We start from the raw sequence: 144179 nt of genomic DNA, 5'->3' as shown, positions 1-144179 counted from the left end.
TTTTTTTTAAAAGATTTTATTTATTCATTTGTCAGAGAGAGAGAGCGAGCGCAAGCATGGGTGTGGCAGGCAGAGGGGGAAACAGGCTCCATGCCAAGCAAGGAGCCTGACTTGGGACTCCCAGGACCCTGGGATCATGACCTGAGGTGAAGGCGGACACTTAACTGACTGAGCCACCCAGACATCCCCTTACTCATACTTCTATGACACTACACCAAAAGGGACATGGGACAATTTGTTACAGCTTGTTATGGGTGCAGGTCTAGGCTCTCCCCTTGCTGTTTGCTGACATGACCGGCCGGGGGGTGGGTGGGGAGGGGTAGGGGATGGGCAGGTATCACAGTTGTTTCTATGATGTTTGGCCAGAAAAAAAGTGTTTACTGTCTAAAAGTTTTCTGTCTTGCTAGGTTTCGCTTTTCGTTTTATACAGAGAGAAAGTTTTTGTTGGGGCTTTTGTCTGTACCAGTTAGCATTTTTAAATTTCCAGCTCTTAAGCTCCAAGTTTGGGATACATGAGGCCAAAAAGAAAATTCAGGTACTCACTACTATGCCATGCTTGGGTTCTGGGGTCTCTAACCAATCTACCTTCTTTTCTTCATCTTTCAGAGTCCTCTTATGATTGTTTTATGCATAATATTCAGGGTTTATAATGGTATTTAGTGGGAAGAACAGGGAAAAGTACATCTATTCCATCTTCCTATAAGCAATAATCCACAAGCACTTATAAAGTCCCTGCTTCACAGCCACAAGACCAATCCTAAGTGGTAGAGAAACTGACTTCACCACATTATGGGAAGACCTTCAAAGTCATGTTGCAAGACTGTAGATGTGGGATGGGAAGGAATTGCCAGTTATTGCTATAATCTATCCAACCCTCTCTGATGGATGAGAGATGAGGAGAGAGATATGGAGCAAATATATGGAGAGAGTTGGGAGAAGAGGAGGGAGATGGAAAAAGAGATATCAATAAGGTTGTTCATAAGATTAAGAGCAACTATTATGGATAACATAGTTGTCAAGAAAAAAATCTCAATTGGTAAAAGCTGCAATATTACACAGGTGTGTAATAAGAAAGCATATTAACAAGCAATTAAAAATGTGGGAGTGTTGGAGCACCTGTGTGGCTCAGTTGGTTGAGTGTCTGACTCCTGGTTTCAGCTCAGATCATGAACCTGGGGTCATGGATCAAGCCCTGTGTTGGGCTCCAAGCTCAGGGGAGCCTGCTTGAGGTTCTCTCTCCCCATCTCCCTCTGCCCTAAACCCCATTCTCTCTCTCTCTTTCTAAAACAAATACATAAATCTTTTAAAAATGTGGAAGTGTCAAAATGAACATATAATTTCATGTGGGTGGTAAGAAAAACATAGGCACATGGAGATGGTATGACCATGGTATTCCTTATGGTCTTTCATGGTTTCTTATTTTCCAACATGATGGAAATTTTTTTTAAAGAATTTTACCAATAAAAAATGTTTCACTGTGTCTAATGTACTTTTAGAATGAATTCTGATGTTTTTTAAGTTTCTGAGATCTAATTTTTTGCCACTTACAGAATGTCCAAGTTCTCCCACGTTATGTCTGTCAGTGACTGGGAGTAATTAGAGATAAAGTTTGAGATCACTTGCAACTTTCCTCCTAAAAGAAAACCTCAAACTCTTCTATCTCCTGTTGATTCATCCATTTTTCAAAACAGTATGTTCTGAGTTCAGTGTATAGCATAAGTATTTCCACAGAAGCTGGGGCAGCTCACTGCAAGACCAACTTCACCACCATGATGTAGTCTAGCCAGTCACATCAAGGGACATCTCCATACCAGCAACACTGCAACAAATGATTCCAACGTGCTGAGTCAACTTCATTCTGTTCTGTGTTTCAAAATACTATGTGTTAAGTGCTTTCTTTGTGTTAAATACTGTGCTAGGCAATCTGCATAAAATATCTCATTTGCCAAGTTGGGTGTATTATGTTCACCATTTTACAGAGAAGGAAGCCGAGATTTAAAGGAGTTGATGCCTATCAAAAGTCATACTGATAGTAACATAACTAGGAATCCACTTCAGTTCTCTCTAATTTAAAGGTCTAGCCACTTAACCACAATTTCACATTGTCTCTCCATATGAATCTTAAATGGCAAAGGCAGTACAGCCAGGATTCTACAATGGGGGAACTCGATCTCACAACTTTGGGTAATTTTAGCACTGAAATGAACTTTATGATAATGAAGTTGAACATCACAACTCTGAAGAAATTGGAAAGACTTCATACTTCTCCAATGATGTTCAAACAGTGTTTTAGTGGTAAAGATTTTAAAAAGAAGTTTGAAAGAGAAGCTTTATTAGAGTTTTCAGCAGATAGTCTTAGATAACTTTGAATGCTCCAATACTTATTCTGAGCTCAAATTAATCAATGCCAATGTACTGCTCTGAGACACTGGATTCAGAGAAACTTCACAAATAAAAATTCTTTGCCTTGTTTCTCTCCTGGTTAGGCCAGTACTATAGCAAATACATCTTTCTGCAGCATCTTTAGGAGTAAATCTTTCATCAAACCAATAAATGCTAACATATAGAAATGAATAACTATGGAATTTCTGAAGCTTATCTCTGTCTTTCTGAAAACAGATATTACTTACAAGACTATTCTACTGCAGTTATGAGGACATCAAATTTGTGAGAAAGAAAATCAGCAAATTGACCAACCACAAATTATTGCAGACCGATTGCTATCAGCAGGAATTATCTGCACATATGTGGGATTTGAAAACTGCCTCTTCTCTCTAAGACTCATAAGACAGTGGAGATCATAGGGCAGGGAGTGCTTTGGAAAGAGAAAAGAAAATAAACTCCTGAGCTTTGGGAGATGAAAAGGACCCTAGCAATTATGTTTGTTCATTTATTGCTTCAATTATTGGTATGTTGAGTCACAGGCAGCATGGCACATTGGATAGAATGAATATTGGATTCATGCAGACAACTTTCATTCCTAACCTTTCTAATTCCTCTTTATATTGCTTATTCTCCTGGAGCTTCAGTTTCCTCACCTGCAAAATGGATTTTCTTATAGAATTGGTTCTTTTACTGTTAAGAAATGACCTTCTTTATCTCTGTTCATATTCCTTGTTTTGATATCTTTTATATTAATATTGTCTCATGTACTTCCTTTTATGCTTAGAGTTTGCATGTATATCTGTTTCCATTCTTTTATTTACAATCTTTCTATGCTTATATAATATTTATATATATGTATATATATAAAATATTTAAAGTGTATTTTATAAATAACATATAGTTGGGTCTTGTTTTTTTATCCATTCTGAAAAGTTTTGCATTTGAGTATTCAGACTGTTTATATTTAATGTAATTATTATGTGGCTGGAGTTAAATCTATCATTGTGATCTTTGCATTCTATTGGTCAATTTTTGTTCCCTGCTTCATTTTTATCTTCCTTTGGGTGTTTTGTTTTGTTTGTTTATTTGTTTGTTTAAGAATTTATTCTGTCTTCTTTACTGGCTTTTTTAGGCTAAATAGGTTTTGTTTGTTTGTTTGTTTGTTTTTGAGATGCTTAATTCAGTGGTTGGGACTGATATGACAGCTATTTCTTCATCATGAATTATACAATACAATGAATAATCTACTATAGTTGACATTATGAAAAATCCAAATGGACAGAACGTTGTTTCTTACTTAAATGGGACTCAGAATTTAATGGGGAAGTATAATATATAGATTTTTTATAATGACATGTGTGAAAGTGGAAATATGTATAAGTATGTTCAAGGAAGCATTGGAACATAGAGTAAGTAGGGCTTGGAGAGGAAGAATGAGAAAAAGATTTTCAAGTGACATATTGAGAAGAAGGATGGTTTATTTACAAATGTTCACATACAAGAAGAGAATGGTCATGTTAGAAAAAGCTGGTTACCACAAAAGGATTAAAATGTGAGATATATATATATATATATACACATATATATGCATATGTGGAGAAGGTGGGACATAAAAATGGCAGATTACAGATCACAAGGTGCTCTCAAATCAATCGAACCTCATTTTTGCAGCGATAAAGAATTACTGAAGGATTTTAAACTGTTTGGTTAATATGACCTGATCTATAGGTACAAAAATCACACTGGTATTATGTTATAGATGTTGGTTGGAATTGGAGGGAGAGAAGCATGAGGATAAAGAAGCCAAAGTCCATTTTACAGAATAAAAAACAGGAGACTCACAGAAGCGAAGTAACTTACTTAAGTCACAGATTATGAAAGGTGAGCATGGCACAAACAAACCTGATTCCTCGTACAGTTTAACATGGTTGCATTAACCTGGTAATATTTTAAATTACGTATTATGTACTCACATAATAAATTCTTTTGATGATAATGAAGGTAATAATATAATATGGTTGTTTCATAATACAGATACATTGATATTTTCAGTCAAAACTATACTAACCTGAATGGGAGAGACGTCTTAATATATGTACTTACATAAATCCTGAAAAGAAGAGGAAAAATGGTGGAGTCATCTGAGTTATCTAGTGGCTGGTTTAAGAGGACAAACTCTTTGTCCTAAACTTAACTGAGTATAGCAAATACATTTTTAACCTGTTCCTTGAATAGAGTTCATATACAATGTGTCAGCCAAATCATTTTAGCTGCTTTTGCCCCTCTTCCATCTTAAACTTGCTAAGTGATTGACTGAAGACTACATTTGATTGACAAATATAACAATTCAAATATAAACACTTTATTAACCCTGCCAGAGCATCTTAATAAAGAACATGATGGAGAGAGACATACAAGGTAGATGTGTTGATTTTGAAGACACACTGTAGCTTAACTTGACAGAAGCAATGAATCAAATCCTGTGAAAATAGTTCCAAAATATTTTCTCCACACCATTTAAATCAGCAGCTCCATGTAAGTAAGCAGTGCTAAAGGATTATGCAAAGGCTTAATGCTTTCCTGCCCCTTGTGGGATTTTAACTTAGACTCCAAATTCTCTATTGAGTTGTTTTTCTACAGACCTGAGATGGCTCCAGGAGATTGTTGTACTCACTTGTTCTGTGGCCCTGACTGCACCCTGACTCTTGTAGGATGATTCAAAAACTTGAGTCATTATTTCTGGATGACTCAGTGGGAAAAAAAAAAAAAAACAACCCAGCAGTTATATTATTAGTTAATGCTAATAGCTAATTTATTAAGCACTAATCATGAAGCAGGTACTATACTAAATTCTTTATATGTATTAACTCATTTAATCTTCATAACAACCAAATGGCATGGGTAATATATTATCTTTATTTTATAGATGAGGAAACTGAGTCTCTAAGAATTTACATAATTTGTCTAAAGACAATATCCAGTATCTAGAATTAGAGTCTAAGAAATCTGCTCCAGATCCCAAGAACTTAAACTCTAGGGCCCTACTACATATTGGTCATCATGGCTATACAAGTCCTGCTGATAGGTTAGGGAAATGACTTTTTATGGTAACCACTGTGCCCATTTTCAAATACTTTATAAATTCTAAAGCTCTTTCACATATGTCAATTAATTTATTCTTCCTAATAATCTTATGAAATAGGTATTACAGTTGACCCTTGAACAGTGCAGAGGTTAGGGATGCCAAGACCTCATACAGTAAAAATCCATGTATAATATTTAACTCCCCAAAAACTTAACTACTAATAGCCTACCTTTGATGGGAAGCCTTATCAATAACATAAATAGTAAATTAACATATATTTTTATATATTTATTACATACTGTATTCTCATAATAAAGTAAGCTGGAGAAAAGAAAATGTCCTTAAGAAAATTATAAGAGAAAATATATTTACAGTATTGTACTATAAAAAATCTGTGTATAAGTGGAGCCACACAGTTCAAACCCCCTGTTGTTCAAAGGTTAGCTGTATTTTCATTTCAGATATTGTAAAAAAAAAAAAAAGTGGAAGAGGCCAAGTAAATTTTCAAGGTCATGCAGAATTAGGTTTTGGTTTAAGTTAGACTTGGGTTCAAATTTAGGATCTAGCCTTTACAAGCATGTAAATTAAATTCAATGAGCAAATTTTTCTTACCTGTAAGATAAATTCTTTAGACAACTCTTCTACTCAATACAGTGCCTGCCACTTGGTATCTACACAACAGATATTTGATCTTTTGTTTGTCCATTCTATAGAAAGCTTTGGTATCTTCATCTACTTTGTAGGACAAGAGGAGGAAAAAAAGGAAATGTCAAAATCCTCAGTAAGGACTATGTTGTCATAGCAAAACATTCTAAATAGAATTTCACAATCTAAGAAAAACAAAAACATGAAAAGATCAATGATGTTAATAAGTGGCAGTATCCTTTGTGGCCTAAAGACATACACCCCTTAACTTTTTTCTTTTGTTATGATAGCTTCAGACAAGTTGTAGGTCTGATTAGTTAGAAAACTATTCAGCAGGGGGCTTCTGCTTCCAGGAATATGGAACAAGCCACACTTTTCTCTATTCTTCTTGCTAAGTACCATTAAAAAGCCTTGGACGTTATATGCAAAACAAACATAAGAAGATTGAATGGTGGAGAGAAGAAGGCAGACTAGATAGGAACTTTGGGACATGAGGAATGATGTAATTTCCCTGAGTTTTCTTTTGGCCTCCTATATCCGAGGCTTGGATCTGAAGAAGAAGCCAGCAAACTGAAAATGCCAACAGGCACACACACACACAAAACTCCAACTAAAGCCTATTCTCTCTAGCCAAAGGATTAGGAAAGGGACATCCTAGCAAGACAGAAAAAAATTTATGGCAATGGTTCTACACCAGACAAATGCCACCCTTATCCATGCCAGCAGGGGCTAGGTGGGGGCCTGGACTTCCATCCTAATGAGGCTATACTGAGGCATCCCAATACTAGATGGGTTGGTGTCCATGTATGCCAAGCAGAGACCTGGGACTTCCATCTCCGTGAACTAGTAATGAGCTCCCCACTGTCTGGACAGCCTGGATTCCACACTGACAGACTATAATGAGGTGCTCCTTTCTTCTCCACTGGTGTGGGGTCAGAGGAGGCTTGATGGAGAGTTAAGACTTTGATCACACAGTGTCAATGAGGCCAAATATACCCACCAGGTGTCAGTGGCAATCATGTGTTTTCTGATTTTAAAAATACTATCCTGAGGCAGGATGAGAAATACTGATATTCACCCTTTCTGGAAAAACAGCTCTCTGGGAGCTGCATGAAGGGGTCCCTGTGCTCTGGGCTGTACCAGTCCAGAGTGGAGTTTCCATCTCACTGAGCTTGTAGGGTAGAGGGAGGGCACAGGTCTGTTTCCAATGCAGATTCTCACAGTTCTTAGAGTTTTAGTAGATTTTCTTGAATAAATGTATCTTAATTTCCTGTATAGCCATAGAGCCATTTTAAGAGATCTTATTTTTTAAAAATATTTTTTCATCAGTTTCACTGGGCAGATGCTCAGTGGAGCTCCTCATGCTTGCTGGAAGAGGAACTTGTCTTTGTATTATTTCTTACAACTGCAATATACAATTAAAAAAAACAAGTTTAATAAAAATAAGAAAAAACAACATTGAAATGGTGTCTTAGATTAGTTCCAGGGCAGATATTTTTGTGCAAAGTCTTTTTTGGGAGGGGCTTTGAGGAGATGGGGAATGAAGAAAAAAAAGGGGGCAGGTGAAGGATATGGTCTGAACTAGAAACCAGCTTCTGGTTGATTCCATGAGAGCTCTAGAACATGATTTACACTGTAGACTTGGCCCCTTCTTGAGACAGGTCAGTCATTCATTATACTCAGCTTGTCACCTCTTTGGTAAGGTGGCTCATGGATGCCAAAAGCAGTTGCTTAGAGAAAAGGCCAATTATGAACAATTAGCAACCAACACTAATAGCAGGTAGGGGCTGAGCACACTCACCAGGTGAAGTGGATGTGAGTGGCACACCAAGAACATCTATTACTTCTAGATATTAATTTTTTCAGTTATTAATTTATGGAAGTGAACACTTTTTCAGAATTGGAGATGCCAAGATAAATGGGAATCAATCTGTGCCTTATTGGTGTCAAAAAAGTAATAGAAATAGCAGACTAATATTATGATAAATGGGCCAAAACAAGTGGATAGAACAGTCCCTTTTGTCCTTGGCATAAAACATATAAAATACATATCAAACAATATGGATGACTTGCCAGTTCTGAGCTGCTTCTTTCCCATCAAGGAAATAAATCCAAGGCATTGTTCAACAACACATATTTTGTTTTCTCACTCATTTAACAAAGAGCTGTTGAGCACCTTGCTAGGCCATATTGTTAGGAAGACAAATAAGCCAGGATCTGAGATTAAAGCTCTAACTGTGTAGTGGGAACACGGATGAATAAATCAGCAAATGCAGAAGACTCTGGGAAGTGCTATGATAAAGGTCAATCCCTGGAACAATGGATGCCCAGGGGAAGCATTGCTTCCTGGCTGAGTGTTTGCCCATGTCCTTTGATTTCTAATTCAGTTCCCTCTCACTAAACTACAAATGGAAACACTGGAGGGAAAAGGGTTCTTGAGGAATCCCCTTGGGTTTACATTGAATCATAATCATGTTAAATACATCAGCCATCACATTATGCACTGCTAGAGTAAACTCAGTATTAAAATTTACCATGGTTATAAATAAAAACAGTGTTGTTTTACTTCCATAAATTTAACTATGCCTTCTGAAATAAATACAATTACATTTATTGGCACACATAGAATGGGTAACCTTGTGAAAATTATTCTGAAATGTTAAGTTCCTAAACCAGGGAAAAAAACTAAGGACAAGAATACGTGGAGTATTACCATAACAATTGGAAATGATTTTTATATTTACTAGCAAAACATTATGAAACATGTTCTGAAAATCTTTCTTTACAGCATTATGATCATGTTACCTCTACACCTGAACCCCTCCTGTTATTTTCCTATCAATTTAATTCAGAGAATATATTATTTAAAAAAACACATGCAGTACAAACCAAAAATCTTTATTCTATACATTTTTTTTATTTTAGTGAAAGTAGGCAATTGTACATTTAGAAAAATTTCTTAGGTATTTTAAATATCTCATCTACCATGTTTTCTGGTTTTAAAAATATTATTTGAAATCTTGAAAATATAAACATATATAAATATTATAATCAGATTCTTCTAATGTTTCACTTGTATCATGCAAGCTATTAATTTGACTTAGTAATTCTTTATTAGGGTGTGGGAGTATCTTTGTCTTCCTAAGTTTATTAAAAGTACTGTTTTGTTTTTTGTTTGTTAAACAAATTTAACTAATTAAGTTTAGATAAATATCTATCATTTGGTGGGAGTATATGGATGGATGGATGGATGAATAGGTAGATAGATACACTGATGCAATGTATGATGTTCCTACCTTTGGTAAGATTAGTCTGTTGTTTGTCATTAATTTTTTATTGAGGTATTTTACACACACATATATATATATATATATCTAGTATTATATTAGCTTCAGGTTTACAACACAATGACTTGATATTTATATATATTGCAAAATGATCACCACAGTAAATCTAGTTAACATCCATCACCATACATAGTTACAAATGTTTTTTCTTGTGAGAACTGTTAAGATTTAATCTCTTAGTAGTTTTCAAATGTGCAATACAGCATTATTAACTGTTGTTGCCCATGTTGTACATTACCTCCCCATGACTTTTTATTTTATAATTGGAAGTTTATATCTTTTGATCCCCTTCACCCATTTTATCTATTCCCTACCCCCTACCTCTGGCAACTACTAATCTGTTCTCTGAATCCATAAGCTTTTTTTTTTTTTTTAAGATTGCAAATATAAGTGAGATCATCAGGCATGGTTCTTTCTCTGACTGATTCACTTAGCATAATACCCTCATATACCATAATGTTGTTGCAAATGGCAAGATTTTATTCTTTTTATGGTTGAATAATATTCCATTATATATCTCCCTTACATTTTGTTTACCCATTCATTTATTGATAGACACTTAAGTTGTTTCTATATCTTGGCTATTGTAAATAATGCTGCAATGAATATGAGACTCATGTATCTTTTCAAGTTAACATTTTCATTTTCTTTGAATAAGTACCCAGAAGTGGAATTGCAGAATCATATAGTAGTTTTATTTTTAATTTTTTTGAGGAACCCCCATACTGTTTTCCACAGTGGCTGCACCAGTTTGCATTCCCACCAATAGTGCACAATTGTTCCCTTTTCTCCACATCCTCTTTTTTTTTAAGATTTATTTATTTATTTCACATAGAGAGACAGAGCAAGAACAGGAACACAAGCAGGGGGAGTGGGAGAGGGAGAAGCAGGCTTCCCGTAGAGCAGGTAGCCTGATGCAGGGCTCAATCCCAGGACTCTGGGATCATGACCTGAGCCAAAGGCAGACACTTAATGACTGAGCCACCCAGGTGCCCCCCCCTTTTCTCCACATCCTTACCATCACTTGTTATTTCTTGTCTTTGTTGATACTAGCCATTATAACAGGTGTGAGTTGTTATCTTCCCCCTAGTTTTTAATTATGTATTTGTAATTTTTTTTGCTATTAAATAGTATGAGTAATTTTTTAAATCCTATTGTCATTGGTAGACTGCCACATCAGTGGCCCTAATTCCTTAGTCCTTTTTGCTTCTGTGTCTTTTGCTATTTGACTTTGCAGTGCCTTTCACTGAGGGAGTATCATATATTTCTCTATCTCTTGACTTTAGATTTAGTCATATAACTTCTTGGGGCAGTGGAGATTGAAATACAATGTGTCAGTTCCAGGCCTAGGCCTTAAATAGCTTGTGTATTTCTACCTGACTTCTTGTATTTCTGTTGTTGCTATGAGGAAACAACACTAGCTCCAGGAGGAAAATGACTGAGCTAGAGGACAGAGCTGGATCAGCTGAGTTTCCTCAATTATACCTTTCAATGTCAGTCAAATATTTGCCTGCCAACCTGCAAACATGTGAGTTAGCCCAGCTGAGATTAGTAGAACCATTAATGAGGCCAGCATGGCCAACCCATAGCCAAACCAGAATCACATTAACTAAATAAATGTTGCACAGTATTGAAATTTTATGGTTTGTTGGTATGCTGCATTACTGTGAAAATAGATAACTGATATATGGTCAGATTAAATGATCTCTAATAACACTATGTTTTGTTGCATATTAAAGAAAATTTCTTGTTGCTTAATATATTTAAAATGTTGATAAATGTGCTATAAACACTTGAAAAAAGGAAAAATAGACAGCAAAACAATAATACTAGAGTACTTCATTGCTTCACTCTCAACAATGACTAGATTGTCCAGACAAGAAATCAATATGGAAATACTGGATTTAAAGTCCATGTTAGACTACAGAGATGTAACACACTTACAGAACATCCCGTCCAACAGCAGCAGAATAAACATTCTTCTCAAGTACATATGGAAAAATCTCCAAAATAGATTACAAAATAAGTCAATACATTTAAGAAGATTCAGACCATATCACATATGTTTTTCCAACAACAACGGTATGAAATTAGAAATCAATTGGAAAAAAACTGGAAAATTTACAAATACATGGAGATTAAATAACACACTCCTGAGCATCAAATGGGTCAAAGAAGAAATTTAATAAATAAGAAAATCTTGAGACAAATAAGATGGAAATACAACATACCAAAACTTATTGGGTACAGCAAAAACAGTTCTAAGAGGGATGTTTGTAGTGATAGATGCCTATGTTAAGAAAAAAGGCAGATCTCAAATAAACAAGTTAACTTTACACCCCAAGGACCTTGAAAAAAGAGCAGACTTAGTCCAAAATTAACAGAGGGAAGAAAATAACAAACATCAGAGTGGAAACAAATGAAATAGAGACTAAAAAGATTATAGAAAAGATCAATGAAACTAAGAGTTGTGTTTTTTTTATTTGAAAAGATAAACAGATTAGACAAACCTTTAGCTAAACTCACCAAGAAAAAAAAGAGGACTCAAATGACTAAAGTTAAAAATGAAGAAGAGACATTAAAACTCATACCACATAAGAATTCAGGATTATAAGAAAATACTATGAACAATTACATGGCAACAAATTGGACAATCTAGAAGAAATGGATAAATTCTTAGAAACATACAACCTACAAAGACTGAATTATAATGAAATAAAAAATCCGAACAGACCAATTACTAGTAAGAAGTAGAGTTGCAGGATACAAAATCAATATACAAAACTCCATTGCATTTCTATACTCTAACAATGAACTATTAGAAAGAGAAATTAAGAAAACAACCCCATTTATAATAGCATCAAAATGAATAAAATACCTAGGAATAAATTTAACCAAGGGGGTGAAATCTGTACACTGAAAACTGTAAGACATTAATGAAAGAAATTGAAGACACACATAAATGAAAGATATTCTGTGCTCATGGATTGGAGGAATTAATATTGCTATTAGTTAATAGATAATTAATAATAATTAAGAATTACCTTAAGCATTCTACAGCTTCACTGCAGTCTCCATCAACATTGTAATGGCATTTTTTTTTATAGATGAGAAAAAAATAATCCTAAAATTTGTATAGAACCATAAAAGACCCCCAATAGCCATAACAATCTTGAGAAAGAAGAGCAAAGCTGGAGGTCTCAAACTATCTGATTTCAAACTATATTTCAAAGCTACAAGAATTAAAACAGTATGGTAATAATATAAAAAAGACACATAGATCAATGGAACACAATGGAGATCCCAGAAATAAAACCATGTATATATGATTAATTAATTTATGACAAAGGAGCCAAGAATATACGGTGAAGAAAGGTGCTGGGAAAACTAGATAGCCACATGGAAAAAAATGAAACTGTACCTCTGTGTTATAACCTACACAAAATCAACTCAAAATGGATTAAAGACTTGAATGTAAGACCTGAAACTTTAAAACTGCTAGAAGAAAACATGTGTGTAAGCTCCTTGCAATGGTCTTGGCAATGATTTTTTTTAGATTTGACATTAATAGCAAACCAACAAAAGCAAAAATAAACAAGGTAGACTACAACAAATTAAAAAGCTTCTGCAAAAGAAAGGAATACATCATTAAAATGAGAAGGTAAACTACAGAATGAGAGTAAATATTTGCAAAACATATATTTGGTAAGAATTAATATCCAAGGAAATACAAAGAATTCATACAACTCAATAGTAAAGACCCCCAAACAGTCCAATTAATAAGTGGGCAGAGGAACTGAACATATATTTTCCAAAGAAAATATACAAATGGACAAAAGTACATAAAAAGGTACATCAACATCACTAATAATAAGGAAAATGCAAATCAAAGCCACAGTGAGATATCACCTCACACGTTTAAGAATGGCTGTCATCAAAAAGACAGGAGATGAGTATTGGTGAGGATGTGGAGAAAAGTGAGCCTTTTTGCATTGTTGGGAGGAAATGTAAATTGGTAGAGCCACTATGGAAAACAGTATGGAAGTTTCCAAAAAATTTAAAAATAGACCTACCATATGATCCAGCAATCCCACTGCTGGGTATATATCCAAAGGAAATGAAAATAGGATCTCAAATAGAAATCTACATCCCCATGTTAATTGCAGCATTATTCACAATAACCCAGACATGGAAATAACCTAAGTGTCCATTAATAGACTATACCTATATCTATATATCTCTACGTCTATCTATCATCTATCTATCCTTCTATCATCTATCATTTATCATCTAATTATCTATCTTTCTACAATATCTATCTATCTATAGATATATCTCTATATCTATCTATAGATCTATCTAGATAGATATGGGTGATATATATAGATAGATAGATATTATAAATATCTATATAGAGAGATATAGATTAGACATAGATATGGGTGTTATCAGACATGAGAAAGAAAGACATCTTGCCATTTGCAACATTCAATCTTTGCCTCTCTTCACATGGCATGCTCCCTATGTCTCTATGGCTTCACATGGCTACTTTATTTGAAGATACCATGTATATCAGATTAGGGGCTCACTGCACTCCTGTATTAGCTCATTTTAACTTAATTAATTATATCTGCAATGACCCTATTTCCAAATAAGGTCATATTTTAAGACAACTAGAGGTTAGGATTTCAACATACCCTTTTGCAGGAATACAATTCAACCCAAAACAGTCTGCTCTCCAGCCCACAGTGATTCATATCCTTCCCACATACAAAATAAATTCACCCTGTTCCAATATCTCCTAAAGTCTTAACCCAATTTAGCATAAACTCTAAGTTCCAAATCTCATCTATATATAATCAATCCAAAAAGTCCCAAATGTCATCTTCTAAATTATCTAAATCAGGTGTGGGTGAGACACTGGATATGGTCCATCCTGAGGCAAAATTGCTATTTCTGAACCTGCTAAACAGAGCAAGATGTCTGCTTACCAGAAACAGTGGTGGGACAGGCATAGGATGGATATTCCCATTCCAAAAGGTTAAAATTAATAGAAAAACAGGCATCACTGATCTAAAGCGTGTTTTCAATCCAGCAGGACAAATTCTATTAGGTTCCAAGGCCTGAGAATAATTTTCAGACTTGTTGCTCTGTCCTCTGGTTTCACAGGGTGGTCCTATTCCCTTTGATCCTCTGGAGACTAGGAGGACCCCTTAGCCCAGGCCTCTGAATCTGACTTTGCCTTGAGAGTTATTCTTCCTTCATTCACTTCATCCCATCTTTGTCCTTTTTCAGTCCAAGCATGCCGTATTTCTGCTCTTATACAATTTTCAAAATCTTCTTGGTCTTCTGTGGTCATTTAAGAGATCACAATGTTAGACAAGAACTCTCCACAGTTCCTTCTCAGAGAACCACATTTTTATTCCCAGTTACTGCTGAGATGTTTCATTGTATCAGTGAGTCACATACCTAAATTCTTTGGCAAATGGTTGTCTGACCGCAAACTTGGCCCTATTTCCAGAGCATGCTATCTGGATCATTAAGCACTGGTTCCTTTCTGCTTAGCATTTCCTTCATCCGTTTATCCTTTTCCTCTCACATTTACAGCAAACAGCAAGGAGAAACCAGTTTATTCCTTCTACTCTGATTGGAAATCTCTTCAGCTAGGTATCCAACTTCATCCCTTATAAGATTTATTAAAAACAAAAGAAAACAAAACATTACAGCATAATTCAATATTTCAATATTCAATATACTCTGAAGTTCTCAAAACTTCTCTGAAACTATAACAAGGGTTGTTGTTCCTCCAGCATCCAATAACATGTTCATTATTTTCATCTGAGACCTCACCAGGTCCATCTTCAATGTCCATATTTCTATCAACAATGTCTTCAAGACAATATAGGCTTTTTCTATCATGCACATCAAAATTCTTCCAGCCTCTATTCACTACTGAATTTCAAAGCCACTTCCACATTTTTAGGTATTTGTACAGCAACATCCCATTTCCTGGTACCAATATCTGTATTAGTTTCTTGGGCCTATCATAACAAATTACTATAAATAGGGTGTTAGTATGGTTGGTTCCTTCTGAGAGCTCTGAGGGGAAATTTCCATGCTTCTCTCCTTGCTTCTGATGATGGCTGGCAATCCTTGGCTTTCCTTGACTTGTAGATGCATCACTCCAATCTCTGCCTCCCTCTTCACACATTTTTCCTGTGTCTCTGTGTCTTCACATGGTCATCTTCATATGAGGTCACAGCCATATTGGATAGGGACCTAGCCTTCTCCAATATAACCTTATTGTAGTGAATGTCATTTGCAACAACCCTATTTCAAAATAAATCATATTCTGAAGTGCTAGGGGTTAGGATTTTAACGTATCTTTTTTTGGGGGACACAATTCAACAGTTTCAGAGACTGTTTTTAATAGCCATATTTTCTTTTCCACTTATAAAGACTGTCTATGGAGAAGGAAGTACAGCCACAGTGACCATGAATTATACCTAAGAATGTGTTGTAAATCTGTTAAAAAGCTGTAATTCTTTTTCTTGCTAATGATATAAGTGGATTGAACATGAGCAGTTATTTCTACACTTTTCTGAAATCTCACAAAAATGACAGCAAAGAGATGAAATAAACTAGAAACAGTCTATTGTAAAAATATGGGAGAGGAAATGAGAGCCATAAAATTCAGGAAGCTGAAGAGCAGATAGATGAGGAATAACATACTTAACTGAGCTGGGAAAACTGATACCTAATTTCACAGTGTGGAAAGCCTGGAAACCAGTCTATTCAAAATATAGAACCTCCTCTTGCCATATGTACACACACATACCCTAGTGATTGTGGGCTTCAAGAACCTCCAAAAGTCAGGGAGCACATGTAACTAATAGAGATGACTGACTGAAAGTCTGTACAAGAAACAGGCACTCTAGATCTCTTCCCTGATCTTGCTCAACTGGGCAACTGCTTCCTCTATTCCAGCAGAGGACCAGAAGTTTATTTTGGAAACAGGGATTTTGCTCTTGGGAATCCGATACACATTTGAGTGTGAAGGCACAACATGAAATTATGGGGATGAAATGGAAGTCATAAATGCTGGAAAACCAATTTATACCCCCTGCCAAGAAAGAATTTCTCACTGGAGAAATTAACAAGTCCAAGAAAAACAGACATAGAATTGTAGAAAGTTGTGGACTCTCCCCAAAATGGAAGAGCCAAATTACTATCCAGTGATGCTACCCCTGGAAAGCCATGTTCTCATCCATCAGTGGCCAACCAGTTTCTTATAATATAAACACTAAGGCAGGGACCACCAACAGTTGAGGAAAGCCCAGCATCACAGTCAAAGACTGAAACAAACAATAAAAATACGAAAGAGGAAATGAAGATAATGCAGACAGCAGAAGGAAACATTAATAAAAATTCCTTTATGTACCATTGATGGGATTATAAGTGGAAAAAATATGGAAAACAGTATGAAAGTTTATCAGAAAAAAATAGAACTACTATAAGATCCAGCAATTTCACTTTTGGGAAGATGTCCAAAGGAAATGAAAACTTTAACTAAAAAAGGTATCTGCATACCCATGTTCACAGCAGTATTATTTATAATAGCCAAGACATGGAACAACTTGTGTCCATCAAGAAATAAATGAATAAAGAAATTATTGTGTGTATATGTGTATATATGTATATACACATATATATGTATATATATAAAATATATATGGTATAATATATGTGGACTATTATTCAGCCATAAAAATGAGGAACTCCTACCATTTGCAACAACATGGATATACTTTGAAGGCATTATGCTAAGTAAAATAGTCATAAAGGGAAAGACAAATACTATACTGTATGATCTCACTTACATGTGGAATCTTAAAAAACTAACTCATCAAAAGAGTTCAGATTTGTGGTAACTAGAAGTCTTGGAGGGTGGGGGAGGGGGAACTGGAGGAAGGTGGTCAAAAGTTACAAACTTCTAATAATAAGAAATAATTACTAGGGCTGTAACATACAACGTGATGACTATAGTTAACACTGCTGTATTATATGTAGGAAGGTTGTTAAGAGATTAAATCCTAAGGGTTCCCAACATAGGAAGTTTTTTCTTCTTTTCTTTTTTTTTTTTAAAGATTTTATTTATTTATTTGACAGAGAGAGAGACACAGTGAGAAAGGGAACATAAGCAGGGGGAGTGGGAGAAGGAGAAGCAGGCTTCCCACGGAGCAGGGAGCCCAATGCGGAGCTCCATCCCAGGGCTCTGGGATCATGACCTGAACTGAAGGTAGACGCTTAATGACTGAGCCACACAGGCAACCCTCTTCTTTTCTTTTTATTATATCTTTATGAGATGATGGATATTAGCTGAACCTATTATGGTAATCATTTCACAGTATATATGTAAATCAAACCATCATGATATATACCTTACTTTATGTAGTAATGTAGATCAATTATTTCTTAATTTAAAAGTGGAACAACAGTGGAAAAATAAATAAAAATAATAAGTATCCTCAGAAAATATAGATGTCATTATACCCTGAAGTGAAAATAGAAGCCAAGGAAAAAGGAATACTTAAAGAAAACAAATTGCCTAACAAATAAAAATTCACATACTTTAAGGAACATCATCACAATAGATATTTGTACTCCAGAACACTAGAGAAATATAGAAGATCTCAAAACCCAAAGAGAGAATAAACTAGTAATATACATAGAACTGAGAATCAAATGACTTCTCAATGGCAGTATTGGAAGCAATGACTCCAAAGTTTTGAGTGATAAATAAAATATCCAACAGACTTCTGTAACCATCCAAACTATAAATGAAAAGAAAAAGGGATATTTTCACACCAGGACGTTCTCCCAGCATGTATATCTCTTATATCTTTTTCAAGAAGCTACTGGATTACATGTTCCATCAAAATAACTGAGTAAGTCAAGTTAGAGGAAGATATGGAGTCCAAGAGCAAGGGCTGCAACAGAGAACAAAAGAGAAAAACATTATTGGGATGATGAAAAAGGGAGACCCAAGGTCGACAGCTATGAAATAGGCCTGGAGAGGTCAAGAAATGTGGAGTTCTAGAACTTTCACACTGTGCTGAAGGGAGTGGGGATCATTCTGGGGAATAATCCATCTCTACTTACTCATTCCATGGATGTACGACCTATGATCTAGCTCTTTTGCTCCTGGGCATATATCTTTGTATATACATGCACACCTTGTTTTATTGTGCTTCACTTCATTGTGCTTTGTACAATATTGTTTGTTTGCTGTTGTTGCTGTTTTTTACAAACTGAAGGTTTATGGCAACCCTATGTCAAGTAAGCCTATTGGCTGCATTTTTCCAACAGCTTTGGCTCATTTTATGTCTCTGTGTCACAGTATTTCAACTTTTTTCATTATTATTTTATTTGTTATGATGATCTGTGATTATTGATCTTTGATGTTATTATTGTAATTTTTTTATACAATGTTATTGTAGTTACAGACAATTGTAATTGTTTTGGTGTTCTTCCATGAACCACACCCATATAAGACAGCAAAGTTATCAATAAATGTTGTGTGTGTTCTGACTGCTCCACTGACCAGCCATTCCCCCCATCTTTCTCCCTCTACCCCAGCCTCCCTATTACCTGAGACACAATAACATTGAAATGAGGTTAATTAATAATCCTGCAATGTCCTCTTATGTGTTCAAGTGAAAAGAGGAGTCACATGTCTTTCAGTTTAAATCAAAAGATTAAAATGATTAAGCTTAATGAGGAAGGTATATTGAAAGCAGAGATAGGCTGAAAGCTAAGGTCCCGGCACCAGTTGGCCAAGTTGTGACCACAAAGGAAAAGTTCTTGAAGGAAATTAAAAGTGCTACTCCAGTGAACACACGAATGATAACAAAGCAAAACAACTTTATTGCTGATTTGGGAAAAGTTTTAATGGCCTGGATAGATCAAACCAGCCACAACATTTCTTTAAGCCAAAGCCTAATCCAGAGCAAGGCCCCAACTCTCTTCAATTCTATGAAGGCTGAGAGAGGTGAGGAAGCTGAAGAGAAAAATGTTGGAGCTAGCAGAGGGTGGTTCATGAAGTTTAAGGAAAGAGGTGAAGCAGCAAGTGCTGATGTAGAAACTACCATAAGTCATCCAGAAGATCCAGCTAAGATAATTAATGAAGGTGGCTACTCTAAGCAACAGATTTTTAATGTAGATTAAAAAAAACCCTTCTTTTGGAAGAAGATGCCATCTAGGACTTTCATAGCTGGAGAGGAGAAGTCAGTGTCTGGGTTTAAAGGATAGGGTGACTCTCTTGTTACAGGCTAATGCAGCTAGTGACTTTAAGTTGAAACTAATATTCACTTATCATTCTGAAAATCCTAGGGCTCTTAAGAATTATGCTAAATTTACTCTGCCTGTGCTCTAGAAATGGAATAACAAAGGCTAGATGACAGCACAGCTATTTGCAACATGGCTTACTAAATCTCTTAAACGCCCATTGAGACCTATTGCTCAGAAAAAAAGATTCCTTCCAAAATATTACTGAGCTCTTTGACAATGCCTTGGTCATCCAAGATTTCTGATGGAGATGTATAATGAAATCAATGTTGTTTTTATGTGTCCTAACACAATATCCATTCTGCAGCTCATGGATTAAGGAGTAATTTTGATGTTCAAGTCTTATTATTTAGGAATACATTTCATAAGGCTGTAGCTGCCATACATAGTGATTCCCATGATGAATCTGCAAAGTAAATTGAAAATCTTCTGGAAAGGATTCACTATTATAGATGCCATTAAGAACATGTGTGATTCATGGGAAGAGGTCAAAATATCAACATAAACAGGAGTTTGGAAGAAGTTGATAACAACCCTCATGGATGATTTTCAAGGGTTCAAGACTTCAGTAGAGGAAGTACCTGAAGATGTGGTAGAAATAGCAAGAGAACTAGAATTAAAAGTGGAAATCTTGCCATTTGCAATGACGTGGATGGAACTGGAGGGTATAATGCTAAACAAAATAAGTCAATCAGAGAAAGACATGTATCATATGACCTCACTGATATGAGGAATTCTTAATCTCAGGAGACAAACTGAGGGTTACTGGAGTGGTTGGGGGTGGGAGGGATGGGGTGGCTGGGCGATAGACATTGGGGAGGGTATGTGTTATGGTGAGCACTGTGAAGTGTGCAAGACTGTTGAATCACAGATCTGTACCTCTGAAGCAAATAATACATTATATGTTAAAAAAAAAAAAAAAAGAAGAAGATAGCAGGAAGAGAAGAATAAGGGGGGGTGGAATCTGAGGGGGATAAGGACCATGAGAGACTGTGGACTCTGAGAAACAAACTGAGGGTTCTAGAGGGGAGGGGGGTAGGGGAATGGGTTAGCCTGGTGATGGGTATTAAGGAGGGCACGTTCTGCATGGAGCACTGGGTATTATACACAAACAATGAATCATGGAACAATACATCAAAAACTAATGATGTAATGTATGGTGATTAACATAACATAATAATAATAATAAAAAAGTGGAGCCTGAAGGTATGCTTGAATTGCTGCAATCTCATGATAAAACTCATGATAAGGAGATGTTTTTAGGGATGAGCAAAGAAAGTGGTTCCTTGGGATAGAATCCACTCCTGGTGAAGATGCTGTAAAGATTGTAGAAATGACAACAGGGGCACCTGGGTGGCTCAGTCAATTAAGCATCTGCCTTTGATTCAGGTCATGATCCCAGGGTCCTGGGATCAAGCCCTGCATGGGGCTCCCTGCTTAGTGGGGAGTCTTCTTCTCCCTCTCCCTCTGCCCACTGCCCCCCCCGCTTGTCCTCTCTCTCTAATAAATAAATAAAATCTTTTAAAAAAAGAAATGACAACAAAAGATTTAGAATATTACATAAACTTATTTGATAAAGCAGTGGCAAGGTTTGAGAGGAATGATTCCAATTATAAAAGAAGTTCTACTGTGGGTAAAACACTGTCAAACATCATCTCATGCTACAGAGAAATCCTTCATGAAAGGAAGAATCAATTGATGCAGCAAAAATCATTGTTTTTTATTTTAAGAAATTGTCACAACACCCCAACTTTCACCAACTACCACTCTGATCAGTCAGCAGCCATCAATGTCAAGGCAAGACCCTCAACCAGCAAAAATATAGATTCACTGAAAGCTCAGGTAATGGTTACCACTTTTTAGAAATAAAGTATTTTTTTAATTAAGGTATTTACATTTTTAAACATAATGTTATTGCACACTTAAGAGACTACAGTATAGTATAACTTTTATGTACACTGAGAAATTAAAAAAAAAAAAAACCTGACTAGCTTTCAGATGGTCTGAAACCAAACCCACAATTAAGATATGTCTGTACATTTGAAGTATGTCTGTACACATATTCTCACAAAGGACAGGAAGGAGATATAGATGAGACTGGTCTATGCAGTGCTTGTGAAAGTGGATCTAGAGCTAATTTCTGCAATATTGGTTAAGCGAAATGAGGTGAATCCACAGCAGTTGCCAGTAAGATATTAACTGCATACAGAGCAACATAGTTAGATCTCAGAAGAGCATGCCCCGAGGAGAAAAAAAAAAAAAGTGAGGAATATTTATAAGCAGATACTCTTGATATAAATTAAGAATATACAAATAAAAGGATGAATGTTGAACACGTTGGAACATACTAATAAAGGATGGAGAAAAGAAGAATTGTGGAAATAAAGGGAATATATAAACGAGTAAATAGAACTAGAGAACAGCCTTCCCTGGATCAATGTATGTGGACTGTCATCTCCCTAAATTCCAGGTAAAAGCTTTGCAGTACCTGCCCTATGTCTGGATTTGAGCTTCCTCCTGGATCTTCCATCACACCTGAAAAGGGAAGAGAACTGCTTCTTCCCATTCTCCAGAATTTCCATGACACTATTTCACACATAGCTAAAGGAATTTTAATGGACTTAATTACTGACAATATTGAGAATGTCAAATTTTCATCTTTGTGATATAATTACATAATCCAATGAAATGTAAATGGGAAATGACACCTCTAGGCACATATGTAAAAATTTTCATTTCCTAACATATAAGAGGATAATAATAGCTTCTGCTTTTAGGGGCATTTGAAAATTAAAATGAGATTGCATATGTAAAGTGCTCACCATATTACCTGGTGCAGGGTAAATCACTCAATATATAGTAGCTACATTAAATAAAGTGGCTCCAAAAATTCATTTTGAAGATGGTTGCTGGGATTCTAAACATATTTTTGACTAACAAACAATAATAAAAATGCAGATGACTAGATATTTAGACTGGATGCAAAAGATAATTTAGACCCTTGAGGGACTTGAAGTATAAAATTATAGAGTCCTTAACTAAACCATTGCTAATTGACTGAAGTTTATTAAGAGCCTGCTGTGTACTATGGTATATGACCATGTAATTTCCAATATAAGACTGTGTTTGGAACTCCAGAGAAGGCTTCCCTGACTAGAGCATGTATAAGTTATTCTCAAAGTGTAGTCTGAGGACAGGGGCCCCCACAATCTGTTTGTTACTGGTGTGTGATTAGATAAAAATAGTAATTGAGAGTAAACATTCAGAAAATTTTACAGCAATTCAATGGAGTAATTTTATGCCTATTGAATGTAATAATTACAAAAATTGGACTTGTATTTTCATCTTATTTTTCTGGTAAATTATTTATATTGTATTGTACAAAAGTTTTGGCCCATAGTGGATTGGGGAAAGAGGTCCCCTGAGATAAAGAGATTAGATAGTTTGAGAGGAATGGATCCAAAGGAAAACCCTACCCCAATGACTCTATCAGATCACTCAACTTTATCTCCTATGTAGAAAATACCACTATTTGAGGTTAATGTGTTTATTGAATTTTTATCTTGTCTCTCCTCCTATGAGAGGGTAATTTGGGGAGAGGAGATCTTATCTGCCTTGGTACTAACAATTAGAACAGTGTCCAGCATAGACCAGATGCTAAATCAATTTTAGTTGAATGAATCAGTGGATTAAGTTTTAACTGCAGTTGTTATCACAGCGACTACTGTCATCACACATGGGACAGAAATCATGAAAGCTGTTCCAGCTGTGGTGAGGTGGTGAGGGCAAAGTGGCTCTCTCCTCCAAACCACAGGATTCAGGTCTGTTACTCCAGAATATCTCCAGAATTTTATGAATAATCAACTTCTTTGAATAGCAAGGCTCTTTTTTCTGACCAATTAGCATGCTAATTATAAACCTCTTTTGAACTAATGATTTCAAACAGACTGTATGTTGTTAACATATTTGAGTTAAATATGTGCTTGTGGTAATAAACTATTTTTTATAAATGTTTGCCACTTATTTTCAGACCATTTTCTAATCCAGACCAACCTCCCTTGCCCTGTTAGTGTGCATTACAGATTCTTCACTGTCATGGTTAAAAGGGAGTAAGTTAATTTAGAACCCTGGATGACTAAAGCTGGAAGGATATTTTTAGTGATTCTAATGACTGAATCTTGTGGCTTGCTGCAGACAGTATTAGAAGCTTCTATTGAAGTTACAAAGGGGTGTTGAAGCCGCATATGTTGCAATGGTTTCAGGGGAGATGAGAAAGGGATGGGAAATAGAGAAAACTATTTGCCAATTACATAACAGCAAATACCATAGCCGTCCTTACACAAGGTCAGAAATGCAGCAACTGAAGCTGTCACATAATAGACAATTTGATGATAGTAACTAAGAAAACACAAAAGGCAGCTAATCTCCCCCCTACTGATAAAGCTGTCTGAGGTAGATCAATTTAGTCCTGGTTGTTGTTAGGAAATTGCACTTGTTTGATGTTCCACAAGCAGATCATGTAGTTTCCTAGGAAACATCCTTTTTCACTTAAATCTAATTCTCCCACGTTGTGGGATCTGATGAGTCACTCAGCCTGATTTTTCTCTCCTTTCCCCTCTACCCATTAAAAAGGACCTACAAGCTGGAAATCTACTAAATGAAATGAATTTATTAGCTCTTTTCACCTTGTTCTTCACTTAACTCTTGTGTCTCTTCCTTGCAAGTCTAACTGCTTCCCTGATATGAAGGGCCACAAATAATGAAGGAGTGGGGTGTGTGATGTGAGCAAGTGTTGAGCACTGGCTTTTTTCAATTTCTTGGTTATTAAACTATATTTCAGCTTCTAGCTTTAAATGGAAAACATTACAAGAATAAAGACTTTTTGTTTTCTGTAGTGGAATTTGTTGTCAGTTTCATTTAATTTCAGATTCCTAGTCACATTTTACAGTTATGAGAGAGAGGGGGAAGGAGGAAGAAAGGAGGGAGAGAGAGAAAGAGGGAAGAAGGGAGGGAGGGAGGAAGAGAGGGAAAGCAAGGGAGAGGGAGAGAGATGAAAAGAGGGACAAAGGGAAGGAGAGAGGATCAAAGGGAGGGAAGGGAGCAAGAGAGGGAAAGAGAGCAGGAGGGAGGGAGGGAGAGGAAGGGAAGGAGAGAAAGAAGGGAATGAAGGAAGGGAGAGGGAGAAAGGGACACAGGGAGGGAGAGGAGGAGAAGGAAGGAGGGAGAGAGGAGAGGGAAAAGAGGGAACACTCAAGTAAAAGAATTTACACAGATGTATTCATTCTTATCTGAGCCAATTAATAGAAGCATTGCCACAAAAAATCTAGAACTTGAAGATAATCAAAATATAATTTTAATTTGTTCATGAAGCACAAATATTATATATATATATATATATATATATATATATATATATATATATATTCACCACTCCTAAGTATGCTGAGTCCACAGTTCATTAAGCTTACACATTTAGGCATAGTTGTCTCTTTGGTAACTGGAGAGAGGACATAGACATGAGTGATAGAATTCTGTTGAGATTCAGCAAGGATAAAGAATTCTCAGGGCAAAACTTCACTGCTTCTTTGCTCCGGTGGCAGCAGAGTACACCACCTGTGGAAGGGTGACTGCTGACTGTGGGTTTTCCTTTAAGGGCCCATGTCCTGAGTTAGGCACATTGTCTTCTCCCCTTTGTGCTACACTCTCATCTTGATGATGTGCCAGGAATTGTGATAATTACTCTCCTTGTATTTCTCATGTGAGATGAAGTATGGTACTATTACCTCCATTTTACAGATAAGAAAATCAAGTTCTAGAGTTGGTAAATGCTTTGCCCAGCATCATGTAGCTTAGGGAAGTTGTAGGACTCATCTTCAGCTCATGTGTCTATGATCTTCATCACTAATCTATATTCTTTCTCTTGTGGGAAAATTTACTGGGTTTCTTCAAGATGAGGGATTGTAGAGGTTATGAAAATGCCTGTAGCTGAGCCATTAAGCCACTAAATTCACAAAAGCTAATAGAAATGTATCACAAGCCTACATGGGTCTCACTAATTCTACTGAAACAAAAGCATGATCAATATGGGTCAGAAACAGTTTTGCAGTAAAATTACCCAAAGCAGGGTGGTCTACCTTGCATCATGAATTCCCCAGAAAGAGTTTTCTCTCCTGGGATATGAAAAGTAGAGATGATACATTCTCCACCACCTCCTAATGCTGTCCCTTGTATGGACATGGAGGGAAGGAGCTATGATAGAACACATTTCATTGGATGACTATGAATAAATTACCTTTGGTCAGAACCATAACAACTTCCTGCTTCCCGTTTCAGGCTTCTTAGGAGACATTGATCTGATGAATGTGCTCCGTTTATGAACTCTTGAAAAACAGTAGTCTAGCTCCAAGACAATGCATAAATTATCTATCAATGCATAATGGACCACCATAGAACTTCAGGGACACACAACAATAACTATGGCTTTGGAGGTCAGCTGACCTGGGCTTGGATGGTCTTGGACAGACTCACATGTCTGAAGCTGTCTAGACACCTAGGTTGGGCTGGGTTAGAGAGAGCATCTGTTCATGTGTCTCTCCTCCTCCTTCTGGGTCCAGTGGGCTAGCCCAGACATGTCCATTTCATCAGATGGCAGAGGCTCCAGAACACAAGTAGAGTACACGAGGCTGGTTAAGGCCAGAGTCAGAACTGACACATCATTACTTCTGCTGAGTTCCATTGCCCAAGTGAAGTTGTATAACAGAAACCACAAGCTGTGTGCCCTGCTCCCCAGACTGCAAAGAGGCCTGCAAAGCTAATGGCAAAATATGTGGGTACAGAGAGGATGAGGAGCCACATTTAAAATTCTTCCCCTGACACTAATGGTGTGAAATTGGTAATTTATTTATAATCTGATTTTTAATTTCTTCTTTTGTTCCTGCTTCATGGAGTCCTTGTGAAAACTGAATGAAGAAAAACATCCCCAATATGAAAATGGAAAAGTAGCTGACCCAGGGCTCCACAAAGGTCCATCCTTCTTCCTACTTTGCCAATTTACTCACTCATTCACCCACTCATTCCCCTTCTCTGTTTCCATTTCAGAAATATTCTCTTCTAATGTTCAGGGGGACTATTTTCCCTGAGGTTGGGAGGCTCAATTACAAGGCTATTCTTTTTTTTTTTTTTTGCCTCATTTTAGACCCTTGTATGCTACCATATGACAATTAAAACTACACAAGCAGTTATTTTCCAGGAGGCACAGATGTTGTTTGTTTCATTTGAGAACGCAAGTTCTTATTGGTCCTACTTTTAAGGTCCATTTCTCAGGAAACATTTCATGCACAGAACAATAAAGAACAGCAAATGACATTATTAATATCTAAAGACTCATTAAATTCTACTCAGTGTTAAAATGTTCCAAACTCTCTGGAGAGTTCTGAATATAAATGTTCATTTAACTTACCTTTAAATTGCAGTATTTTGATAGGGGTAGATTCAGATTTTGGTCAGCAAATGTTACATAACAGCTGCTTCCAGAGGGCTGTTGTCTGTTCCCATTTCCTTTGGATGTTTGAATTTGCAACTGTAGGAAGAGGTCTTTTCTTGTGTATAAGATTGCCTGTACTAACTTCAGGCTCAAGACAAGTTCTCTCCTTGCTTTTGGGAACAGTCATTGTATAGGTCTCTGTGTCTTAAGCACCAGTAAAAATGTAAACCCTTCTGGAATCTTTCAGTGACAACTTCTGTCATTGGAGATGTAAAAAAGATTAAGTCAGAAAGAATAAGTTTAGTGCTTCTTTTGAAAGACTAGCTAGGGCATCCTGTGACCTGATTGAATCTGGAGGAGTTGTTTTCCTAAAGTTTAGTTGTGTGAGTGGACTCAGATGTACTTTGCAGTGTGAGGTTGACTCTGGTTGTGTTGGAGGAAGGCCAGTAGGAGACAGCAGATTATGTGTGGCTCACAAAACCACTAAGGCACCCATCTGGGGCCTTAGGAAAGTTAAGTAGGAGGTATCCCTTGGCCTCAATTGGTAGGTGGGTAGAGCATTGTAATGGGGAATAAGAGCCAGGTGTCTGCAGATTCAGAAGTTTGTAGTAAAAGGGTAAACTTGTACTGGGGAATGAGTTAGGGACCTGGTTCAAAACCAGGCCAAAACACATTTACTCTATCTGGGATACAAGGTTAAGGCTGGATTAACTGTATCATCACATGGTTTTAATGCTGAGTTGAACGGCTCTGATCCGCAACCCTATCACACACTGATAGGGTAAAAATAGCTCTGCATTCATGTGACTTGTCTTGTATCCATCTTCACTCCTGGTAGAGAATGTTTAGAACCATTAACTCCTAGTACTGAGACCAAACTGAGGAGTGATGTGGGCCTGTTTCCAACCTTAGAACTACATGTATCAGACAGGGCATTAGAATAAAACAGGAAATGAGGATTTCAAAGATAACTTAATTTGGTGACTGCAGAAACGAGGTTGGGAGCACAAGGGATGCTAACACTCCCAGGGACTAGCAAAAGTGGAAAACAAGGAGTAGTAACAACCACTCACAGAGCTGGAGCTGAGAAATTGAGACCACTTGACATAAATGTCATTCTAAAGGTGCCAGGTTCTTACTGCAACTGAGACATGGAAGTGTGGGGAGAGCTTGGGCATAAGTCCTCAATTCTGACTTTCCCAAACTCCTGCTGAAATCTCCCACTGGTGGGACCCTCTCAGAATCCAGGGGGTGAGGGAGTCCCAGCCATATAAGGGATTTAGACCTTAGGGTCCTCAAGACTGGCAGAGAAGCTAGGGAATGGGAATGAGAGAGGACAAGTGGAGAACGATGTAAACATCTGTGATGTGATTAAGGTGACTGAAAAATATTTGGTGTATCAGTTCTGACTTGTCTTCTTCAAATAAATAATGCTCATTGCCTTTTACCATCTCCTACTTATAAAAGCTGAGGCCTCAGAGATGAAATATTTTATAAATATTCATATCATTTTAATAATTTCTCAGCAAAGGATCTTAGAGATTTGTTGTTTATGTTGCTAAAACAAAAAGAAAACCAAAACCCAAAAACCAAATCTGTGTGTACTGACATGTAGTATGATTTCTGTGTCATGGAGAAGGAGGCTCAAAAAGCCTGCAGGAGCTGAAACCTGTCTGTTTCCCAGGGGTGAAATCATAGCAAAGTCTGATGCTTAGTTTAGAGAATCCACCGTCTGTCAACACATCTCTGTGCTTCCACCAGATTCCATGATAGCCATGGGACCAATTACACATCCGTATTCACTGGCCACCTAATGGGTCCCAGGCACTACACTAAGTGCTTAGGAGGGATATAGTGGCACATAAGACATCATGGAATTGGACACTTTAGTACTTTTAGGGACGTGCTTAAATTGCATGCAATTGGCACACTGCTGGCAATCCAAATGATGGTATTTTGCCTTTTTTTATAAAAGTAGAAAAGCTAGAGTTTACTAATTGGCTTCAGTAACTGCCCTTCTATATTTGAGATCTTTCTATATATCATTTTCACCTTTTACCTTTCACCATTTCTTCCTTCCCACCCCACCCATGTGCCTTCTCACAGTGGTGAGAGCTGAGCTCCAGGGAAAGCACTGCACATGGATGGGGTTGCTGACTGACACAAGGGATTTGAGATATCGCTTTTGTCGGAGACACATTAGTCCTCCAGTCATAATGTGGCATAGCTAATCACCAAGCATCTCTAGGTATCTGGTATGGAAACAGGCAAATTACACACATAATATCCTTTAACTTGTTCCTATGCATGACATTTGTTCGCACACATCAGTTCTTTGCTTATTTGCTGCTGCCACCAAAATGATTAATGTTGCAAAACTAACAAAAAGCAAAGCATCCTGATTTCTAACTTCGATAGCACTTAGTCTGTTCAGGTCTGTGTAGTTTTCATTTGTTTAAAATCAAGTAAAAATGGCTAAGTAGGGGAAAAGCCCTTGGAAAGGGAAAATAAGACATCACATGGCACATGCTAGACTAACCTTGAACAAGTTTCATGAGCATGAATAACAGTGATCACAATAGTCCAAAAACATTGCCTAAACACTTGCCATCTCCTCCTGTCTGTTACCCCGAAGCAGATCTCTGGTGGGACTGCATTCCCTTTCCCTTCTGGCCTGAGCCTTGTATGCCTGAAAGCACCTCTTATTTTCTTTCAGCACCTTTAACCAATCTTGGCTTTGGGGAGGGTTTTCTCAATAACTCTGGGAAGTCACATTTGGTTGCAGAAGCTTAGAGGTTTAGAGTCAGAAGGCAGTTGGGAGATCATCTAGTTCATCTTCCCCATCTCACCTACTGAGAACCTATAGTCTAGAATGCAGAAATAGAAATTTCCATGGTGATGGGAATTTTCTGTATCTACACTGTTTGATATGGTAACCACTAGCCACATGGAGCTATTGTGCACTTAAAATGTGGCTAGTGTGACTGACAGAATTCTAAATTTTATTAAATCTAACAATAATTTAAATGCAAATAAGCATAAATAGATAGAGGCTACCATATTGGAAAGTCTAGAAAGTTCTTGTGATTTGCCCATTGTCACAGTTTTTAAGTGGAAGGAAGCACCTGATTGCTTAGGGCTTTGACTCACTTCAGGGATCTTTACTGGCTTTCAAATACTGGAGAAAATCAACAAACTAAGAACAGAATACATAATTAAGATAACAGAAGAGAAGTGTCAGCTGCCTCAGCAATGACAAAGCAAAATGAGAGCTGTCAGAATCTGGTAGTGGGAGAGGAAGGGGAGTGAAGTAATATTACCATCTTATAATATGGGTATTCTAGGCATAATGCTCAAAATGATGAAAAGAAAAAGAAGTTTAGGTATATTTTTAAAATTTTAGAAGTACAGCTAAAATGGAAGCTAAAATATTTATAGAACCATAAAAATCAAGAGGTGGTGGTAGAAGGGAACAGAAAAGACAAGAGGAAATAATTCTAAAAATGCTAAATTTATCTTGAGCAAGAAGTTAATAGACAAGGTCCTAAAATGGACACATTAAAAACCAACATAAGCATAAACAGTCATGAAACATCTATGAGAAGAAGTTAAGGCTGTTGTCTCTGTGGAGTGGGGCAATGAGTAGGGAGAGATGGATAGATGCACAGGGAGTTAATACTTCTCAGCATTTTATTATTTTTGGCTATGTTTCTGCTTTTTATTTTTTTAAATAAATAACAGCAGTTTCTACAAGTTCCATGGGTTTGAAATTAAGAGAATAAAATTAGAGAATAAACTTAACAGAAATATATATTCTTTTAAATGAAGGAATGCTCGGAAACAACACATAAGGCACAATTAAGTCAATCACTGCCTTTTCCTATGTATTTAGTTAAACATACAAAAACATTTACCCACAGAATCATTTATATTTGTCTAATATATAAAGCCAGTGATTTTCTCTGGCAATCTCAGTCTCAGGCTGCATTAAGTTAGATCTTCTAAATAATTTTTCAGTGCAGTCAATAAAAGAAATTAGGCTGAATATTGCTCAAATTCAAATACACCTCATAACACACTTCAGTTGAAGAACAACAGATATAAATGCAGATGTATTGCTTATTGGAGTACCCAAGGAAAGAGCGTTCCTGTACGTTGTCCAGCATGGCTATTTGTCGCACAAGCTGAGCTTGCATTGGGTAGAGACAAGAAAGAGTTCACTTATGGGAATTAGGAGAAACAAGGCAGAGATGCCCTGGCTATGGCAATTGAAGTCCATTTTTGAGCTAGACATTTAGAATCATGGACATCTGGCTATAGATAAGGGTTGAGGATGGGCAGTTGACCTGCTGCAGAGTTGTACAGACACTGAAGGGCCAGTCTCAGAGTGGGGTGAGTCTGTAGATCTTAACAAGGCATGGCCAGCTGAGCATATAGTTCATGGGCTGGGAGAAGACCTGTTAGACCAAAGTGAGGACTGGGCCTCAACTTACCAGGGGGCTTGAAGAAAGGACTTGCCCAGCACAGTCACCTTGATAAATCCACTCCTGCTTTGCAGAAGCTTGTCCTCCAAGTTCACACTTGAGAATAGAAAATGGGGCACAAATAGAGTGTAGTATAACATGACCCCTTGGGAAATAACCACCTGACCTTCTAACCATGGTCAGATAGGACTCTAGTATAATGGTGGATTTATTCTTACATGTGCCTTGTACTTAGCTTTAGCATCTCCATTTTCAAGTCTCATTTCCTAAAATTTCATTTACTTCACATTCTTGAATATGATCCATACATTAAACTTCCTGAAAAGTCATTGTACATCTGTAGTCTAAAATGGTGTAGGATTGTCTCCATCCAAGCCTTACTAACACTAAGGAAACAAAACAAAATAAAAATAATAAAATAAAATAATAAAACAAAATAAATAAAATAAAATAATAAAATAAAATAAAATAAAATAAAATAAAATAAAATAAAATTCCTTCCATACTATAAAGGAATTCTGGAGGCACTCTAGTGCATAATTTTTCTATGCCTGATGGGCATAGAACTCATCACCAGGATTTCACCCTCCCTACCTAAATCAATGACAGGCTTCCAATATCACCAACCCAGTGTGCGGTGCATTCACTCAGTGGACATTTTTTCTGAGTCTTCCAATACCATATTTTTGTCAAAAACTCCCAAGGGAATTGTAAGCTAGCCCTACATTTCCAATGGACAATAAAGGATCCAGTCCTCCCCACTCTTATCAGTTTCTGTAGAACCTTTCATTGAGTGTGGATCTTCCTTCCAGAACCCCCTTGTCTTTATTTTAGGCTTGTTGCTCTTGCATGATGCCAAGAATTATTGCAGGTACTCTACTTACTTCAAAAATGATTACACAAAATTCATATCTACTGTCTTGGTCTGCACAGGCTGCCATAGCAAAATACCTTAAACAACACATTTTAATTTTTTTACAGTTTGGGCAGCTGGAAAATCCAAGGTCAAGGTGTTGACTGATTGACTCCTGGTGAAGGCTCTTTTCCTGGCTTGTGTATGGTCACCTTCTCACCAGGTCTTTACATGGTCTTTCCTTAGTGATGTGGAGGGAGAGAGAGATAGCTCTTTCTCTTTCCCTTCTTATAAGGCCACTAAAGACATAATGAGGTCCCACTCTCATGACCTAATCTAACTCTAATCACCACCTAAAGGCTTCATATCCAAATACTATCACACTGGGGATTAGGGCTTCAATATATGAATTTGTGGGGGCAAACATTCAATCCACAGCAATCCACTCTTTTTTTTTATTGTGTTATGTTAATCACCATACATTACATCATTAGTTTTTGATGTAGTGTTCCATTGTTCATTGTTTACGTATAACACACCCAGTACTCCATGTAGTACATGCCCTCCTTAATACTCATCACCGGGCTAAACCATCCCCCCAGCTCCCTCCCCTCTAGAACCCTCAGTTTGTTTCTCAGAGTCCATAGTCTCTCATGGTTCGTCTCCCCCTCTGATTTCCCCCGCTTCATTCTTCCCTTCCTGCTATCTTCTTCTTCGTTTTTTTTTTTTTTTTAACATATAATGTATTATTTGCTTCAGAGGCACAGGTCTGTGATTCAACAGTCTTACACAATTCACAGCACTCACCATAGCACACACCCTCCCCAATGTCTATCACCCAGCCACCCCATCCCTCCCACCCCACCCCCACTCCAGCAACCCTGAGTTTGTTTCCTGAGATTAAGAATTCCTCATATCAGTGAGGTCATATGATACATGTCTTTCTCTGATTGACTTATTTCACTCAGCATAATACCCTTCAGTTCCATCCATGTCGTTGCAAATGGCAAGATTTCATTCCTTTTGATGGCTGCAGAATATTCCATTGTAGGTATATACCACTTCTTTATCCATTCATCTGTCAATGGACATCTTGGCTCTTTCCATAGTTTGGCTATTGTGTACATTGCTGCTATAAACATTGGGGTGCATGTACCCCCTTTGGATCCCTACATTGGTATCTTTGGGGTAAATACCCAGTAGTGCAATTCCTGGGTTGTATGGTAGCTCTATTTTCAACTTTTGGAGGAACCTCCATACTGTTTTCCAGAGTGTCTGAACCAGCTTGCATTCCCACCAACAGTGTAGGAAGGTTCCCCTTTCTCCACATCCCCGCCAACATCTGTTATTTCCTGACTTGTTAATTTTAGCCATTCTGACTGGTGTGAGGTGGTATCTCAGTGAGGTTTCGATTTAGATTTCCCTGATGCCGAGCGATGTTAAGCACTTTTTCATGTGTCTGTTGGCCATTTGGATGTCTTCTTTGGAAAAATGTCTGTTCATGTCTTCTGCGCATTTCTTGATTGGATCATTTGTTCTTTGGGTGTTGAGTTTAATAAGCTCTTTATAGATTTCACAGCGATCCACTCTTGCCCCCTTATCCCATTTCATGTCTTTCTCACATGTGAAATGCATTCACTCCATCCTCACACCCTCAAAGTTTTCACTAATTCCAGCATCAATTCTAAAGTCCAAAGTTTAAAAATCTTATCTAAATCAGATTGAGAGACTGGAGGAATAACTTATCCTGAGGCAAAACTCCTCTCCAGCTGTGACTCTGTCAAACAAGAGAAGTTATGTGCTTCCAAAAGACAATGGTGGGGCAGGCGTAGGATAGACATCCCATTCCAACAGGGAGGAATAGGAAAGATGTAAAGGGTGACAATGTCCCAAGAAAGTAAAAAACCTAGTAAAGCAAATTCTAAGTGATCTGTGGTTCAATGCTCTGTCTTTCAGGCACACTGGGGTGGCAGTCCCATCTTCTAGACCCACAGAGGTGTTGGTCCCATCTGCAGACTCTCTGGGTTGGCATTCCAGCCCTCACAGCTCTGCCAGGTGGCAGAAGGCTCTCAAGGCTTTAAGCAGTCCCGCCTCCAAGGCTCTGGGCAGCAGCCAGGGCAGCAGAGGTAGTCATGATAATTTCTGAATCACTTGGATGATTCTTCCCTTTTCTTGAAGAAGAGTGCACATTCACGGACCAGATAACTGTATGGTCCAGTCCTGCAGGATTAAAGAAGTTCAGTAAGACTTCCTTCATTTTATCTTGCTTTTTCTGTTCCCTTTAATACCAGATGGCAGTGTTTCACTTGCATAAGCCCATCTTTATTCATGGCATCTGCTGAGATGGCTGCTTCGGTACAAGAGTGGTGCCCATGATCTCTTTATCAAGTGACTGTTCAGTCACACCCATTGTCTTCACTTCAGAACAAGCTTTCTCACTTTTTGCAACATGGATCTGCTTATAATTTTTCAAATAGTCAAGTTCCAGTTTCCTTTCACTTAACTATTCTTCAATTCATGTCTCTCCTTTGTATTTGACTATAAGCAGTAAGGAGGATCCAAGCCATACCTTCAATGCTTTGCTGAGAAATCTCCTCTGCTAAATATTCAATTACATCACACAAGCTCCATCTGACACAAAACACTAGAACACATTTCAGCCAAGTCCTTTGTTACTTTATGACAAGGATCTTCTTTCTTCCAATCTCCAATAATATGCTTCCCATTTCCATCTGGAATCTCACTGGGATTGCCTTTAGCTTCTATTATTTCTACCATATTCCTCAAAAAACTTCAAGCCTCTGTCCATTACCCAGTTCCTAAGTCAATTCCACATGATTAGGTATTTGTTACAGCAGCACCCACTTCTCAGTTCCAAAATCTGACTCAGTTGCTCAGGATGCCATAACAAAATACCATCTATTTTGAAGGCTGGTAAGTCCAAGGCCAAGATGTCAGCTGATTCCATGTCTGGTAACCCAATTACCATGAAGAGGCTCCATTTCCAACATGAGGGTTTAGGGCTTCAACATGTGAATTTGGGGGAGAAATAAACATTCAGTTTCTAGCAACTCCTTAGCATGAATATGAGTATATTCTCTGCTCACACACCTGGCTCTCTAAGGGTGGATACAGAGCATATTTCCTTGCTTTATTATCCAACCCTCTGATTAGGCTCATTTATCCCTCTTGATTTGTTTCTCTCCATTCTCTCTTAGTGTGAGTATTTGAACTTGGATCATACCACCCACAGGAGATGTCAGCATGCATCTTGGTCTATACAGTATAATTTGTGAATGTAATCAGTCTTGTCCCTTCTCCAGAATGTCTTCCACCTCAAAACCAGTAGTTATATGTTTTCTTCCACTTAGGTTGCATCTTTTGGTCAGTGCAAAGGTTTCCTTAGTTCACAAAGAAATATTACAGTATCAGAACTCAAACATGCTTGACAGTTGTGTGGTGCTGCTGCTGGAGTGGCTGTGGAGGCAGCCAGCCACGAATTTCATATTAACTCTTAATCTTGAGTTTTGTATTACCTCTCAATCTGTTTATTACAGTTTCTAGTGCTCTGTGTTGTTTGCTTAACTTTTGGCATTCTGATTTTAATGATTTGACCATTTGGAGGTCAGCTTGACCCAGGTACAAAGCAATCTGACAGTCTCATTTCTTTCATGCCACCTGAGGTGTCCTCTGAGGTGCAGCTGGGGGAAATTCAGCACTAAATTGTTTTTATAATTGTTGATGTGTTTAAGACTTGTGATGTACATCTTCAAAATCAGACAAGAGAGGCTTCCAGCTGGCTTGGACTTCAACAGAGTAATTCAAAAGTTAAGTCATGTACCCATGGCAAAATAGATCCTATATCTTCCTGCTGGTTAAAGAGAAATATGAGAAAGTTTTGGGTTGTTTCTTTAAAATTTAGATGGGAAGGATTCAGATGAAAGAGGGAAGGCAGAAGAGATGGGCAAAGAAAGAAAGAGACTGCAAATGTTTTTTTATACATGAACATTTTATCTTATTAATATAAAAATATGGAGGCTTTGATAAATGTATCCACATTTATCAATAAAGGATTGATGAAATGATACCCAAGACTCACAGAAGTTCTAACAGAAGTACCCTATGCTGTGCTACTCTATTTTATTCTATTCCACTCTGTTCCCCAGTGTTCTTAAAGTCATTCATAGATGGGGAAATCTTATAATTTATCATCCAAACCAGGACACTTTGAATATCCCTCCAAGTCAGAATGAAATATCGCTTTGTAAAAGAATTGACCTTTTAAAGTGTTTGAAAGATCACAGAGGGAGATGGGATGCAATTTTACTAAGGCTTTTTATGGAATGTGGAAATAAAAATTCCACTGCTAATAAAGGACACTTTCATTGCATGTATGTTAGCACATCTTCTCCCTAAGCCCTAACTATTGGGAGCCATGCCTGGAGTTACCAGTCAAGGGACTCCTTTGCTAAGAGCCCACCTTAGTGATTCCTCCTTCCCACATACCCACAGAGTCAGGAGTCTCTCCCTGGTCTCCCAGAGCACCCATGCAATTTTCTATCCCAGTGGCCAATGCACTGTTTTCTAATTGTTGTTTTACCTGTCTCTCTCTTCCTTGAGATTGAGCACGGAACCTCGCTCTTTCATCTCTATTGCCCATGGACATGGGAATCAGGGCTGACACTAAAGAGAGACATGTAAGGCACCCAGGTAAAGAAGCACCTGCTCTCTGGTTTACATCAGTGCAGGGTCAGCACTTGCATGGACCTGAGTGTGAGCACCTCCTAAAATTTGTACTCTACCTGCCTTGCTTGTCTCAGTTTAGTCTAGGTCCTGATCGGTAGAGTGCCTGGCACATCATAAGCCTCTAGGAAAGCCAGTGACATGAGAAAGTACTAAACTTTGGAGTCAGGCTTGTTTCTAAGTGTAGGTTTTATTATTTAGGTAAGGTGAGGCCAACAGATTGGAAGATGATTGTCATTGGAAAGATGATTTGTTATGCAGAGCTCCCAGGGAAGGGTACACCGTGCCACACGGGGAAGCATTAAGATTGATCAGGACACAGAGGGAACTAGGGGAAAACACAGGCAAAAGCTTTTATTGTCTAGTTCTGGGGTGGTTAGGTTGGGGGACAGTGGCCTACAGTGTGAGAGCCTGATAGATGAAGTGGTTGGGTTATGAGCTCTAGATTGGTTGGTTTGCATAGGCCAGTCCTTTACTAACTCTAAGAATTGGCTAGCTCTTGGAGGGGAAGTCCCTCTAGGTCAGCAAGGCCCCAAGATGTCAAAACAGCAGAATAAAAAGACATGTTTAATACAGGTTTTCTTGAATTTGAATATGTGCTGTCATATATGTCTCATGGCCCTAGGCATATCAACGTGTCTCAGAATACAGTGGTGTTAATAATGCAACAACCTTACTGGATTTTATGAGGATTAAACCAAAGAGCCTGGTACATAGCAGGTGCTCAAGAAATGATAAACATTAGTCAATATATACAGAATATCCATAACATGGCATATACATTTATGCACATGTGATTAGATAAGTCTTGGGCAAGGTATACCTCAATTTTATGGAAGAAGGGCTTCACTGCTGCTTTGAAAATGACCTCCATTGTTGGCCACTTTTTTGAATAATATTCTCAATAATTCTGCAAAATACCCTAAGTGCTCCTGGAAACTTGAGTCTGTCTTGAGGCTTCTGCAACTTCTTGCTTTGAACAAGGCTAAAAATAACCCAAGTACCTTCCTTCCCTGGGGGATGATGGTGCTACAGACTTCACAGGGGAAGCAGGAGATACAGCGGACGATGTATATGTATTCCAAAGAAAGTTTCTGGAATTCTCCAAAACTTCAAAAAGAAGTTACTTTTGGCTGCTTTGCAAGTTTCAGAGGAAGTTCTCTCTAGGCTGATACAGTGACAGCAGGAGCTTCTTCCAACAACAAACAGGAATTTTTACAAGCACTGGAGAATGTTACAGAGAGGCCCTAAATACAGCATGTGGAAGCAGCTATGGACAAAGCTTTATTGTCAAGCATTAATTTTCACTTGCCAATGTTTAGGAACTGGGTGATATAGAGCCAATAACTTCAGACCTTTGTTCCCCGCACCAGGGATGACATCAGTGGATCAGAGGAGAAATCACAAATGATGTGATGTAGGAGCCGTGAAGGAGAGTTACTGTGTTTTCAGCAGAGGCAAACATAGCAGCTTTCTCTGGGGACTTCTGCTATTCTTATGCTGTCACTCAGTGTGAAATAGGATCCTGATCAGGAATCCTGTGACAGTGAGAAGCTTTCCCCTGGGCCTCCTTCAGGGGATGGAGTGGGTCTTTGCCAGACAACATTAGTAGGCTGACACTGCTTAAACTGAGCCTAAATATATAGAAGGAGATTCGGTGTGGGCAGCATAAACATGCTCTTAACTTCTCTTATTGTAAGAGTTAAAAATGTCTTTGGAATCATTTCATTCCTTCCTGGACCAAGAAACGCCAATGTAGTTCGGAACAATTACAGTGAGACCATATACCATTGTGCCCTCGATATTCGAAAGCAATGTTATTAAATGTTAAGTGGTCTCTTTACTCTTTTCAGGTATTTTTGTGTATTTCTTTTAAGAAATAGCTAAGGTAACATTTAGTAACTTTTGCATCATGGAATTTGTTGACAATATATTATAGCTCTGACCTTTGGAAAATTACTTTCCTTATGAGGTAATTTATAACCTGTAGAAGATATTTGGTGTGTTAACATTTTCCTTCTGGCCTCTTACTCTGTTTCTGTTTCTTTTTATTGCATTAAGTAGATCCAGTACACAGCTAAGCTTCTAGGATTAAGACAGTTATATATTTTCCAAATAGCTTCTATACTGAGATAGGGCCATGCCCACTGTGAACCTTCTTAGCCTTGCACTGTTCAGTGAAAGCTCTTAATTCAGGTAAAGATGGAGGAGGAGGAGATAAAATAAGTTTTTTCTTTGTTTGAGTATTTACAGAATGCCATGCATCTTACATGCCTTTTATTTTTTTATTTTTTTTAAATTTTATTGTTATGTTAATCACCATACATTACATCATTAGTTTTGGATGTAGTGTTCCATGATTCATTGTTTGTGCATAACACCCAGTGCTCCACGCACAACGTGCCCTCTTTAATACCTATCACCAGGCTAACTCATCCTCCCACCCCCTCTAGAATCCTCAGTTTGTTTTTCAGAGTCCATCGTCTCTCATGGTTCATCTCCCCCTTCAATTTCCCCGCCTTCATTCTTCCCCTCCTGCTACTTTCTTCTTCTTCTTTTTTTTTCTTAACATATATTGCATTATTTGTTTCAGAGGTACAGATCTGTGATTCAACAGTCTTACACAATTCACAGCACTCGCCATAGCACATACCCTCCCCAGCATCTATCACCCAGCCACCCCATCCCTCCCACCCCCCCACCACTCCAGCAACCCTCCGTTTGTTTCCTGAGATTAAGAATTCCTCATATCAGTGAGGTCATATGATACATGTCTTTCTCTGATTGACTTATTTCACTCAGCATAACACCCTCCAGTTCCATCCATGTCATTGCAAATGGCAAGAGCTCATTCCTTTTCATGGCTGCATAATATTCCATTGTGTATATATACCATATCCTCTTTATCCATTCATCTATCGATGGACATCTTGGCCCTTTATACAGTTTGGCTATTGTGGACATTGCTGCTATAAACATTGGGGTGCATGTACCCCTTTGGATCCCTACATTTGTATCTTTGTGGTAAATACCCAGTAGTGCAATTGCTGGATTGTGTGGTAGCTCTATTTTCAACTGTTTGAGGAACCTCCATACTGTTTTCCAGAGTGTCTGCACCAGCTTGCATTCCCACCAACAGTGTAGGAGCGTTCCCCTTTCTCCGCATCCCCGCCAACATCTGTCGTTTCCTGATTTGTTAATTTTAGCCATTCTGACTGGTGTGAAGTGGTATCTCATTGAGGTTTTGATTTGAATTTCCCTGATGTCGAGCGATGTTGAACACTTTTTCACGTGTCTGTTGGCCATTTGGATGTCTTCTTTGGAAAAATGTGTGTCCATGTCTTCTGCCCATTTCTTGATTGGATCATTTGTTCTTTTGGTGTTGAGTTTGATAAGTTCTTTATAGATTTTGGATACTAGCCCTTTATCTGATATGTCATTTGCAAATATTTTCTCCCATTCTGTCGGTTGTCTTTTGGTTTTGTGGACTGTTTCCTTTGCTGTGCAAAAGCTTTTTATCTTGATGAAATCCCAATAGTTCATTTTTGCCCTGGCTTCCCTTGCCTTTGGTGATGTTTCTAAGAAGAAGTTGCTGTGGCTGAGGTCGAAGAGGTTGCTGCCTGTGTTCTCCTTTAGGATTTTGATGGACTCCTGTCTCACGTTTAGGTCTTTCAACCATTTGGAGTCTAATTTTGTGTGTGGTGTAAGGAAATGGTCCAGTTTCATTATTCTGCATGTGACTGTCCAATTTTCCCAACACCATTTGTTGAAGAGAGTGTCTTTTTTCCATTGGACATTCTTTCCTGCTTTGTCAAAGATAAGTTGACCATAGAGTTGAGGGTCCATTTCTGGGCTCTCGATTCTGTTCCATTGATCTATGTGTCTGTTCTTGTGCCAGTACCATACTGTCTTGATGATGACAGCTTTGTAATAGAGCTAGAAGTCCGGAATTGTGATGCCGCCAGCTTTGCTTTTCTTTTTCAACATTCCTCTGGCTATTTGGGGGTCTCTACTGGTTCCATACAAATTTTAGGATTATTTGTTCCATTTCTTTGAAAAAAGTGGATGGTATTTTGATGGGGATTGCATTGAATGTGTATATTGCTCTAGGTAGCATTGACATCTTCACAATGTTTTTTCTTCCAATCCGTGAGCATGGAATGTTTTTCCATTTCTTTGTCTTCTTCAATTTCTTTCATGAGTATTTTAGAGTTTTCTGAGTACAGATCCTTTGCCTCTTTGGTTAGATTTATTCCTAGGTATCTTATGCTTTTGGGTGCAATTGTAAATGGGATCGACTCCTTGATTTGTCTTTCCTCTGTCTTTCTGGTCTATGCTGCTTTTAGGCTCTCTCATTGCTTAGAGGACCCCTTTCAATATTTCTTGGAGGACTGGTTTCATGTTTGCAAATTCCTTTAGTTTTTTTTTTTTTTTTTTTTTTTGTCCTGAAAGCTTTTCATCTCTCCTTCTAATTTCAATGACAGCCTAGCTGGATATAGTATTCTTGGCTGCATATTTTTCTCGTTTAATGCTCTGAGGATATCATGCCAGTCCTTTCTGGTCTGCCAGGTGTCTGTGGATAGATCTGTTGCCAATCTAATATTTCTACCATTATAGGTTGCCTATTTCTTCTCCCGAGCTGCTTTCAGGATTTTCTCTTTGTCTCTGAGACTCATAAGTTATACTATTAGATGTTGGGATGTTGTCCTATTTGTATTGATTTTGAGAGGGGTTCTCTGTGCCTCCTGGATTTTGATGCCTGTTTCCTTCCCCACGTTAAGGAAGTTCTCTACTATAATTTGCTCCAATATACCTTCTGCCCCTCTCTCTCTTTCTTCTTCTTCTGGGATCCCAATTATTACAATGTTGTTTCATCTTATGGTATCACTTATCTCTCGAATTCTGCCCTCGTGATCCAGTAGTTGTTTATCTTTCTTTTTCTTCTTTCTTTTCTCTTCTTTCTCTTTCTTCTTTCTTTTCTCTTCTTCTTTCTCTTTCTTCTTTATTTTCCATCATTTGGTTCTATATCGCTGATTCTCTCTTCTGCCTCATTTATCCTAGCAGTTAGTGCCCCCATTTTTTTATTGCACTTCATTAATAGCCTTTTTGATTTCTATTTGGTTAGATTTTAGTTCTTTTATTTCTCCAGGAAGGGTTTCTCAAATAACTTCCATGCTTTTTTCAAGCCCAGCTAGTATCTTTAAAATCATGTTTCTGAACTCTTGGTCCAACATCGTACTAATGTCCCTATTGAGTAGATCCCTGGCAGACGGTACTACCTCTTTTTCTCTTTGCTGAGGTGATTTTTTTTCGTCTTGTCATTTTGTCCAGAGGAGAATAAATGAATGAAAGAACAAAATGCTAACCGGTTAACAATGTCCCCAGCAAATATACTCTAAACAAATCAGAAAAGACCTGAAACCAGGGTTAAAGAAAGGGAAAGAAAGAAAAAAGAAAGAGAAAAGAAAAAGAAAAAGATAAAGATAAAAGAACAAAACAATAAAACAGAATATGATCAAATATGATCAGGCTAGTGCATAAATCAGGGCCACACACTAGATTTGCTTGTATTTTGGTCTGTTAGAATAAAGTGCCTCCTAAAATTTTAAAGAAAGACTTATATATGTACAAAGTAAGGGTTGATACAATGAAGGGATAGAAGATGACTGTAAAGATGAAAGTTATAAAAGATTTTATAAAAGGAATTGATAAGATAAGAAGTTGTTTGAAAAAAGAAAGAAGATTTAAAGAAAAAGGGAGAGAATGTGATCAGGCAGGAGACTAGAACAAAGCCATACACTAGTGATTTAGGGTATATTTTGATCTGTTAGAAGAAACTGTATCTCAAAATTTTAAAGAGAGAAAAACTTATATATATATATGCGAAAAATAAGGGTATCTACTATGAAGGGATAGAATATGACTCTAAAAATGAGAAAGAAAAGTTTTTTTTTCCAAAAGGGATTGATAAGATGTTGGTTCAAAAAGGGAAAAAGAAAAATTCAAAAAAAAAAAAACAGTTAAAAAAATTAACTTTGAAAAACTAATGAACCATGGTAAAAAAAGCTATGAATTCTATGTGCAGTATTCCCCTAGCGCTGGAGTTCTCCCGTTCTCCTTGATCAGTAAACTTTGTCTTGGCTGGCTGTTGTGTTTCTCTTCTGTGGGAGGGGCCTGTTGCCGTGGTTTCCAAATGTCTTTGCCGGAGGCGGAATTGCCCCGCCGTTGTCGGTCCGGGCTAAGAAATCTGCTCGGGTTTGCTCTCCCGAGGTTTGTTCCCTATAAGCTCTCCGTACAGCTTTGGTGGAGGAGAGTGAAAATGGTGGCCTCTCAATCTCCACCCAGAGGTGCCGAGAACTCGGGGCCCCGCTCCTCAGTGTGCCCCCAGAGAAAAGCAGTCAGGCACTTCCGTGTCCCCAGTCTCTGGCCTCACTCCTGCTCACCCGGCCTGTGACCGAGTGTTTCTATCTCTGACACCCGACCCCATGTGGAGTCTCCAAACCCAGCAGATCTCTGCGGTGCGCTCCCACGCCGCTCCTCCTGGGGGGAGGAAGGGGAGTCTCCCCGGATCTGCCGCTTGTTGGGTCCCTGCTGGAGGAGCAGTGGCCCGACTGTGTCGCTGATCACAGTTTATGGCAACCCCGAGCTGAGAGCCTGCACCTCGGCTCCGTCTCTGCAGCCGGCTTTCCCGCTCCGATACCTGGGAGCTCTGCCGCACTCAGGTACCCCCGGCTTTTCTGTGACCCCGAGGGTCCGGAGACCACACTGTCCCGCGAGGGTTCCACCTCCCGCTTAGCCACTGGAGCGACGTCCCTCAGCGGAGCCGACTTCTAAAAGTTCAGATTTTGTGCTCCGCTGCTCTATCACTTGCCAGAAGTGGCTGATGGAGGCCCCCTCCCCCGCCGTCTATCCTCCCGAATATCGCCTCCGATTCACTTCTCTGCACGTCCTACCTTCCAGAAAGTGGTCGCTTTTCTGTTTAGAGAGTTGTTGCTATTCTTTTCTTTGATCTCCTGTTGAGTTCGTAGGTGTTCATAATGGTTTGATCCCTATTCAGCTGAATTCCTGAGACCAGATGAAACCTGGGTCTCCTACTTCTCCGCCATCTTGCTCCGCCCCCTTAAATGCCTTTTATATTTTTTCATAGATGATGTTCATAACAACCCTTTGAGGTAAGCATTATTGTAATCTCCATTTTCAGATGAAGATATTGAAACACAGAGATGTTAAATAAATAAACTAACTGAGTTGGTCAGGAATCCAACCTATTTCATTAAAATTATTCAATTGTTTTTCCTTATCAAATTGTACAAGTAAATAGTTATTAAAATCAAATGGCACTAAAAGAACTTAAAAATCTTTCCCTATTCAGCCCTACTCTGTAGAGGCATACATTTTTTACATTTGTAAAAAAAAATTTTCCTGGTATGTATCTCCATATTTTTTCTTGAAAAAGATAATAACATTATTTGATTAAAATCGATTAAAATAAAAAAATAATTAAAATTATTCTAAATAATTAATTAAAATTCATACATTTTCCTCTGAGATTTTATTAATGTTTTATTGTTACAAACTAGATATTTATTGGAATTCATGTTTTAATTTAAATTTTACTTGGTTAACACAGTCTAATATTGGTTTCTGGAGTAGAATTCAGGGATTCATCACTTATATACAACACCCAGTGCTCATCACAAAAAGTGCCCTCCCTAATACTGATCACCCATCTACTCCATCCCTTCACCCACCTCCCTCCCTCAACCCCCAGTTTGTTCTCTATCATTTAGAGTATCTTATGGTTTATTTCCCTCTCTACCTTCCCCCCTTCCCATGTGTTCATCTGTTTTCTTTCTTAAATTCCACATATGAGTGAGATCACATGGTATTTGTCTTTATCTGACTGACATTTCATTTAGCATAATACACTCTAGCTCCATCCATGTTGTTGCAAATAGCAAGATTTCATTTTTTCATGCCGGAGTAATATAAATATACCACCTCTTCTTTATCCATTCATCAGTTGATGGACATTTGGGCTCTCTCCATAGTTTGGCTATTGTTGATAATGCTACTATAAACACTGGAGTGCATGTACCCCTTCAAATCTGTATTTTTTTATCCTTTGCATAAGTACCTAGTAGTGCAATTGCTGGGTGGGAGGGTAGCTCTATTTTTAACTTTTGAGGGACCTCCATGCTGTTTTCCAGAGTGGCTGCATCAGTTTGCATTCCCACCAACAGTGCAAGAGGGTTTGCCTTTCTCCTCGTCCTTGCCAACACCTATTTTTATATGTGTGTTGTTAGTTTTAGCCATTCTGACAGGTCTGAGACGGTATCTCATCATGGCTTTGATTTGTATTTTCCTGATGATGAGTGATGTTGAGCAACTTCTCATGTGTCTGTTAGCCGTCTGGATGTCTTCTTTAGAAAAGTGTCTATTCATGTCTTCTGGCCATTTCTAAACTGGATTATTTGTTTTTGGGTGTTCAGTTTGATAAGCTCTTTATAGATTTTGGATACTAACTCTTTATCAGATATGTCATATGCAAATATCTTCTCCCATTCCATAGGCTGCCTTTTAGTTTTGTTGACTGTTTCCTTTGCTGTGCAGAGCTTTTTATCTTGATAAAGTCCCAATAGTTCATTTTTGCTTTTGTTTCCTTTACCTCTGGTAATGACTTGTCTAACAAGAAGTTGCTATGGCCGAGGTCAAAGAGGTTTCTGCCTGTGCTCTCCTCTAGGATTTTGATGGTTTCTGGTTTCACATTTAGGTCTTTCATCCATTTTGAATTTATTTTTTTGTATGGTATAAGAAAGTAGTCTAGTTTCATTCTTTTGTATGTTGCTGTCCAGTTTTCCTAACACCATTTGTTGAAGAGACTTTTTTTCCACTGGATAATCTTTCCTGCTTTGTCAAAGATTAGTTGATCATATAGGTGTGGGTCCAATTCTGGGTTCTCTATTCTGTTCCATTGATCTGTGTGTCTATTTTTGTGCCAGTACCATATTGTCTTGATGACTACAGCTTTGTAATATAGCTTGAAATCCAGAACGGTGATGCCTCCAGTTTTGTTTTTCTTTTTCAGGATTGCTTTGGCTATTTGGGATCTTTTGTGCTTCCATAAAAATTTTAGGATTGTTTGTTCTAGCTCTGTGAAGAATGTTGGTGTTATTTTGATAGGAATTGCATTAAATGTATAGATTGCTTTGGATAGTATAGATATTTTAACAATGTTTGTTCTTCTAATCCATGAGCATGGAATGCTTTTCCATTTTTTTGTGTCCTCTTCAATTTCTTTCATAAGTGTTCTATAGTTTTCAGAGTATGAATCTTTTACCTCTTTAGTTAGGTTTATTCCTAGGTATTTTATTGTTTTTGGTGCAACTGCAAATGAGATTGCCTCCTTGATTTCTTTTTCTGGTGTATAGAAATGCAACAGATTTCTGCATATTGATTTTATATCTTACAATTTTCCTGAATTCATGAATTAGTTCTAGCAGTTTTTTGGGTGGAGTTGTTCAGGTTTTCTACATAGAGTATCATGTCATCTGCAAATAGGGAAAGTTTGATTCTTTCCTTGCCGATTTGGATGCCTTTTATTTGTTTTTGTTGTCTGATTGCTGAGGCTAAGACTTCCAGTACTATATTAAATAGTAATGGTGCGAGGGGACTTTCTTGTTTTTTTCCTGACTGTAGGGGAAAGGCTCTCACTTTTCCCCCATTGAGGATGATATTAGCTGTGGGTTTTTCATATATGGCCCTTATGATGTTGAGGTATGTTCCGTCTATCCCTACTTTGTTGAGGGTTTTAATCAAGAAAGGATGCTGTATTTGTCAAATGCTTTTTCTGCATCTATTGAGAAGATAATATGGTTCTTACCCTTTCTTTTATTAATGTGGTGTATAATGTTGATTGACTTGTGGATGTTGAACCACCCTTGAAACCCAAGAATAAATCTCACTTGGTCGTGGTGAATAATCCTTTTAAAGTACTGTTGAATCTGATTAGCTGGTATCTTGCTGAGAAATTTTGCATCCATGTTCATCAAAGATATTGGTCTGTAATTCTCCTTTTTAGTCGGGTCTTTGTCTGGTTTTGGGATCTCAGTAATGCTGGCCTCTTAGAATGAGTTTGGAAGATCTTCCACTTCTATTTTTTGGGACAGTTTCAGAAGAATAGGTATTAATTCTTCTTTAAATGTTTAGTAGAATTCCCCTGGGAAGCCATCCAGCCATGGACTCTTGTTTGCTGGGAGATTTTTGATTACTGATTCAATTTCTTTGTTGATTATGGGTCTGTCCAGATTTTCTATTTCTTCCTGTTTCAGTTTTGGAAGTTTATATGTTCCTAGGAATTTACTCCTTTCTTCCAGATTGCCTAATTTGTTGGCATATAATTGCTTATAATATTCTCTTATAATTGTTTGTATTTCTGCAGTGTTGATTGTAATCTCACCTCTTTCATTTATGATTTTATTTATTTGGGTCCTTTCTCTTCTTTTTGATAAGTCTGGCTAGGAGTTTATCAATTTTGTTAATTCTTTCAAAGAACCAGCTCCTTGTTTCATTGATCTGTTCTACCATTTTTTGATTTCTATATTATTTATTTCTGTTCTAATCTTTATTATTTCCCTTCCCCTGCTGGATTTAGGCTTTATTTGCTGTTCTTTGTCCAGCTCCTTTAGATGTAAGGTTAGGTTGTGTATTTGAGACTTTTCCTGCTTCTTGAGGTAGGACTGTACTGCAATATACTTCCCTCTTAGGACTGCCTTTGCTGCATCCCAAAGGTTTTGGACTGTCATGTTTTCATTTTCATTTGCTTCCATGTATTTTTTATTTCTTCTTTAATTTCCTGGTTAACCCATTCATGTTCTTTGACCTCCAGGTATTTGAGGTCTTTCCAAATATTTTCTTATGGCTGACTTTAAGTTTCATAGTGTTGCACTCTGAAAATATGCGTAGTATGATTCAATCTTTTTGTACTTTGTTGAGGCCTGATTTGTGACGCAGTATGTGACCTATTCTGGGGAATGTGGCAGGTGCATTCAAAAAGAATGTGTATTCTGCTGTTTTAGAATGAAATGTTGTAAATATATCTATTAAGTCCATCTGATCAAGTATGCCATTCAATGCCATTGTTTCCTTATTGATTTTCTGCTTAAATGATTTGTCTGTTGCTCTAACTGGGGTGTTAAAACCCCCTACTATTATTGTATTATTATCAATGTGTCTCTCTATGTTTATTACTAATTGATTTATATATTTGGGTGCTCCCAATTTAGGGGTATAAATATTTATGATTGTTAGATGTTTTTGATGTATAGACCCCTTAATTATGATATAATGCCCTTCTTCATCTCTTGTTATAGTCTTTGTTTTAAAATCTAGCCTTTCTGATACAGGTGTGGCTACTCTGGCTTTCTTTTCACATCTATTTGTATGATAAATGGTTCTCCATCTCCTCAATTTCAATCTGCAGGTGTCTTTAGGTCTAAAATGAGTCTCTTATAGGCAGCATATAGATGGATCTTGTTTTTTTTATCCATTTCTGTTACCCTATATCTTTTGATTGGAGTATTTAGGCCATTTATATTTAGGGTGATTATTGAAATATATGAATTTAGTGTCAATGTATTATCTGTAGAGTTGTTTCTGGTGATGCTTTCTGATTTTTTCTAACATTTTTGCTTTAGGTCTTTTTTCCCCACTCAGAGAGTCCCCCTTAATATTTTTTTGCAGGGCTGGTTTAGTGGTCATGAACTCTTTTAGTTTTTGTTCATCTGGGAAATTCTTTATCTCTCCTTCTATTCTGAATGACAGCCTTGATAGATAAAGAATTCTTGGTTGTGTATTTTTCCCATTCAGGACATTGAATGTATCCTGCCACTCTCTTCTGGCCTGTCAAGTTTCCATGGACAGATCTGCTGTGAATTTGATCTGTCTTCCCTTGTAGGTTAAGGACTTTTTTCCCTTGCTGCTTTCAAGATTCTTTCCTTGTCTGTGTATTTTGTGAATTTGACTATGATAGGCCCTGGCGATGGTCGGCTTTTGTTGAATTTCTTGGAAGTTCTCCGTGCTTCTTGGATTTTGATGCCTGTATCCTTCTCTAGATTAGGGAAGTTTTCATCTATAATTTGCTCAAAGAAAACTTCTGCCCCTTTTTCTCTCTCTTAATCTTTTGGGGCTCCTATGATATAAATGTTATTCTGTTTTAATAATTCACTGAGCTCCCTAAGTTTACCCTTGTGGTCAATTGTCTTTGTTTCCTTCCTTTTCTCAGTTTCATTATTTTCCACAATTTTGTCTTCTATATCACTGATTCATCCCTCTGATTCATTCATTCTCATTTTTACGGCGTCCATTTGTATTTGCATTTCCATTATAGCATTTTTAATTTCAGCCTGACTAGATTTTAGTTCTTTTACCTCTGCAGTAGGGATTCTTTAGTGTCTTTTTTGTTTTGTTTTGTTTTTCAAGCCCAGCTAGTATCCTTGTAATTGTTTTAAGTTCTAGTTCAGACATTTTACTTATACCTGTATTGATTAAATCTCTGGCTGTCTTTCTTTTGGGGTGAATTTCTCCATCTTGTCATTTTGGAGGGGAAAGAAAGAAAAGAAAACAAAAGAAAAGAAAAAATTAAAGAAATAAAAAAGTGAGAAAAAATTAAAAAATAATATAAGATAAAACAAGATACATATAGGAAGTTGATCCTAGGTGTGTTTTGGTCTGCTTGTTAGGAGAAGCTTGTTAGAAAAAAGGTAGAAAGAAAGAAAAGCAAAAGAAAAGAAGAGAAAAAAATAAAAATTAAATAAGTGTATAAAATTAAAGAAAATTAAAAATGCTCTTTCTGTACCCAAAAAACAAAACAAAATAACAAGAAATTTAAAAAAACAGACAAAAACAAAACAAAACAAAAAGGGAAAAGAAACAAGCAGCAACTCTTCCAAAAGATGCTAGATCTTATTTCTCCTAGAGCTGAATGAAGCTTTGCACCACTCTATAATCAGCAGACTAGGTGTGGGCAAGGGGTTTATGTTGATCTTCTGGGGCAGGACCTGCTGCTCTGATTTCCAGGTGGAACAGCCCTGGTGGAGATGTACCTGCAGGGCACAGGGGTGGGGGTGCAGGCTTGGTGTAGTGGCTCTATTCTCCACTTGGTGCTGTTTAGCTCACTGAGGTCGATGAAGCTGGTGGGTGTGAGGAGAAAATGGCTTCGCCCCATTCTCTCCTCTCTGGAGTGGGAATTCCATGCCACCCCTCCTCAGTGAGCCCTCGCAGATGCAAACAATGACCCCTCCTAAGTCCCCAGTTTCTGTCAGATCCCTGCATTCACCCTATGTCAGAGATGTCTGCCTGCCTATTGGTGCAGCACTTCTGTGTTTTATCTCAGGCCTGGCTGTGTTTCAAAACCCCCACACTTCTAAGTGTGTCTAAGTCTAAGAGACCCCCTAAGACATGGACTCACACTTATACTCTGGGGGAAGGTTTCCTTGCATTGTGGCCAGTGCTGGCTTGTAGGAGAAGACAGTGGTGCAACTGTGCAGCTGTTTAGAGTTTATGGTGAATCACAACACACAGCCTGTGCCAGGTTTTGAAACCCTCACCCGCAGACTTTGTTCCTATACTGGTGGGCAGGAAGACTGCTCCATGGTGCCCTCAGGGTCCTTTTCCTGTGGAGAGGCCACATCACCTCTCCAAAATGCCCTCAAACTCTGGCCGGTGCCAGCTTTTCTCAGAAGGCAGTGGTGTGATTGCACATCGATTCAAAGTTTATGGTAAATCACAACACAACAAACACCACTGGGGTTTGTAGCCCTCAGCCACCATCTTTGTTTAATACCTGACGATATCACAGACCTCTGAAACTTCAGAATCTGTGTTTTGTTGTTTACCGAAAACTGGTGTTTTCGGAAGTTTCGAAGTTTCGGAAAACTTCTCCTTTTCCCCCGTCAATGGTTTTGGGGACTAGTTTTCCTGTGCAGTCCCTGCATGTGTTTTCATTTTTTCTTTTATGTTTTCCATGCTTTTTATCTCTCTCCTTCTCTCTTGCTACTCCCTATTCGGTCAGGGGTCCTTCCTCTGGGGAGCACCTACCACTCTTTCCTCCCACGGATCAACTCTCCACAGTTCCTGCCTTCCACAGGTCATTTTTCTGGTTTGTAGACATGCAGCTTTGTTCTCTAAGACTTCTGATTGATTTCTTGGGTGTTTAGGATGATTTGCTATTTATCTAAGCTGTGTTCCAGTAAGGAGGCAGGCTTAGGGTTGCCTTACTCCTCTGCCATCCTACCTATCCAAACTGTATCTCCATATTTCTAAAGAAAGTGATTGCATTGGCTTTAGTATTTATCGAGTTCAGACCTTGCACACCTCCTGTTATGATATATATGAATTTATTTTACCCACATATATCCCCAATCTGATTTCTTTCCCCTCATGCTCCCAATCACAATGTGTGCATTATTATTTCTGTATAAATGATGTCTTCTGCCAAGCTGAGTGATTCTTTTTTCTTTTTAACATATTTTTACATTTTTCTTCTTGGAATAGATATTTATATAATTACTTAATTCACTGATCTAGCTATGTACCTCTTACAAGTTTCTTAGTAAATGTTCTAACCAATTTATGGAACACTGACACTCTTGAGATGACTGCTAAGTTTTATCACCTCCCCATAGTTCACCTCCTTTCTTTCCGTTCCAGGAGAGGTTGATTTCCTTTCACCACAGTCCTGTGTTGGGTACTCCACTTCCTGCACCCAACTTTTTCTGTGGGAGCTCATATCCTCTGGTAATTTCCTTAAGAAGGATATGAAGAGAAAGGGGTTGTAGTTGTTTGTTTTGGTATTCCCCATTTTACTTTTACATCATTGAGTACTTTGGCAGAGTAAGAACTCTACGTTGAAAATCAGAATTGGAAACAATGCTTCATTCTCTTCTAGTTTCCTATGCTGCTGTTGAAAAGCCCTATGTATGCCATCTGAGTCTCGCTCTATTTCATGTGACCCAACTTTTCACTTAAAAGCTTTTAGGATCTTTATCTTCACTGTCCTGAAAAACCCAGTGATGTGCTCTGGTGTACATGATGTGATTTCCCTTTTCTTCATTTTTGTCCTAGAACCTCAGTTAGTCCTGTCATTCAGTTCTGGACATTTTTTCTTGTATTATATCTTTCAATATCCTCTGCTCTGATTATTTTATTTTTATTCTGTCCTTCTAGAATTCTTCAGTTGAAACATCTTCAGTTATCCTTTAATTCTTTTTTTTAATTGGATATTTTTGCCATATAACATTGTGTAAATTTAAGGTATACACCATGTTACTTTGATTTAATTTTCTTATCCTGTCTTTTCAATCTCACTCTGGGGTGTGTGTGTGTGTGTGTGTGTGTGTGTGTGTGTGTATGTGTGTGTGTGTTCTGCTTTTGGGAAGTGTCCTTAAACTTTTTAGATTCAAAGTTTTCTGTCTTTTAAAAAAGTTCCTGATATAAGATTTTGGTATCTATGTATTTTTTAATTATTGCTTTTTTATAATATTCTGCTTTTGTAATATCTTCTCTTATCTCTCATGAGATACAATAATTTTTTGTTTTAAATTTGTTTAATTTTTATTTATCTAATTCATACTTCATTTTCCTTGTTTCCTTTAGGTTTCTGTTTTTCTGTTTGTGTGGTTTCTGTGTGTGTGCATGCATGTGTGTGTGTGTGTGTTGAAACTTAATTCAATTGTTGGTGCCCGTTAGCTGCCCATTTTCCTCTTAAAATGAAGGCACAAAAGTGCTCACTCAATGCTCTTTGTACAGGCACATGACTTGAATTTTGTAGCTCCATTGTAAAGTGATTTGGAGCAGAGGAGACTTTGTTGTGGAATTATCATTGTCACTGTATGAGCCATTTTACTCTTATAGTGAGGAATCTTGTCTTCACATGTGGGATAGGTGGCAGCCTCAGTGTTTATTTTGCAGATTTTCAGGTAATTCAACTGTGTTCACGTGCATGTCTTTCTCAAACCTTCCCTGTGGCCTGGATCCTCCAAGTCCTACACCTTTCTCAGGACTAAAGATTGGGCTGCTCATTCTCAGTGGTGTTCCTTTCTGCAGGCACTTCGCTTATTGCTTCCTTTAACTCTGTTAACTCTGGTACCAATCTTCCCCTGCCTTTCCAGTTCCAAAAAGTTTGCCAAATCTCTTTTATACCATCACCATTCTCTATTTTCCTTTGGCTTTCTTGGAATGCCTTGTTCAATTCTTCTGCTATTATTTAATTAGAGTTTATATTGCAGGAAGAAGAGATAAATACACATGGCTCCTCTGTCATGTTTAACAGCAATCCTGACTGGTTTTGTTGTCTTTCAATATATGCTGTATTTTTTGCAACAATACATTATCTTTACAACTTGTGCATTTTTCTCATATGTATAATGTTTTACAATCCTGTGATCCTTTACAGTTTAAGAAGCACACGTTCAGGACTATTTGTTTTATTCTTTTGAAAATCCTTGGTATAAGGCATAGGTACACTGTTATAGTATTCACACTTGGCAGGTAGAGAGACCTCCACCCAGGGAGTTTAATTAATATGCCCAAGATCAGTCAGTCAAGTTTTTCAAACTTCTCCATTACAGAATTATGCCTCCCTTCTCTTTTACCTCCCAGACTTAATTTGTGTCAACTTTATGAAATAAATTAATAAAGAAAATAATAAAAGGAAAAAGGAGATGAATTAAAAGCATTTAGTTTTAAAAATCTTATTTCTAAACTAGACTGAATTTTCAAAATTAAGTTAGGGGTAATTTGAGGATTTTAATGTATTCTGACACACAATCACAATCATGGTGAACAATTGAGATTTGACTGAAATAACAGAATGATCTATAACTGTTCTAAAATCTTTAGAAACACTTAAAGAAGCAAACACGTTGGGTGGGGAGAAGTTAAAAAATGAAGCACATATTTTAGTGCTTTTACAATGCATTGTGCGGTGGCCTTATTGTGTGGTCGAACAAAATTGACAGTCACATCTATAGGGCTTTTTCCTCCTCTGGACATAATTTAATGGAGCTAATGCATATGTATTACAGCATGGTTCTCATTAAACAACAGCATGGCCATTAGACATAAAATTCCTGTAAGCAAAATGATCCACTTTCTGCAAAGACCTTCTCTGACCACAGAGACCCCGCTGTGATGATGCTGACAACTTCATGTTCTGTGAACTGGAGGGATAAGAGGCAGTGGCTCCTGGCCTTCTGTAGCCCCATCCATCTGTGAGCCCTCTGGTGGAATTGAGGGAGGTCTATATTGTTTCTCTGGAGGCCAGGCTGACACCTACCTCCTAGGTCCTCTCTTGTTAGATGCCCAGGTTCTGCCAGCTGAGTGCTTGCTGAGGATGCCATCTATACCCTTTTCCTGTGGAGATTTTGATTTGTGCGGCAAGGCAGGCCTGAAATATCCTTTTTGAACAATCGCTGGATAATACTCCTGCCTCCCTGGTTCTGAGACATCTGAATAATTCCTCAAGTCCTGAATCAATGATAGTCCTAATCTTGTTGAATATTTATCTAGCCAGTCAGTTGTCTGCTGTCTTCAAGGTCCTGTGTGAACGCCATCATTTCTATAAAGATGTCTCTGAATCAAGAAAGACTTAATCTCTCTGATTCTTACTCTCATAGAGTGCTATTTATATTCTGCTTGGTTCTCATTTCTCTGTGCCTTATATGGTGAGGATGACAATGGTGTTCGTGTCAAGGATGGTGTTGCTAGGACAACCTAAGCCTCTGAGCCCTATGTTGGAATCCTCTTTCTGCTCTCCACTTGCTTCAATGGCTTACCATCTCAGTTTTCTGTTCTGTAAAATGTAAGCAATAATACTCTCCTTTCCAAGTTGTCATAAGAATTAAGAATAAAAATGTACATAAATTTCCTGATGCTAAAGTTGTCTTCTTTTCTTTTCACTTTTGTATTATTTACAAATTATTTATTAATTTAGACTATATTTTCTCATTAAATGTCATGCTATATTTTCCATGTGAGAATCTGCCTTTATTGTTTTTTATTTTTTTAATTTAAATTCAGTTAGCCAACATATAGTACATCCTTAGTTTAGATGTACTATTCAATAATTTATCAGTTGCGTATAACACCCAGTGCTCATCACATCACATGCCCTCCTTTTTTTTTAAAAAAGATTTTATTTATTTATTTGAGAGAGAGAATGAGATAGATAGAGAGAGCACGAGAGGGGGGAGTCAGAGGGAGGAGCAGACTCCCTGCTGAGCAGGGAGCCCCGACGCGGGACTCAATCCCGGGACTCCAGGATCATGACCTGAGCCGAAGGCAGTCGCTTAACCAACTGAGCCACCCAGGCTCCCTCACATGCCCTCCTTAATGCCCATCACTGAATTACCCCATCCACCAACCCACCTCTCTTCTAGTAACCCTCAGTTTGTTTCCTAGAGTTAAGGGTCTCTCATGGTTTTTCTCCCTCTCTGATGACCTCCCATTCAGCTTTCCCTCCCTTCCCCTATGATCCTCTGTGCTGTTTCTTATATTCCACATATAAGAATCTGTCTTTAAAACCTATCTTTGAACCTACATATCTTACCTAAGTGCACATGTATCATCCTTCATGAATGTACCCTCCAGTAATGAAATGCTTCCACTGTCCCTTTTGGTTGGTCACTTTCTGTCATAGGCCCAAGATTGGACTGGCTTCTCTCCATTTCCCTCTGAGCTCCTCCTTTGGTTAGTTGTGTACATCAGGACGATGACCGGGTTTGGCCATAAGATGTTATAGATGGTTATCATAGAATCAAGCTGGGCCCTCTGAGCTCATGATCTCTTTACATCCTCACCAAGCAGGGAGAAGCTTCCCGAGAATGACAGGTTTATTCCCTGATGCTTGGATCTCAGTACTTTGTCCTGGGAGATGAGAATGTCACTAACCACCACTAATGCCAAAAAATAGTTCCATCTGCTCATAGCCATAACTGTTACTTGTCTTGTGCTTTGTAGTTGTTACAGTGCCTTGATAGGTTCTATCTACTGCAATCCAAACTCTTGCCCAGAAGCTGGGTTATGTAACCATTCTATGGGTGGGGAAATTGAGGCTCAGAAGTGTGTGAGATTAGCTCATGGTCAGCTGGCAGGTGCCTGCCCTCTGGTTCCAAGTTGGTCCACAGTCTCAGTTTTCCCCATGCCACTGTAGTGGTTTATGGCACCCACTGTCATCTCCTCATACTAATCTCACATAGTCAGACCTAACAAACTCACAACACACTCCAAGGGTGTGATTCATTCTCCTTGCTGCAGGGAGAGCAGAAAAAAAGTTTTCTTTCAGTCTGTCTTCTTTGAAGACACTACCACCCAACCTCACTCCAGGGGCAATTTGTAGAAATGTGAGAGGGTTACAGCCTGAAAAAGCTTCCCCTGGGATTGTTCCCCATCACTCCAGGGGCAGATCTTTCTCTGTGCCATGCTTTCAGCCTTTTAGAGAACACATTTCCCCACTTACTCAAAGGCCAAGTCACTTGAGAAAAATCTGCTGCACATACTGATTTATATTGATTCCTCCAACAAGTTGTGGAGGGGTTTCATTTATCTGTTGGATGGGTTGGGAGTTTATGAGCCTTCTCACATTTGACTGCTGAGTTCTAGGATTCTGTAATTTTCTCCTCATCTGTAGGAAGGGCTATTTGCTGCTTTTTACAACATAAATATGTTCTCTTAATAACAAAAAGAAGTGTGGGGTCCAGAAAAGATAGCTCAGGCTGAAAGCATGCAGAAGAAAACCCAGGTCTATCTGAGAGTTGGGGAATTGAAAGAATGTCAAACCCACACTTGCACCAAAGGTAAAGAGCCAACAGGGCAAGCTTGCAGCCCCTCAAGTAGTCAGGACCTGTGTGAATTACTATGTGTATGCGTGTGTTGGTGTCTGGAAGTGACATTCTGAATCAGGGTCTAAAGTGACAGCTGGTGTTTGAAGCCTGTGTCCATGGGCACAGCAAGAGTGTGAGGCATGGGAGAGCTGGCCAGGAATGAGGCAAGTTATAGTGAAGACTATCCTTATAAAGAAAGGTTGCTGGATGCTCGTCTCAGATGGTGTCCTGGATTCTCCCTGGGCTATGGTTTTACAGCCTAAGTAAACCCCAGCCTCCAAGCCTCACAGGCATTTGGCAAGTAGATCTCTCAGAGATGCTTTTATCCATTTTGCTCACAGAAACTCTTGGTGAGATTATGTGTATGAGGAGTGTTTTTGTGTTTCTGATCTCTCATCACTTGTTTTTTTCAGCATGGCCAGCACTACAGGAAGTTTTGTTCTATATGGTTTAGTTGTATATAACTTTGGGCCTTTTAAGGGAGAAAAAGGAGAAGTAATTCAATGTGACTTCTACAGCATAAATGAGAACTGGAGCTCTGGGAATGTGTTAAACAGTAATAACAGAAATCATTTGTTTCCTAAGAAGGTATTGCCTGGAATAACAACAAAAACTTTTTTAATGTAAGCCTGGGGTGACTTTAAAAAAGTGCTAAGGGGTTTTTAAAAGGATTTTGCTACCTGTACTTGGAATAAACTGTAAAAAGCAAAAACTTGCATTTACTAATTCCCCCATATGTCTGTTCTTAACTGGGCTATTCACAAAGACGCATCTGTAGCTGAACTTCTGTCTTTGTGCTCAGCCCTTTACTATTAGGTTTATGTGCATCCAAATCCTGAGAAGCACACTTCCAGCACAATCTGCTAGTGTTTCCCAGAGAACCTGTTGTGGGCATAAAAAGTAGAGCTGAAATGTGCTTTTATGAATGAGTCCTAAAACACCTTGCTTTTTTGACCCATCCCTGAGGAATAGTCCCTTCTCCCTTCACTGCCTCATTCCCTACCAATAATAGGATCATTCAGATATGCCAGCTCATTGTCTTAAAACTATACCCCAAGGGGTTAAGATTTTCATGAGTTCTTCAGCAAAATACTCAGAAACAGAGCATATCCCACTATTCTGACTCATGATAGAGAGGGAAGGCTTTGACTACAGGGTCTCCATTTATGCTATCACTTCTTGGTCAACATACTCTGGGGGTTGGCAGCACTGTTTTTTTTGTTTGTTTGTTTTTGTTTTTGTTTGTTTGTTTGTTTGTTTCCTTTTTTTCCTTTCTCCTAAAGTCCAGGTGCTGAGGTAGCATTTTTCACTTACCTGATTAATTAATTCATTTTTTACAGTGTAATCTGTCTTCCCCATAAGCTGCTTCGTAACTGTTTTCTTTTTTCATTGACCTTTCTAGAACTCTGCCTTATTCTTTTCTGCCCAAGAGCAACTACATTATCTCAGGAACTTCTACATTATGAATTTTTCTGTTCAAAACAGCTAATGTTGAATATAATAGTTTGTTTTTACATAATCCTTGGCAAATTGGCAGGGAACAGGTAAGGGGAGATTGCAGAGTTCTAACTGTGGGAATTCAGGTATTTTTGGATGCCTAAGGATTCCTCAAACAGTCTGTGATTGACCGGCTGAAATGCTGGTCTTTCCTCTTCATTGTTGCCAGCTCCTAGATATCAGCATGACCCCAAAGCTCAGGATTGAAAGGATGCCACAGAAGTCTGGAAGCTCTGAAAGGCACTGAGGGAAGGGAAGTAAGTACCACTGTATTTACTTTAGAAAGTCTTTGCCATGCAAGAAGATGAGAAATTAATGCCTTTCATTCAAGGGTAGTATTTATCAAGTTGCAAAGTGCACACAAATTACCTGAAGATTTTGTTAAAATGCAGATTCTGATTCAGATCTTAAGTGAATTCTGATACTGGTGGTCCAGGGACCACACTTGAAATAATATCTGCAGCTGCACTAATATGGTTAGCTACCATGTAGTTCCATGTAGAGCTCTCAAGCACTTGAAATGTGATTAGTCTTAGTTCAGATGTTCTGTAAGTGCAAAACACACATAAGATTTTGAAGATTTATTACCAAAAAAGCATGAATGCAAAATTTCTCATTAATAATTTTATATTGATCACATGTTGGCAATAGTTTGGATATATTGGGCTAAATAAAATATATCATTAAAACTAATTATACTTTGTTTCTCTTAAAATGTTTCTTCTTAGATTTATTTTTTTATTGGGGGGGAGGGGCAGAGGGAGAGAATCTTCAAGCAGACTCCACACTGAGCAGGGAGCCCAACATGGGCCTTAATCCCATGACCCATGAGATCATGACCTGAGCAGAAACCAAGAGTCAGATACTTAACCAGCTGAGCCACCTAGGTGCCCCCTCTTAAAATGTTTTAGTGCAGTATGAGGAAATTTAAAGTTACATATATTTCTATTGCATAGCACTATGTAATGCTTGTTCACCTCCATTTCATTGGCTGTAGATAGTACTTAGCATTTTCTGTATCAGTGGTTCTCAAACTATCCTGTATATCACAGCCACTTGGTAGGCTTGGTCAAAGATAATTGGTCTCCTCCCAGACTGGTTGGGTAGTTCTGGGGTAGGGTCTAAGAATTGCTATTCCTAACAAGTTTCCAAGTGATATTGATACTCCTGGTATATGGACTCCACTTGTTAGTAGCAAGACCCTAACTAAAGTCCTTTCCCCTCTTGTTTATTTAGTAGTGTTCAGCATAGTTTGGGAACATATCTTTTACCCATCCTTCCTATCCTACCCATCCTACCCAGCATTCACGCACTGTGTGGCCTTGCAAAACCCTGGAGGGAAAGGTTGTGCCTGTTCCTCTTGGTATCTCCAAAGCATCTAGTTCAATAATTGGTTTGTTAAGTTGAAATGCATTGGATTTAATGGAATTAACCATCTTCCTTCCTTTTTCTTCCCTTATTAGAAGCCCTGACAAGCATGAAATATTAAATCAGGAATGAAATAAAACAGAGATAAGATTCGATCTGTTGATCAGTCTATTGATTTACTAACTACTGAGTAAAGTGCACTGAGTTTTTTTCCTTTTTATCCATTTAGGCTCAGTGTATATTTTTTAGCACTTGAGGCATTGATGCTTAGGACAATGAGTTAGCCCAGTTTCAAATGATAAGTGGAATGCTAATTGGAATGCCAGGAAAACTCCTAAGTATACTGAGGAAACCACAGATAGGGTGTCATGGGAGCCCAGAGGTAGGAGACAAACTATCCTCTAAAATGTGCTGATTAAAGCTTTGCTCCTCAAAGTGTCCTTCTCAGACCAGCAGCAATAGCATTGCCTGGGAGCTTTTTACAAATGCAGAATCTCAGGCCAACACCTGAACTTATGAATTAGAATCTACACTTTAACAAGAATCCAAGGCAATTTATAAGCTCATTACATCTTGAGAAGCACTAGATTGAAAGACAAGTGTAGAATCAGCTACAGTATAAGCCTGGGGTTAATTCTGGGCTTCTTTCCTGCCTTCCCTAAGGGAAGTCTGGGTGTCTGGTCTAAGACAAGTCAGATGGCAGAATGGAGGCAGATGCCCCACACAGATGGAAATACATTTCATTCGGATAAGCAGACCACAGTAGAGCTTTGCCAACTGCAACAGCCTTGTTCACAACAGGAGCAAATCCCTGAAAGATTCATGGCTAGGGGAATTAAAAGAAAGAGAGACATTCAACATGATGGTGAGGCTGTGGCTATCAACCAGCAGGATGCTGCTGCTTCTTGACAGCATGAAAGGAAGACCAGCCCTACCAGCCTACCTGTTTGGGAGCCACCTGTCACATATGAGTGGGAAGCAGATTTACTGCCAGGTGTTAGGCCAAACTGCATCACCTCTCTCCAAAATCATGGAGATGAGATAAGTGGAATATGGGACCGAGGTTGCAAGGATGATGCCATCATGAAACCATTTCCCTAATTCATCTTCTTTATAAGAAGAGTGGGACACATAAGGCAACTTCAGTAGGTGAAATCCTTGTGATGCTGAAAAGTAGCAGTAACAGGGACTCTAACATGTAAAAGTTAATATAGTTGATATAATACTATATTTTGAGTGTTGGTGGTTTGGAGAAGAGTCCCTTAGGTAAATTACATATTTTCTAAGTCATAATGACTTTGGTCCTACACTACATCCAATGAGTGGAGATGACAGATACTAGTCCAAACAGACAGTATTTATTATAAATGCACTCTTTAAGGAATTATGAAAGGGCCCAAATATTCTTTCCATCTCTAAGTCTTTAATGCCTTAATATGTATATTTTCTATTTATTCAATCGCTTTTTAATTGAGAAACATATTTAATCGCTAATCTTGGGGCTGGGGAAATACATATGGATGGGGAAAATCCTTGACTTTAAGGTGCTTTAGTTGTTCAGTGAGAGTAACAGACACGTTAACAGACAGCACAGCATCATCAGTGCTAATATAGAGATGCATATGCTGCTTAATGTGCACATAAACACGGCAGAAAATGATGATGATGGTATTATTCACAAGTACACATGTCAGCTACTGTGCTAGGTTATCATCCATAATTCAATTCATTTATTTTTTAACATGACCCTATAAGGTAGATATTATTAGTCTTCCCATTTTGTAGGATAAAATAATAAAGCACAGAAAATTTAGATAGTTTGTCCAAAGTTCCAAATTTAGAATGGCAGAGAGAGAAAAGCTTCAAAACTAAGGCAATTTTGTTTGGAAATAATATGCTGAGGTCCAGAGATGTAAAATGAAATGCATAAAATTACATTAAAAATGAACATTTATTAAAGGTCCACTGTACCAGGAACTGTGGTAGATGTAGGACGGTAAAAATGAGTAAGATGTCTGTCTCCTCAGGGATTCAATGTCAGTAAGACCTGTAAGCATGCGCAGGGGTATGTTATAGTATGCTGTGCTAAGTTTGCTGCTGTAAGTATGTGGAAGGTACTGATGGAGTGAGAATAAGAGAGTGACTAACTCTATCTGGGGGTAAACAAGAAGACCTACAAGGAGGTGATATGTCAGCTGGGTTTTGATTTATGAACTGGAATTTGCCAGTTAACCAGCATTAAAAGTCATTTCAGGCAGAGGAAACAATAGGTGACAAGGACAGGGACATCAAAGAGCAATGTAGGAGAGTTTTTTTTTTTACACAACTCAACTGAGCATCTCTACATAGGAAGCTGTAACACTATAACACCCACCACAAGGGTTAAAACAATGAGGAAATACAGTTCCTGGAGTCTGCAAGGAAGGTAGTCATTTTTCGTCTTTATGCTTGACAAAGGCACTGTGGCAAAAGTTTAGTTAGAAACTGTATAAGGAGTACAACTCTTCATCTCTTGAACCTCCTGATCCCCCCAAAACAATGGTAAAATATTATGAAAGGATAAACATATGGAAGAACAGAGAGAGAAAAGGAGAGCGTTTCAGTGAATTTAGAACTATAATAATAATTTGAAGATGAGGAAATGTACAAGCAGTGGTACCTGATTGTTTAGAGTACAGAAAAGTGTAGCCTGCTTGGAACTCAGGTAACAAGGAGCTCAGTGTAGGAGAGTTCAGTGATGAGAGTTTTTCAGTTAATCTACATGAAATATCTTAATTGGGCATCATGCAGCCGGCACTTAATGAGATAGTAAAAGATGTCCTCAACACTCTACATTAATTGCTGTAAGATTCTTCTATATCACAACAATTACTAGATGCTGAAGCTCTAAAACCAAAACAAATTCCCAGCAAGGAAGATGGAACTAATCTGCTTTCTCTTTATGATAAATAAGAATCATCTTTCCTTATTATTTGGGCCACCAGGAAAGTCAGAATCAAATTTACAGAGTAACTCTAGCAACTTAAAAGCCTCTGAGACCATATTTTTTCTAGTTGAGTGCATTTCTCTCTCTCTCCCTCTCTCTCTCCTGGTTTTGACTTTTATTCATACTTTAGTAGCATGCTATGATTCTTATATATGTAGTGAAATAAAGCAATTAAAATAAATACATAAAAGTGGATGTTTATTGTGAATGAATTTCTTTTAAGTGAAAGAGATTTAATGCAAGCTACTTAAATATAATGGACATCCATAATTTAAAAATGGTAGAAACATGCTAAAACAAGGGGGTAGGTGGTAATGGTAGAAAAATAATCTAAAACAAAAATAAGAAATATACTTTAAAAATATACATAAAAGTGATTGCATAATTCTAGGGAGCATAAAAATTATCACTAATAAAGTTGATAGAAATAGTCATTTTTATCTATGTAATTTTGGAAGGTTTACTTACAAAAACTTATTCATCTAATCATGTATTTACTTGTTCAACAACTATTCACTGAACCCCTTCAATGTGCCAGTCCAGTCACTGTTTTGAAAACGTCAGAGAATAAGACAAAGAAAGCAATTGACCTACTTTGGCCGGGAAACCACCAATACATAAGTAAAGCAAGAAAATAATAACAGCCTATGGCAGATGATAGTATAAAGGAAGTAAATAGCCCATTAGCTATTGCTGCTTAACAAGTCACCCCAAAACTAGTTAAAACAACTAGCAAGTATTGAGCTCACAATTCTGGAGTTTGTCAACTTGTGCCAGGTTCTGGTAGACAATTCTGCATATCTGGGTGAGGCTCTGCTGCTCTTGCCAGGTCTTACTCATGCTTTTCCAGACAGATCAGTTTAGGGCTGGCAGGTCTAAAATGGCTCTGCTGGGATGGCTAATCAATGTTCCACATGGTTTCTCATTTTCCAGCTATCTTAGGCTTGTTCACTTAACATCCAAAAGGGAGGATGGAAGTACACAATGCCTCTTGAGGCAAAGGCTTGAAATCCCCAAATTCCAACTCCTGACAGAAGGAGCTGCTAAGAATCGAGGACATTTCTGCAGTTTAACACATTAGAACAGAACAGCCAGGACTAAATGCGCAAGTATTGCAGTGTTTGGAGCTTGGTTGCATAAAAAGCCAGCAAGGAAACCAGCAGAGTATGATATTCTAGGGGTCTCCAAAGGAGAGCAAGAGATAAAATACTTAAAACCAATGAGACAGGCACAAGGACTATAGATTAAAAAAAAAAAACTCAAAATAAATGCTAACTTTTATAGGTTATGAAATATAAAGTATAAAACTATAAAATGATACAAAGTGCAAAATTGGAAAATTATCTCAGAGTTTGCTAAAATTAACAAGTAAAAACTCATTGGTCCTTCTGGTCTTTCATTTTTACCAAATCACCTGTATTGAAACTGTGAATTAGTTATATTCTTGTAATTTTCACTACTTATCAAAATGGAATTCAAGGGGAGGGAAAGTGTTCAAGAGTGTCCAGAGGGAAGAAAAAAGTTAACTAAATTTAATTTCTTGTCTATGGATCTTACTCTAGAACTTAAGAATAAAATATATTAGACTGGGTCCAAAAGTTGCAATCTGTCATTTCCCTTAATATATATGATAGATGTGTATATGCTTATGCATATATATAATACATATATAGACATAATACCTATTATACATGTATATATATGCACATATATGTATATGTATACATACATACATATCCTTTTTATTGTATATAATCCATCTGGGGAAAATGTACAGTTACTTTATTTTAGCTGTTAGCTCATTTTTCCCACTTTCCATTGTAATCTGTTGGTGATGATGTGACCTATTGCAGACTGCTCTCAGAAGTTTGATCACCAGTAATACTCAAGCATTGCAAACGAGCCAGGAATGATGTGCTCTGTGGTTTTAGACATCCAGTATTATAATAAATAGCTCTATGCTCTACAGGAGAAAGAAACATTTCAATCCAACATAAATGGAAGGACCCGGACCTTGCCTGTTTCCACAGATGAACAGAAGTTGCTTTCTAACTCTGATGAGGAGGCAAATTTTGAAATGGAATTAAGAAGCTGACATACACACCTGAGTCATACTCACCCATGCTTCAGTGGTTTAACCATAATGGAGGTCATGTTTCCTATATTGCCTATTCACACCACCTGGACTCCATTGTTATAAACAATTTGTGTCAGAAAGGATGAAACAGACATATAGGACTGAACTCAGTGACCCAAAACAGCTCCTCCTTTCTTCTCAAAAATGAAGACGTAGATTAACTGTTTATATATAGCTCATCTCTTGCTACGCTGAAACAGGAATGGCAGGTCCATTTCTTTGACCATTTATTTCTCTGAGATTATGCTCAAAGAGTCTAAGCTTCCCATTGAAACATAATGTTATCAACTTCCATGAAGGTTTTGATAAAATTATTATTTGAACAAATAATTGGGTAATTAAGCACTTCCCAAAGTGTTCTGGTAATAAATAAAACAAAGCTTCTATCGTAGAAAACACCTAAGAAATCGTGGATAGCGCATAACAGCATACTAAGTTTTGGGAAATTTCTTATTAAAGAAATTGGTTAAATATTATATGCTCCAGAATTTTATGTATATTTTATTGGACATGGAATATCAGTTTAAAGTTTATATTATTCAATGTTCTGCAGAGCACAGTTTGGGAAACTGACCTTTTTTTTTTTCTTTTTCCTTTCCCTGAATATAACATGAACCTCTATGGAAGAGGGCCAAGTCATAAAAGAATTACTGGGTATGGGTGCACATCTCCATACCATATACTCAAGCAGAAGTAGCTCCCAGATCCACATAGTTTTAAATGATTCTAGAGGGTGTTATACACAACTGATAAATTATTGAATACTACATCTGAAACCAATGATGTATTATGTGTTGGTTAATTGAATTTAAATAAATTAAAAAAATGGTTTTAGAAGAAAACCACAGAAAACCAGGAATACAGGGGGCATAAGGTCCTATGCAAAGAGAGTTACTGGGGATTATAGTGTTTTAAAATCCTGAGAACTAACGCCATAGAGCAGCAGTGTTGACTAGTTGCTCAGAGCGGGGGCCCTCTGGGCATATCTCAAAAGTTAGAGACATCACTCTGACACCTTGTGGCTGTGTGACCTCTGCTAAGTTATTTAACTCCTTTGGGCCTCAGTTTATTTATCTTAAAAAAAAAATGAAATAGACCTGATACTCAACTCAAAGGATTAAATTATGAGAATAATATCCGGCACATAATAAACACTCAGTAAATATTAGCTATTATTAGAGAAAAATGGCATGGTCATAATAAGTGTTTCATATCAGGTAGCTATTTGTACCTAGGTTTTTTTGCCTCAGACTTACTGACAATGACCACTGGAAAGGAATTAAGGATCATCTAGCTAATTCCCATTATTTTACCTATGCATAAACTGAGGCTTAGAAGTGACTGAGCTGGAGGGATTAGGTCTCATATACTTAGTCTCCCACTCATGGGATTGTAGGAATTTAAATGACACAGAAGAAATGCTCATGTGTAAAATTAACATGTTCCTTTTTGAGCACATATTGACTTTCTTCTTTAATCCCCAAAATATCTTAAATATTCTTAAATATAGTTTTGAAGTTATACATTTCAATTTTATTCCTGAGTTTTTTGGTAATGCTTTTAGCATTTTGCCCTTTAACTTGAACTGGGTGTTAATATAAATAGAATAGCCTTATTTTTGTGAGGGAGACTCTACTCTCATTGTCATAGACTTTTCATTGGGAGTGGGATCTAAATACTTTGGCCTATCTTAAACTGGATCATTCAGATCTGTCATCTGCCTTCCATAACTCTTACCTGTTCTCTAACTCTTATTTTTTAGCTTTCTCCAGCAAGTTCTAGGAAACTGCCTATTTGTCTTCTATTCTAGTGATGTGATTCTCTGCAGTATCAAGTCTACTGCTACATCCAAAGCTTTGCTTCAAATTCAGCTCTCAGATTTTTCTTTTCCTTATATACATTTCTAACAACAGGTTATTTTTAACTATCTGCATTGGCTTTCTAAATACATGAATCTTTTCTCTTTAACTAACATTCTGAGAATAAAATTAAAAATCCTCAAAGTTGTCTTCCCCTTTTTTTTCTGTAATTCTTTGGTTAAATTTTTGCTATTCATTCCTAGTTTTATTTGCTTTATGACAGAGAAAATGCCCTTCACATTTTTAGTTCTTGGACTTTATTGAGATTTTCCTGTGGTCCTACATACAATTGATTTATGTTACGTTCTAAGAAAATTTCAAAAATAACTTTTTATTGTGCATGTAGAAAATGCTATTTAACCATTGTATGAGTATTATATAAGGTATAGACCTTATTATAAAAACCTCCATATTTATTTAATTTAAAATTTTTGAAAAACTGAGATTTATGTTAAAAGCTATAATTTTTATAAATGTGTCCATTTCTTCCATAGTTCTGTTTTTGTCTTATATATTGTTCTCAGCCATATAATCATTATGCATTTTATCTTGTATCAAAGTAAATAACTACTCTTATTTCACATAATATATTTATTCAAAATTTACTTTTTCTGATGCTAATTTTGAAACCACTTCCTTATCAGTATTTTCTAATTCTTTATTTATTTATTCTTTTATTTTCTTCTCTTTTTTTGGGGGGGGCAGAGGGACAGGAAGAGAGAGAATCTCAAGCAGCCTCCATGCCCAGCACAGAGTCCTAAGCAGGGCTCAATCTCAGGACCCTGAGATCATGACCTGAGCTGAAATCAAGAGTTTGATGCCTAAATGACTGAGCCACCTGGGCGCCCCTCTAATTCTTTAAATTTAAACTTTGAGAATTAGATGTGTCCTTTTGAATCAATACATGGTAGAAGTTATGTGATGAACTGAGGTCATATAGAGCTGAGGAAGCTTCTGTCACTGACTGGTGGCTTACTTTCACCTTCAATCTGCAAGCTCTTATGGACAGCTACTCACTACCTGACTTTTATTTGCAAAGTACACCTGGTGTGTATCATTTCCTAGTAAGTTATGCAATAATCTAATTCATTAGTGAGAAAATGTTTCCTTTCTAGTAAGTCTTAAGACACTAGACTTGAAAGGTTGGTCTACCTAAAAAGTACCTTGTAACATAGGTATTGGTATAACTATAAGGAATTAACATATCAATCTATGAAATGAGCTAGGGACTATGGATACATAGGAAAAGTGTGGAGTGCTTCTTTAAGAATTTCTTCTGTGTGTCTGAGACTTAGTTGCTTCATCTATAAAATGGAGCCATTGGTCTATCTTAACTATAAAGGCTTCCTTCCCACTAAGAAGTTTTATAACTGTAACTAAAAATAAGACAGATCAAGTACTCAAATAGAACACGTGCATCTGGGGGAAGATTCACAAACTTTCTGAAACACAGTTTAGAATTTAGTGTGTCTTATGAACAAAAGAGGTGATAAATGATTTGAATAAGTAAAAGTATGCTGTTGAACTGTTTTTTTTTTCTCCCTGTGGGCTTTGTTGTTTTTTGTTTTTTATAGATGTAAAAGTTCAATGTGATGAGACAAATAGCTAAAAACATTTCTTTCACAGAGAATATGCATTTCTAAGCTGTAGTTGGGGCTCATGCATTTACTCATTTAGTCATTCAATATTAAGTGATCACCAACTCTAAGTAAAAGTGCAAGCTAGGGTAGGCACTGTGCACTGATTACAAAATTAATGGGACATCAAACCCTGGAGACATCTGCTTGATAACTATAACTGTAGTTTGATGACTCTGGGAGCCAAAAAAAGGGGGGACTTTGATTTTGGCCCTAAAATAATATGTAGTAATAACAACAGGTGTTTCACTGAATGCTAGTTTTATGGGGCATTATAAGTGTTATGTCAAGAATTTATTACATATATGTATGTGTATATTTAATATAATGATGTTCTTATTAAACTCTCAGAGTAATATATAACATTCAACATATTTGCCAAAGAAATTCTTCTACTTTTGTGTTTGCTCATTTAGTAGGACATCTTGATGGATGCATATTCCATGGGAAATCTTTGGGATGTGGTTGGTTGGAGCATAAGTACAGGTGCAGTTGGACTGAGCACCCTGTACAACACTCCAGCCAATGCTGAAGAGTATTTTTTATTTAAACAAACAAACAAGATCAAGAAACAGCTGATGAAGGTAAGTGGAAATAACTTTTGAATGATTTATTCTTTCAACAATTTATACCATGGCTTCCTATAGCTGTGACTACATGTTTAATGAGAACATAGAATCAGTCTTAAAGAATTCTGTGCAAAATTTCCTCTCTGAGCGTATCACCAATAATTTTGTAGGAAATCAATTTAATATCACCTTTATCTTGTTACATCTGCAAAACAGGCTAGAAATACAACCAGAAGATATCTACTGTATTATGTTTCACACCAGTTCTCAAAATAACTGAATAAAGTCATAGAAAGAATCTGAACTGAGAAGACAGAGTTACCTGAAAAACCTTCAGAATTTGGAGGAAAGTTCTCTTGGCTTTGGCCTTTTTTTGTTTTCCTACATGATGCCAATTCCTAGATGTGGCATTGGCTCATATACTACATACAGCTCCATTTTATAGCTGCAAAGTAAATGAGGCGCCAGGAGGGGGAGCAGAAGTTAAGATCTTGCAGCCAGACTACCCTAAAATCGATGATAAAGTGATTAATGCTGATGACATATGGAGAAGTAAACAAGGCCAGACAGAGAACAGTGCCAGTGGGTATCCAAGGATAAAGAGTGAGGACTTCCAGAATGAATGATAGGACAATAACCGAGAAAAATCCACATGTGCAATTTATTAAAATGGGGGAACTGTAGTAAAAGATAAACTATTTCTCAAATATAAATGGAAGTGGTAGGTACATATGTTCTAGCCAGACAATGATGCTTCCTTGTGTCACTATTATGAGAAAAGAATGAGGCTTGGCAAGTTTGCGTGTTGATTATCCATGGGATTCACAAAAATAGCCTGCAGCTTTCAAGTAAATAGCTATCTTATGGTAAAATCACTGATGCTTTTGTTCGTGTGTTTTTCTTTCTTTCTTTCTTTTTTTTTTTTTAATTTTATTCCCTAAGGAAGCACAGGACAGACCTGGGTAGCAGTACTGTTATACATCAGATATTTCAAACTTTCTCCATATTTTTCAGTCCTACAAAGAGTAAGGCATGAAGGATAGTGTTCCACATGATGGTTTTTAATTCTTCCCAGTCTGGTCTTGAAATACTCTCATATGGAAAATACTAAGAGATAAAGAAAACCTTAAGGATGAGTAAAGGATGAGCCAGATGATAACAATTGTTAAATATTGATTTTTTTTTCTCGTCTAAGTTTACATACCTTTGTGCTCACTGCCCATTGCAAATATACTTTGATCCTTAAATAAGTGAGTCATATTGCCTTCTGGATATGCCATTCCATCACATATTATACTGTAAATATGTTGATTTATGAATAAATTTATGTATCTGATATTGTTATGCAATGTGCTTATGGCCTTAGTATTACATAGACCTCTCTTCAGAAAGGAATTTAAAAAATTCCTCCGCAAAAGTTATAATTGTCAAACTATTTTTTGTCCCTCTACAAACCTATGTGAATATTGAAACACTTAACCTTTTTGGTACATCCAAGTTACTCAGTAATATTGACTTTCGTTACTCTTCTCTGTCTCCCTATCTCAGGGAACAGAAAGCAAGCAAATAAGTGAAAATTAAAAAAAAAATAAGAATTATATCATGACTATATTGTCAAATTTTGCATGATCTTTTGAATTGTGGTTGTGATGTCAGGTGTTTATGCATCTATGCATCTTCAGCTAGTCCACACTATTTTTTTCACATTTTTTTTATTATGTTATGAAAATCCACATATATAACATCATTAGTTTTTGATGTAATGTTCCATGATTCATTGTTTGCGTATGACACCCAGTGCTCCATGCGGTACCTGCCCTCTTTAATACCCTTCACCAGGCTTACCAAACCCCCCACCCACCCTCCCCTCTAGAACCCTCAGTTTGTTTTTCAGAGTCCATAGTCTCTCATGGTTTGTCTCCCCCTCTGATTTTCCCCCCTTCATTTCTCCCTTCCTGCTATCTTTTTTTTTTAACATATAATATATTATTTGTTTCAGAGGTACAGGTCTGTGATTCAACAGTCTTACACAATTCACAGCGCTCACCATAGCACATACCTTCCCCAATGTCTATCACCCAACCACCTCATCTCTCCCACCCCCTCAACTCCAGCAACCCTCAGTTTGTTTTCTGAGATTAAGAATTCCTCATATCAGTGAGGTCATATGATACATGTCTTTCTCTGATTGACTTATTTCGCTCAGCATAATACCCTCCAGTTCTATCCACGTCATTGCAAATGGCAAAATTTCATTCTTTTGATGGCTGCATAATATTCCATTGTATATATATACCACTTCTTCTTTATCCATTCATCTGTCGATGGACATCTTGGCTCTTTCCATAGTTTGGCTATTGTGTACATTGCTGCTATAAACATTGGGGTGCATGTACCCCTTCAGATCCCTACATTTGTATCTTTGTGGTAAATACCCTGTAGTGCAAATGCTAGGTCGTATGGTAGCTCTATTTTCAACTTTTTGAGGAACCTCCATACTGTTTTCCAGAGTGGCTACACTAGCTTGCATTCCCACCAGCAGTGTAGGAGGGTTCCCCTTTCTCCTCATCCCTGCCAACATCTGTCGTTTCCTGACTTGTTAATTTTAGCCATTCTGACGGGTGTGAGGTGGTATCTCATTGAGGTTTTGATTTGGATTTCCCTGATGCCGAGTGATGTTGAGCACTTTTTCATGTGTCTGTTGGCCATTTGGATGTCTTCTTTGGAAAAATGTCTGTTCATGTCGTCTGCCCATTTCTTGATTGGATCATTTGTTCTTTTGGTGTTGAGTTTGATAAGTTCTTTATAGATTTTGGATACAAGCCCTTTATCTGATATGTCGTTTGCAAATATTTCTCCCATTCTGTCGGTTGTCTTTTGGTTTTGTGGACTGTTTCTTTTGCTGTGCAAAAGCTTTTTATCTTGATGAAATCCCAATAGTTCATTTTTGCCCTTGCTTCCCTTGCCTTTGGCGATGTGTCTAGGAAGAAGTTGCTGCAGTTGAGGTCAAAGAAGATGCTGCCTGTGTTCTCCTTTCAGATTTTGATGGACTCCTGTCTCACATTTAGGTCTTTCAATGATTTTGAGTCTATTTTTGTGTGTGGTGTAAGGAAATGGCCCAGTTTCATTCTCCTGAATGTGGCTGTACACTTTTCCCAACACCATTTGTTGAAGAGACTGTCTTTTTTTTCCACTGGACATTCTTTCCTGCTTTGTCAAAGACGAGTTGACCATAGAGTTGAGGGTCCATTTCTGGGCTCTCTATTCTGTTCCATTGGTCTATGTATCTGTTTTTGTGCCAGTACCATACTGTCCCTTGATGACTACAGCTTTGTAATAGAGCTTGAGGTCTGGAATTGTGAAGCCACCAGCTTTGCTTTTCTTTTTCAACATTCCTCTGGCTATTCGGGGTCTTTTCTGGTTCCATACAAATTTTAGGATTATTTGTTCCATTTTATTTGTTCCATTTCTTTGAAAAAAGTGGATGGTATTTTGATGGGGATTGCATTGAATGTGTAGATTGCTCTAGGTAACAATGACATCTTCACAATATTTGTTCTGCCATTCCATGAGCATGGAACATTTTTCCATTTCTTTGTGTCTTCCTTAATTTCTTTCATGAGTATTTTATAGTTTTCTGAGTACAGATTATTTGCCTCTATGGTTAGATTTATTCCTAGGTATCTTAAGGTTTTGGGTGCAATTAATTTCTCTTTCTTCTGTCTTGTTGTTGGTGTATAGGAATGCCACTGATGTCTTTGCATTGATTTTATATCCTGCCACTTTACTGAATTCCTGTATGAGTTCTAGCAGTTTTGGGGTGGAGTCTTTTGGGTTTTCCACATACAGTATCCTATCATCTGCAAAGAGAGAGAGTTTGACTTCTTCTTTGCCAAATTGGATGCCTTTAATTTCTTTTTGTTGTCTGATTGCTGTGGCTAGGACTTCTAATACTCTGTTGAATAGCAGTGGTGAAAGTGGACATCCCTGCCACGTTCCTGACCTTAGGGGAAAAGCTCCCAGTTTTGAGCCATTGAGAATGATATTCGCTGTGGGTTTTTCATAGATGGCTTTTATGATATTGAGGTATGTACCCTCTATCCCTATACTATGGAGAGTTTTGATCAAGAAAAGATACTGTACTTTGTCAAATGCTTTTTCTGCATCTATTGAGAGGATCATATGGTTCTTGATTTTCTTTTATTAATGTATTGTATCACATTGATTGATTTGTGGATGTTGAACCAACCTTGCAGCCCAGGGATAAATCCCACTTGGTCGTGGTGAATAATCCTTTTAATGTACTGTTGGATCCTATTGGCTAGTATTTTGGTGAGAATTTTTGCATCCATGATCATTAAGGAAATTGGTCTGTAATTCTCCTTTTTGATGGGGTCTTTGTCTGGTTTTGGGATCAAGGTAATGATGGCCTCATAAAGTGAGTTTGGAAGTTTTCCTTCCATTTCTTTTTTTTTTTTTTTTTTGGAACAGTTGAAGAAGAATAGGTACTAATTCTTCTTTAAATGTTTGGTAGAATTCCCCTGGGAATCCATCTGGCCCTGGGCTTTTGTTTGTTGGGAGATTTTTGATGACTGCTTCAATTTCCTTATTGTTTATAGGTCTGTTCAGGCTTTCTATTTCTTCCTGGTTCAGTTTTGGTAGTTTATACATCTCTAGGAATGCATCTATTTCTTCCAGGTTCTCTAATTTGCTGGCATAGAGTTGCTCATAATATGTTCTTAAAATTGTTTGTATTTCTTTGGTGTTGGTTGTGATCTCTCCTCTTTCATTCATGATTTCATTTATTTGGGTCATTTCTCTTTTTGATAAGTCTGGCCAGGGGTTTATCAATCTTGTGAATTCTTTCAAAGAACCAGCTCCTAGTTTTGTTGATCTGTTCTATTGTACTTTTGGTTTCTATTTCATTGATTTCTGTTCTGATGTTTATTATTTCTCTTCTCCTGCTGGGTTTAGGCTTTATTTGCTGTTCTTTCTCTAGCTCCATTAGTTGTAGGGTTAGGTTGTGTATTTGAGACCTTTCTTGTTTCTTGAGAAAGGCTTGTATTGCCCTATACTTTCGTCTTAGGACTGCCTTTGTTGCATCCCAAAGATTTTGAACAGTTGTGTTTTCATTTTCATTTCTTTCCATGAATTTTTAAAATTCTTCTTTAATTTCCTGGTTGACCCAGTCATTCTTTAGTAGGATGCTCTTTAGCTTCCATGTATTTGAGTTTTTTCTGACTTTCCTCTTGTGATTGAGTTCTAGTTTCAAAGCATTGTGGTCTGAAAATATTCAGGAAATGATCCCAATCTTTTGGTACAAGTTCAGACTTGATTTGTGACCTAGGATGTGTTCTATTCGGGAGAATGTTCCATGGGCAATAGAGAAGAATGTGTGTTCTGTTGTTTTGGGATGGAATGTTCTGAATATGTCTGTGAAGTCCATTTGGTCCAATGTGTCATTTAGAGTCTTTATTTCCTTGTTGATCTTCTGCTTAGATGATCTGTCCATTTCAGTCAGGGGGGTGTTAAAGTCCCCCACTATTATTGTATTGTTGTCAATGTGTTTCTTTGCTTTTGTTATTAATTGCCTTATATAATTGACTGCTCCCATGTGAGGGGCATAGATATTTATAATTGTTATATCTTCTTGTTGGATAGACCCTTTAAGTAGGATATAGTGTCCTTCCTTATCTCTTCTTATAGTCTTTGGTTTAAAATCTAATTTGTCTGATATAAGGATTGCCACCCCAGCTTTCTTTTGGTGTCCATTAGCATGGTAAATGGTTTTCCACCCCTCACTTTCAATCTGGGGGTGTCTTTGGGTCTAAAATGAGTCTCTTGCAGACAGCATATCAATGGGTCCTGTTTTTTTTATCCAATCTGTTACCCTGTGTCTTTTGATTGGAGTATTTAGCCCATTTACATTCAGGGTAACTCTTGAAAGATATGAATTTAGTGCCATTTTATTGCCTGTAAGGTGACTGTTATTTTATATTGTCTGTGTTCCTTTCTGGTTCATGTTACTTTCAGACTCTCTCTTTGCTTAGAGGACCCCTTTCAATATTTCTTGGAGGGCTGGTTTCATGTTTGCAATTTCCTTTAGTTTTTGTTTGTCCTGGAAGATTTTTATCTCTCCTTCTATTTTCAATGACAGCCTAGCTGGATATAGTATTCTTGGCTGCATATTTTTTCATTTAGTGCTCTGAATATATCATGCCAGTCCTTTCTGGCCTGCCAGGTGTCTGTGGATAGGTCTGTCGCCAATCTAATGTTTCTACCATTGTAGGTTACATATCTCTTCTCCCAAGCTGATTTCAGGATTTTCTCTTTGCCTCTGAGACTCATAAGTTTTACTATTAGATGTTGGGGTGTTGACCTATTTTTATTGATTTTGAGTGGGGTTCTCTGTGTCTCCTGGATTTTGATGCCTGTTTCCTTCCCCACATTAGGGAAGTTCTCTGCTATAATTTGCTCAAATATACCTTCTGCCCCTCTCTCTCTTTCTTCTTCTTCCGGGATCCCAATTATTCTAATGTTGTTTCATCTTATCGTATCACTTATCTCTCTAATTCTGTCCTCATGATCCAGTTTTTCTTTATCTCTCTTTTTCTCAGCTTCTTTATTTTCCATCATTTGGTCTTCTATATCACTAATTCTCTCTTGTGCCTCTTTTATCCTAGGAGTTAGAGCTTCCGTTTTTGATTGCACCTCATTAATAGCCTTTTTGATTTCAACTTGGTTAGATTTTAGTTCTTTTATTTCTCCAGAAAGGGTTTCTCTAAAATCCTCCATGCTTTTTTTCAAGCCCAGCTAGTATGTTTAAAATGATCATTCTGAACTCTATTTCTGACAGCTTACTAATGTCTATATTGATTAGGTCCCTGGTAGTCGGTACTGCCTCTTCTTCTTTTTTCTGAGGTGATTTTTTCCATCTTGTCATTTTGTCCAGAGGAGAATAGATGAATGAGAGAACAAAATGCTAACAGGTCCCCAGAAAAATATACACTAAACAAATCACAAGAGACCTGAAACCGGGGGAAAAGAAAGGGAAAGAAAGAAAAAAGAAAAAAAAAGAAAAAATAATAACAACAACAACAGAAACCCAGAATATGGTCAAATATGATCAGGCTGGTACATAGATCAGTGCCACACACTAGATTTTGGGCGTATTTTGGTCTATTAGAAGAAAGTGCCTCCCAAAATTTTAAAGAAAGAAAAACTTATATGTGTACAAAAATAAGGGTTGATACAATGAAGGGATGGAATATGACTGTAAAGTGAAAATTATAAAAGATTTTATAAAAGGAATTGATAAGAAGTTGGTTGAAAAAAGAAAGAAGAGGATTAAAAAAAAGAAAAAAAGGGAGAGAATGTGATCAGGCAGGAGATTAGAATAAAGCTATACACTAGACATTTAGGGTATATTTTGGTCTGTTAGAAGAAACTGTATCCCAAAATTTTAAAGAGAGAACAACTTATACATATGTACCAAAAATAAAGTTAACTACTATGAAGGGATAGAATATGAGTCTAAAAATGAAAAGTAAAAAAGATTTAATAAAAAAAGGGATTGCTAAGATGTTGTTGGAAAAGGGAAAAAGAAAAATTTAAAAAAAAAAGAAAAAGAAAGTTAAAAAAATTCACTTAGACTAAAGAATCATGGGAAAAAAGACATGAATTCTATGTGCAGTGCTTCCCTACTGCTGGAGTTCTGCCGTTCTCATTGATCAGTAAACTTGGTCTTGGTTGGCTGTTCTTGCTGATCTTCTGGGAGAGGGGCCTGTTGCCATGGTTCCCAAATGTATTTGCAGGAGGCAGAATTGCCCTGCCCTTGCCAGTTGCCAGCCAGGCTAAGTAATCTGCTCGTGTTTGCTCTCAGGAGGTTTTGTTCCCTGCAAGCTTTCCGTATAGTTTCGGAGGACGAGAGTGAACCTCTGCCCAGAGGAGCTGAGAACTCGGGGTCTCATCCTCAGTGAGCCCCCAGAGAAAAGCAGTCAATCACTCCCGTCTCCGGCCTCACTCCCTCACCCGACCTGTGACCGAGCATTTCTATCTCTGGCACCCGACCCCGTGTGGAGTCTCTAAACCCAGCAGATCACTGTGGTGCGCTCCCACGCCACTCCTCCGGGGGAAGGAAGGGGAGTCTCCCCAGCTCTGCCACTTGTTGGGTTCTTGCTGGAGGACCAGTGGCCCGACTGTGCCGCAGATCACGGTTTATGGCAACCCTGAGCTGAGAGCCCACTCCTTGGCTCCATCTCTGCAGCCGGCTTCCCCCTCCAATACCTGGGAGCTCTGCCGCACTCAGGCACCCCTGGTCTTTCTGTGACCCTGAGGGTCCTGAGACCACACTGTCCCATGAGGGTTCCACCACCCGTTTAGCCACTGGAGCGACGTCCCTCAGTGGAGCCGACTTCTAAAAGTTTGGATTTTGTGCTCTGCAGCTTTATCACTTGCCAGAAACGGCTAACGGAGGCCCCCTCCCTGCCATCTATCTTCCCAAATATCCCCTCGGATTCACTTCTCCACATGTCCTACTGTTAGAAAGTGGTCGCTTTTCTGTTCAGAGAGTTGCTGCTACTCTTTTCTTTGATCTCTGGCCAGTCACCCTTCAAGCCGCTGCCATCTGGCTTGTCCACATGACACCACTGAAAGAGCTCTGACATCGGCCATAGCAATTTTTTTCTGGATAGGTCCCCTTTAAGATGAATTCTCTGATGCTGAATTGATGGAGAGAAGTTGAGATTTCCTCTATCTACCTTTCTTCTTGGGCTGATGTGAGATGATAAAATGCCCTAGCTAGTCCACAATATTAAAAGAAAAAACACTCAAGAGTCTCAGCTATTTTTCTCCACCCTTCCTCACACCCTCCCCCACTGGCCACACGGTGTTGCTCTGTAGGTCATACAGTCCGTGCTCAGAAAACCCACTGGTCCTTTTTTTTTTTTTTAATATTTTATTTATTTATTTGACAGAGAGAGTCACAGCGGGAGAGGGAATACAAGCAGGGGGAGTGGGAGAGGGAGAAGCAGGCCTCCCGCTGAGCAGGGAGCCTGATGCGGGGCTTGATCCCAGGACCCTGGGATCATGACCCCAGCCGAAGGCAGACACCCAGTGACTGAGCCACCCAGGTGCCCCAAAACCCACTGGTCTTGACTGCAAAGTAGTATGTTGTTAGTTTTCAAAAAGTTGAAAAATATGGTAGAGGAAGAAGAGGCATGCATTTTTGCCAGTTTTCTCTCTTACTGGGTTTGTGACTTGTAAGATTCCTATTTGCAATAGAGGCTCACCTTATTATTATGATTATTTTCTTTAAAGAGCTTTCTGAAAATGAAAGAGGTATAGCATTTAAATGTACTTGCTCCAGGGCCTGGCACAGAGTAAGCTGCAGTTTGACCTCATTTGTAGAGAAAAATTTAGTAACGCTGGCCAACATGATTATTCTTTAAAACATCTTTATTTCATTATAGAAGTGGCAAAATCGTGTCATGGGAAAATGGGCAAATGGAAAATAATACAAAAATAGCTTCCTGCTATGTATTCTATGGCACATAATAAAGTTTAGGTTATTTTTTCTGGTCTTTTTTCTTTAATAACATGATGTTTCACTTTATCTTGGTAATCATTCTGTACACACAATTTGGCACATTCATTTTTCATACTATTTTCCATATTATTTCATAATTATGCAATTTTAATAGCCATGGAGAACTTCATATCAGAGAAACATTTAATTTTTTGAAAAAATTTTTATCTTTGAAAATTTAAAAATTTATCTATACACTTAAAACAATTACCCTTTGTGTTTCCATTAAAAATGAGTTTATTGATGTTCACTATGAATGGATATTATTATGTGACCGTCCTTGCCACACAACTTTTCTTTTTTTAGTTTATTCTTTCAGCATGAAGTAATTACTAAATTCCCTAGTATTCAAAATGTATTCTGTTGAAATATCTTTTAGATAGAATAAATACAGTACACCAAAAAGATAGCAAAAAGCCCTGGATACACTAACAAATGCACTGTATGTGGAAATGATGGATTTTACCTGGAAATAAATTACTCCTCTGACAGGATCTCTGAAAATATTAACCAAGCAAAAATAGTTGCTGAGAATATAGTACCTTTTCCAGCAGACGTTTTTATTTATAAAATGTTTTGAGAAATTTGTTGATCAAAGAAATTTCTATTTCTCTTCCCATTCTTGTTAAACACTATCTATGGAAGGATTTCATCTGAGGTCCATGAACCAAGCTTGGGCTTCATGGGTGGACTTTGGGAGATCTATTGTTGCTTAAACTTGTGTGCCAAATCTAGGGGGTTTGTCCCTATGTGAATTTGTCTTTGTCATAGGATCCAGTGCTGAACTTGGTGACATCTCAGTTTCCTTCCAATATGAAGGGATGTGGTCTTTGATGGTATGAGCCAGCATACCATACCATCAAAGACCATATCCCTTCATAGTTGGAAGGAAACTTGTGTGTTTGGAAATGTGTGCTTCCATGATGAGACTAGTCCTACACTTCTACTTCTGCAGGGAAAGAATTGAGGAGGCTGCAAGGAAAGAATCTGAGTATAGAATTGACAACTGGCAGAATTTCCCTGGCATCATGAAGAAATAAGTTTCGAGTAGGTTGCTAGAAAACAAACAAACAAACAAACAAACACCCCAAACCAATTCCTCCCCCGGTAGCAGAATGCCCAGGCCACATGTTGTTCCTTTTCCCCTTCCTCAGACTAAAAATGTCTTCCTGTTTGGAAGGCTTTACAGCTTCTGAAAAGGAAGGAATGTGACTAGTTATTCCAAAATTTCATTCTCTTCTTTATAACTAGCAAAGAGCCTGGAAACATTCTATCACCCAGAGAAGTGAGCCCAAATAAAAAAAAATTGTAAACACTCCACACTTCTTTTCCTCTATTTTCTAACATAATGATATCTGTGCATGTGCTTAAAATAATAGGAGTTATTTTGTGCCTTATTGATTTAATAATATTAAAAATATTTAAATCGCTAAGACAGTCACAGAAGGACATTTTTTAAAAGACAGAGAAGCTGTGCTATACTCTGGAACATACAATCAGATCTAGGCAGCATCAATTTTTATGTTGGTGCTGAAAATTTCCAAAATTGTGTAAAAGCAAACTAAACACGTGTATGCCAAAGTTGGTGTGTGCCAGACAAAGAGGATTACTTACATTATTTCATTTAATCCTCACAGCAAATTGAGGAGGTTGTTATTTTGAGCCTTATTTATTTATGGAGAAGCAGGCCCAGAGATGGTAGGTAACTTGCCAGAAACTTGCTCAAAGCTAGTGCATGGCAAAGCTGAGAGTTATATCCAGGTGTTTCTGATTCCATCATCTTTACTCTTTTTAGATCTTACTTTTTCCTTAAAGAGACTAGAGATTCTTTCAAGATCACATGTCAGAAAATGAATATGGTGGTCTGTTTCATGGGGATAAAAATGGCAGAGACTGGGTGGTTTTTCTAGTCTCAGTCAAGGCTGGAAAAATACTGCTGATCAATGCAGCATGGGGGTGGAGAGCAGAAGCAATTACCTTGAAGGTCTGTAAGATAATGCTTTCACCACCTGATTGGGGACCCTGGAGTTTTGCAAATGATTGCTCTAAGACAATCACATCATCAATGTTTGAGTCATGTTTATTCTCTTGGCAAAATGGATCTACTTAGATATAAGGCTTATTGCTTTAAATTTGGACCTAGCAGTGCTTTCATTTATCTAAAACATCCCTCCAAAGTGATAACTCATTCACTCTTAATGATTCTCCCATAAATTTGTTTATGGGTGATTTCAGCTGTGGTGTCAACTGGGGCATGGAGATTTAATGAACACTGGTATGCCAAATCCTCCATTACAGCAAGCAAATGAGGCACTTTGTCCAAGACAGTTTACTAAGTGTGCTCAGGATAATGAGCTCAGCATTGTAACAAAGTGAGCATGTGTCTCCTGTTTGGGTTAGAAAAGAGCTGTATCAGAGTTGATGGCTGACCACAGTAGCTTTTACAGTGGTGCTGTTGGTGTTGTAAATGATGAGTTTTCAGAACAGCCTGGCACCAGACTCACCTTTGTTCATGCTAAATTAAGGGCTCTTGCCCATATTCTTAAGGGGCATTGGGGAAATAAAAGAGATACATATCTTTTTATGCTCTTCCTTCTTTCTTCTCTCCCTTTATGCCCTCCTTTCTCTCTCTCTCCTTCCTCCTTCCCTCCCTCCCTCCCCCCTTCCTTCCTTCTTCTCCCTCTCTCTCTTTCTTTCTCTTAAATATGTTTATGTTAGAGATGAGTTTGGGAAGGAAACTGGTCTAGTCCAGGGGCTAGCACTCTTTTTCCGTAAAAGGTCAGACAGCAATTATTTTAGGTTTTATGGGCAATATGGTCTCTAAAATATTCAGCTCTGTTATTGTAGCACAAAAGCAGCCATAGACAATACTTGAACAAATGAGCATGACTGTGTTCCAATAAAGCATTATTTTTGGATATAGAAATTTGAATTTCATATAACTTTCAACATCAAGAAATATTCTCCCTTAGTTTTTTTTTTTTAAGATTTTATTTATTTATTTGACACAGAGAGAGAGAGACAGAGCACAAGCAGGGGGAGTGGCAGGCAGAGGGAGAAGTAGGCTCCTCATAGAGCAAGGAGTTTGATGCAGGGCTCAATCCCAGGACCCTGAGATCATGACCTGAGCTGAAGGCAGATGCTTAAATGACTGAGGCACCCAGGGGCCCCTCCTTTAGGTTTCTTCCAACAATTAAAAAATGTAATACTTCTTAGCTCATGGGCCTTACAAAAATAAGCACTAGCGTAAGTCTGTGTCAAAGGCCATTTCAGCCTGATATGCGCCTGGCTCCTCATTCAGTTTCTATTCCATGCTTAAAATTTCCAGAATTATCTTTCATTTGCTCACTATCCGGACTGTATGAATCTTCTTTTTTTTTTTTTAAAGATTTTATTTATTCACCTGACAGAGAGAGACACAGCGAGAGAAGGAACACAAGCAGGGGGAGTGGGAGAGGGAGAAGCAGGCTTCCCGCGGAGCAGGGAGCCCGATGTGGGACTCGATCCCAGGACACTGGGATCATGACCCAAGCCGAAGGCAGACGCTTAACCAACTAAGCCACCCAGGCCCCCTTGTATGAATCTTCTTTTATGAAATCTCTTCTTACCCTCTGCATTAGCTTCTTAGGGCCACCATAACAAAATATCACAGACAAGGTGACCTAAATTACAGAAATTTATTTCTCATAGTTCTGGAAGCTGGAATTCCAAGATCAAGGTTCTCCTGAAGCCTCTCTCTTTGGCTTGTAGATAGCCACCTCCTCACTGTGTCCTCACATGGTCTTTTTTCTGGTGTCTCATCCTCTTCTGATAAGGACACTAGTCTTATTGGTTGAGGGCCCTCCCTATGACCTCCCTGAATCTTAATTCCCTCCTTATAGGTCCTATCTCCAAATGTAGTCACATTCAACATGTAAATTCAGGGGGGACCCAATTCAGTCCATAACATTCTCAATCAGATGTGCAAAACGCAAGAACAAAAAACAGCAATCAAGGTAAGTAATATTTTCATGCAGTATTTTACAAAAATCAGTAACTGAGCCTCAGAGGCATGAAGCCATGTGTTCAAGACCACACAACCACTCCGGTACAGTGACTGGACCAGGAGCCATGGCCTGGTCCTCTTTCCAGATTGCTGCATCCTGCCCTTCCCTATTGCTATTCTGTGTATGCTGGAGGACAGAGATGGTAGATATACAGGAATGCAAAGTCATACTAATGTTTGAATATTAAAATTTAATATTGTAATTTTAGCCTAAAATAAAACCAAATTAAAAAGGTACATCTGCTGCAAAATTTAAAAAAAACAATGCAAAAAAAATCAATGATAAAAAAATCAAAATTTTAAATAAAGACAGGTTCTATACTACTGTTTTTTCCTTTTTTCTTAGGCTTTAATATAGCTCGCATGATTCCAACGTCCTCCTTGCTCCTTCAACCCATCCTTTCTGGTCCCTTTTTTACTGATAATGAATAGCTTCCCCTTCCCTGATTGTGAATTTTTTGAAATCAGGCCTTATATTTTATGATTATATTCATCTCCCCAGTTTCTAGTACACCACCTGGCACAGTGTAGGCACACAGTAACTATTTCTTTGCTCAAATGCAGTCATTGCATGCTTTTAAAATATATGCCCTCTGATGGAGCATCATGGGGATTAATGAAGCATTTGAATATTTGGAGCATTTTTTAAAAAATCATTTGGATCATTTTTTTAAAAATCAAATGTGTAGACAAATGAGCTATAATGAACTTTCTCATCATTTTTATGATGAGAAATTTTTGAGAAAGACAAATATATGTGGAAAGCTTGAAGAAAGTGGAAGGGGGTGCTGGAAATGTGGTAAATGATGGGATGGGGCCTAAAGTAAGGTGGGAGGAAAAACAATATTTCTGTGCCGCAAGCTGTACAAAAGGCTTGTCATATGGGATACCTCCTTAAACCCACACCTCTAATTTGAAATTTATAGGTGAGAAAACAAAGGAGCAGATAAGTTAAGTAACTTATAGCCCATAGCCAATGAATAGATTAGAGAGGATTTGAATCACTCTGAATCCCATAAGAGCTACTTCCATAAAATTGTATTTGGGTGCACATTAAGGAATAGACATTATTCTTCTCTTAAGGGATTTACATTTACATAAAAGAATAACAAAGAGCAGTGTAAATCATTAATGGCTTCAGGGTTCTGGAGCAAAATGGTCTCTGGGATTAGCCATTTTACTCCTTCAAATTTCTCCTATCAGATAGTTAATAGCTTGAGAATAAATGCCCTTTTACTCAGCGGTATATTTACCATCATGCCATGGATTATGACGAATGAATGTTTGACGATGTCATTGCATTCATACGTAAGTTAGAGGAAACAGGGTCTCCCAGATCAGGAGGAAAGTTTCCCAGATTAGCAGTGTCCCCACCCTTTGGATATACTCAGCCACAGAGCCCCACGAAGGATATTCCACTGTGCTTATGGTTCCTTAAGGAATTTATGGCTTCTTCTTCTCCAAATACGGCGATATTATTGTGATTGCATCTTTGGCATCCATTCATTAGAGAACAGATTCTTGTTCTTTTGCTACCCTGGACTTATCTTTTTTTTACTTTTTTTTTTGCATTTTTTAAATTTTATTATGTTATGTTAATCACCATACATCATTAGTTTTTGATGTAGTGTTCCATGATTCATTGTTTGTGTATAACACCCAGTGTTCCATTCAATACATGCCCTCTTTAATACCCATCACCAGGCTAACCCATCCCCCACCCCCTCCCCTCTAGAACCCTCAGTTTGTTTCTCAGAGTCCATAGTCTCTCATGGTTCATCTCCTCCTCCAATATCCCCCTCTTCATTTTTCCCCTGGACTTATCTTTTAGAAACATTCTCTTACTTCCAGTCTCTCTGACATCTTATGACCACCTACTGTTCAGGAATCTAAATTTCATTAATCTTTGCTTCCTGTCCTGCAGCAGGAGGTCTTCCCTGTGTTGTCAGGGAAGTATTTATATATGCTGGCATGTGTTAACATGCCCACTGCTTGCTTCTAAGACTGCATTCTTACAATTACTGGTTACCCTTCCATATATGAGTAGGATGATCCGACAGAGGAGGATGTAGGACATCTGAGGGTACCTGTTGTTATGACTTTGAGGAATGAATGATTGCCCAGTAATCATGCCATCAACAGGGTTGTATGTTTCAATGTCCAACATGTTCTCCAGAGATTCAGAATCCAGTGAGAATGAGAGGCTTCCCCATGTGACCTCTATTAGTGGCAGCAGAAAAACTGGGGAAAAATTATACCCATAATGGGAGTAAATATTGAGAAAGAGGAAGTTGAACAAAAGGTGTAAACTTTGGGACGCCAACTTCCTTTCTGCCAGTAAAGATAGAGGAAGCTGGGATATGGAGGCAAAAGACACTGGTCTTAGAACCAAGAGACTGAGGACATAACACAGCTAGGTCATTCACTACCTATGTAATTACAAAGTTACTTTGTTTTTCTTCATCAATATATAAGAGATAATAACATCCTCATTTTAGGATTCTTGAGGGTATTAACAGAGATGCCAATGAAGCTTAAGCAGCAGGGTCTGCCATCTTGCCCTGTAATTCATTTCATACTTAAAAATTGTATGTGTGTATTTTAAAAATGTATAAATTTTAGGTCCAGCAAATCTGGATCCATGCTTGCTTCAATATTTCTTCTCTTAAAATAATATCGGAGGGCGCCTGGGTGGCTCAGTCGTTAAGCGTCTGCCTTCAGCTCAGGTCATGATCCCAGAGTCCTGGGATTGAATCTCACATCGGGCTCCCTGTTCAGCGGGAAGCCTGCTTCTCCCTCTTCCACTCCCCCTGCTTGTGTTCCTGCTCTCACTGTCTCTCTCTGTCAAATAAATAAATAAAATCTTTAAAAAAATAAAATAATATCGGATACTAGGAGTATACAAGGGCACACATACTTATTTTTTTAACCAACCCTAATATAACATAAAAACACACAAAGTATAAAGGAAAGAAGACACTGATTTAGAAATCTCCCATCATAACAGATGTTGTATCTATTTATTTCAATTACATCATAACCTGGGTGTATGCATACATAAAGCATACTGTATATAGTTGTTGCCATAACCTGTTTACATTTCAGCTTTCACTGTGATCTCCCCAAGTGGAACAGCTGGAAATAGATCTGGAACACAAAAGAAGAAGTTAGCTTTATATAAAAGTAGACTTTTCCTCTGTTTTAATAATGAATTAGAAATATGTCTAATATTTACTAAGCACTTGCCATTTGATAGGGATTGTTCTAAGTACTTGAACAATGTTAACTTACTTAATCCCCAGAAATACTTTGAAAGATGGTTTCTATCATTATTTTGAATATAATGAGGGCAAAATAGAGGTTCAGAATAGGTAAGCCACTCCTTTGTACTCACAGAGCTCTTGAGTAGAGTAGAGAAGGCTAAAGCCAGAAGGCTTAAAGCCAAGCTGTCCTACTGTAGAGGCCATATACTCAGCTACCATGATAAACAGCCCACTGTAAGTAAAGAGAAGACACATTATGAGGATAAAGATGAGGAAGATTAATAAATTTAGGAGTGGGAGGAAGTAACACTTCTACAGCATGAATTTAACTTTTTAAGTAAATAAATAATGTGGCTTTTGAATGAAAACTAATGCCAGATCACATAGTTGAGAGTGCATTGGGACAAGGAAAAGATATAAAGTAGTTATCTTAGAGAAAGATAAAGTGAGTTTACTAGGGAAACATAGTAGGATTTTTGGATAATGCTAGTTTGGGGGCTATAAACATAAAATTGAATGATCAGTCAGCATCATTTGGGGATTTTCTCCAACAACCTTCAGCTCCTTGAGTGTTTATCCTAGGCAGGTGTATTTGTCAAGAATCTCCAGAGAAACAGCACAACATATTCATATATATATATATATATATATATATATATATATATGAAGATTTATTATAGGAATTGGCTCACATGATTATGGAGGCCAAGAAGTGCCATGATCTGCCATCTGCAAACTAGAGAACCAGGAAAGCTGATGGTATAATTTCAGTCCAAGTACAAAGGCCTGAAAATCTCAGAATTCTAGTCTGAGAACCAGAAATGCTGATGTTGGAGGTGGCAGAAGATCTCAACTCCAGCAGAAGGAATGAACTTATCCTTCCTCTGCCTTTTTGTTCTATTCAGGCCATTAAGAGATTTGGATGATGCCCACCAGTATTAGTGAAAAAGATCTTCTTTACTCAGTCTATTGATTCAAATGCTTATCTGTTCTGGGACACCCTCACAGACACACAGAGACATAATGTTTTAGCAGAAATCTGTGTATCCTTTAGCCAAGTCAAACTGACATATAAAATTAAATATCACAGCAGGCATTTAAGTTTTATTCATAGTTGTTTATTGTCTGATAATTATGTCAGAATGGAAACAAGAGGTGGAATTAAGACTGTGTTCAAGGTACTGGTTATAGTTCAGCACCATAAACTCTGCACTAGGCAAAGAAAGATGTGAGGGCATGCCAAGGTGTGAATAGTTATAAGGAGGGTAAAGATTGTTAGAATAGGGGACTAGAGGAAGTAAGCTGGCAAAACCAGAAAGAGTGATCTGAAATTAGAACTCTAGATTCCAAGGCTTTGAAAGAGGTGATACTATTGTTGGTAACAATATTTAGGTTTGGGCTATTAGTGTGAGTGACTTAAGTAGGAATTTCCAAGGAAAAACATTGCTTTTGAAGAGGTCAAGGAACTGAAAAGCTAGGGCTTCTGTAGTGAAAAGCAATAGTGGAAGGAGTAGTTGGTGGTGAGGAAGTTGCTGAGCCAGTTTGTAATTACATCAAAGAATTGAAGGAAAGTTATCAGAGAGTGGTGAATGATAGCAGGTCAGCTGTCAGAATGGCATGTGTTTCAAAGGATATGAAGTTTTGATGGAAGAAGGTAGAACAATAATCTAGAATAGGATAATACTGCCAGAAAGGAGGAGAGTAGGGGTTGGGCAAAATGGCTGAAGGAGAGAGGGAGACTCAGGCTTCCAATTATGGGATGAGTAAGTCGCAGGAATAGAAGGCACAGCATAAGGAATACAGTCAATGATATTTTAATAGTGATGTAACTTGACACATAGTCACTACACTTAAGGTGAACATAGCATAATGTATAAACTTCTCTAATCACTAAGTTGTATTCCTGAAACTAATGTCACATTGTGGGTCAACTACATTCAAGTAAATAAAAATTTTTTTAAATTAAAAAGAAAAGAATAGAATGATCTTGGAAAATTGCAGACTATGGGCCAAAGTTGCTCACTACCTATTTTTGTAAAAGTTTTATTGGAACATAACCAAACCCATTCATTTATGCATTGTCTATGGCTGCTTTGGAGCCACCATGATAGAGCTACATACACTGTGACAGAACTTATCTCTCACAAAGTTGAAAATGTTTACTATTTGTATGATTACAGAAAGCATTTGCCAACCTCTGATTAAAAAACAACAGTACTGTTAGGAATATCTATTGTATGTTTAAGCCTGAAGGTACATGTAAAGTGGAGGGAGAAATACTTCTATTTGAGAGAACTGCAGAGAAAGCTGCATCCAAAGAATGCCTCCAAATTTTTGTTAGAGTGAGGTGGTGTAGAGAAAGTTCAGAGTGGATGCCAGGAGTTATACCAATTCAGATTTTCTCCATATAACAAAGTCTAAAGAGAGAATACCACTGACAGTTTCAGGCATCTACCAGTGTCATCATGACCCAGAATATTTTCTGGCTTTCTCCTCTGCCATCCTTAGCTAGTTGGCTTTTGGTCCTTAGGCTTTTCACTGTATTGTCTCAATATTAAAGAACATTCAAATCCAGGAAGCTCGAGGTGGGTATGGGGTGGCAAGAAACTGACCTCAGGTCAGGTAAAATGGAAAGAGATGAAAGAAGCAGTCAGATCCTTGAAGGCAAAAAAGCTTTATAAGACTAATAATCTGGGTGATGGGCGATGCCCTGAGTAGTTTAGATTAGTGGTGCTGACTAACATAGTGGGGAAGCCAAGTGTGATTGGAGTGAGCCAGTTAGATTCTCAGATGATGGCAGAGAATCAATCCAAGTTGTCATTTAAACCAGACGTACTCAGAGAGTGGGCAAATTTGTTATGTATCCACAGTGAGACTATTACAGGAAGTGAGGATTAACATTCAGAATCTTTTATAGCAATGGTACACTCCCGGGCATTTGGATTGTATTTTCCAAAAGTATTGCTCTACAATAGATTGGAAGGAACAGCAGACAGCAACTCCAAACAAAAAGCTATTCCTTCACTGTAAGGGTGAAGACTAGTTTACTGAGGATACTTAGCAAGGTCTAGGTCACTGTTGAAGACTATACTTTATAGTTGCGTCCTCTGCAGACAAACGAAAATCTCTTCAGGGAAAGGCCATCTTTAACAGCACACAGCTCTCACAGATCAAGGCAGGGCCCATCTCATAATCAGATATATCATCCCATTGTTCTACCTTCAGACTTTTGAAATGATTCATACTTCTTGGAACATTTTTTCCTCATTATCATTCCTCCTTCCATAACTTCATCTGCCCAGATCTCAGTTATCCTTAGTAACAGCATAAATGTCACTATGTGCTGTGACTCTCCCTGAATCTGTAGAACAGATAAACTGTCCCTGCTTTGAGTCCCTCTGCTCTCTCTGTGATCGCCCGATTACCAAAGTGGAGGCAACACAGTTGGAGGTCCCTCAAAAATTAAACGGAATGACCATTTGATTCAGAAATTCCATTCCTAGTTATATATCCCCCCAAAAATGAAAACAGATCAAGTTTTCTCATTTTGGGGGGAATTGATGGAAATGTTTTAGAAGTAGATAGAAGTGGAGATTGAACAACAGTGTGTGAATGTACTAAGTACTAAATACTAGTGAATTCTTCACTTTAAAATGGTTAATTTCATGTTATGTGAATTTTACCACAATTTTTTTTAAACAGTGAAGGCAATTCTTTGCCTTTCCTTTATTCAAACCCTTTACAATGTTACTTTGTAGCTCCTCCAATCAAGGAAGGGAGCTTATTTCTCTACCCCTTTAGTCTGAGTGGTACCTGTGACTTGATTTGTCCAATCACTTGTAGCAGAAATGACAGGGGCTACTTCTGAACCTGGCACTTTCCTCCTGCCCACGAGCCCCTTGGATCCTGCCTCCACTGTGTAAAACGTCTGTTGGAGGAAGAGAGACACAAGGCCTAGCCAGCCCCTTCACCTGGCTAAGATCCGTTTGGCATTGCCCAGACCTGCCTAAGTGCCAAGCCTATTTGTTGTTGTATGGCACTGAGCTTTTGTCCTAATAGATAATTGATAATTTCTTCTTTCTCTGTCATGATAGAAATTACTTTTTAACTATTACTTCTTGCTTAGTCTATCTATCTTGTAACACTCTAATTACTTGAGGAAAGAGGTTTTGTCTGTCTTGTTAATTTTTGTACTCAGAATATAGTACAGTGCCTGGTAGATGGCATGCATTTTGTAAAGCCATGATGAATGAATGAATGAATGAATGAGTGAGTGAATGAATGAATGAATATATACTCATTTTTAGCAATGAAATTTGAGTCCTACTGAAATTGTTAATATAAGCTAGGGCGATGGTTAGTTTTTTGTGCCAACTTGAGTGGGTCAAAGGGTGCCCAGATATTTGGCTAAACGTTATTTCTGGATGTGTCTTTGACGGTGTTTCCAGATGAGGTTAGCACTTGAATTGGTGGATTCAGTAAAGAAAATTGCTTATCCCAAGTTGGATAGGCATCAACCAAGGAAGGCCTGTATAGAAGAACAAAGGGTGGAGGTAGGGAGAATGTGTTCCTTCTGGATGACTGGGTAAGCTGGTACATCTGTCTTCTGCTTTTAGAATGAGACTTATACCACTGGTTTACCTGGTTCTCAGTCCTTTGGACTCAGATTGAACTATACCATCAGTTCTGCATTTTGAAGAAATCCTCATCTTTGAGTTACACATGTATGGCTTGATTTTTCCATGTATGTTTGCTTTGTTAGAAATTCCAATGCAACAATATGAATTTTAATTATTTAACTGTAAGCTTCTTTATCTCATTTAGCCACATTGGTTTCTCATCCTATTTTTTATGTCATATTGCTGGATTTTTTTAGCCTGTATTTTTTATTTCATTTTTAAAAAACAATTTTTGTGATTCCCAATGTCTTTGTTATTTCATCTATCTACCTAGTTATTCCTTCAAAGTGGATTTCCATTGTCTTTATAAAATTTAATCTCATACTACAGGAGATAATATTAAGAGATATTATTCTAGTGTCCAGGACAGAGTTCACAATTCCATGTTTTAGTCTCTTCTATATAACTTCTATATTTTATACACCCATAATAAATATATACCCATAATATAATAGTATATACACATAACATTTACCCATTATCTAAAATGAGGGTGCATCCTTCTAGGTATGGAGTTTTCCAAGCTATAAGTCGATGTATTGGCTATGGCTCCTCTACTTTTGAATTGGACTCTGGCTATTCCATTATCTGATGTATGACTTGGGAGCATTATTGTGCATGGTTTCCAGTCCAGCTACAGGTATTTAGCAGGATTTTTCTAGCAAGTCCCAGGGCACTTGAAGTATTGTCTCCTATGTTGATGATATTTATCTAAACTCTGAACTAGTGGGTGCATTTAAAGAACAATCAGCCATCATCATAACTCCACATATTCATAAAATATTTTTTTCTAGGAATTATACCTCCAAATACTTAACACATTGCTTCCACTTCCCTCAAGGGTCCTATTATTTGTTATTTTCAAGGAGTTGTCATCTCTGAGTGCATGTAGAGATGGGATAAAGTTTGAGAAATATCTAGTCAGCTCCTAAAATAATATCCATTCCCAGTTTTTCCATTTGGTACAGCCTGATCCAGGGAGGTTTTAGTGAGAAATTCAAAAAGAAAGTGTTTTATTAGTTAATGTTGTGGTGCACTTACCTGATGTTCCCTTTAGGACAGACAAAATCTTTCCCAGCTGTTGGGAGTACTAACTGCTGATGATGCAAGGTCCTCACTGTGAATTATCCGTCACCAAAGAGAGCTGAACCATCAAAGGTTAAATACACTTCCTGGGGACTGATTAATGTGGGGATGCAAAGGCCCTGCTCCCAGTTGAGAAGATCTCTGTGGAACTGTCCAAGCTTCAGAGATGATAACTAAATCATAATTAAACTTCTTCCCTAGTCTAAACCTGTTCATTTCCTTGTAGGTGTTGCTCCTAAAAACTCTTCCCAATAAAACTACTGCATGTAAATTTCCATTCAGGAAAACCTGACTTTAAAAATCTTTTTGCCTTCTTTCAGCTGGTTAAGGTTATTTTATTTCTAGAGCCAAACTTATGTTTATATCACCATTTTTTCCCCTTAATTCCTGTTCTATTGTTGCTATTTGTGAAACTTTCTCCAAATGTCTAGTGATAGGCAATCTTCTTTTTTAAAAATTTATTTTATTTTTTATTAAGTGGTAAATTTTAACTCCAGTATTGTTAACATACAGTGTTATATTCATTTCAGGTGTACAATTCTATGTATTACGGTGATAGGCTATCGTCTGCATTTAGTTTTTACTCTTTGAATTTTATCCTGCTCATAAGCCTTCAAGGTTGACGAGTGGGATGGTAGGCGAGGCTGCTTCAGGCACTACTAGCCTTTTACCATTTCAAGCTCATCATTACCAGTTCTCTCATCATTGTTCAAATGGTACAAACCATGTGGAGACTCATGGCAGTTTAACACAAATGGAAGAGTTGAAAAATCCTAGCCAGATGTTCATTTTAGTCTTTACCCTCTGTCCTCCTAAATTATCCATATTATTTCAGAATAATATAGGTTATTGTAGACAATCCTTTTATTCTGGCTGGCTTCATTATCTTCATCCTTATACAGGGGAGATTAGCATTGAGTTATTTAATGATCTTTTAGGACCTTCCTAGCTATAAGTTTCTGTAAATATAATTTAAATACAAATAGACCCATTTTGCCAAGGTGACTGATAAAATTAAAAAGCCAGGTGAGGGGCGCCTGGGTGGCTCAGTTGGTTAAGCATCTGACCCTTGGTTTCAGTTCAGGTCATGATCTCAGGGTCCTGGGATTGAGCCCCACATCAGGCTCCCTGCTCAGTGGGAAGTCTGCTGGAGATTCTGTCTCCCTCTCTCTCTGTCCCACCCCCCCCGTCTATCTCTAATAATAAATAGATAAAACAAACAAACAAAAAAACCAAGTAATTTTCCCATAGTCACACAAATAGAAAGTGGCAGAGCTAGAGTTGGAAGCTCAGTCTTTGGGCTTCAAGTCTCAGTTCTCTACAATTCACCTTGTTTGGTTGGTGTATAGATATATGATATATGATATTTTTAATGAACAAATCCTATGGGTTTGGGTTTATTTTTGATTATTTATTCATTTGGTTACACAGACTTTCAGTCATACACATTTACCTGGAAGACTTAGAGACAATGAGTACAGAATCTCTTCAAAATCAGGGACCCTTGTTTCTTTGTTCTCCAAAAGCAGACCATTAAAAAATGAAGCTGCCATCCTATGAATTTACTTATTTCTCAGTGTGTCAGTTACATGATTTTCTGGGTCAGACAGAGCAGTAAGTGACTTGCTTGATTATGTTTTGTCCTGGGATGACAGTCAAGGATCGTTGGAGCTTGAAAAAAATGAGTTAATATACTTAAACTTTTCTTTTTCACCATTTCATTCTCCACTTCTGGTTCATTTCATAATTGTACAATACAGGTTTGTGTGATTTGGGGGAGTGGTATTTAGCTGATGTAAACTTTGATTTCACATTCTGAAAACAGAGATATTAATTAATACCTAAACAATGTACCCTGACATCATAAAACAATTTTTCCTGTTGATTAATGCAATCGGTAGAATGCTGAGTTCATTTGTTTCAACAGTGTTCCATTTTTCCCCCCTCAGAATAAAGATCAAAACTCTCAGAAAAGCTTGAAAGGTAGGGCTTAATTTGGTCCCTGCCAGCTTCTGTAAGCTGAACATGGCCATCTTTACCATCATTCACTATGGTTCAGTCACAGTCACTTTCCCTTTTGTCCTTGAATACCCCGGACTATCTCTACCTTCTGCATCTCTACATATATGTTTCAGCTGACTAGACTTTCCTGGCCCCTTTCCTTGCCAAAACCTATTCATTCTTCTCGACTTACCCATTTGCAAGGATCTTCTCCGAGCACTGAGACGAGAGTAGGTACCCATTTATAAACTCCCAAAGCACTCTGCAACTCTTCTTCATAATATTCATAGCACTTTAGTTATATTTTCTGTGACTATCTTCTTAGCTAGCTGTACACATCAGATTGTAGACAGTAAGTGTGACTTGTCCATCATTGCTTTCTGGGTGCCTTTCATGGTGTTTGACATGTAGTGGTTATAAATATTTGATGAGTGAGTGAATAAATGAACAAAAGCACTTTGGAGGAAACAAAAAACAGTAGAAGAAGTAGAGAATGAAGCTAAGTCCCTCAACCACCAGCATTTTCAAGGAGAGAGTTGGTTTATATTAATTGAATGAAAACTCTTTAGATAGTTTTTTATTTAATTTCATTATAACTGTGTGAAATGGGTAACTAGCACCATTTTACAGATAAAGAAAAAAAGTCCTCAAAGATAATGTAACTCACTTAACATCACACAGCTCCCAAGTAGCAGAGATGAGATTTCAACACAGTTTGGCCAGATGGATGAATTGAATAAGAGTGTCATGGGAATCACTACTCCAGCATCTTCAAGTCCTTGATGAGGGTACTAATCTGTGCAATTCCTCCAAGAATATGGTATTGCCTTTATTTTACTTTTTTTGTAGGTAGAGGCAATTCTAATATTTTCAACTGGAGAACCAATGTGGGGATTCTGTCAGTGGCTGAGTATATCTATCTATTATGCATTCTAAGACTGGGGAAATAAACTTGGAATGGGGTCCAGGACCCACTAGGCTTACTGTGAGATGATCTAAGCTGAAATTCCATTGATGGCCAGACTTCCATATGTCTTACTCTGACCAGTGAACAACAGTGATATTTTGTGTCTCCTGGAATTAGTGTCAGTTAAAAGACAGTGTCTAGTCATCACTGAAAGGCCTATTTGCCTTTCTCCAAAGCACAGTCACCCCAGTAAATGATCTGGGTTTTCACTGAGTAAAACTTAGAAAAAGATTAGCAGTATAAATTTTTGGTCGTGTTCCAGGATCCTTCCTCAAGTGGACTGTACTTCTCAATTCGAGGGAATATGAATCTGTAAACTAGATCAAGGGGCTATGATTCTCTGTTTTGGCTATTCAAATTAAACTTTTGTTAATAAGACCTGGAACTGATTTTCTTTCACAGATCAAGTAAGAACTAGTATATTTCCCATATATTTCTTTTCTAGGGACACTATGATCAACTAGCTAATGCCATAGGTCTCTGTGAGTCAGAATATTATGCATATATATTCTGATGACTTGCTTTGGTTTTGTTGTTATATCTCTTTTCAAGTTTACATGGAAGAAAATATGAAAATAAATGTAAACAAATCAGCACCATACAAACTAAATATTCTGAGTAGATTGGATTAAAATTAGAAATCAAAATAAAATAGAAAATAAAAAATATCACAGATTTAAAATTATGCTTACATATTTCTAAATAATTTATAGGTCAAAGAAGAAATAATACTGAAAGTTACAATTTTTTTAGAGCAAAATAACAATGAGAACAATTTATGTCGAATACATAAATTGTTTTTTTTTGGAAATTTGGAAAAAATGCAAAGAAACTGAAGACGACACAAAGAAATAGAAGAACATTTTGTGCTCATGGATTGGAAGAACAAATATTGTCAAAATGTCTATACTACCCAAAGCAAACTACACATTTAATGCAATTCAAAATGCCAACAGCATTTTTCACAGAGCTAAAACAAACAATCTTAAAATTTGTATGGAATCACAAAAGATCCTAAATAATCAAAGCAATCTTGAAAAAGAAAAGCAAAGCTGGAGGCATCACAATACTGGACTTCAAGTTGTATTACAAAGCTGTAGTGATCAAGACAGTATGGTACTGGCACAAAAATAGACATATAGATCAATGGAACAGAATAGAAAACCCAGAAATGAACCCACAACTATGTGGCCAATTGATCTTTGACAAAGCAGGAAAGAATATCTAATGGGTAAAAGACAGTTCCTTCAACAAATGGTATTGGAAAAACTGGACAGCAAAATGCAAAGGAATGAAATGGAACCACTTTCTTACACCATACACACACAAAAAAAATTCAAAATGGATTCAAGACATAAATGTGAGACTTGAAGCCATCAAAATCTTAGAGAATACAGGCAATAACCTCTTTGGCATTGCCCTTAGAAACTTCTTCCTAGATATGCCTCTGGAAGCAAGGGAAACAATAGCAAAAATGAACTATTGGGACTTCATCAAGATAAAAAGCTTCTGTACAGCAAAGGAAACAGTCAACAAAACAAAGAGGCAACCCACAGAATGGGAGAAGATATTTGCAAATGACACTACAGATAAAGGGCTGGTATCCAACATCTATAAAGAACTTCTCAAACTCAACACCCAAAAACCAAATAATCAAGTCAAAAAATTGGCAGAAGACATGAACAGGCACTTCTCCAAAAAAGACATATAAATGGCTAACCAACACATGAAAAAATGTTCATCATTATTAGTCAACAGGGAAATACAAATCAAAACCACAATGAGATACCACCTTACACCAATTAGAATAGCAAAAATTGACAAGGCAAGAAACAACACATCTTCTTTATCCATTCATCTGTTGATGGACATCTACGCTCTTTCCATAGTTTGGCTATTGTGAATGGGAGAAGATATTTGCAAACGACATATCTGGTAAAGGGTTAGTATCCAAAATATATATAGAACTTATAAAACTCAACACCTGAAAACCAAATAATCCAATTAAAATGGGCAAAAGACATGAACAAACATTTCTCCAAAGAAGACATACAGATGGCCAACAGACACATGAAAAGATGCTCAACATCACTAATCATCAGGGAAATACAAATCAAAACCATGATGAGATACCACCTCATACCTGTCAGAATGGCGAAAATTAACAACATGAGGAACAACAGGTGATGGTGAGGATGTGGAGAAAGGGGAACCCTCTTACACTGTTGGTGGGAATGGAAACTGGGGCAGCAACTTTGGAAAACAATATGGAGGCTCCTCAAAAAGTTAAAAATAGAACTACACTATGATCCAGCAATTGTATTATGAGGCATTTACCCAAAGAATACAAAATTGCTAATTAAAAGGGATACATGTACCCCAGTGTTTATAGCATCATTATCTACAATAGCCGAGTTATGGACACAGCCCTAGTGTCCATTGACTGATGAATTGCTATCTATCTATATCTATCTATCATCTTTCTATTATCTATCTATCTACCATCTATCTATAGCTATTATATATCTATTTCATTATCTATCTATATATATGTTGGAATATTACTCAGCCATCAGAAATAATGAAATCTTGCCATTTGCAATGATGTGGCTGGAACTAGAGAGATGCTCATTATCAGTATTATGCTAAGCAAAATAAGCCAGTCTGAGAAAGACAAATACCATATGATTTCACTCATATGTAGAATTTAAGAAACAAAACAAATGAACAAAGGGTAATAAAAGAGAGATGGAGAAAAACCTAGACACAAACTCAACTATAGGGAACAAACTGATGGTTACCAGAGGGGAGGGGATGGAGGTTGGGTGAAACAGGTGACTGGGATTAAGGAGTGCACTTGTCATGATAATCTCCAGGGTGATGTATGGAAGTGTTGAATCACTATATTGTACACTTGAAACTAACATTACACTGTATGTTAACTACCTTGAATTTAAATAAAAACTTAAAAAATTAAATGCATACACTATAGCAAAGACTGAGAGATAAATTAATGAGTTAATTCACTAATCATCTAGTTTGGAAGTAATAGGATAAAACCAAGAAAGTAGGAAGATGGTAAATAAAGATAAAAAACACAAATAAATAAAATAGCAAATGGAAAAATTGAAAAGATAAAATCAAAAGCTGTATTGGTCATTAGTTTTTTAAACATAAGAATGAAAAAAATCGGGTAAAATACACACTAGTTGTTGAATATATGTGTTTTGTATATAGGCATCTGTTTTATTATTTTTTTAATATTTCAATGTTTGGTATGTTCTAGAAAAAAATTTTAAATGAAGAGAGTAACCTAAATATTTTCCCTTGTTCTTTTCCCCCCATCTTTAACATACTAAAGAACTAGGGAAAATATAGAAACATCAAATAGGCTATCCTCAGTGAATTTCTGTATATGGTTAGAAAAAGACATGAGGGGGCGCAGAGCAAGATGGCAGAGGAGTAGGAGGCCTGGATTTCATCTGGTCTCAGGAATTCAGCTGAATAGGGATCAAACCATTCTGAACACCTACGAACTCAACAGGAGATTGAAGAAGAGAGTAGCAGCAACTCTCTGAACAGAGAAGCGACCACTTACTGGAAGGTAGGACGTGTGGAGAAGTGAATCCGAGGCGAGATTCGGGAGGATAGACGGCGGGGGAGGGGGCCTCTGTCGGCCGCTTCTGGCAAGTGATAGAGCCACGGAGCACAAAATCGGAACTTTTAGAAGTCGGCTCCACTGAGGGACGTTGCTCCAGTGGTTAAGCTGGGGGTGGAACCCTTGCGGGACAGTGTGGTCTCTGGACCCTCAGGGTCACAGAAAGACTGGGGGTGCCTGAGTGCAGCAGAGCTCCCAGGTATCGGAGCGGGGAAGCCGGCTGCAGAGACGGAGCCGAGGCGTGGACTCTCAGCTCGCGGTTGGCATAAACTGTGATCCGCGGCCCATTCAGGCCACTGCTCCTCCAGGGACCCAACAAGCGGCAGATCTGGGGAGACTCCCCTTCCTCCCCCAGGAGAATGGCGCAGGAGCACACCACAGGGATCTGCTGGGTTTGGAGACTCCACACGGGGTCGGGAGCCAGAGATAGAAACGCTCGGTAACAGGCCGGGTGAGCACGGAGTGCGGCCAGAGACCGGGGAGATGGGAGTGACCGACTGCTTTTCTCTGGGGGTGCACTGAGGAGCAGGACCCTGAGTTCTCGGCTCCTCTGGGGCAGAGATTGGGAGACCGCCATTTTCACTCTGGTCCTCCAAAGCTGTACGGAGAGCTTGCAGGGAACAAAAAAGCTCCCGAGAGCAAACCCAAGCAGATTGCTTAGCCCGGACTGACAAGGGAGGGGCAATTCCGCCTCTGGCAAAGACATTTGGGAACCACGGTAACAGGCCCCTCCCCCAGAAGATCAGCACAAACAGCCAGCAAGCCAAGACCAAGTTTACCCGATCAAGGAGAACGGGAGAACTCCAGTGCTAGGGGAATACTGCACATAGAATCATGGCTTTTTTAACATGATTCATTAGTTTTTCAAAGTTAATTTTTTTAACTGTTTTTTTTTTTGAATTTTTCTTTTTCCATTTTTCAACCACCATCTTATCAATCCCTTTTTTAAAAAAAAACATTTTTTATTTTACATTTTTAGAGTCGTATTTTATCCCTTCATAGTAGTTACCCTTATTTTTGACATATATATATAAGTTGTTCTCTCTTTAAAATTTTGAGATACAGTTTCTTTTAACAGATCAAAATATACTCTAAATCACTAGTGTATGGCTTTATTCTAGTCTCCTGCATGATCACATTCTCTCCCTTTTTTTTCTTTTCTTTTTTTTAAATCTTCTTTCTTTTTTCAAACAACTTCTTATCTTATCAATTCCTTTTTTAAAATCTTTTATAATTTTCATCTTTACAGCCATCTTCCATCCCTTCATTGTATCAACCCTTACTTTGTGCATTTATAAGTCTTTCTTCCTTTAAAATTTTAGGAGGCACTTTCTTCTAACAGACCAAAATACGCCAAAAATCTAGTGTGTGGAACTGATCTATGCACTAGCCTGATCATATTTGATCATATTCTGTTTTTTTTTGTTTTTTTTGTTTTTATCTTTATCTTTTTTTTTCTCTTTCTTTTTCTTTCTTTCCCTTCCTTTCCCCTGGTTTCAGGTCTTTTCTGATTTGTATAGAGTATATTTGCTGGGGACGTTGTTAACCTGTTAGCATTTTGTTCTCTCATTCATCTATTCTCCTTTGGACAAAATGACAAGAAGAAAAAAATCACCTCAGCAAAAAGAACAAGAGGTAGTACTGTCTGCCAAGGACCTACTCAGTATGGATATTAGTACGATGTTGGAGCTAGAGTTCAGAATCATAACTTTAAAGATACTAGCTGGGCTTGAAAAAAGCATGGAAGTTATTAGAGACACCCTTCCTGGAGAAATAAAAGAACTAAAATCTACTAAGTTGAAATTAAAAAGGCTATTAATGAGGTGCAATAAAAAATGGGGGCACTAACTGCTAGGATAAATGAGGCAGAAGAGAGAATCAGTGATATAGAAGACCAAATGATGGAAAATAAAGGGGCTGAGAAAAAGAGAGATAAACAACTACAGGATCACGAGGGCAGAATTTGAGAGATAAGTGATATGATAAGACGAAACAACATTAGAATAATTGGGATCCCAGAAGAAGAAGAAAGAGAGAGAGGGGCAGAAGGTATATTGGAGCAAATTATAGCAGAGAACTTCCCTAACGTGGGGAAGGAAACAGGCATCAAAATCCAGGAGGCACAGAGAACCTCTCTCAAAATCAATAAAAATAGGTCAACACCCTGACATCTAATAGTAAAGCTAACGAGTCTCAGAGACAAAGAGAAAATCCTGAAAGTAGCTCAGGAGAAGAGATATGTAACCTACAATGGTATAAACATTAGATTGGCAATAGATCTATCCACAGAAACCTGGCAGGCCAGAAAGGACTGGCATGATATCTTCAGAGCACTGAATGAGAAAAATATGCAGCCAAGAATACTATATCCAGCTAGGCTGCCATTGAAAATAGAAGGAGAGATAAAAAGCTTCCAGGACAAACAAAAACTAAAGGAATTTGCAAACACGAAACCAGCCCTCCAAGAAATATTGAAAGGGGTCCTCTAAGCAAAGAGAGAGCCTAAAAGCAGCATAGATCAGAAAAGAACACAGACAATATACAGTAACAGTCACCTTACAGGCAGTACAATGGCACTGAATTTATATCTTTCAATTGTTACCCAGAATGTAAATGGGCTAAATACCCCAATCAAATGACACAGGCTATCAGATTGGATTAAAAAACAAGACCCATCGATATGCTGTCTGCAAGAGACTCATTTTAGACCCAAAGACACCCCCACATTGAAAGTGAGGGGGTGGAAAACCATTTACCATGCTAATGGGCACCAAAAGAAAGCTGGGGTGGCAATCCTTATATCAGACAAATTAGATTTTAAACCAAAGACTATAATAAGAGATGAGGAAGGATGCTATATCCTACTTAAAGGGTCTACCCAACAAGAAGATCTAACAATTGTAAATATCTATGCCCCTAACATGGGAGCAGACAATTATATAAGGCAATTAGTAACAAAAGCAAAGAAACACATTGACAACAATACAATAATAGTGCGGGACTTTAACACCCCCTGACTGAAATGGACAGATCATCTAAGCAAAAAATCAACAAGGAAAAAAAGACTTTAACTGAAACAGTGGAACAAATGGACTTCACAGACATATTCAGAACACAGCAATGGAATACACATTCTTCTCTAGTGCCCATGGAACATTCTCCAGAATTGATCACATCCTAGGTCACAAGTCAGGTCTCAACTGGTACCAAAAGATTGGGATTATTTCCCGCATATTTTCAGACCACAGTGCTTTGAAACTAGAATTCAAACACAAGAGGAAAGTTGGAAAGAACTCAAATACATGGAGGCTAAAGAACATCCTACTAAGGAATGAATGGGTCAACCAGGAAATTAAAGAAGAATTAAAAATATTCATGGAAACCAATGAAAATGAAAACACAACTGTTCAAAATCTTTGGGATACAGCAAAGGCAGTCCTGAGAGGAAAGTATATAGCAATACAAGCCTTTCTCAAGAAACAAGAAAGGTCTCAAATACACAACCTGACCCTACACCTAAAGGAGCTGGAGAAAGAACAGCAAATAAAGCCTAAACCCAGCAGGAGAAGAGAAATAATAAAGATCAGAGCAGAAATCAATGAAATAGAAACCAAAAGAACAGTAGAACGGATCAATGAAACTAGGAGCTAGTTCTTTGAAAGAATTCACAAGATTGATAAACCCCTGGCCAGACTTATCAAAAAGAAAAGAGAAATGACCCAAATCAACCAAATTATGAATGAAAAAGGAGAGATCATAACCAACACCAAAGAAATACAAACAATTATAAGAACATATTATGAGCAACTCTATGCCAGCAAATTAGAGAACCTGGAAGAAATGGATGCATTCTTAGAGCTGTATCAACTACCAAAATTGAACCAGGAAGAAATAGAAAACCTGAACAGACCTATAACCACTAAGGAAATTGAAGCAGTCATCAAAAATCTCCCAAGAAACAAAAGCCCAGGGCCAGATGGCTTCCCAGGGGAATTCTACCAAACATTTGAAGAAGATTTAATACTTATTCTCCTGAAACTGTTCCAAAAAAAGGAAATGGAAGGAAAACTTCCAAACTCATTTTATGAGGCCACCATTACATTGATCCCCAAATCAGACAAAGACCCCATCAAAAAGGAGAATTACAGACCAGTATCCTTGATGAACATGGATGCAAAAATTCTCACCAAAATACTAGCCAATAGGATCCAACAGTACATTAAGATTTATTCACCATGACCAAGTGGGATTTGTCCCTCGGCTGCAAGGTTGGTTCAACATCTGCAAATCAATCAACGTGATACAATATATTAACAAAAGAAAGAACAAGAATCATATGATCCTCTCAGTAGATGCAGAAAAAGCATTTGACAAAGTACAGCATCCTTTCTTGATCAAAACTCTTCAAAGTGTAGGGATAGAGGGTACATACCTCAATATCATAAAAGCCATCTATGAAAAACCTACAGCAAATATCATTCTCAATGGGGAAAAGCTGAGAGCTTTCCACCTAAGGTCAGGAACACGGCAGGGATGTCCACAGGGATATCACCACTGCTATTCAACATAGTATTAGAAGTCCTAGCCACAGCAATCAGACAACAAAAAGAAATCAAAGGCATCCAAATCGGCAAAGAGGAAGTCAAACTCTCACTCTTTGCAGATGATATGATATTGTATGCGGAAAACCCAAAAGACTCCACCCCAAAACTGCTAGAACTCATACAGGAATTCAGTCAAGTAGCGGGATATAAAATCAAGGCACAGAAATCAGTGGCATTCCTATACACCAACAACAAGACAGAAGAGAGACAAATCAAGGAGTCGATCCAATTTACAATTGCACCCAAAACCATAAGATACCTAGGAATCAATTTAACCAAAGAGGCAAAGGATCTGTACTCAGAAAACTATAAAATACTCATGAAAGAAATTGAAGAAGACACAAAGAAATGGAAAAACGTTCCATGCTCATGGATTGGGAGAACCAACATTGTGAAGATGTCAATGCTACCTAGAGCAATATACACATTCAATGCAATCCTCAACAAAATACCATCCACTTTTTTCAAAGAAATGGAACATATAATCCTAAAATATGTATGGACCAGAAGAGACCCTGAATAGCCAGAGGAATATTGAAAAAGAAAAGCAAAGCTGGCGGCATCAGAATTCCGGACTTCCAGCTCTATTACAAAGCTGTCATCATCAAGACAGTATGGTACTGGCACAAAAACAGACACATAGATCAATGGAACAGAATAGAGGGCCCAGAAATGGACCCTGAACTCTATGGTCAACTAATCTTTGACAAAGCAGGAAAGACTGTCCAATGGAAAAAAGATAGTCTCTTCAACAAATGGTGTTGGGAAAATTGGACATCCACATTCAGGAGAATGAAACTGGACCATTTCCTTACACCACACACAAAAATAGACTCCAAATGGTTGAAAGACCTAAACGTGAGACAGGAGTCCATCCAAATCCTAAAGGAGAACACAGGTAGCAACATCTTCGACCTCAGCTGCAGCAACTTCTTCCTAGAAACTTCGCCAAAGGCAAGGGAAGCAAAGGCAAAAATGAACTATTGGGATTTCATCAAGATAAAAAGCTTTTGCACAACAAAAGAAACAGTCCACAAAACCAAAAGAGAACCGACAGAATGGGAGAAAACATTTGCAAATGAAATATCAGATAAAGGGCTAGTATCCAAAATCTACAAAGAACTTATCAAACTCAACCCCCAAGGAACAAATAATCCAATCAAGAAATGGGCAGAAGACATGAGCAGACATTTTTCCAACGAAGACATCCAAATGGCCACAGATACATCAAAAAGTGCTCAACATCGCTCGGCATCAGGGAAATCCAAATCAAAACCTCAATGAGATACCACCTCACACCAGTCAGAATGGCTAAAATTAACAAGTCAGGAAATGACAGATGTTGGTGGGGTTGTGGAGAAAGGGGAACCCTCCTACACTGTTGGTGGGAATGCAAGCTGGTGCAGCCACTCTGGAAAACAGTATGGAGGTTCCTCACACAGTTGAAAATAGAGCTACCATACGATCCAGCCATTGTACTACTGGGTATTTACCACAAAGATACAAATGTAGGGAACCAAAGGGGTACGTGCACCCCAATGTTTATAGCAGCAATGTCCACAATAGCCAAATTGTGGAAAGAGCCAAGATGTCCATCAACAGATGAATGGATAAAGAAGAAGTGGTATTTATACACAATGGAATATTATGCAGCCATCAAAGGGAATGAGCTCTTGCCATTTGCAATGACGTGGATGGAACTGGAGGGTGTTATGCTTAGTGAAATAAGTCAATCAGAGAAAGACATGTATCATATGACCTCACTGATATGAGGAATTCTTAATCTCAGGAAACAAACTGAGGGTTGCTGGAGTGGTGGGGGTTGGGAGGGAGGCATGGCTAGGTGATAGACATTGGGGAGGGTATGTGCTATGGTGAGCAAGACTGTTGAATCACAGATCTGTACTTCTGAAACAAGTGAATTGTGCAAGACTGTTGAATCACAGATCTGTACTTCTGAAACAAATAATGCAATTTATGTTAAGACAAAAAAAGAAGATAGAGGAGGGGAAGAATGAAGGGGAGTAAATCGGAGGGGGAGACGAACCATGAGGATGATGGACTCTGTAAAACAAACTGAGGGTTCTAGAGGGGAGGGGTGTGGGGGGATGGGTTAGCCTGGTGATGGGTATTAAAGAGGGCACATTTTGCGTGGAGCACTGGGTGTTATGCACAAACAATGAATCATGGAACACTACATCAAAAACTATTGATGTAATATATGGTGATTAACATAACAATAAAAAAGAGTGAAATCGAAAAAATAAAAGAAAGAAAAAGACATGAGAGAGATCTGACAGAATAGTATATTTTAATGCAGTTTTCTTTTTGCAATGGAAAAAAAATACCTTTGAATATCTTTGTCACTCTATCCCCCTCTGTCTCTATTTAGGAGAAAGAAAGAATTTCTTACTTTGGCAGATTGTATTGTGTTTATTATGAACTGCTTTTCTACCTGGTTTGATGGCTAATTATCCCTTCTATTCAGGGTGTTCTAACTTGCAGTCCACTTACCCCCCCATCTCCTGGACCCAATGGGAACAGCTAAAATAAGAGAGTCAGTCATGGACCAGCTCACTTTTCTTCAACTCCGAATTTTCTCCTTACACAATTATGCAAGCTCAGGATAATTCATGCCATGCACAGAGGGTTCTTGTTAGTCAAATTATTATCCTCTGAAGTTGATTACATCTATTGAAAAAACTGTATCGAATGCTTACTATATGTCAGACACTGCTAAAAAATCTGCCAGTGCTTCTTGTATTAATATTTGATACTAGGGGATTAAACTAGCCCAATGTTTCTTTGGTAAGAACAAAAAATTCTTTCTTCTTTGGAAAGAATTTCAGTCTTCCCTCCGTTCCCTCCTTGCTTCTTCCTCTATCTCTTCTCTGCAGGCTTTTCAAAACACAGATGACCTAAAACTGTCATTTTTAAAAGAGAAAAACTGAATATGAAGAAATTCCATCTCAAGTACTACAAAGAAGATAAATCTAATTACTAAAGTATTATGAGGTCTTTGTTACAATGCAGTTTCACTCATTTTAAAGAATATTTATGTATTGTTTTATGGTTTGAAAAATGTTTTCACATATATTTTATCATTTAAATTCACAGAGCTTTGTAAGGCAGATATCATATCTCTTTTACAAACAAGAAAATTAATGTTCCATGGTTTAAAATGTGTAAGTTTATATTGTTATCAGTGGTAGAAACAGGACTCAAGCCCCAGGGTTTCATTCCAGGTTCTGTGGTCTGTCACACATCCTGTTGCATGTTGGTGACCTCATGGTTGGGGGCTTGGGGGGTGGGGGCTGAGGAGCTGGGGGGCTGGAAGGGAGAAATGTTTCTTAGAAGCTTCTGTCATGTCCTTAGTGGTTTTTCCAGGTGAACCTTCATATTCAATAATGATTTTTTAGGGCTTTAAACTTCTTTCATCTTTTATTTTTAACAGTACAAAATTTTTATTATGGTATAAATTTTTTAAAATCTCTAAATCCACTACCAAGAGATCTACTTACCTATTCAAGATTTAAATAATATATATATTTAAGTATCTGTGCATTCTAAGACCATTTAAATAGAACATGAACATATGAAATGGAAAATAAAAGCCTTGGTCTTCACATCAATCATTGTTTCCCCATTAGTTTAATCACATTAAAAATTTCTGGTATGTCCTTCTAGAAGATGTATCTATCTATCTATTATCTATCTATCATCTATCTATCTATCTATCTATCTATCTATCTATCTATCTATCATCTATCTATCATCTATCATCATCTATCATCATCTATGTATCATATCTACTCTCATCTAACTATCCATCTATCCATCTATTTTTAAAAATCTACCACATGTGTGTGAATATATACTTGTGGTTAATGTGAGTATATTTATTACATGTTATTTGTATAAAAGAAGTCATACGTCACATACTTGTTTGCCACCTTTTTTTTCACTTAAGATATCTTGAAAATCTTTCCATGTCGGGCAGTGGTTGGTGAGGTCAGTATCAAATCACTATTGTAGGTTGTATTGTTCTGACCTTAGTCTTCCTTATTATGTAGCAGTGGCATTTGATATTGTTTTATTTGAGTTCTTTCTAAGATGTCCCACTCTGGAGAGCAAGATTGAGTTCTTTCCAAAATGGCTTCTGGTGCATCCTGGGCACCAAGTGTTTGTGGGGTTATTCCTGGCACTTTATACTCAAGAAGAAGAGTGTCTCTCAGCTCCTCAATGGCAAGTCATCTATTTATAGTTCTGATTGTTCAATATGAGTAAGAGTCTTGGGTGGAGGAGCTGTTACAGGTACTATGGACTGAATTGTGCCCCCCCATAATTTATATGTTGAAGCCCTAAACCCCAAAACTATTTCTGGAGATAGGATCTTTAGGAGGTATTTCAAGTTAAATGAGGTCAGAAAGGTGAAATCCCAGGCATTCTAAGGGAAACCCGGAAGCATAAGTCTTTTATGCGTGGTGGAAATTTTAATCTTTGTATATTTATCTTAATATGTGTATAATTTACATTCTACTTCCTAATATATCTACTTTTATTTTTACATGAAATAACACTAAATTTAATTACCAAGGGATACAATTGGTGCTCCAAAAAGATGGAGAAATAAGTTATGCTTATCTTTTAACTTTATTAATGGCCCTCTGTTGCCCCTATCCCCCCCACAACATAATGTTGCATACCTGCTGAGGATATACATCCTGCCTCAAGAAACCTTATAAATGAACTGCAGAAGGCCCAGAGGACAAAAGGAAGGCCTTTCCTCTGCATAGAAGGGCATTTTGCTGACATCTTACAAAACTCAAACAGAAAATAGATCACACTACCTTTCTAGATTTTGCCAGAGACACTTCTTTAAAATTCAGTTCTGACTTTTGTCTTAATGCAGCAATCACAAAGATAGAACTTAAATTTAAACAGCCCCCTGAGACAAAACACTGCTTGAGAAGGATGGAATGAAGAGAACTCAAACACAGAGAAATTATCTGAAGCCCTGAAGCTGTTGCTCCTAGTATCCATCAGTTTCTAAGCACAGCTTTGGACAGAAAGCTCTTTCTGTTATTTGAACAAGAGCCAGACAATACTGCCTTCAACTGACTAATGCCGTTCGTCTGGTTTTGAAACTTCCACTTCACAGTGGCTTTTCAATATTGATGTGGTGGTGTGTATGCACAGGATTTAATGCGATCAGAGAGGGACTAGAATGATTCACTCAAGCAATGCGAGACATACTCTTTGTCATTGTATAACCTTCACACAGTCGCTTTATCCTGGAAATGCAATGTTGCATATAGCCTTATAGAAAAGTATTCACAGTAAGTGGTATAGTGCCTTCTTAACTATTTTAGTTCCATCAAGTTTATGAAAGTTGTGTCTGGTGTTTTGCAGAATTAAAAACAATGATAATTTAGCACAGCCAATTTTTAATTAAGTATGTCAGAAAAATAGCACATTATCAGGGTTCTGAGGGAAATGTGTGTGGTGCTATTGTGATGGTGATGGGTTATGGAGTTCCCTGTAATTCATACCCAACTTCAAGTGTGAATGAGGATTTGGGGTCAGAATTATATAGCCTATAGGGAATTATGAGTCATGCTCAGATTTTATCTGATTGTTCCTGGGTCTTTCAGTTTGAAGGACATATAGGGAAGGAGCAATTTCTGATTTGCAGAGAAATTAAAAGGTCTAGAGACAGCATCCATCCATCCACCCATCCATCCACTTATCCATCCATCCATCCATCCATCCATCCATCCATCCATCCATCCAGGCTTCCATTAATTTATTCTTTCATATTAAATAGTTTATGAAGGTCAGATAAAATTGCTCATTTTCTTTTACATAATCTAAACAACTTTGCAGGCCAATTATTTCCTTTAAAAACCACAAGGTATGAAGATCTGTTAGTTGTCTGAATTCAGATTGAATTGATTTTTTTAATAAGCAAAGATAAAATCAGCAAAATCACTGAAAATAGAACTAATTTTTGAAATAAAACAAAAATGATATCTTAAATGTGTTTGCAATGAAAAACAAAAACAACCAAAGACAAACACACAGAAGACCATTACAAAACTGTGTGTCTTAAAGATAATTATTTTCAGAATTGTTTATATATGCACCATGCATTTAGTACTTTAACAGTGGTTGTCAAACTGTGTTTCCTTGAAACACTGATATTCAGCCAGCTGGACTGAGGTCATCTATTCTTAAATCATAACTGTCATATTTTCCAACCATGTGAATTATTTGTCAACAGTACACAAGAAGATAACAACAGAAATTGAAAGTAAGTAGTTGGAAACTTTGATAGCAAAGTAATTTAATGTCTGTTTAATCTAGTAATAAAATTAAATGGGGTTTATATTTTATCTTTGCTTTTTACTTCATTTTTCTAATAATGCATTTATATTGCATTTTACTAAAATATCAGCCCATGGTGGACTAGGAACAAAACAAAATAAAGCAACAGTAACATCAACCAAAAACTGTCTATCATGTTAGTCAGAAAAACGTTTTAGAATTCTTTTGAATAATCTGGAGTTTGGAAAACAAAAGTGTGTTTTCCAAAGCTCCCCATCTTCATGACACTCATATTCATTCAGCGCATTAACTTATTTCAGTGCAAGGCCAAGGGTAAAAGTCCCTCCTCTAATATGATCTTCACTTTAATAACATTTTATATCTTCACTTAAAAAAGACCATTTAATTTTTTGTTTTTTTTATAAATGATTTTATATAAAGAGAACATACTTATTTAAAAAACACTTTCTTCTAACAAAGTATAACTGACCCTTGAATTGACATTGTACTGCAGCCCATAAAGCATAATGATGATAATAATTTTTAATAAAAAATATCTTCCATTTTTCCTGACAGAGTAACAATATCTTTACTGACACTCATGACATACTATCTTGGTGGTGATGCCAGTGAGGGGGCTGCTTGGTTCAAACTGCAGAAAAATCTGCTTTACCTGCCTGATCCTCTGATGGGCCAGAGCTCCCAAAGCCTGACTCATCATCTATTAGGAGAGCTATCTGAGGGTTTGTCAAAGCTTTTGCCACATTTGGGGTGCAGAGAGCCTGAGTCCCCTGAGATTTGGATCCAGAGCTTCCAGTTGGCCTATTAGAAACAGCATCCCCTCAAGATCCTTATTAAAAATCACACAGGGAAGCTTACCAATAAGGCTCTTGGGTATGGTCATGATAATGACCAGACTCCAGGCTGAATTTGGGGTGTTTCAGCCAAAAAAGTCAGGATTTTTCTAATAAGTGTTGATGAGAGTCAGCTGGAAGGAAATTCAGCTGTGGGGGTGCTGGAACTTCTGTTTGAAGTCGTGGGTAAATCCAGCCCATCCGTGTCTTCTCCTCATCTGTAGAGGTCTTCTAAGGTGAAGACCCCCTTTGAAATTCACAGGAGCTTGTCTTTTTGATCAGCTTAATGGGGTGTGGGACAATATAAAAGACAGGATCCCAGCAGAGAACAGCAAACAAGGAATGGAACCAACAAAGTATTGTTCTCCACACTTGATTGAAGAGATTTTTGCTTTCTTTCCTGTTATGGACTGAATTGTCACCCCTCAAAATTCATGTGTTGAGGCCTTAACCCCAGTACTTCAGAATGTGATTGTATTTGGAGACAGAACCTTGAAAGAGATAATTACGTTAAAATGAAGTAGTTAGTGTGGGCCCTAATCATATCTGACTGGTGTCCTTATAAGAGGAGGAGATTAGACAGAGACATCAGAGATACACATGCATAGAGGGTGAGCATGTGAGACACAGGGAGAAGACAAGGAGCAAGGCATCAGAAGAAACCAAACCTGCTGACTGTGTGGTTTAAGCCTCTAGAATTGTGAGAAGTAAATTTCTGTTGCTTACCACCCAGTCTGTATTTTGTTATGGCAGTCCTAGCAAATGAATATTCTTATATATGCTGATTGCAGATGAAACTACGCTCTACTTCTGTGTCTCATGTTGTTTGATCTGAAGATGAACAATAGATAAACACATTTAATGATATGAATACATGGGCATACATCTGATATGAGAGTTAACTATTGTGACTGGGTCTGCAGGCCATCAAATTCATTCCACATAGCTCTCCTGTGTAGACAGAATAGTCCACCTTTGTAGACTGACTTGAGGTTGGTGGTTGAAATTAGTACCCTACGTGCTGTCCTTGGATCTCAAGCCTGCCATGACTTGTGAAGAACCACATGCACATAAGAGAACTGATCTGAAGGGATTTTTCCAAAATGGGTGGCAGTGAAGAGAGTAAGATTTAAACTCTGGTCATTGGATACAATTTATGTCAGAGGCCATGACCTGCACAGAACACAAAAGATGGTTCAATATGTCCTCAAAATAAAGAGCCCCCTCTCATTGGTGAAATCATCTTCCCATTTTCATATTTGGGCTGATAGTTTTCTTTCTAGTTTTGACTTTGGAATAATGAAAAAAATGTGTCATAGTTATTATTACTGTAGAAGAAAATGTCCAGTTATATAAATTTCAGAGGCTAGCTATATTTCATTTATTTATGGATTCAACAAATATTTATTTAGTGCCTACTATTTTAGTACCATACCATTTACTATTAGTTTAGTACCAACATTATGGTAAATTCCTGGGAACATTTTTTATGTTTTTCTGAAATTAGGATTTCTAAAGTGTCTGAGAAGGCTATGTGGGCAGGGGAATGGAAAACTGGTAAGCAACCCATCAAATAAACATGAAGATAGTAGGTTCTCTAAAAAGAGAATATTGGAGGATGAGGGCTTCTTACAGAAGGTCTAAATGATGAAAATAAAAAGCCCCGTGAAGAGCTAAGGCAAGGCAGTGCCACAAGGGGAAACGTAAAAGAAATAAGATGCAAATGCATTTATTCAAGGAACAGAATGGGGAGAGCAATGTATCTGAAATAAAGAAGATGGAGAATGATAGAAGGTAGGGTCAGCTTTGTCAGACTGAGCCATAGAGTTGGAGTTATTCTGAGAGCATTTAAAAGCTATTGGAGGGTTTTACAGAAGCAAATATTTTTTAAACATTTTTTCATTTGGCTAATACTTTTGACATATTATGTCAGTGGTGATCTTTCAAGGGTGCTTCCTGTCTTAAACGGCAGAAGAATACTTGCAGGAGATAATGGAAAAGCTCTAAAGGAATGGCATGGCCATATTAAGGAATTTAAACTATTTTTAGTAGTTTCAAAGGAGCCATTAAAATTTGCAAGTGGAGCAATAACATGATCAGAACTATTCCCTGGGGAAATAAATAAGGCAGAGGAGAATGTGGTATACTAGACTAGACTATCTTGGGCTTGGAGAGTCAAGTCAAGAGGTTCTTTCAGTAACTCTGGAGAGGAAGTGAAAGGTGTTTTTGCCAAAGTAGTCTCAATGGGGAACAAAATGAGAATGTGGGCATTAAAGTAATTGCAAAGGTAGTATCTGTGTGATTAGTAACAGGCTGGTGGGGTAAGAGTGACAATGCTGAGTCCAGTCTGAGAGCTTCTGGATGGGAATATTATTAATACATGGTGGGACAAAAAAAGGAGGGGCAGGTTTGAAGTCAGAAAATCTAACATGGAATTATCTCTACTTGCATGTCAAACACACACAAATAGTGACTGATTGACACAAATATTTGCTCTATATGTGAGTAGGATGGGCTTCCTTACAAAGCAAGTGTATTATAAGTGTTCATACCCTCCATCAATGTATCATTAATAAATATTTATGAACCACCAACATGGTGCAGCCACTGTTCTCTGCAGGTAAGTAGGGAGTTGAGATATAAGGAATGCTAAAAGTAGTGTTTTACTATTTTTATAATTTTTAATTTTTATAATGTAGTTACTGTTGGGTAGTTGTTTACAAAAATGACTAGAATTATATACCTCTCCTTATATCCACAACCCTTTGAAGTAGAACTGTGGCTTCCCTCGGAAAGAGGTAGAATCTATTTCTCCACCTTATGAATTTGGGCTGTCTGTGATTGTGATTTGCTTTGACCAATAGTATGTGGGAGAAATAACTTTGTAACAGTTTTGAGATGAGGCCTCACTCCTTATCAAAACTATTCCCTTGACATGTGAACAAGGCTGGGCCAGCTTATTGAATGAAGAAGGATATGATGGCCAGACACATCTGGGGGCCATCCAAACATCACACGCATGTAAAACTACATTAGACAAGGAAAACTCAAACAACCTGTCAGCTGACAGCCCACAGTTAGGAATCCTAGTCAAAATCAGCCAAGTCTGCCTATATCACCATAATTGCCCAGCTGACCTATAGATTGGTGAACACTAATAATATATAGCTATTGTTTTAGGTGACTAAGTATTGGAATGGCTGTCATACAAAAATAGATAACTAATACAGGGTGATAAACTGTAGAAAAGATTTGAAATATAGATTAAAATAATATTCCTATTCAGTTAAGATATCAGTTCTATTATGGTATGATTAAATTCTTTCAGTTATGTACTCACAATGCTATGTTGGACTGAGTGTTTGTGTCCCTGAAAATTCATATTTTGAAGGCTTATTCCCAATATGATGATGTTTGGTAGTGAAGACTTTGGGCGGTAATTAGGTTTGGATGAGGTCATAGGGGTGGAGCTGCATGATGGTATTGATGGAAGGGAAGGAATGGAGCTCTCACCAAAACCCAGCTATGCTGGTATCCCAATCTGACTTCCCAAACTCCAGAACTGGGAAAAATGAACAATTTTTTTCAAACCACCTGGTCTATGATATTCTTTTTATAGAAGCCTGAATTGTCTAGGACACAAAATGAAAATGTGTTAAGACTTTCAATACTTTGTTTGAAATCAATAGAAAATTAAATATTAAAAAATCAGAATATTATCAGTCCCCTTCCACATACACATACAAAAAGTCCTGTATCTTATAGACTTTATAATATTTTTGTCTATCAAACATTGAAGGAATAGTTAATCCCTATCTTATATAAATTGTTCTAGAAAAGAAAAAGAGAGACATTTTCTTTTCTTATAAATTGGATTCCAAAAGTTGATAAGAGAAAGACAAGCACAGATAATTTAATTTATTATCATAAAGCCATAAATTCTAAATAAAATATATCACCTAATGAAGACATTCATTAAATAATATTTTAAGATAGAACAGAGTCTTTCCCAAGAAAAGAAGGAACAATTTAACAACAGAAAATATATTAGTGTTGCTTACTATATAAAAAGAAAGCAATTTATCGTAATAGATTTGGAAAACACATTTAATATTGTTCAGCATTTACTAAGATAAAAATGATCTATTTTTATACTACAAGTAGAAGAAAACTACAAGTAGAAGACAGCTTCCTAAATTTGGAAGTTATGGATCAAAACCTAAACAGACATCTTACTTTATATAAAACTTTGGGTGTATCTGCTTTAATGATGAAAAGCTAACAATTTTGTTACCACTATCACTGCTCAATATAGTTTTGCAGGTAACAACCAATGCAATAGGACAAGAAAAAAATAAAATGAACCCCCATAAATAAATTAATTGAAAGTATGAGATGAGGAAGGAAGAAATAAAATCCTCATTTATAGCAGAAAATATGATCACCTATATAGAAAACTCCACATACAAATTACATAATCAGTAAGAAAGTCCAAAAGGGGGGGCGGAGCAAGATGGCGGAGGAGTAGGAGACCTGGATTTCATCTGGTCTCAGGAATTCAGCTGAAGAGGGATCAAACCATTCTGAACACCTACGAACTCAACAGGAGATCGAAGATAAGAAGAGTAACGACACTCTGAACAGAAAAGCGACCACTTTCTGGAAGGTAGGACATGAGGAGAAGTGAATCCGAGGCGATATTCAGGAGGATAGATGGCAGGGGAGGGGGCCTCTGTCGGCCGCTTCTGGCAAGTGATAGAGCCTCGGAGCACAAAATCGGAACTTTTAGAAGTCGGCTCTGCTGAGGGATGTCGCACCAGTGGCTAAGTGGGGGTGGAACCCTCGCGGGACAGTGTGGTCTCAGGACCCTCAGGGTCACAGAAGGACTGGGGGTGCCTGAGTGCAGCAGAGCTCCCAGGTATCGGAGCGGGGAAGCTGGCTGCAGAGACGGAGCCGAGGCGCGGGCTCTCAGCTCGGGGTTGCCATAAACTGTGATCCGTGGCCCAGTCAGGCTACTGTTCCTCCAGCAGGGACCCAACAAGCGGCAGAGCTGGGAAGACTCCCCTTCCTCCCCTGGGAGGAGCGGCGTGGAAGGGCACTGCAGGGATCTGCTGGGTTTGGAGACTCCATATGGGGTCGGGTGCCAGACATAGAAAGGCTGGATCACAGGCCGGGTGAGCATGGAGTGCAGCCGGAGACCAGGGAGATGGGAGTGACTGCTTTTCTCTGGGGACACACTGAGGAGCAGGGCCCCGAGTTCTCAGCTCCTCCGGGCGGAGATTGGGAGGCCACCATTTTCACCCTGGTCCTCCAAAGCTGTACCGAGAGCTTGCAGGGAACAAAAGCTACTGAGAGCAAACCGGAGCAGCTTGCTTAGCCTGGACTCATAAAGGTGGGGCAATTCCGCCTCCGGCAAAGACATTTGGGAACCACAGCAACAGGCCCCTCCCCCAGAAGATCAGCACGAACAGCCAGCAAGCCAAGACCAAGTTTGCCGATCAAGGAGAATGGGAGAACTCCAGCACTAGGGGAATACTGCACATAGAATTCATGGCTTTTTTTTACCATAATTCATTAGTTTTTCAAAGTTAATTTTTTAACTGTTTTTTTTTTGAATTTTTCTTTTTCCCTTTTTCAAACAACATCTTATCAATCCCTTTTTAAAAAAAACATTTTTTATTTTTCATTTTTAGAGTCATATTTTTATCCCTTCATAGTAGTTACCCTTATTTTTGGCATTATATATATATATAAGTTGTTCTCTCTTTAAAATTTTGAGATACAATTTCTTCTATCAGATCAAAATATACCCTAAATCACTAGTGTATGGCTTTGTTCTATTCTTCTGCCTGATCACATTCTCTCCCTTTTTTTCTTTTTTCTTTTTCTTTTAAATCTTCTTCTTTCTTTTTAAAAACAACTTCTTATCTTATCAATTCCTTTTATAAAATCTTTTGTAATTTTCATCTTTACAGTCAGCTGCCATCCCTTCATTGTATCAACCCTTATTTTGTACATATATGTCTTTCTTCATTTAAAATTTTATCAAGCACTTTCTTCTAACAGACCAAAATATGCCCAAAAGCTAGTGTGTGGCACTGATCTATGCACTAGCCTGATCATATTTGATCATATTCTGTTTTGTTTTGTTTTGTTCTGTTTTTGTTTGTTTTTATCTTTTTCTTTTTCCTTTTTTTTTTCTCTTCTTTCTTTGCCTTTCTTGTCCCCTGGTTTCAGGTCTTTTCTGATTTGTATAGAGTATATTTGCTGGGGACGTTGTTAACCTGTTAGCATTCTGTTCTCTTATTCATCTGTTCTCCTCTGGAAAAATGACAAGACGAAAAAAATCATCTCAGCAAAAAGAACAAGAGGTAGTACCGTCTGCCAGGGACCTACTCAATACTGACATTAGTACGATGTCGGACCAAGAGTTCAGAATCATGACTTTAAAGATACTAGCTGGGCTTGAAAAAAGGGTGGAAGTTATTAGAGAAACCCTTTCTGGAGAAATAAAAGAACTAAAATCTAACCGAGTCGAAATCAGAAAGGTTATTCATGAAGTGCAATCAAAAATGGGGGCACTAACTGCTAGGAAAAATGAGGCAGAAGAGAGAATCAGCGATATAGAAGACAAAATGATGGAGAATAAAGAAGCTGAGAAAAAGAGAGATCAACTACTGGATCACAGGGCAGAATTCTAGAGATAAGTGATACCATAAGACAAAACATTAGAATAATTGGGATACCAGAAAAAGAAAGAGAGGGGCAGAAGGTATATTGGAGCAAATAATAGCAGAGAACTTCCCTAATGTGGGGAAGAAAACAGGCATCAAAATCCAGGAGGCACAGAGAACCCCTCTCAAAATCAATAAAAATAGGTCAACACCCTGACATCTAATAGTAAAACTTAGAGTCTCAGAGACAAAGAGAAAATCCTGAAAGTAGCTCGGGAGAAAGGATATGTAACCTACAAAGGTAGAAACATTAGATTGGCAACAGACCTATCCACAGAGATCTGGCAGGCCAGAAAGGACTGGCATGATATCTTCAGAGCACTAAATGAGAAAAAAATGCAACCAAGAATACTATACCCAATGATAGCTAGGCTATCATTGAAAATAGGAGAGATAAAAAGCTTCCAGGACAAACAACAACTAAAGGAATTTGCAAACACAAAACCAGCCCTACAAGAAATATTGAAAGAGGTCCCCTAAGCAAAAAGAGAGCCTAAAAGCAGCATAGATCAGAAAGGAACACAGACAATATATAGTAACAGTCACCTTACAGGCCATACAATGGCACTAAATTCATACCTTTCAATAGTTACCCTGAATGTAATGGGCTAAATGCCCCAATCAAAAGACGCAAGCTATCAGATTGGATTAAAAAACAAGACCCATCAATATGCTGTCTGCAAGAGACTCATTTTAGACCCAAAGACACCCCCAGATTGAAAGTGAGGGGTGGAAAACCATTTACCATGCTAATGGACACCAAAAGAAAGCTGGGGTGGCAATCCTTATATCAGACAAATTAGATTTTAAACCAAAGACTATAATAAGAGATGAGGAAGGATGCTATATCCTACTTAAAGGGTCTACCCAACAAGAAGATCTAACAATTGTAAATATCTATGCCCCTAACATGGGAGCAGCCAATTATATAAGGCAATTAGTAACAAAAGCAAAGAAACACATTGACAACAATACAATAATAGTGCGGGACTTTAACACCCCCTGACTGAAATGGACAGATCATCTAAGCAGAAGATCAACAAGGAAATAAAGACTTTAAATGACACACTGGACCAAATGGACTTTACAGACGTATTCAGAACATTCCATCCCAAAGCAACGGAATACATATTCTTCTCTAGTGCCCATGGAACATTCTCCAGAATTGATCACATCCTAGGTCACAAATCAGGTCTCAACTGGTACCAAAAGATTGGGATTATTCCCTGCCTGTTTTCAGACAACAATGCTTTGAAACTAGAACTCAATCACAAGAGGAAAGTCAGAAGGAACTCAAATACATGGAGGCAGGCTAAAGAGCATCCTACTAAGGAATGAATGGGTCAACCAGGAAATTAAAGAAGAATTAAAAAATTCATGGAAACCAATGAAAATGAAAACACAACTGTTCAAAATCTTTGGGATACAGCAAAGGCAGTCCTAAGATGAAAGTGTATAGCAATACAAGCCTTTCTCAAGAAACAAGAAAGGTCTCAAATACACAACCTAACCCTACACCTAAAGGAGCTGGAGAAAGAACAGCAAATAAAGCCTAAACCCAGCAGGAGAAGAGAAATAATAAAGATCAGAGCAGAAATCAATGAACTAGAAACCAAAAGAACAGTAGAATGGATCAACGAAACTAGGAGCTGGTTCTTTGAAAGAATTCACAAGATTGATAAACCCCTGGCCAGACTTATCAAAAAGAAAAGAGAAACGACCCAAATCAACAAAATCATGAATGAAAGAGGAGAGATCACACCAACACCAAAGAAATACAATTATAAGAACATATTATGAGCAACTCTATGCCAGCAAATTAGAGAACCTGGAAGAAATGGATGCATTCCTAGAGCTGTATCAACTACCAAAATTGAACCAGGAAGAAATAGAAAACCTGAACAGACCTATAACCACTAAGGAAATCGAAACAGTCATCAAAAATCTCCCAACAAACAAAAGCCCAGGGCCAGATGGCTTCCCAGGGGAATTCTACCAAACATTTAAAGAAGAATTAATACCTATTATGAAACTGTTCCAAAAAAGAGAAATGGAAGGAAAACTTCCAAACTCATTTTATGAGGTCACCATTACATGGATCCCAAAACCAGACAAAGACCCCATCAAAAAGAAGAATTACAGGCCAATATCCTTGATGAACATGGATGCAAAAATTCTCACCAAAATACTAGCCAATAGGATCCAACAGTACATTAAAAGGATTATTCACCATAACCAAGTGGGATTTATCCCTGGGCTGCAAGGCTGGTTCAACATCCACAAATCAATCAACGTGATACAATACATTAACAAAAGAAAGAACAAGAATCATATGATCCTCTCAGTAGATGCAGAAAAAGCATTTGACAAAGTACAGAATCCTTTCTTGATCAAAACTCTTCAGAGTATAGGGATAGAGGGTATATACCTCAATATCATAAAAGCCATCTATGAAAAACCTACAGCCAATATCATTCTCAAGGGGAAAAGCTGAGAGCTTTTCCCCTAAGGTCAGGAACGCGGCAGCGATGTCCACTATCACCACTGTTATTCAACATAGTATTAGAAGTCCTAGCCACAGCAATCAGACAACAAAAAGAAATCAAAGCCATCCAAATTGGCAAAGAGGAAGTCAAACTCTCACTCTTTGCAGATGATATGATACTGTATGTGGAAAACCCAAAAGACTCCACCCCAAAACTGCTAGAACTCATACAGGAATTCAGTAAAGTGGCAGGATATAAAATTAATGCACAGAAATCAGTGGCATTCCTATACACCAACAACAAGACAGAAGAGAGAAAAATCAAGGAGTCGATCCCATTTACAATTGCCCCCAAAACCATAAGATACCTAGGAATAAACTTAACGAAAGAGGCAAAGATCGGTACTCAGAAAACTATAAAATACTCATGAAAGAAATTGAAGAAGACAAAGAAATGGAAAACGTTCCATGCTCATGGATTGGAAGAACAAACATTGTGAAGATGTCAGTGCTACCTAGAGCAATCTATACATTCAATGCAATCCCCATCAAAATATCATCCACCTTTTTCAAAGAAATGGGACAAATAATCCTAAAATTTGTATGGAACCAAAAGAGACCCCGAATAGCCAGAGGAATATTGAAAAAGAAAAGCAAAGCTGGCAGCATCACAATTCCGGACTTCTAGCTCTATTACAATGCTGTCATCATCAAACAGTGTGGTACTGGCAGAAAAACAGACACATAGATCAATGGAACAGAATAGAGAGACCAGAAATGGACCCTCAACTCTATGGTCAACTCATCTTTTACATAGTAGGAAAGACTGTCCAATGGAAAAAAGACAGTCTCTTCAACAAATGGTGTTGGGAAAATTGGACAGCCACATGCAGAAGAATGAAACTGGACCATTTCCTTACACCACACACAAAAATAGACTCCAAATGGTTGAAAGACCTAAATGTGAGACAGGAGTCCATCAAAATCCTAAAGGAGAACACAGGTAGCAACCTCTTCGACCTCAGCCGCAGCAACTTCTTCCTAGAAACATCGCCAAAGGCAAGGGAAGCCAGGGCAAAAATGAACTATTGGGGTTTCATCAAGATAAAAAGCTTTTGCACAGCAAAAGAAACAGTCAACAAAACCAAAAGAGAACCGACAGAATGGGAGAAAATATTTGCAAATGACATATCAGATAAAGGGCTAGTAGCCAAAATCTATAAAGAACTTATCAAACTCAACACCCAAGGAACAAATAATCCAATCAAGAAATGGGCAGAAGACATGAACACACATTTTTCCAAAGAAGACATCCAAATGGCCAACAGACACATGAAAAAGTGGTCAACATCGCTCGGCATCAGGGAAATCCAAATCAAAACCTCAATGAGATACCACCTCACACCCGTCAGAATGGCTAAAATTAACAAGTCAGGAAACGACAGATGTTGGCAGGGATGCGGAGAAAGGGGAACCCTCCTACACTGTTGGTGGGAATGCAAGCTGGTGCAGCCACTCTGGAAAACAGTATGGAGGTTCCTCAAACAGTTGAAAATAGAGCTACCATACGATCCAGCAATTGCACTAGTGGGTATTTACCACAAAGATACAAATGTAGGGATCCGAAGGGGTACGTGCACCCCAATGTTTATAGCAGCAATGTCCACAATATCCAAACTGTGGAAAGAGCCAAGATGTCCATCGACAGATGAATGGATAAAGAAGAGGTGGTATGTATACACAATGGAATATTATGCAGCCATCAAAAGGAATGAGATCTTGCCACTTGCAACGACGTGGATGGAACTGGAGGGTGTTATGCTGAGTGAAATAAGTCAATCAGAGAAAGACATGTATCATATGATCTCACTGATATGAGGAATTCTTAATCTCAGGAAACAAACTGAGTGTTGCTGAGTGGTGGGGGGTGGGAGGGATGGGGTGGCTGGGTGATAGACATTGGGGAGGGTATCTGCTATGGTGAGCACTGTGAATTGTACAAGAGTGATGAATCCCGGATCTGTACTTCTGAAACAAATAATGCAATATATGTTAAGAAAAAAAATAAGAAGAAGATAGCAGGAGGGGAAGAATGAAGGGGAGTAATTCAGAGGGGGAGATGAACCATGAGAGACGATGAACTCTGGAAAACAAACTGAGGGTTGTAGAAGGGAGGGGGGTGGGGGGATTGGTTAGCCTGGTGATGGGTATTAAAGAGGGCACATTCAGTGTGGAGCACCGGGTGTTATGCACAAACAAAGAATCATGGAACACTACATCAAAAACTAATGATGTAATGTATGGTGATTAACATAACAATAAAAAATTATTAAGAAAAAAAAGAAAGTCCAAAAGGTCAAATTACAAAAATCAATAGCATTTTTATATACCAAAAAAAAATAAATGAAAAGTTTAGTTAAAAAAATGTGATATAATTTGCAATAAAACAAAACTATGAATTAATTAAAGAATTAACTTACCAGGATTCTCAAGGGTCTATAAAAAATTAAATATACCTTTGAATTAACAAGGTGAAAGTCTTAGAGAAATGTGAAGAAATACCTCATTCATGGAATAGATGATTTAAGATCATAAAATGTTAATTTACATTGAGAATATCTACAAACTCAATTTAGATTCCCAATTTTAAAAGTTTTATTGAGGAATTTGACTACTTTTTCTTAAGTTTATATAGAAGAATATATTTCTATAAAAGCTACTACAAGTTTTAAAAATAAAAGTATGAAGGTGAAATCCATTATTTCAAAGTTAAAGACAGTCTATAAAGCCGAAGTATTTTCAAGGGGTGACATTGCTGTGACGACATAAAAACAGACCAGTGGAAAAGATTAGAGAACCTCTCAAAATGCATATGGTAAATGACATATGATAGAGTTGGCAACACAAACCAGTGAGTAAACAATATATTATTTAAACAGATGGTATTGGGAAAACTGAGACACTACATTGAGGAAAAATACAGTCTTATTCCTACTTCACAAAACATAAATGGGGAGCTAAAATTACAAAACTAATATAATAAAAATGTTAAGGAATATCTTTAGAACCTTAGGATGGAGAATGAGTTCTTAAATAAAACACAAACACAAAAATATACAGAAACTATTGATTTCTATAGAGAATATTCAAAGAAATATTGAATATCATTATAAGAAATGTATAACACACATCTACTCACACATCCTCACCTTCCAACACACATGTACATAAAATGATACTCGACTATTTAGAAGAGAGGAAACCTGAATGACAAGTGAGCATTTAAAAACATCCTCTGTCATATTAATCAGAAGGACAATAGTTAAACAATAAAAGATATATCAGATTGGCAAATAAATTATTTAATTATTATTGTAAATATTGATAGGTTAGTGGGATATAGGAACTTTTAGTAGGCTTCTGATGTTAGTTCCTTAGTGACATTGTGAGTGTTTAGTAACACTAAATTCTCACATGACCTATTACCTAAAATCCACCCAAGGAAGATCAAATATGTGTCCTTTTGTGGACACCTATAAGGATATTCCTCACTACATTATTTGTGGTAGTGGAAGAGTTGGAGGCTGACTAGGATAATAGACCTATGAAATATGGTAGACACTTCTATGGAATACTCCGCAGCAGTCTAAAGTAAATTACAAGTATATACCATAATAAGATGGATCTTAACAGCGTATTTTTTAAGTAAAAAAGTCATGAATAAGAACAAGATATATAGTGTAATAATACGTACATGAAATTAAAACACACACATATTCAAAATGACACTGTATATATTTCATTTTTTAAAGAAAGATTTAATTTATCTCTTTATTTGATAGAGAGAGAGCAGAGAGAGAGAGAATGAGCAGGGGTCAGTGACAGTGGGAGAGGGACGGGCAGACTCCCCGCTGAGCAGGGAGCCTGATTCGGGGCTTGATTCTAGGACCCTGGGATCATGACCTGAGCCAAAGTCAGATGCTTAACTGACTGAGCCACCCAGGCGCCCCATCACTGTATATTTTTCAAAAATGCCTATATAGCCAAGCATTTGTACCAAACACCTATGACATAAATTTAAAAGAATGAGATGAGCCTCAGAATAAAGTACAAGCAAGTAAGAAAGGAGATGTGGCAAAAGACAACAAATATCTACTAAGTGGGAAAAGTGCCTGAAACATGTACAGGGAAAGGTCATTGATAATCATATTTGCTTTGAGTCATATCCATCCCACATCAAATTAAATCCAGTTTGTTTCTCATCTACTAAAACTGGCAGAAAGTCTAATTTGAGTTATTTTTTAAGGTGTCATTCCTGTCCCTGTTGATAATATAATAACTCTTTAGGCTTTTATGATCCAACAAATTTTCTAGAGGTTCCCACGACTTAAGCTTGCCATGGTCACTGATGCTTTTTAGCTTGCCACCCCTCTGTCAATAGCTACACTTTATTTTTGCTTTGTACTGTAGCTCCTCTGGGTATGTTGCAGCAACACCTGCTTTCTGTAGCCTGCCTTACTATTGTAGACAGTCCTTAATGTGGCCATTACACTTTTCTCCCCGTGAGTTTAGGCTCTTTCATAGAGTTGGGTACTTTTTTATCCTCCATCTTCCCAACCAAACTCCATTACTTTCCCTTCCAAGGTGGCTCAGGGCAAGTAATGATGAAACCAACCTTTGAAGTTGTCAAGAACCTGAACCATAGAACAGAAAAGCCCACTCTTCTTTGAGTGAGGAGAGGGTGGAGTCAAAGAATGGGAGAATATCAACATTTTCCATAGGTGTACCTTATAGCTACCAAACCTGGTACAAATCAATGTCTTTATGGATCAGCCAGGCATAGATGTGAACCTGGCTTCTTTACCTCAGGACTTCCCATACTATTTATTATGTTAAGAATCACAAGGGGCTCTATGCACAAAATTTCATAAATTTATTTGCCCTTGGATTTTTGTTTCTTGGAGTATAGTATAAAACACTATTTGGGAGAGTCCAATTTGGGAAATTCTAAACTAAGGAATTGCTTTATCTCATTAGAGGTTGTCATTGTATGACAAACTTCAACTCAGAAACTGAGCTACACAGGTTATTTGATGTCCCAGAATTCATGCAAACCCAGAACAGAGTTGTTATTTCTAATGTCCTTCCTATATTGTACATCTTCAATGATGAAATAGTGACATCTTCCAGTTTTTCCAGATACAGCAGAAGAAATTGATTCTGTCACATGGCTAACTAGGAATCAATACTATTTGATCTTATGTAATTCGCTGGTGATTTGCTCAATTAGTTCTTACAAAAGCATGCTATTCACTCTGTAGGATGTAGTCATTTTGTGTTAAGAACAATTTGAAATAAAAACTGAGGTTTCCTTACAGGTAAAAGTGTTTTTCTTTTCTTGTTATTACTATTATTTACAGTAATATTAAGTGGCAGGGTCCAATATTTGTCACTAATAAATTAATATTAAAGAACTTTGAAGTTATAGTTTTCTTAATAAAGAAATAGACTTTTAATTGTTAGATTCTTTATGTCTTCATCAAATATGACCCATCTTAGCAACACATTGGAGAAGTAAAGTGAAAGTGGATACACGTCTTTTTAAATTTAACTTTTTTGGTGATAATTTATGTTACATAGCCTTTAAGTACAAAACAAAATTTTTATAGAATTCTAGACTGAAGTAAAATATGAGCCTAATTGAAAGGAGAAACATGTAAAAGACATCAAAAAGTGTTTTGGATGCAATTCATGGAAAGATTAGAACCTAAGAGATGTTATAAACTTATTTTTCTCAATTTGTTTTCACAGATTTAATATTAGGTGAATTTCACAGATATAATATTAGGCGAAATGAGTCAGCCACAAAAAACTACATTTTATATGTGTTGTGTGTTTGTATTTCCTTTATTATAATTTACATAGGCAGGCATAAATAATGGCAATGGAAATAAAAATACCCTATAACTTTGGGGAGAAGGGAAGGATAATGATCTAGAGAGGTTACAGATGGGGATGTCTTTTGAAATATTGGCAATATTCTCTTTTTTGATCTGAATTGTGACTACAAGTGGATTGCCCATTATAGATAATCCATTCCGTTTTACATTTATTTTGTGTACTTTCCTTAAAAATGTAATATATTTTATTTTTTATGACGAGTGATAGTATTTTTAATATTAAAAACTTTAGCCCAATTTAAACATTTGACTTATCCAAATCTTGTTCCCTTTCTATGAGCCATGTACTTATATTTATTGATGACTCTCAAGGTATACTTACATAAAGGGAAGGTCTGCAAAGCTTTCTGTTCCTTTATTTTTAATTAAAAAAATTTTTAAAAAAGATTTTTTCTATTTATTTGACAGAGAGAGAGAGCACAAGCAGGGGGAACTGCAGAGGGATAGTGAGAGGCAGACTTCCCCCTGAGCAGGGAGCCTGGTGTGGGGCTTGATCCCAGGACCCTGAGATCATGACCTGAGCTGAATGCAGACACTTAACTGACTGAGCCACGCAGGTGCCCAAATTTTTAAAAATTTTTAAACATTTATTTATTAGAGAGAGAGAGCACAAGCAGGGGGAGAGGCAGAGGGAAAATCTCAAGCACACTCCCCGCTGAGCACTGAGCTTGATCTCACCACCCTGAGATCATGACCTGAGCTAAAACCAAGAGTCAGACTTAACCAGCTGAGTCACCTAGGTGCCCCTATTTTTAAAATTTTTTTAAGTTCTTATTTAAATGTCAGGTAGTTAATATATAGTGTAATATTACTTTCAGGTGCAGAATTTAGTGACTCAACACTTCCATGCAACACCTGGTGCTCATTACAATAAGTGCACTCCTTAATCCCCATCATCTATTTCACCCATTCCCCCTATCTCCCCTCTGGTAACCATCAGTTTGTTCTCTATATTTAAGAGTCTGTTTTCTTGGTTTGCCTCTCTCTTTTTTTCCAATGGACACATGAAAAGATGCTTAACATCGCCCATCATCAGGGAAATGCAAATCAAAACTATAATGAGATATCACTTCACACCTGTCAGAATGGCTAAAATTAACAACACAAGAAACAACAGGTGTTGGAGAGGATTTGGAGAAAGGGAAACCCTCTTACACTGTTGGTTGGAATGCAAACAGGTACAGCTACTCTGGAAAATAAATAGAGCTTCCTTAAAAAGTTAAAAATAGAGCTACCTTATTATCCAGCAATTGGACTACTATGTATTTACCCAAAAAATACAAAAATACAACCCAAAGGGATACATGTACCCCAATGTTTATAGCAGAATTATCAACAATAGCCACATTATGGGAAAATGTCATATATTTTTAAAAGAGTTTAACAACCCCACCTAAAAAAACCATGGAAGATGGGGAAAGACCATTTTGATTTCAAATCCTGAATCTGCCACCCATTATTGTCTGTGGCCTTGGGAAATGTTTAACTCTTAGAATCTTGGTTTCTTCATTTGTAAAATGGAATTTATTATAACTACTTGGGATTGTGTCATAGGATTTAGTGGGATTCCATGTATTAAGTGCCTTTGCCTCAGTGGGACTTTAATAAAATTAATAAAAGCCACTCACTCTCAATTTTGAACATTCTATTTCATGACAGCATGCTGACAGTCATGAGGAGGAAGACTATATGGTCACACTATTCTGCCATATGAAAAACTGAGATTCTAACCCAGTTGGTCTAGGAAAACAAAGTTCACTACCCGCTTGTTGATACTCATGATTGCTTGACTATTGTCAATCTATCCTGCATTAGCCCATCAGAAGGCACAGTGAGGGACCTGGTTACAAGACTAGGCAGATTAAGAAGTCTTGGCTGAAAAACTCAATTTAATTCATAGACCAATATGGATCTATTAATGAGCTAAGACTCCATAGCTTCATTTGGATCAAAATCTTCACTCTTAAGAAAATCTATCGGGGCACCTGGGTGGCTCAGTCTGTTAAGCATCTGCTTTCAGCTCAGGTCATGATCCCGGGGTCCTGGGATCCAGCACTGCATCAGGCTCCCCGCTCGGTGGGAAGTCTCCCTCTCCTTCTGCTCCTCCTCCTAGCTTGTACTCTCTCACGCGCTCTCTCTCATTTACTCTCTCAAATGAATAAATAAAATCTTTAGGAAAAAAAGGAAAATTTGCTCTTTTTTGCATGTTTACATCATGCATTTGACTTTCGCATTCAGTGACAATTATGCTGATTACATCAGGTTTTCCAGTAATTTTTTTTTCCCCTGTTCTAAGGTTAAAACTAAAACCCACATTGCATTTAGTTGTTATGACTTCTTGGTCTCTTCCAAACTGATAATTTCTCACTCTTATCTTTTATGACTTTGACACTTTTTCAGAAAACAGGTCACTTATTTCTCTCTCTCACCTCAATTTGAGAGTGTTATGATTAGATTGAAGTTATGCTTTATTGAGAATTATTCCTCAGATGCAATATGTTCTTCACTGTACATTGTGCCAGTGGGTACATTACACAGATATATCTTATTCCTGATGATGTGAACCTTGGTCACATGGTTAGGGTGGCATCTGTTGCCATGCTTTCCACTGCAGAGTTCCTGTTTTCCCTTGTAATTAATAAATATTGGGGTGGGGATAATATTTGGAGACTGCAAATATCTTTTTTCTCCTTCCACTTTTACCTACTTAGTTTTAGCATGGGTCCTGAGTGCAGCAGTTATTACCATAGTGTTCTAAAGGTGCATTTCTGTTTTTTTTTTTTTTTTCATTTCTTCTACATTTAATCATTGAAATCTGTCCTGAGATGATCTTTTCTTTCTTCCTCACTTCCTTCACCTTTCTTTCTTTCTTTCTTTCTTTCTTTCTTTCTTTCTTTCTTTCTTTCTTTCTTTCTTTCTTTCTTTCTTTCTTTCTTTTTCTTTCTTTCTTTCTTTCTTTCCTTTCTTTCTCTTTCTTTCTTACTTTTTCTTTCTTTCTCTTTCTTTCTTACTTTTTTCCTCTTTTTTTCTATCAAATTTCTTTCTTTCTCTTTCTCCTTTTTTCTATCAAATTTCTTTCTTTCTATCAAATTTTTCTTTCTCTTTCTTTCCTCTTTCTATCAAATTTCTCTTTCCTTCTTTCTAGCAAATCTTTCTTCCTCTTTCTTTCTTCTTTCTTTCTTTCTTTCTTTCTTTCTTTCTTTCTTTCTTTCCTTCCTTCCTTCCTTTCTTCCTTCCTTCCTTCCTTCCTTCCTTCCTTCCTTCCTTCCTTCCTTCCTTCCTTCCTTCCCCTCCTTTCTCTCTCTTTCTTTCTTTCTTTCTTTCTTTCTTCTCTTTCTTTTTGACAGTATGGGCTCATGGATATTTCTTTTATTCTTTTTATAATAATCTATTACTAAATTTTTTCTTAATATTCCATGATGTGGCTATTAGAAACTCTTTCAGGTTGACTCTTATGTTTTTTGACTCCTATTTTTGTTTGTTTTTGACATGCCTTATTTTCTCCTTCTTTTCCTATTTTCCTTCTCCTTTTTTTTCTTTTTTCTCTATATTCTGGCATCAGCAGTACTCTAAAATTTCTCTTGGACTTTTCCTGCCTGAGAGTTAGAATCTACTTTATCAAGAATCTCTGGCCCCTTTTACTGAAAAGCATTTAGAATCCAAGATCCAGCTGCTGAGTGCACTCATTAATAATTGGATTTCATTGTTTCATGACCCACTCAGCAGACACATGCAAGCATACACACACACACACAAATACACACAATTTTTATAGTCATAACTTTGAGTCTGATCTAGCATCAGAGGGCTCTAGCTTTCCTCCTTTCTTTATAATTTGTTTTTTTTCTGACAATGAAAAGCCTGGTTCTAATTATCTGGGTTGTATTTGTTTATATGTGCAATTCTAGTATACCATAGAATATTGCTAACTCATACATCTTTGAAAACCAATTTACCATCTAGAGCACAATGTTGATGTAGTGTTACTTTTTTTGTTTCTACCTTTACAACATCCAGTCAAAACACTGTTCTTTAATTAGGTCAACTCCTTTCCTCCTTGCCTCTTTCGGTGTGGCTTATACAACATTTTTGTCATACATTTAAAATTCATTGTTTAGAATGTGCAGTTTATCTTGGGACTCCCCCACATCATGGTTGCTACTTTAAAAGGTATGTATAGTAAAACTCACTATTTTTGGTATAAATTTGTGTGAATTTTGAGAAAAGCACCATCATTTTTCTATTTAAAAATGTTCCATCTCCTGCTAAGCTCTCCCAAGGTGACTTTTTGTAGTCAACTCAACAATTGGCAACATTGACCTGTTCTCCATCTGAGCAGTTTTGTTCTTTCAAAAATTCTGTATAAGTAGAATGATATAATATGTAACATTTTGATTCTTCTCACTTTCACTTAGCAAAAAGAATCCAAGTTTCATCTACGTTGTTGCATGAATCAATATTTTATTCCTTTGTATTGGTAATAGTATACCATTGTGTGGATGTACTAATTTGTTCATCCATTCACTCCTTGAAAAATATCTGGGCTGTTTTCAGTTTTGGGAGTTTATAAAAAATTGTTATAACATTTATGTACCATTTTTTTGTGAACATAAATTTTCATTTCTTTTGGAAAAATACCTAGGTGTGAAATTGCCCAATCACATAGTAGGCATATATTTAAATATATGAAAACTTCAAATTGTTTTCCAAAGTAGGAATACCATTACAAATTTCCTCAACAATGTATAAGATACCAGTTTCTTTACACTCCCACCAATATCTAACAACAGGATTTTTTTCTTCTCTCTCTCGTGCACACATGCTTTCTCTCTCTCTGCCATTCCAATAGTTGTGGCATCTCATTGTGTTTTGATTTAAATTTTTCTAATAACTAACGATTTTAAGCATTGTTTCATGTTTATTTGTCATCCATATTTGTTCTTTCATGAAGTGTCTGTTCAGATCTTTTGTCCATTATTTTAAAATGAAAATTTTTTATTTTGAGGTAATTCTACATTCATATACAATCATAGGAAATAATGCAGAGAGATTTCATATGCTTTTACTCACTTTCCCCCAATGGTAACATCTTGTAAAATTAGGATACAACATCACACCAGGGTATTGACATTGATATAGATAAGATACAGAACCATTCCAGAAGCACAAAGATCAGTCACGGTACCCTTTTAGCTATAACTACTTCCCTCCTACCATTATGTAGAGCTCTCTCTGCCTCTGGTAATTTTCTTTGCTCTGAGTTTACTTTAACTGATATTAATGTAACTATTCCTGCTTTCATTTGATTAATGTTTTCATGACATAGCTTATCCCATTCTTCCACTTTCAACCTGTTTATATTATTATACTTGAAGGGAGTTTCTTGTAGATAGCATATAGTTGAGTCATATTTTTATTTACCTTGTCAATTTCTACTTTTAATTGTCAAATCTGCCTTTTAATTATGTAAGGCATTTTCATTTAGTGAATTTATGGATATATTAGGGTTTAAGTCTTGCATTTTGTTTTGTTTTGTTGTCTTTGCTTTTAATCTTCTTTTTCATGCTTTTCTGTGGCTTATTTATTATTTTTAAAGCATTCCCCTTTATTTATGTATTTTGACTATATTTCTTGTGTATCTTTTAAAATGGTTTTTGTAGGTATTATATACATAAAACTTATCACAGTCTGCAATGTCACTATTATACCAGTTTGAGTGAAGTGTAGAAATCTTCCTATCTTTGGGTCTATTCATACTCCTTTATAATAAAATTACCTTAAATATTTATTATGTTTAATACTTACTCTACATACGTTTACCTTCAGAATCACATCAGACAGTGTTATACTGTTACTTCAACTATCAAATAATTTAGGAAACTCAAGAGGAGAAGGAATATGTATTTCACCCAGATTTTTTACTCTTTCTATCATTCTCTCTCTTCCTGATATTCCCAGATTCCTTTTTTCATCACTTTCTTTCCTTTTTAGAAAACCTCCTTCAGTCATTCTTTTAGGGTAGATCCTCTAGTAAGAAATTCTTTTAGTTTTGTTCATCAGAGAATATCTTTATTTGCCCTAATTCCTGAAAGATACTTTCACTGATTTACAATTTTGAGTTGACAGTTCTTTTTTCTCTTCATTTGAAAAATGTCGTGTCACTTCCTTCCAGTCTCCATGGTTTCTGACAAGATATATGCTGCTACTAGAATTGTGTTTCTTCTATAGTTAAAGTGCCATTTGTCTCATTGCTTTCAAAATTTTTACCTTTTTTTTTCAAAAGTTTGACTCTTATGTGACTTGGTGTGCATTTGTTTTTTCTTTTGAGTTTTTCCTTTCTGAAGTTTACTCAGTTTGAATCTGAAGGTCTTTTGTCAAATTTGGGAAATTTTCAGGAATTTTTTTTTGAGTATCTTTTCTGTTTCACTTTCTCCTCTCTTTCTGGAACCCTGAGGAAGGAGCGTTAGATCTTTTAATACAGTCCTATAGATCTCTGAGGCTCTGTTCATTTTTTTTCCCCACTCTATTTTCTTTCTGTTGCTCAGATTGAATAATTCCTATAGTTTTATCTTCCAGTTCACTGAAATTTTTATCAGTATTATCCCATTTTATCTCCTTATTCCCTCTCCTTTAGTCTACTTTTTCTGAGATTTATATAGTCACTCTAGCTTTCTTTTGGTTAGTGTTGCACTGTGTATATTTTCTAATCATTTACTTATAACTTATCTATGTATTTATAATTAAATTAATTTACTGTAAATGACATATAGTTGATTTTTGCTTTTTTAAATCCTATCTGAGAGTATCTGACATACAAGTAGGATTTTAGCCCACTGAAATGTAATTATTCATATGCTTGGATTAAAATATACCATCTTAGTAGCTACTTTCTGTTTGACCATCTCTTCTTTTCTTTCTCTGTCTTTCTTTTTCTACCTTGTATTTGATTAAATAAGTATCTTTTCATAATTCAATTTTATCTTTTGTGCTGACTTATTATCCTCTTACTGATTTTTTTCAGTGATACTTCCTAGGATTTACAATATCCATCTTTAATTAATCAGAGAATAGCTCCAAATTGTATTGTAGACTTAATGTGTAAAGACCTTACAGAAGTATATTCCCAATTATTTTCTTTCATCCTCTGGGCTATTCTTGCCATACATTTCAGTTTTTCATATGCTATAAGCATGTAGCACATTGTTATTAATTTTGCTTGACAGTGAGTTACCTATTAAAAATTTTACAAAAATATAATATTTCCCTTCATTTATTGCACCTCAGTTTTGGTATAGATTTTTTTGGGCTGATATCAAATTCCTTTCGTCTGAAAAATATTCTTTAATGTTTTTTGTAATAGGTCCTCAATTCCCTCAGTTTTGTTTGAGAAAAACATTTGTTTATCCATTATTTCTGAAAGATGATTTCACTGGATAAAAATTCAAGGCTTACATTTGTTTTTCTTTCTGTTAAAAAAAAAGTGATGCTATCCCATTGTTTTCTTGCTTACATGGTTTCTGATGAGACAAATGTTATACTTCATTTTCTTGACCCTTTCTATCTAATGTAGCTTTTATCTCTGGCTGCCTTCAAGATTTTTTTCTTATTATTTTAGCAGTTTGACTGTGTGTGTGTGTGTGTGTGTGTGTGTGTGTGTGTGTGTGTGTATTTATTCTGCTTGGATTTCTCTGAGTGTCATATCTCAGACCTCTGGATTGGTGTCCTTCATAAATTTTGAACATTCAGCCATTGCATCTTCATATCTTTAATTATGTTTTATATTCTGTTCTTTCTTCTATTCCTAGTATTCCAATTTGCAAATGTTAGGCCATATAATATTGTCTCACAGCTCTTAGGTGCTCTGTTCTGATTTTGTTTTTTTTTTACTTATTTTATTCCAATTTGAGTAATTTCTAGTAACTGTCTTGAAGTTCACTGATTTTTCCTCAGCTATGATTGATGAGTTCATTAAAGGCATCCTTTATCTCTGTTACTGTTTCTCTTTTTTAATATTTCCATTTAATTTCTTATAATTTATATCTCTCTGAGGAAATTACCCATGTGATCTTGTAGTCGTACACCTTTCCTGTTTGAGCAGAGGTTGGAAAATCTTCTCTTGTAGATGGTGAAGTAGTAGATGTTTCAGGCTTTCCTGTCTATGTGGTCTCTGTCATTACCAACCTTTCTGTTGTAGCAGAAAAGCAGCCACACATAATATGTAAATGAGAATGATTGTGTTTCAATCATTTATTTAAGGATACTGAACTTTGCAATTCATGTAACTTTTACATGGCTTGAAATATTTTTCTTCTTTTAATTTTTTCTCCAAATCTTTAAAAATCTAAAATTTATTCTTAGCTCATGGACCATACAAAAGCATGTTGGCTAAATTTTGTCTTGGGGCCATACTTTGCTGACCCTTGTATTAGAGCCTTTAACATATTAATCATCATAATTTTAAATTCCCTGTTATCCCAATTGCTAAGGCCACAAGGGTTTCTCTGGTCTTTACACACTTGGTCTCTAACAATTTTCCAGACACTCTGGCTAAGCTCTTCCTACCAGTGAATGGTTTCATCCACCCCAGGTAAGACAATGTTCACATTTCACCTTGTGTCCTCCTGTAGACACCTTTCTCTCCCTAGACTTTGATTGCCCCATGATCTTAGCTCTTATAGTTACAAGAGAATTCATAAACCTATGGTTTGTCCAGCTCTTCTGTTGTTGTAAATGTAGAGGTGATGTTCCTTCCAGCTCTCTACACCCATAAGTGTAAAGTAGGCATTCCCGATATTATTTTAACTTTAACTTTCTGATAAGATCTAAATCAGGTAGAGAATGATTCCCAATTAACTTAATTATAATCATTTGAGGTGACAAGGTCCAAAAATGATTTATGATAATACATGAGCTTTATATCAGCCTTTTTGGGCCAGGATAGACTCTTCATCAAAGTATCTCCTCTTCAGAGGGGAAGAGAAGTGAGAATAAATAAGAACGGTTAGTTCAAGGATTCTATTTGACTCAACTTTATGAATAGGGCCCTTTAGAGAATTGCAGAAACTTGATATGGTGTGGGTATAAGGCCAACATTCTAATTATTAAAAGCTAGAAGACTTCTATATCTCCTTTGTTAGTCTTTGAATCTGGTGAGCTACATCTTCAACAGCTATTCACTCTTGGGGCTCTGAGTCTAATTGTGGGTACATACAGCAAAGTAGCAAAAAGACAAACTCACACAACATATGAGGACCCTTCTGTAAAAACTTAGCAGAGTATCTAGCACATAATGAGCATCTGAGAATATTAAAGAGTAGAACTCTCAGAATGCAGTTGTCTACGTGTTTTTGTGTTTATCTCCTCTGTTAAATGGCTAATTCCTTGACAAAAGGGATTGAATCTTAATTATCTTTGGATCCAAAATACCAAGTCAAGGCCTTGTACATAGTGAGCATTTGATAAATATTAGCTAACTCCATTTTATTTTTTATTTTTATTTATTTTTTAAAAGATTTTATTTATTCATTTGAGACAGAGAGGTACAGAAAGAGAGAAAGAATGAGCAGGGAGAGAGGCAGAGGGAGAGAGAGAAGCAGGCTCCCCGCTGAGCCAGGAGCCAATGGGGCTTAATCCCAGGACCCTGGGATCATGACCTGAGTCAAAGGCAGACACTTAACCATCTGAGCCACCCAGGCGCCCCGCTAACTCCATTTTAAAAAAATATTAAATGATTGCCACATTCAATTTATGTTTGTCTCTCTTTCCTTACTGAAATCTTCATGAAGTCAGAAATCTGTCAGTCTTTTTCATTATTTTAGTCAGGTATCTAAATATGGCTAATTGTAGATGCTTAATAAATATTGATTGTTGGAAATAGTTTCTTTTGACAAATTTCCTCTGCTTACACATCTCTCATATGGCCAAATTGTCTGTTTTGACAAATTTCCTCTGTTTACACATCTTTCATATGGCCAGTGTTTGAGCCTGGATGGTATTTCTAGATCCATCATCACCTAAAAATATACAACTCTCATTTGGATTTATTTGCTGTTAAAGTGGCTCTCTGTTCTTTGGACAATGTATTCTTTCTACAGACAGAATTACTTGTTACAGATCAAATATGTAGAAAGTCCCAGAATAGCTCACCCAAGAAGGGGAACTCTGGACAAGGCTAAGTAAGTCAGAATTCTCAGGAAGAAGTCATTTACAGGTTTCAAATATGCAGCTATATAGTCTCATTAAATGTAATATTGGCAGTAGTCAGTTCCACTTCACTGAACTTTTCCAACAATCTAATTTGAAGAGCTCATAAGAATAATTGATGCCCAACTCATTGGTGACAAATATTAGAGAAGTTGAAGAACTTAGCATTTATTTTAGATAAGTTTATAACCTAGTAGAAAGAACAAGGAGTATACCCTTGAAATGATATTACAGTCAAAGTCCCATAGAGTGAACATAAACAAAATTTGAACTGTATCTAAAATGCCCATGTGTCTCCAGTTCAGATAGCAGGAGTAAGTTGGTGCAAACATTTTTTTGCAGTATAGAAACAAAAAATGCAAGCAAATATGAAAGTATAGAATATATGAAATCATTTGCAGGACTGATGGGATTTGGACTTCTTCCTTTCCTTTGATATTAGTTTAATAAATTATGCAGTAGATATTTTACTTTTGAAGGAATAAAGTATGAAAGATTAATAAATGTCCAAAGGAATGACTTTCTAAATTAAGAGTATTTGGGGTAGATTAAAAGCATCTTTCTGTTATTAAGCAGTTACTCTATGGTAAGTATTCTCCCGTGTTCTTTGTAATTATCTCTCCATTTATTTCTTGGAAACATTATAAGTTGAAGCATTTATCATCATCATTTTAGAGGTGAGGAGATGGAGGCATGCAGAAGTTTGGCAAGAAATAAGTAAGGAGCCAGGGTTTTCAGTTAGTAACCTGACTCTAGAATCCATAGCCCTCACTATAGGAGTATAGAAGGTTGCTAGAGCCCACTCCCAGACCTCAGCAGATGGTGGGAGACAATTTCATGAAAACTAACTCTTGAAGAAAGAGAGTAGATAAGAAGGCACAGAATTAATGTAAGGCTTATGAAAAGTGGAGGACAAAAACAAACCCCCAAATAACACTTTCTGAACAAAGGACACTGTCATAGTGATTCAGAAGGAGAAGGTAGGGTAATTCCTGTAAAATCCTCTAGTCCAACAGGTGCAGAAATTCAGGCTTTGAGTGGGAAAGGTATTTTGGAAGTTCCTACTACTCTGGAATATAGAGATGATGCTGGATCCCAGGTAACTCCTTGTTTAACTCACTGGGTTCAGGTATGTTGTGTGGGCCAGGGGTTGGCAGATTATCAAAGACTGGGCATAACAAGAAACCTTTAAGAGCAGGCACAAACATTTAGGTATTAAGAGGGTTGAAACTGGAAACTACAGTTATGTTAGTCACACATCACATCATTTCAAATTTAATGTTCATTTTAAGATATTGCTTACTGTGCCAACCTAAAGTCTCTGGAAACAACCGTGACTAATTAAAGAGATTAGGAATATGATTTCAAAAGATACAAGCTCTGGAATCACATAGCTGAAAGTAAAAATTCAGCTTGGTAAATACCTAATATGTTGATTTACCTAAATTGCTAAACAAGATCACTAACAAAAAACAAAGCTAGTTGGACACTTGAGTAAATAGAATTGGTTGTCTATCCTGTTTTCATTTTTGGGAGATGTTAAGTATCTTCTCATCATAAAGTTGTATGATTTTATGCACCACTCTGAACCTTCCTTAAAATCTGCAGGAAAAATTAGCTTGAATCCTGTATCTGCTATCTATCATGGAACCTCATTACTACATACCTGGCATTCTAACAGAAGCTGAAGAGAATTAGTCCCAACAGTTTAACAATGCTTGCATTTAAGAGGCCATACCAAAGTGTTCTTCCTACCATCCTGATTCCCCTTACATTCCAAAGGGAGAACAATGCAATCTATTTGTGGCTCCATAAACTGCATGAAATATTGCTGTAAAAGGATTCCTTGCTCCTTGCAAAACAAGCTTGAGACCAGTGTTTTTATGGAGTAAGGGGCCATGATTATTTCACAATGTGTTTGTTTACTAAAACAATTTTTATGGAGGGATAATTCCCCTATGGAACCAGCTACTAAAGAGAGTTCTTGATTCATGCCCGTTGATAAAGCTGTCTTATGTCTTCTGCATGACACTATAGCTTTGCAACAAACTTCATATTTTATGACTAATTTGCAGCTGTTTGATTCAAATACTGCTGAGCTTAGTAGCTTTTTTTCTTCTGATCAACCTGCCCCGCCCCCTTTAAACCTGTCAAATTGAAAGCTATCATAAAGGTATAAATATTTACTGGCTGTTATATTTATTTAAGTGGAATCTTTCTTTAGGAGTCAGACCACATGCCTAAAATTTCACACATTGTCTACTTTCAGATGAACCTTTCAGAGAGTCTTAATTTGAGATGAAATGATGAACTTCAGGGGAAGATAAATCTTTGAAAATACATTGGGGAATAGCTTTCAATGGAAAGGGTTAAAAACAAAGAGTCTACCAATTTTGGTCCTAAGAATAAAATGAATTTTTCCCAGCTGGGGAGTTTTAGGCAAAGGTTAAAGTTTACTTAGCCTCAATTTGTTTTACTGTTTTTTTTTTTTTAATAAAAGGAGACATAACTTTTGTTATCAAATGAGGTTATGTATTAACTTTCAAGTTGTTATAAAGTGCTGTGCTATTATTATTGCTGTATCTTGCTCAATTATTTTCCATTGCATATTATATGCATTGCATATTATTTAGGTCAGAATGTCACAGTGATGCACTCCTTCTGAAGTTGTGTACACAGACTTGAACCTAACATTGTTCTAGGTTCTGTAGACAAAGCAATTGCAGGTGCAATTGCAGCTCCAATGAGAGAAGCAGATGAAAACACAATATGTCAGGTGCTGTCAAATGCTAAAAAGAAATAAAAAAAAGCAATGCAAGGGAAAAGCAAATGATGAGGAAGTGTGCTATTTTGGATTAGATAAATGCAAAAGTCTTCTCTGATAAGGTCTCATTTGAGAATAGATCACAACTAAGAGAGGGAATAAGTTAAATAATGGAAGAATGTTCCTGAAGAGGGCATAGCAAGTGCAAGGGCACTGAGGCAGGAGCATGCCTTGTGTGTTTCAGGAAGAACAAGGAGGTCACTGCAGATAGAACAAAGTAAGCAATGGGCAACTTGGTAGAAGATGAAGTTGGAAAGCAAGGGGCAAGATGATGTAGGGACTTGAAGGCTGTTAAAGAGTTGAGATTTTATCCTGGGGCAGATGTGAAGCATTGGAGGGTTTTGAGCAGAGAAGTGACATGATCTGACATTGATTTTTCTATCTATTTTCTGGAGAAAAAACTACAAAGGGGCAAGAGTGGAAACAATTATGAACAAAAGACCAGATGGCAAGTGATAGAAGTAGTGACAAGTGATCAGATTCTGAATATATTCTGCAGGTAGAGCTGACAGTATCCTGAAAGACTGCATTGAGGGGCATGAAAGCAAGAATAGTCAACTTATATTGCTGCCTATAAAAATTATGGCTAATTCTTTGAAAGCTATGTTCCCAACACACACAAATATTTGTCCTAAGATGCATACACAGTTTAGTTTACCTCTATTTTACTTGATTTTTATTTTACTTTTACTACATATTCACTTTAGTTTTACTTTGTTTTAGTATTTAAGAATCTCAGGAGCATAGAATTGAATTAATTATGTGTCTTTGTTCTGGAATATCGTTATCCTTAAGGCAGGCAAGCTCTATGTTACCTTATTTAACTTTATTTTAATATTTTAACCCCTTTCATCTGTGACTGTTGTTTTCTCTTTTACCTTTTCCTCTAGTACACAATAAACTAGATCTGATATTTGTCCTCATATATTTAATCTTTGAAAAATATGTGGTGGTGTTTGCAAATCTTTGATATGATGCTATAGATTGTGTTTTCTTATTTCTTTTTTGAAAAAGCACTATATTTTTAATTATTTATTTATGTTGCTCTATGTGCTTTTAGTACTTTGTTTCAGAGTGCTGCAGAGCATTCCATACAGCGTTGTGTATCAACTCTGCTTAACTCATCCATTTGCCTAGTTATCTAGTGCTTTTTACAGCTAATGGTGCTATAAGGAATATTCTTTTACATGTTTCTTTATAGTCTTAGATGGCAATTTCTCCAGGGTATATGACCAACAATTAGTTTTAGTTTAAAAAATATTTATTGGGGCACCTCTATGGTTGAGTCAATTAAGACTCTGCTTTTGGCTCAGGTCACGATCCCAGGACCATCCTGCTCCTTGCTCAGCAGGGAGCCTGCTTCTCTCTCTCCCTCTGCCTGCTGCTCCCCTTGCTTGTGCTTTCTCTCTCAAATAAATAAATAAAATCTTTAAACAATGATCAACACATTCATAAAAGTTATGCACAGTCAATAATCATTTCACATTGGTCAATTTTTAAAGGATAAATAAGTAAATAAGTTTATTTTTATTGCTATAAGGACAGTTTAGAAGATTATAGAATGCTTCAATACTCAGCTTTGGAAATTTAAAATTGAGACTAAGAATGCTACCTGGGTATAGAGGGAACATATCTCAATATAATAAAGGTCATTATATGACAAGTCTATGGCTAACATCATACTGAATGGTGAATAGCTGAAAGCTCTTCCTTTAACATCAGGATCAAGACAAGGGTGCCCACTCTTACCATTTTTCTTCACCATAGTATTGAAAGTTCTAGCCAGAGCAATTAGGCAAGAAAAAGAAATAATAGGCATCCAAACTGGAAAGGAAGAAATAAAACTGTCATTATTTGCAGATGTCATGATGTTACATATAGAAAACCTAAAGACTTCATCAAAAAAATGTTAAAACTAATAAATGGATTCCACAAAGTTTCAGGATAAAAAAAAGCAATACACAAAAATCTATTGTGTTTCTATGTACTAATAACAAATTATCAGAAAGAGAAATAAAGACAACAATCTCATTTACAATTGCATCAAAAAAATAAAATATCTGGGAATAAATTTAACCAAGGAAGTGAAAGACCTGCATGCTGAAAACCACAAGATGTTAATGAAAGAAATTGAAGAGGACACAAATAAATGGGAAGGTGTTCTGTGCTCATGAATTAGAAGAATCAATATTGTTAAAATGTCCATACTACCAAAAACAATCTACAGATTCAGTGCAATCCTTATCAAAATTCCAATAACATTTTTCAAAGAAATAAGGCAAAAAATCATAATTTTTTTTGGAATCACACACACACACACACACACACACACACACACACACACACACCCCAAATAGCCAAAGCAATGTTGACAAAGAAGAACAAAACTGGAGACACCACACTCTCTGGCTTCAAACTATACCACAAAGCTTTAGTAATTAAAATAGTATGGCATTGACATAAAACAGATACATAGATCAACAGAACAGAATAGAGATCCCAGAAATAAACCCACACTTATATGGTCAATTAATTTATGACAAAGAAACCAAGAATATACAATAAAGAAAGGATAATACTTCCATAAATGGTGCTGAGAAAACTGGACAGCCACATGCAAAAGAATGAAACTTGACCACTATCTTACACCATACACAAAAATTAACTCAGAATGGATTAAGTACTTTAATATGAGACCTGAAACCATAAAAATTCTAGAAGAAAACATAGGCACTTGACATAGGCCTTGGCAATTATCTTTTTAATATGACATCAAAAGCAAAAAAAAAATGGGACTACGTATATCATCATTATTTACATACATGAAAATAGGATTCATATTTCTTTCTTTTTTTTTTGGTAAAAAATCAATTCCCTTTAACAACATGCACATTATGGTACCATGTCCACTCTTCAGACTCACCATATTTCTGTGTAGCTTGGAATCTGCTGTTGTGCTCCTAAAGTAAACAAATGTTGAGCCTTCTAAGTTTGCCCTATGTTGTGTTTGCTCACAGAGAGTGCAAGCAGCAGACCACTTCCCTGAAGTCCAAATCTTTGATAATCCTGAGTGCCCTTCAATATGGGCCCTGAAGAGGCAAATCTGAGATTCTACAGGATGCTAAGGCAACCAATCAAGATGACTAGCTTTGCTGGGTGTACCACTCCCCTCCTCCTCATGCTGGTTATATACATTCTTAAGAGAAAATGAGGTGATGGAATTTGATGAAGATGATGCCGACAGATGGAAATGCAAATGCTCACCCAGCCAATGAAGACTCAGTCAAGGAATCCTTGAGGAAGGGCAGAGTCTTTCTGATGCTAGATTTCTTCAGATCTCCCAGCCAAAAGGAAAGTTCATGCATGGCATTAACATTTGGACTCACCAACCAGTTAACTGGCAGGATTATGATTTAATGTCTTTCTCCTAGCCTTGTGGTTAACACAGGGAATAATAGAAAAAATTTTTAAAGGGATTGAAATTTGGAATAAAAAAACTAAAATCTAAAATTTATTCTCATGTTCTAATGGAGTGGTGGCTGGTTTCAACTGAACAGAATTAACTGCTTCCAGATTAGCTGTGCTGTTACATAGTGATAGGCAAGCCAACAGTGGTTGGGAGAGTGCATTCTGGAGCCAGACCACCTGGACTTACATTTAGGTTGTGCCACTGCTACAATGTTCTTGGACAAATTTTTTAACTTTTTCATGCCTCTATTTCCTCATTTAAATAGTCAGGAAAATAATACCTGCCTTGGTTTTTATGAGAATGTGATGATGTATGTCCAATGGCAGCTCCCCAAACATCACTAATATAATCAGTTGATATGACAAACTGAGTTTATTGATCCTGTGAAAAGGAAGACACCACCTCCACAAAGGTGCAGTATTATCTCATCACAAGGAAGGCAATATAGCACATTTATTGAGAACTTGAGTTTGATTGAAGGCAGGAGCTTAGTCACGTTTGGGTGAAGATCACGCTAATACTGTTTAGCATGGGTAGAAACAGCAAGTTCAGGGTTCTGAGACAAAAACTGTCCATTGATGCTTCTTATTGAAAAGTGGATGGATTGTTCTGGAAGTTCTTATAATGAACAATCAAGTTATTGGTCTGGGGAAGAATGTCCCAAAATGGTAGTTGTGCTATTGCAGACAGTAAGGGTGTGTGTGTGTGTGTGTGTGTGTGTGTGTGTGTGTGTGTGTGTGTGTTGGGGGGGTGTTTAAATGGGTTCTAGTTTTTAGTTAATATGTGTAAAGAACTTACTCCCTTATTTAACATATAGTAAAAGCTCAAAAAATATTGACTCATATTGTCTTAGATATATTTCAACTGCATAGAAAAATTATGAATTTTAGAACTGATAAAGCTAAGGCCACTATATACTCAATTTTATCCATATAATTGACAAAGTATGTGACAAGTGTTCAACAATATGGTAAGGAGGTGAGGGGCAGTAGATTAGGAATCAGGAAAACTGACTCTAGGACCATCTTCACTACTAATGATTTGTGTGATCATAAACAGCTCATTCACCTTTTTCTCAATCTACTCTTCCCTCTTAATAAGGGTGGAAATGATACTAGTACTGACATGGTGAAGGAGTTTGATTATATGATGTCAAAGCCCTGTCCATTTCTAAAAGTCTAAGAAATATTGTTTTTATTTATGTACTATTAAAATTGAAACTTACCAAGCTGACAATGACTAAGAAGTGTAAAGAAATAAAATATTAAGTGAGCCACATTTCCTGGTGTGTGAAGTCTCCAAACAATAGGGAAGATGTTGCTCAAAGTGTAGGTCCTTCTTCTAATTGCAAGGGCACCATTTAATGTGAAGTGGACAAACTTAAGAAATCTCCTCCAGCTGGTTCATGTTGGTTGAAGTTAGAATGTAGATATCTCTTACTAAAAAAAACAAACTAATTTATAGACGGAATTTACTTAAGCTGTTACTCATTTCTTTAGAGTTTAAAAAAACATTTCATAAATAAGAATTCTTTTTTCTTATATACATTATGTAAAAGTATTTTATCCATTCAAATTATCTATTGAAGGTGTACTTTGTACCAGATACCCTGTAACTAACACAAAGTCCATGCCTTGAATGTGTGTATATTTAGTAGAGAAAATAGACAAAGAACAAAAACAAGCAAATGGATTGATCTATATTATAATTTCTGATAAATATAAGTGCTATGAAGAAAAATTAAATAGAGGTCTTATAAAGCAGGTTTACAGAGAGTCTGAGGTCAAGGAACCATTTGAGGTGAAGATAGGGTCCCTTTTCTAAATAGTCAATGTTTGAATAGAAATCTAGTAAAGTAAGTGTGAGATGTGAAAATCAGGATAACAGCATCCCAGGCAGAAGGAACAACAAGCAAAGAATCTCTGAGGAAAAATAAACTTGGCATATTCAAGAACAATGAAGAAGCTAGATGTTAGGGGCTAGGGTGGAGTGACTGAGGTAGAGCAGAGGGCAGGTAGCCAGGATCCCAGTCATGTAGGGACATTTAGGAAAAGGAGAAAGGATTGTAATCCAAGGCTATTAGGAAATGTCATTTGAGGTTTTAACTAGGTGTGTGAGATAATCAATAT

Source organism: Eumetopias jubatus, unplaced genomic scaffold, assembly GCF_037043125.1.
Source record: "Eumetopias jubatus isolate StellerSeaLion01/CBP00866 unplaced genomic scaffold, mEumJub1_p1.0 scaffold_1, whole genome shotgun sequence".
NCBI lineage: Eukaryota > Metazoa > Chordata > Mammalia > Carnivora > Otariidae > Eumetopias > Eumetopias jubatus.
The sequence above is the reverse complement of the archived record's forward strand: the minus strand, read 5'-3'. Positions refer to the sequence as shown.